The sequence below is a fragment of the Ranitomeya variabilis genome, chromosome 1 (assembly GCF_051348905.1).
Source record: "Ranitomeya variabilis isolate aRanVar5 chromosome 1, aRanVar5.hap1, whole genome shotgun sequence".
In the NCBI taxonomy this organism is placed as follows: Eukaryota; Metazoa; Chordata; class Amphibia; order Anura; family Dendrobatidae; genus Ranitomeya; species Ranitomeya variabilis.
Window position 1 is genome coordinate 620995550 of NC_135232.1, and position 144179 is coordinate 621139728.

At 45.0% G+C, this 144179-nt stretch overlaps 1 long non-coding RNA gene across 1 annotated transcript; it reads left to right on the plus strand.

Annotated features, from left to right (window-relative positions):
• Positions 1-8796: 8796 nt before the first annotated feature.
• Positions 8797-73298, plus strand: LOC143811627 (uncharacterized). Its single transcript, XR_013223591.1, has 3 exons — positions 8797-8876; positions 33646-33676; positions 73254-73298. It is a non-coding gene; the product is annotated as an uncharacterized LOC143811627 (long non-coding RNA).
• Positions 73299-144179: the final 70881 nt, after the last annotated feature.

Sequence of the window (144179 nt, forward strand, 5' to 3'; positions counted from 1 at the left end):
TTGCTGTCCGGAAGTGCTGGCTGCACAGAGCCAAACACCTCGCCAATGTGTCAGTGGGGTCCAGCACCGCCAGCTGTTCCCCTGCTGTGCAGCCGGCAACGTGTCCTGCAAAAGCCACGCAGACACTTGCTCTTGTACCTTCTGCTCCCCATCCTGGTTCCAGTACCGTCAGCTGGTTCCGGGCAGAGCCTTTGGCTTAGGTGCCTCCCTCTGGGTATCCGAGTTCCACCAACGTCAGGTGGTCCTTGGTAGTGCTTTCAGGCACGGGTACCTCCTGCTTAGTAACCGGGTTCCAGTAACGTCAGCTGGTCCTCGGTAGTTCCATTGGCTCTTGGACCTTCGGCTACCCATCCGGGTTCCAGCACCGTCAGCTGGTTCTCGGCAGTGTCTTTTGCTCTTGTACCTTCTGCTCCCCATCCTGGTTCCAGTACCGTCAGCTGGTTCCGGGCAGAGCCTTTGGCTTAGGTGCCTCCCTCTGGGTATCCGAGTTCCACCAACGTCAGGTGGTCCTTGGTAGTGCTTTCAGGCACGGGTACCTCCTGCTTAGTAACCGGGTTCCAGTAACGTCAGCTGGTCCTCGGTAGTTCCATTGGCTCTTGGACCTTCGGGTAGCCATCCGAGTTCCAGTTCCATCAGCTGGTTCTCGGCATTTTCTCAGCCTTCTTGTACCTTCTGCTACATTTCCAAGTTCAAGAGACTAAACACGATGACCCGGAAGAACACCCCTAAGATGACGACGACACCAGAGACGACAACCACCGTGATGACGACGACCCTGGAGACGATGACCCTGAAGACCACCCCGATGACGACGACCCCGGAGACCACCCCGATGACGACGACCCCGGAGACGACGACCCTGGAGACGACGACGACCTGGAAGACCGAGAAGCAGAAGAACAAGAGGCTGCAGAACAAAGAGCAGAAGGACATTAAGCATAACACAAAATATCAGAGCAAAAAAATATTATGTAAATTATAAGCAGAAGAAGACTAAGCAGTGTATGGGGGTGAGTCCGTTCCTCCTCGTGGTGCCCCTGGATAAAGCCTGATGCTGCAGGCCAAACTGAACGCGGACAAATGTAACTGGTTTGTGACAGGCAGAACGGAAGGTGTAATCTTCAAACTTTTATAGATAACAACTACGGGAATGCCTGTCACAAATAAGAATATGATGAAGAAGTTGAATATGATGAAGATAATAGTAAAATAAAAAGAATATGAACAATGTAACCCAAAAAATAATAGGTAGAAGATGAAGAAGAAGATGAATAAGGTGAAGAAGTTGATGTCAAAGAAGCTGATGATGAGGATAATTAAGAAGAAAGCGTGGGAGAAGTAAAAAAGAAGGTGAAGGGCGTGGAAGTAGTGAAACATCAATATCTGACATAAAAAAAAAAAAAATAACATAGTCAAATTCTTTCTAACGCCGAACTTCATAAAAAAAAATTAAAAATCCTGCTATTCTATTACATTGGGCTAAACCTCTGTCCCTTTAATATCTCCGCCACGTCCCCCAATACATCCTACATTATTCTTAGTTGTTTTCCTTCATGTAGAATGAACCTACAAGTTTATAAAGGGTTTATTTTAATTCCGATATTTTCGTCCCATTGACTTGCATTGGGATCGGGTATCGGTATCGGATTGGATCCGATATTTTGACGGTATCGGCCGATACTTTCCGATACCGATACTTTCCGATATCGGAAAGTATCGCTCAACACTATTCCTGACGGAGGGAAAATTATAATTTTTCAATTGCAAAAAGTTAGACATATCACTCTTTATCATTTTGTTGGACTGAAATTAAGCTGTCTGCAAATCTCACGTACATAACCAAAAAATGTTTTTATGGTGCTAAACGTCATAAAGTAGGGAACCTGACTTTAAGATAGTTTGCAGCATCTAGTGTGTTATAGGGGCCTGATCCAGAGGCCACCAAAAAATTCTTGTGTTCCTAACGTAATACAGTAGGGGACATCTGACTTTCAAATTGTTTGTAACATATCTTCTTTGTCATCCAGGTCTCATCCACAATCAAACAATTCTTTTTTCTGTGACTAACGAGATACAGCATGACATATTTCACCTTGGAATTTACTGCCGCTGAAATTCAGCTGTTTGCAGAGATGGTGCAGAGTTTAAAATCTCATTTTTTGTTGCTCATTTTGTGCTTCTACCACACTATCTGAGCAACATGCCTAGGAAAAAGCGAGGCCGTGGTGGAAGGGAAGAAAGTTGGTGTTTAAGGTGTATGTGGGCTAGGTGATAAGGTTAGTGAAAGCACTAGTGAACCATCACCTTCACGTCCTATGCAAAGATGTCTGACAACTTCTGTTACTGGACGGGCTACTCCACTACTTTTCTTTGGCAGACACACAACGGTGCACCTTGTTGGTGAGGCCCATAAAGACCATGTGCTCAAGTGGATGGCAAGCGCAGCTTTAAGTGGCTTTTCCTCATCTTTCTCCACCTCAATATCACACCCAGTACAGTTCACAGAGGTGGCACCCATATTACTCTTGCATTCCCCGAGTCCCAACTCTCCAACCATACAACTGACTGTACGAAACCACAGATGGGTGAGTATGAAGAGCTGCTCACACATTCTTTGCCATAGTCATCAGAAGTGTACTCAAAAGCTTCACATAGTCAAGAGGATGAAATGTGCAACGATGCCCAAGATTTTTTAGCTTGGATCTGGGGCAGGACGAAGTAGGGTCCAAACAGTATCCTGACCCTCATTATCAGATGTTAACCCTGGACTCAGAGTATAGATGAGATGTCATAAAATCCCCTCCACTACACTGGTGCTATAACACATTGGCCTAGTGGTTAATAAACACAAGGGAACATTTATCATTGAGTTTGAACCACAATGTGGGCGCCAACCCCTGCTATATCATTAAGACGTGTAATACCTTATGTTATGCCCTTATATTAGTTTGTTATATCACACAATTGGTGGTCTTGTATTTATTTCTATGTAGCTACATAGTGGGCCCAAGGAATGATTTTATCTCGTGGGCTCAAGGTGCTCCAGTCCGACGCTGCTCCTCGCTCTAACACTGACTGGCACAGGAGACACGGAGAGGTCTTAATCAGTGGTGTACCAGAGCTGCAGCAATGTGAGCAGTCAGCGACGCAGCGTGGCTGGATGACATCATTCAGCACCGTGGGAGAGGAAGCTGCCAGCTGCTGCAAGGGAGCAAGGTGTGCGGTGAGAGGTGTGTGTGTGTAGGGGAGTGTGTGTGTGTAGGTGTATGTGCAGCGCCCCAGAGTCCTGGTCGTTGCAGTGATGTAATTCTTCCACCAGGGGGAGTGATATCACGTCTGATGGCAATAAAGGAGATCTTCCTACTAGGTATCACAAACCATACACCACACTTCACACTCCAGTCCACCAGGGGGAGCCTTTGTCCTATCTACTAGGGCACTCCTCACAATAGGGTAAAACTGGTGGGCTGGATAGAAAGTTAGTGAGAAGCTGACTGGGCTTTGCCCAGGCAACACCTGTCAGGCAGACAGGGGGAAAGGAGGAACATTGGAACTGCAGACAGAGGGCCCTCGAAAGGGGTGGGATCCTGTCGGAGGTCTAGTGGGACAGAAAGACACGGAGCTGCACCTGCCCCACGTGCAGCAGCATCCTAAGAAAGGACATGAAGAGAATTGTATTGTAGAGGGTGAGAAACGAAGTCATAGCACAAGGAGATAACACCAGAAGGAGTTCTGCCCTGAAATAGGCTGCCTCCTTCTGAGGCGCGTAGCCGGTGGCCGGAACACCGAGGGAGCAACCATCTCCAAGCCTTGCTCCAGAGACCGGCAGGACAGTCAATTCCAAGTTGGCTGCCCGACCTTAATACCTAGAAGACATGGTGATAACTTGTGGGGGCCGGGGCGTCTCTAGGGTCCCTGTAAAAAGCCTCAGGCCATCAGTCATACAGGTTTGTCCTATCCATACCACCTGGGGGACAGAGAGGAAGACATAACATCTAGAACATCTACAACAGTTGTGAGGACCTTACCGAGAAGCTCAGCAGGGAGGTACTACAACACACGGGCGCTAGAGGAAGGCTACTGATTTCCACCTGGATAAGGGGACTCTGGATTTGCATTCAGACCAGCTGGACTCTGCCTACCCTGTGGTCTGTACCCTGGACTGTGGATGCTGAAGTCTTCAGTAAAAGGTAAAGAGACTGCAACCTTGTGTCCTCGTTATTCCTTGCGCTTTACAACATCCACCATCACCATCTACACCTCTGGGAAGCCCTGGGGACACACTTCACCTGTGGGAAGGTATACCATCTTGCTGCCATAACATCACCCCAGCGGACCCCTAAGCAGCATCGTTCACCCTGACCGAATACCACAGGTGGCGTCACGAACATTATACAAACTTTCCCTTTTATTGGACATCCCTCAAAGGGCCATGGACTGTGTTGGGCAACCGTGACGTCCCCCGAACCAAAGGACCTGGTACCGAGTTCCCCATTGCCCTTACGTGAGGGTGATCCATCTGTGTAGGTGTGTGTGTGTAGGTGTCTCTGTTTGCAGGTGTGTGTGTGTGTGGTGATGGAGAAGGCAATGATGGGGGTGGGGGAGGAGGCAATGATGGGGGTGGACTAACTATGTGTGGCCATTATACTGTATGCAGCATCATTTGGGGCCATTATACTGTACGCAGCATCATGTGGGGCCATTATACTGTACGCAGCATCATGTAGGGCCATTATACTGTACACAGCATCACGTGGGGCCATTATACTGTATCCAGCATCATGTGGGGCCATTATACTGTACGCAGCATCATATGGGGCCATTATACTATACGCAGCATCATGTGGGGCCATTATACTGTACACAGCATCATGTAGGGCCATTATACTGTACGCAGCATCATGTGGGGCCATTATACTGTATGCAGCATCATATTGGGCCATTGTACTGTATGCAGCATCATGTGGGGCCATTATACTGTACACAGCATCATGTAGGGCCATTATACTGTACGCAGCATCATGTGGGGCCATTATACTGTACACAGCATCATGCAGGGCCATTATACTGTACGCAGCATCATGTGGGGCATTATACAGTACGCAGCATCATATGTGGCCATTATACTGTATGCATCATCATGTAGGGCCATCATGTAGGGCCATTATACATTATGGAGCACTGTGTGACAATTATACAGTATTGAGCAACAAGTGTGGCCAGTATACAGTATGGAGCTTTATCTGGCCATTATACAGGATGGAACCTGCTGCTGAGTAATGACGAACTATATGGTGGTATAATGTGGATACCTCACAAAGAGCGCAAGCAAAGAGTCACAGAACTCTGTCCCATGACTCAAGGAAAGAGTTCCTCTAGACCTCTTGCACTCGAAACTGATACTGGCGTGTCAGAGATTAATAGAACTAATAATTTACTGCACAAGAGTGCGTGCAGTGCCGCTCTGGCAGATGCCACGAACCACCCAGACTTGGGCCAGGAAAGCGCTCTATTAGCACACAGCGCCGCACTGGCGGTCACTGCTATCAGACGTTGTATTGTGTGCTAGATGTGCAGAATAGCACTGTCAGGCACTAAGTAGCTTCCACCATTCGCGAATGATTCGGAGCTTTCATCCATCGACAGGCATACATCCGCACACAGGTGCATAAGTGCCTAGACAACCCCCCAAGTAGGCCAATAATATCAGGGATAGGGGGACTTTTTGAAAGACCATGCACTTATCTTGATTTTTTTCTACAACCACTTGTTTATTCTTTAGGTTCCTACATTAGGGATTCTATGCATCTTATTGAACAAATCAGCAACTTTGAGATTCCAGTGGATACCTACATTGTAACGTTGGACGTCAAATCCCTTTATACCAGCATTGAGCATTCCTTGGGCATTGGAGCAGTAACTTTTTTTCGTGATCGCAAATCCAGTAGAGATAGGGACTATGACTCCTTTCTCCTTGACCTTTTGACATTTGTATTAGAGAAAACTTACTTTGTCTTTGACCATACCTATTATAGGCAAGCAGCAGGGACCGCAATGGGCGCGAAATGTGCGCCCGCATATGCAAACCTGTTTATAAGGTGGTGGGAGGAGGAGCATGTCTACAAACTTCGGGCTTTTCAGGAATCAGTACCTAAGTGGTACAGATTCATAGACAATGTCCTGTTTTTTTGGACCGGGACTCTGGATGATTGTAATCTTTTCATTGAACAACTAAATGACAACTCGTGGGGGATCAGATTCACTTCCAACATCTCCACTACTTTGGTTGATTTCTTGGATCTGAAGATCTCTATTAAGGGGAATGGCTTGGTGATGAGTCTGCACCGCAAGGAAACGGCCACAAACAGCCTACTTCATTACACGAGCGCCCACCCGGCCCATTTGCAGAACAGTATACCTAGTGGTCAATTCCTTAGAGTTCGGAGAAATTGCACCACTTTGGCGGACTTTCAGGAAGAATCACAGAAATTGACAGAAAGGTTCTTGGCTAGGGGATACCCTCGGAAGGTGATAGCTCAAGCGTACCAACATTCCCAGCAGGTCATACGAGAAGAAACACTTTGGCCCAAAAATAGGATCCCGGTTCGGACTATTAATCTTGTCACTACTTACCACAACCAGTGGAATGATGCCTATGCTATCTTGAAAAAGAATTGGGACATTTTATTGACAAAGACAAAATTTTCATCCTGGCTCGCTGGTACTCCCCGGATGCTAGCTAGGAGGTCACGGAATTTGAGGGATGAACTTGTGTCAAGCCACTTCAGATGAGCAATTACAAGAACGGGAACAGGTGGCACCATCCATGGATCCTATCCTTGTGGTAGGTGTAATGTCTGCAGCTACATCATAGCTGATAGTGAGACATGTCCCCCACATAGACCGGTTACAATCCGGGTACCTGGGTACTTTAGTTGTCGCACGAGTAATCTTGTTTATGTTTTGATCTGTAGTTGCCCAAAGCTCTATGTTGGCTACACCACGCAGGAACTCAGACGTCGTACGCAACAGCACTTATCTAGCATCAACACGGCCCAAAGAGATTGTGCTAAAGGTAAGAAGCTTTCCTCAGTGGCCGTGCACTTCCTACACCACCATGGGGGGTCATTAAGGGGTCTTAAGGTTATGGGCCTGGAAGGCGTGAAAACGGATATTAGGGGTGGAAATACAGTGCCCGAACTCCTAAGGAAAGAATCCAAATGGATCTATGGATGTGTTCATCTCTTTGACCCCCCTCTAGGCACCATATGGAAGCACAACAAGGATCTCTGGGTTTCCTGACTGTTTTGGCTACCACTGTTTCTTGGCCTTGCTAGTGAACGGATTGGAGCACTATGGTCCAACAAGATTCTGTGGATCTTTGCATCTCCTATGCTCCTCACCTACACAGGACATAGCAACGCAATACGGACTTCTGGGATCCTGGGTTTTTTTTGGGCCCTTACCACTTCTTGATTTCGTCAGCGCTCTTATTGTAGTATTATGGCCTAACAGGGCTCGGACAAGGATACTATGGGAATGTATGCATTATTCCATTCTCTTTATAGCAGAATGGTGGGTTCCAGGACGAACTTCTAGGACTGTCGCCGCACCTAAGTTCAAATTATTATCAATATTTGTTCCATAGCGCTTAGCCAATTTGCATCTGCTACCAAATATACTGTTTATATAAATGAAATTACCATTCCATAGGTCCATCCATTATTAGACTTTTTCTTTTGTAAACTACCACAAGTATTCATTGGCCTTCAGAGAGAAAAAAAGAGTAAATATGTAAGGTTTATATCTACAGCATATTCAGCTGTTATGGTTCTTTGTCTCTCAGGACATAGGTCCTATTGGTTAATGGACTGTACCCTTGTGGGACATTGGTGGATGCAAACCAGTATGGCTCTCCTCTTTGGTTAATATGTGCGTATAAAACATCAGACGACTTTTTCATCTATGTGTGCTCCCCCCTGTATAGGTGTTGGCACTTTGTACCGTGCGACATGGGTTACCAGACTTGAGTTGCCAACCGTGCAACTGTATTGGGGCCACTAAAATGATCGTACGCCCAACAGGCTTTGGGTACTTTGGGTTGCCCTCAAACATGTATGATAATCACATGTATCTAGCCTTTTGTTGAAATTGGCAGGATATGTGGGGGTAAATCATCATCTCCTCCGGCTGGAAGGAGCCTTTGTGTTTCCATACTTATGTAACATAATCGTCCATCAATCCGGCTTTGCTGCAAATGTGGTAAGCTTTATGGACTTAGCTCTCTAACTAAATAAAGCATGAATTATCAAGCTCCTTGAGTTCTATGAACCCTCCTTACTTTATCTGCACAAGCGTAATGTTCTGGGCGTACTTGTATTCACGGCGCAGGCGCAAAATACTTAGTTCTTTACAACTTTACCTTCACAGATGTATTCGTTCATTAATTCGGCGCCGTTGTAATTAGGGCAATCCTCATGGATATGCGTGAATCATTAAGCTTTTTTTTCCTTAGTGCTTTCTTCAACTTATCTATGCAGACAAAACCTCCTTAGTGTATCTGTAATCACGGCACAAACTAACTAGTTCTTTACCAGTTTGGCGTCCATGTGACTATGGCAACCGCTGAGATTATATTCAGTGTTATGCAGTCAGACTAGCTTTGTTTTGACTGCGCAGCTGCAAGGGGTACGATCGCTTTACCAGTTCAGCGTCCATGTGACTATGGTAACCGCTGAGACTGCATTCATTGTTATGCAGCTAGACCAGCCTTGCTCTGACTGCGCAGATGCAAGGGGTATGACTGCTAAACCGGAAGTGGACTCCGACTTATGCACCCTATGAAGGAACCACACGCCGGCGTGTTCTCACAAATGGTAACTATTACCTCTGATTATTTGACTATAAAAGAGCAGGGTTGGACTTTCTATCCCATATTTCCCCTGATGAAGACGCTTGTGTAGCGTCAATAATCAATACGCGTGGGGCTTCTTCTCCCCCCAGCACAAGCACCTTATCTTCTACTGCTGCATTTATGCTTGATCCTTCCCTGATCTTGGGACTTTGGACTGCGGTACTTGCTAAGTTCCCTGGTCTTTGACGATACGATTCACCATCTTGCAACCTCCATCCCTGTATGGTAATGCCTGGCAGACATGCCAGGGGTGAGGGTCTTATATTTGATCTCTGCTATTTGATATAATTTGCACGATACTTGTGGAAATATTGCCGATGGTGAATGGGCATTTATTGCTACGTATGTTGTCGAAGGTACACCTTTCCTCCTATTGATATACAGTACTTGGTATTAAGGGGTGCTTAACAGGTGTTGAAACCGTTATCCTTTGGGGTTATTGGTGTCTCTACACCCATACAGTATAATTGGTAGCAGATATATGTGTATTATTCTGTGCATATACACTCACCGGCCACTTTATTAGGTACACCTGTCCAACTTCTTGTTAACACTTAATTTCTAATCAGCCAATCACATGGCGGCAACTCAGTGCATTTTGGCATGTAGACATGGTCAAGACAATCTCCTGCAGTTCAAACCGAGCATCAGTATGGGGAAGAAAGGTGATTTGAGTGCCTTTGAACGTGGCATGGTTGTTGGTGCCAGAAGGGCTGGTCTGAGTATTTCAGAAACTGCTGATCTACTAGGATTTTCACGCACAACCATCTCTAGGGTTTACAGAGAATGGTCCGAAAAAGAATAAAAATCCAGTGAGCGGCAGTTCTGTGGGCGGAAATGCCTTGTTGATGCCAGAGGTCAGAGGAGAATGGGCAGACTGGTTCGAGCTGATAGAAAGGCAACAGTGACTCAAATCGCCACCCGTTACAACCAAGGTAGGCCTAAGAGCATCTCTGAACGCACAGTGCGTCGAACTTTGAGGCAGATGGGCTACAGCAGCAGAAGACCACACCGGGTACCACTCCTTTCAGCTAAGAACAGGAAACTGAGGCTACAATTTGTACAAGCTCATCGAAATTGGACAGTTGAAGATTGGAAAAACGTTGCTTGGTCTGATGAGTCTCGATTTCTGCTGCGACATTCGGATGGTAGGGTCAGAATTTGGCGTAAACAACATGAAAGCATGGATCCATCCTGCCTTGTATGGAGCATCTTTGGGATGTGCAGCCGACAAATCTGCGGCAACTGTGTGATGCCATCATGTCAATATGGACCAAAATCTCTGAGGAATGCTTCCAGCACCTTGTTGAATCTATGCCACGAAGAATTGAGGCAGTTCTGAAGGCAAAAGGGGGTCCAACCCGTTACTAGCATGGTGTACCTAATAAAGTGGCCGGTGAGTGTATGTATTTTTGTACTTTTTCTATGGTCAACATACTTTATATACAGGTCCTTCTCAAAAAATTAGCATATAGTGTTAAATTTCATTATTTACCATAATGTAATGATTACAATTAAACTTTCCTATATTATAGATTCATTATCCACCAACTGAAATTTGTCAGGTCTTTTATTGTTTTAATACTGATGATTTTGGCATACAACTCCTGATAACCCAAAAAACCTGTCTCAATAAATTAGCATATCAAGAAAAGGTTCTCTAAATGACCTATTACCCTAATCTTCTGAATCAACTAATTAACTCTAAACACATGCAAAAGATACCTGAGGCTTTTAAAAACTCCCTGCCTGGTTCATTACTCAAAACCCCCATCATGGGTAAGACTAGCGACCTGACAGATGTCAAGAAGGCCATCATTGACACCCTCAAGCAAGAGGGTAAGACCCAGAAAGAAATTTCTCAACAAATAGGCTGTTCCCAGAGTGCTGTATCAAGGCACCTCAATGGTAAGTCTGTTGGAAGGAAACAATGTGGCAGAAAACGCTGTACAACGAGAAGAGGTGACCGGACCCTGAGGAAGATTGTGGAGAAGGACCGATTCCAGACCTTGGGGAACCTGAGGAAGCAGTGGACTGAGTCTGGTGTGGAAACATCCAGAGCCACCGTGCACAGGCGTGTGCAGGAAATGGGCTACAGGTGCCGCATTCCCCAGGTAAAGCCACTTTTGAACCATAAACAGCGGCAGAAGCGCCTGACCTGGGCTACAGAGAAGCAGCACTGGACTGTTGCTAAGTGGTCCCAAGTACTTTTTTCTGATGAAAGCAAATTTTGCATGTCATTCGGAAATCAAGGTGCCAGAGTCTGGAGGAAGACTGGGGAGAAGGAAATGCCAAAATGCCTAAAGTCCAGCTGCTGGTGTTGGTCCACTGTGTTTCATCAAGGGCAGGGTCAATGCAGCTAGCTATCAGGAGATTTTGGAGCACTTCATGCTTCCATCGGCTGAAATGCTTTATGGAGATGAAGATTTCATTTTTCAGCACGACCTGGCACCTGCTCACAGTGCCAAAACCACTGGTAAATGGTTTACTGACCATGGTATTACTGTGCTCAATTGGCCTGCCAACTCTCCTGACCTGAACCCCATAGAGAATCTGTGGGATATTGTGAAGAGAAAGTTAAGAGACGCAAGACCCAACACTCTGGATGAGCTTAAGGCCGCTATTGAAGCATCCTGGGCCTCCATAACATCTCAGTAGTGTCACAGGCTGATTGCCTCCATGCCACGCCGCATTGAAGCAGTCATTTCTGCCAAAGGATTCCCGACCAAGTATTGAGTGCATAACTGAACATTATTATTTGATGGTTTTTTTGTTTGTTATTAAAAAACACTTTTATTTGATTGGACGGGTGAAATATGCTAATTTATTGAGACAGGTTTGTAAGATGCGCCAATTCCAGCACTTAGCCCCTCTCTTCCCACTCCCGTGTAGCAGTAGGATATGGAGTAATAAGGGGTTAATGTCACCTTGCTATTGTAAGGTGACATTAAGCCGGGTTAATAATGGAGAGGCGTCAATAAGACGCCTATCCACTATTAATCCAATACTAGTAAATGGTTAATAAAACATACACACATTAGGAAAAAAGTATTTTAATATTCTTCTTTTAACCATACTTACCATACTTCAGCGCCTGCAAAAAACATAAATAATAAATCGTATACTACCTGTCCACGGTAGTCCAATTAATAACGAGTGTCCCACGACGATCTCCCCTATAGAACAGTGACATCGGGTGATGTCGCTGCTCTATAGGACCTTCAGTGACACACTGACAGGAGACAATGGCTCCTGCAGTGCATCACTGAGAGGTTACTATAGTTCAGAGTCTCACTTTATGGCAATTACTGCATGGGAAATTTCTCACACAGCATTGCCAAATGTGAGACTAGGGACTATTTTTTTACAGCGGCGAGGAATACAGTGTGGAAGGATACCTTCCTCCCGTCATTGTATTCCTGGAGCCCCTAGAGAGCAGTCGCATCAGCTGATGCTGCTGTTCTCCATGGGAGATCGTCGTGGGACACTCGTGGATTTCTGCGGATCAGGGAGTATATTGTTTGTTTGTTATTTTAATCTTTTTTACAGATGACACTGGCTTTGGGGAACAAAGTGACAAGTGATGGTGAGTATGTACTCTATGTTATATGTACTGTATGTCTATATGTATGTATTGTATGTAATGTATGAATGTATTGTATGTAGTATGTATGTAGTATGTATGTAGTATGTTGTATGTATGTTGTATGTATGTAGTATGTATGTTGTATGTATGTAGCATGTATGTTGTATGTATGTTGTATGTATGTAGTATGTATATGTATGTAGTATGTATGTTGTATGTATGTACAGTTATATGAAAAAGTTTGGGCACCCCTATTAATCTTAAGCTTAATGTTTTATAAAAATTGTTTTTTTTGCAACAGCTATTTCAGTTTCATATATCTAATAATTGTTGTACACAGTAAGGTTTCTGCCTTGAAATGAGGTTTATTGTACTAACAGAAAATGTGCAATCTGCATTCAAACAAAATTTGACAGGTGCATATGGATCGCCCCCAGGCACAGGGCAGTGGGGTACTCGGTACCGGGTCCCTCTGTCTCGGTTCCGGGGATGTCACGGTGGCCCGACCTGGTCCGTGGCCCTGCTAAGGAGCGCCCAATAAAAGGTGATAGTTTGTCAATAATAATAATAATAATAATAATAATAATAATCTTTATTTATATAGCGCCAACATATTCCACAGCGCTTTACAGTTTAACAGTTTCAAACACAACAGTCATAGGTAACAATGTTAACAATACAGTAATAAAGCAAAATAAGACAAAATAAGATGACCCTGCTCGTGAGAGCTTACAATCTACAATGAGGTGGGGAGATACAAAGTACAGGTGTGTATTTACAATGATGTATTTACAATGATGGTCCAGCCATCTTCAGGGGGTGGAGGGGGGTAGATGGAGATAGTGAATGGGCTACACACACACACAAACATAAAATGACTGATTAGGGAACGTGATAGTCCGCTCTGAACAAATGAGTTTTGAGCGAGCGCCTAAAACTATGCAAGTTGTGGATGGTCCTGATATCTTGGGGTAGAGCATTCCAGAGGATTGGCACAGCACGGGAGAAGTCTTAGAGTCGGGAGTGGGAAGTCTGGATTAGTGCAGAGGTTAGTCGAAAGTCGTTTGCAGAACGCAGCGGTCGGCTAGGCCGATAGACAGAAATGAGGGAGGAGATGTAAGGGGGTGCCGCACTGTGGAGAGCTTTGTGGGTGAGAACAAGTACTTTGAATTGTATCCTGTAATGAATGGGCAGCCAGTGCAACGACTGGCGAAGAGCGGACATGTCCGAGTAACGATTAGCCAGATGGACGACCCTAGCTGCTGCATTAAGGATAGACTGGAGAGGGGAAAGACGCGTGAGGGGGAGGCCAATTAATAGAGAGTTGCAGTAGTCCAGACAGGAGTGGATTAGGGCGACAGTGAGGGTTTTTGTTGTTTCCATGGTGAGAAAAGGGCGGATTCTAGACATGTTCTTTAGGTGTAAGAGGCACGAGCGGGCAAGAGATTGTATGTGGGAGGTGAAGGAGAGATCGGAGTCAAACATAACACCCAGACAGTGTGCCTGCTGCCTAGGTGTTATTATGGTGCCACCAACAGAGAGGGAAATGTCAGATTTAGGGAGGCTAGTAGAAGTCGGGAGCAGAAGAAGTTCAGTTTTGGAGAGGTTGAGTTTCAGATAGAGAGCGGACATGATGTTAGAGACTGCAGACAGACAGTCAGTGGCGTTCTGTAGTACAGCGGGGGTAAGGTCAGGGGCTGACGTGTATAGTTGTGTGTCATCAGCATAAAGATGGTACTGAAAGCCAAATCTGCTGATGGTCTGTCCAATTGGGGCCGTGTAGAGGGAAAAGAGAAGGGGGCCAAGGACTGAGCCCTGAGGTACCCCAACAGTGAGAGGAAGAGGAGATGAAGTGGAGCCGGAGAACAGAACACTGAAGGAGCGTTCAGAAAGATAGGAAGAGAACCAGGAGAGAGCAGTGTCCTTAATGCCTAGTGACTGGAGCCTAGAGAGTAGGAGAGGGTGGTCAAAAGTGTGGAAAGCTGCAGAAAGATCGAGGAGAATGAGCAGAGAGTGGTCACCGTTACATTTTGCTGTCAGAAGGTCATTGGTCACCTTGATGAGTGCAGTTTCTGTTGAATGTAGGGGGCGGAACCCAGACTGTGAAGGGTCTAGGAGGGAATGAGTGGAGAGGTAACGGGTAAGGCGGGAGTAGACTAGGCGCTCCAGGAGTTTTGAGATGAAGGGGAGATTGGAGACCGGTCTGTAGTTGTCTGCACATGATGGGTCAAGGGTGGGTTTTTTTTAGTAATGCAGTAATGATAAAGTGTTTGAAGGAGGAGGGGAAAATGCCAGAGGAGAGGGAGAGATTAAAAATTGTAGTTAGGTGAGTTGTGATGACTGGAGAGAGAGACTGGAGGAGGTGTGAGGGAATGGGGTCGGTGGTGCATGTAGTTGGACGAGAAGAGGAGAGGAGCTTGGAGACTTAATCTTCTGTGATGGGATCGAATGTGGAGAGTGAGCCAGGGGAGATGCAGGGAGAAATGGGAGTCATTTCACTTGGTGGCTGGGAGCGGATTTCCTGACGGATATTGTCTATTTTCTCTATAAAGTGGGAGGCCAGGTCATCAGCACAAGTGTCTGTGATAGGGTCTTGTGCTTTTGGTATGAGGAGGGAGTGAAAGGTGTCAAAAAGTTTCTTGGGGTTGTTGGATAGTGATGAGATCAGAGTGGTGAAGTAGGTCTGTTTGGCAAGGTGAAGGGCAGCGTTATAGGTCCTTAACACAAATTTGAAGTGTATGAAGTCTTCTGGGGTGCGAGTTTTCCTCCATAAGCGTTCAGCACACCTGGAGCATCGCTGGAGAAATCTGGTTTGCGATGTGAGCCAGGGCTGTTTCACTCTGTGTTTGGAGGTTCTGAGGGTGAGGGGAGCTACTTGGTCTAGGGTGCTTCTAAGAGTGTCATTGTAGTGATGTACAGCCAGATCAGGACAGGAAAAAGAGGAGATTGGGGACTGTGATGAGTGTAAGGAGTCTGAAAGTGTATGAGGGTTAATGGCATGTAGATTTCTGAATATGTGGTAGGTAGGAGGGTGCTGGGGTGGGCGAGGAATTGTGAGTGTGAAGGAGAGAATGTTGTGGTCAGAGAGGGGAAGCGGTGAATTATCTAGGTAGGAGATTGAACAGAGCCGGACAAAGACCAGGTCCAGGGTGTTACCGTCTTTGTGTGTTTCAGAGGTTGAGAGCTGTGAGAGGCCTAGGGAAGTGGTTAGTGATAGAAGCTGGGATGCAGTTGTGGAAGTGGGGCTGTTAATGGGAATGTTGAAGTCTCCCAGGATAAGGGTTGATAGTTCTGAGGACATGAAGTGCGGCAGCCAGGCTGAGAAGTGGTCCAGGAAGTGGGTGGGTGAGCCTGGGGGCCGGTATATGACCGCTACTCTGAGGGAGAGGGGACGGAAGAGCCTGATGGTGTGGACCTCAAAAGAAGGGAATGAGAGTGATGGAACTGGGGGTATAACCTGGAACGTGCATTGGGGGGACAAGAGTATGCCGACTCCACCACCAGGTCTGTTAGTGGGTCTTGGGGAATGGGAGAATTGTAAGCCACCATGGGAAATGGCAGCAGGGGAGACAGTGTCAGAGTCTTGGATCCAGGTTTCAGTGAGGGCCAACAGATTCAGAGAGTTGTTCAGAAAGTAGTTGTGCAGGAAAGGGAGCTTGTTACATACAGACCGTGGATTCCAAAGGGCACAAATGAAAGAGAGAGATAAGGGAGTGCAAGTAATATTAATAAGGTTAGTATGGTTTTGATATGAGGTAGGGTAGCGGTTGAGGTTGGGGGACCGGGGTTGGGGGATATGTCCCCCGAAATCAGTAGGAGTAACAAGATAAAAAGCAAGTAGTTTTTTGAAATGTTTGTCAAGTGTTCGTGACGCCACCTGTGGTGTTCAGTCAGGATGACCAATGCTGCTTAGGGGTCCACTGGGGTTATGGAATGGCAGCTAGATGGTATACCTTCCCACAGGTGAAGTATGTCCCCAGGGCTTCCCAGATATGTAGGTAGTGATGGTGGACGCGCGATGATTAACGAGGACACAAAGGTTCTTTGCAGTCTCTTTACCTTTTACTGAAGATTTCAACGTCCACAGTCCAGATCACTATTCACAGGGCTGGCTGAATCCGGCCGGTCCAAAGGCACATCCAGAGTTCCCTTTTCAGGTGGAAATCAGTAGCCTTCCTACTAGCGCCTGTGTGTTGAAGTACCTCCCTTCTGAGCACCACAGGATAGTCCTCTCAACTGTCGTGTATGTTTCTATTTCTCTCTCTCCGTCCCCCAGATGGTATGGATAGGACGACCCGTATGACGGGGTAGGCCTGGAGCTATTTTATAGGGACCCTAGAGACGTCCCTCTCCCACAATTTGCCTCCGTTGTCTTCATTAGGTTAAAGGTTGGGCAGCCAACTTGGAATTAACTGTCCTGCCGTTGTTTGAAGTAATGCGTAGAGCCTATTACTCCCTCAGTGTTCCGGCCACTGGCTACGCGCCTTAGAAGGATGTTGCCGATCTTAAGGCAGGACTCCTCCTGGTGTTATCTCCTTGTGCTTTGATCTCGTTTCTCCACAATATACTTCGCTTCTTGTCCTTTCTTAGGATGCTGTAGCAATGAGGTGCAGGCGCAGCTCCGTAACGTTCTATCTCTTGCTATGTCTCTGTCAGGATCCAACCCCTGACAGGGACCTCTGTCTGCAGCTCAGATGTTCCTCCTTCTCCCCCTGTCTGCCTGACAGGTCTTCTCTGGGTCGAACCCAGGTAGCTTTCTGACTAACTTCTTATCCAACCACCAGTTTTACCCAAATGTGAGGAGTGGCCTAATAGATAGAACCTTTTGCTCCCCCTGGTGGCAGGAGTGTGAAGTGTAGTGTGTGACTGTGATACCTGGTCAGGTGAACTCCTTTAGTACCATCAGACGTACCATCACTCCCCCTTGTGGGAGAGCGACAATACTGCAATGACCAGGACTCTGGGGCGCTGCACTTAAGTATGGGCACCCCACCAGAAAAGTGACATTAATATTTAGTAGATCCTCCTTTTGCAAAAATAACAGCCTCTAGTCGCTTCCTGTAGCTTTTAATGAGTTCCTGGATCCTGGATGAAGGTATTTTTGACCATTCCTCTTTACAAAACAATTCCAGTTCAGTTAAGTTTGATGGTCGCTGAGCATGGACAGCCCCCTTCAAATGATCCCACAGATGTTCAATGATATTCAGGTCTGGGGACTGGGATGGCCTTTCCAGAACAGTGTAATTGTTCCTCTGCATGAATGCCTGAGTAGATTTGGAGCGGTGTTTTGGACCATTGTCTTGCTGAAAGATCCATCCCCTGTGTAACTTCAACTTTGTTACTGATTCATGAACATTATTGTCAAGAATCTGCTGATACTGAGAGGAATCCATGAGTCCCTCAACTTTAACAAGATTCCCGGTGCCGGCATTGGCCAAACAGCCCCAAAGAATGATGGAACCTCCAAAAAATTTTACTGTGGGTGGCAAGTGTTTTTCTTGGAATGCTGTGTTTTTTGGCTGCCATGCATAATGCCTTTTTGTATGACTAAACAACTCAATCTTGGTTTCATCAGTCCACAGGACCTTCTTGCTTTTGCATACCTCAGCCAACGCTGTTTGTGGCGTGCTTGCAGAAATGGCTTCTTTCGCATCACTCTCCCATACAGCTTCTCCTTGTGCAAAGTGCGTTGTATAGTTGACCGATGCACAGTGACACCATCTGCAGCAAGTTGATGCTGCAGCTCTCTGGAGGTGGTCTGAGGATTATCCTTGACTGATCTCACCATTCTTCTTCTCTGCCTTTCTGTTGTTTTTCTTGGCCTGCCACTTCTGGCCTTAACAAGAACTGTACCTGTGTTCTTCCATTTCCTTACTATGTTTCTCACAGTGGAAATTGACCGGTTAAATCTCTGAGACAGCTTTTTGTATCCTTCCCCTGCACAACTATGTTGAATAATCTTTGTTTTCAGATCATTAGACAGTTGTTTTGAGGAGCCCATGATGCCACTCTTCAGAGGAGATTCAAACAGGAGAACAACTTGCAAGTGGCCACTTTAAGTAGCTTTTCTCATGATTGCATACACCTGGCTATGAAGTTCAAAGCTCAATGGGGTTAGAAAACCAAAAAACGTGCTTTAGTAAGTCAGTAAAAAGTAAAAAGTAGGTAGGAGTATTTAAAACAAGAAAATGATAAGGGTGCCCATACTTATGCACCTGTCATATTTTGTTTGAATGCAGATTGCACATTTTCTGTTAGTACAATAAACCTCATTTCAAGGCAGAAACATTACTGTGTCCAACAGTTATTAGATATATGAAACTGAAATAGCTGTTGCCAAAAAAACAATTTTTATAAAACATTAAGATTAAGATTAATAGGGGTACCCAAACTTTTTCATATAACTGTATGTATGTAGTATGTATGTAGTATGTATGTTGTATGTATGTAGTATGCATGTATGTATGTTATATGTATGCATGTAGTATGTATCCAGTATGTAGTATGTATGTAGTATGTATGTATGTAGTATGCATGTAGTATGTTGTATGTATGTTGTATGTAGGTAGTATGTATGTAATATGTATATAGTATGTTGTATGTATGTATTTTGTATGTAGTATGTACTGTATGTATGTGTGTAGTATGTATGTATGTATGTAGTATGCATGTAGTATGTATGTAGTAAGTATGTTGTATGTATGTTGCATGTATGTAGTATGTAGTGTATTGTATGTATGTATGTAGTATGTATGTAGTATGTATGTAGTATGTATGTTTGTGCTGTTTTTTACATCCAAAACATTAGCTGGATGATGGGACTACTACTGTCCCATCATTGGCTAATGTGTCAATCACTGTCATTGTAGCAGGCATAGCCCGATGGGACTTGTAGTCCCATCGAACGATGCCTGCACAACCCCCGGCAGGCCCGTACAGACCCTCGGCAGCCCTTATAGACCCCCGGCAGGCCCGCACAGACCCTTGGCAGCCCGTACAGACCCCAGCAGGCCCGCACAGACCCTTGACAGCCCGCAGAGACTCCCGGCGAGCCAGTACAGATCCCCGGCAGGCCCATACAGACCCCCGGCAGGCCCGCACAGACCCCCGGCAGCCCGCACAGACCCCCGGCAGGCCCGCCCAGACCCCCGTCAGGCCCGCCCAGACCCCCGTCAGGCCCGCCCAGACCCCCGGCAGGCCACACAGACCCCCGGCAGGCCCGCACAGACCCCCCACGGTCACGCACAGACCCCGCCCGCACACACAGACATGCAGTCTCCGCCTACGTACCGCCCACACTCCATTATACTTATAATCCCATCGGATGATGCCTGCACACACACACACACAACCCCCGGCAGGCCCGTACAGACCTCCAGCAGCCTGTACTGACCCCCGGCAGGCCCGCACAGACCCCTGGCAGCCCGCACAGACCCCTGGCAGCCCGTACAGACTTCGGCAGGCCCGTACAGACCCCCAGTAGCCCGCACAGATCCCTGGCAGGCCCATACAAACCCCCAGCAGGCCCGTACAGACCCCCGGCAGGCCCGTACAGACCCCCGGGAGGCCTGCACAGACCCCTGGCAGGCCCACACAGACCCCCGACAGGCCCGTACAGATCCCCGGCAGGCCACACAGACCCCCAGCAGGCCTGCACAGACCCCCGGCAGGCCACACAGACCCCCGGCAGGCCCACACAGACCCCCCACAGTCACGCACAGACCCCGCTTGCACACACAGACATGCAGTCTCCGCCCACGCACCGCCCACACTCCATTATAGTGCATCATTGCACTATAGGAACTTCCGATTCCGGTTTTCTATATCTTAAAAGTATCGGAACTCAGTATCGGAAATCCGATACAGCGAATATCGACCGATACCCGATATTTGCAGTATCGGAATGCTAAACACTACTGTTCATATTATCACAAATTTGTGTTAACATCAGCAGCAGCAGCCACAGCAGGCACATAAGCCACACTAAATATATTACAGAGTGCAGTTACATGACATCAATGCAGCACACTAAAAAATGCAATATCACCTAGTTTGTACAGTCTGCGATAGGGGTGCAAAAGTCCTTAGAGATCTATGACTTGTTTATGTTGATGAAAGTTATGTGGTCTACACATTCAGGAGACAGCCGGCTGTGCTTATCCATCAGAATACCACCAGCAGTGCTGAAGACACGTTCATGAGTGAACTTTGGCTGCCAAGTATGATAAAACCTCCAAGGCGTGTGAGGAGAGCTCCGGCCACTCATCCATTTTGAAAGCGCAATGTGTGAAAGGGTCCAAATCCTTCTGGATGGTATTGATATTCAGTTCTAGATACTCCTGCACCATCCTCTCCACTCATTCAGCACATGTAAGACTTCAACTCTGCTGTGCTGGTGCATTATCTGATCTAAAAAATAGTGTCAAAGGACTTACAGAAATTGCTTCTGTCACACTACTTCTGCTGCTTTGACGAATTGACGTGTTGGAGATTGGAAGTCTAGAGCTGCTTTGCAAACTGTGTGCTTCACTGCTGTCTTGGGGAAAAGCATGTTTCGATACTCCAACATTTGCGGGTCCCTTTCAAGGATGGGAAGCTTCTTGCAAAATTTGGTTTTATAATGTAGATCGAACAGAGTGGCAATCCAGTTGTCAGCACTATTCCTAATCATAACTATACGGGGATCATGTTGAAGCTAGTGCAACAAGAAGGCACTCGTATGTCATGCTCTACCATGAGGTCCAAGCGCATGCTGTGTTGATGGCTGGGTAACAATGATGCTTGTTTCCTCAGTCCCATCCTGGCAACCACAAACAGAGAGAGGAGGATTATCCTCTTCATCTGACAGTTGATCACTTATCACCTCTTCCTCCTCTATTTGTTCCTGGATCTTGCACCTTTGATAATAGTTTGTCTGTTATCACCAGCCCCCATTGATCACAGTAATCCACCCACCCTTGGCATCCGCCTGTGTAAAGACAGTCTAGAACTTAGGGTACCATCTCACAGTGGCACTTTTGTTGCTACGACAGCACGATCCGTGACGTTCCAGCGATATCCATACGATATCGCTGTGTCTGACACGCAGCAGCGATCAGGGACCCTGCTGAGAATCGTACGTCGTAGCAGATCGTTTGGAACTTTATTTCGTCGCTGGATCTCCCGCTGTCATCGCTGGATCGGTGTGTGTGACACCGATCCAGCGATGCGTTCGCTTGTAACCAGGGTAAACATCGGGTTACTAAGCGCAGGGCCGCGCTTAGTAACCCGATGTTTACCCTGGTTACCATCGTAAATGTAAAAAAAAAAAAACGTACATACTCACATTCCGGTGTCCGTTAGGTCCCTATCCGTCTGCATCCTGTACTGACTGACTGCCGGCCGGAAAGTAAAAGCAGAGCACAGCGGTGTACGTTTTTTTTTTTTTACATTTACGATGGTAAACAGGGTAAACATCGGGTTACTAAGCGCGGCCCTGCACTTAGTAACCCAATGTTTACCCTGGTTACCCGGGGACTTCGGCATCGTTGGTCGCTGGAGAGCTGTCTGTCTGTGTGACAGCTCCCCAGTGACCACACAACGACTTACCAACGATCACGGCCAGGTCGTATCGCTGGTCGTGATCGTTGGTAAATCGTTTTGTGTAACGGTACCCTTAGAGACAATGTTATCCCTTCCACATACTCCTCTGCTTCCTCATCTTCTTCTGAGACCACAACCTCCTCCCGCAGGCTATTCAAAGTGTGCTCCAGCATATAGATGACCGGAATAGTGATGCTGATGATGGCGTCATCAATGCTAACCATCTTGGTAGCACTTTTGAAATTGTGCAGAAAGGTGCAGAGGTCCTTAATCTGTGCCCACTCCATAAACGTGATATGCACCACTTCCGTACTGCGTTGGCCCAGGCTATACAACTAGTGTTGAGCATTCCGATACCGCAAGTATCGGGTATCGGTCGATACTTGCGGGTATCGGAATTCCGATACCGAGATCCGATACTTTTGTGGTATCGGGTATCGGTATCGAAACAACATTAATGTGTAAAATAAAGAATTAAAATAAAAAATATTGCTATACTCACCTCTCCGACGCAGCCTGGACCTCACCGAGGGAACCGGCAGCGTTCTTTGCTTAAAATGCGCGCGTTTACTTCCTTCCGTGATGTCACGGCTTGTGATTGGTCGCGTGCCGCCCATGTGGCCGCGACGCGACCAATCACAGCAAGCCGTGACGTAATTTTCAGGTCCTCAATGCCTAATACTAGGCATTCAGGATTTTAAAATTACGTTCCGGCTTGTGATTGGTCGCGTCGCGGTCACATGGGCGACGTGACCAATCACAAGCCGTGATGTCACGGGAGGCAGGAAACGCGCGCATTTTAAAATTACGTCACGGCTTGTGATTGGTTGCGTGCCGCCCATGTGACCGTGACGCGACCAATCACAGCAAGCCGTGACTTAATTTCAGGTCCTGAATGCCTAATTCTGCATTCAGGACCTGAAAATTACGTCACGGCTTGCTGTGATTGGTCGCGTCGCGGTCACATGGGCGGCACGCAACCAATCACAAGCCGTGACGTAATTTTAAAATGCGCGCGTTTCCTGCCTCCCGTGACGTCACGGCTTGTGATTGGTCGCGTCGCCCATGTGACCACGACGCGACCAATCACAAGCCGGAACGTAATTTTAAAATCCTGAATGCCTAGAATTAGGCATTGAGGACCTGAAAATTACGTCACGGCTTGCTGTGATTGGTCGCGTCGCGGCCACATGGGCGGCATGCGACCAATCACAAGCCGTGACGTCACGGAAGGAAGTAAACGCGCGCATTTTAAGCAAAGAACGCTGCCGGTTCCCTCGGTGAGGTCCAGGCTGCGTCGGAGAGGTGAGTATAGCAATATTTTTTATTTTAATTCTTTATTTTACACATTAATATGGATCCCAGGGCCTGAAGGAGAGTTTCCTCTCCTTCAGACCCTGGGAACCATAAGGGATACCGTCCGATACTTGAGTCCCATTGACTTGTATTGGTATCGGGTATCGGTATCGGATTAGATCCGATACTTTGCCGGTATCGGCCGATACTTTCCGATACCGATACTTTCAAGTATCGGACGGTATCGCTCAACACTATTTACAACATGACACACTGCATCAGGGATTATTGCTGCTGCCACAGTCATTGCAACATAAGCAGAGTGGACTACCACCATGCCGGCACATCGCATATCAACCTGTTAACTTGCATGGACAAAGACCTCTGTATCGATGCAAGGTGATGACCTGAGGGGTGTGAACACACAGCTTACGTGCTTTCTGGAGCAGTTTACCAGGATAGTGGCAGAGAAATTGCTGTACCACCAGGATGAGGATGTGAGCTATGTAAGGCAGATGTGCGATGTTTCCTCTGCATGGACCAGGTTTGCACCGTAATCACACACAGCCTTTCCTGGCTCCAGGTTCAGTGGAGAAAGCCACTGATCAAACTCTTCAGCTGTGTGACTGCAATCTCCAAGTCATATTAATTTTAACACTGCCTGATTGTGTTGAGCCATCGATGCAGAATATGGAGGTGGGAGGGTGTCAGAACTTGAACCCAGCGGCTCTTGTGCACCAGGCGTCAGCTCTTCCCTATGAGCTATTCAGCTTGCTGGACATTTCCTTCCTAAACCATATACAAGTACCTGTGTTGTTTCTGATTGTTTCCATTCTGAGTTTCTGAATGGCTCCTCCCCTTTTTAACACCCTACTTAAACTTGGCATTGCACTTCCTTCATTGCAAGATTATTGAGTTACCAGACTTTAGTCAAGCTTCCTTTCACCTGTTGATCCTGTAAACTACATTACTGCTCCTGTGTACTGACCTCTGGCTATTCCTGACTATGCTCCTTGCCCCTGTGCAGCACACACTCATGCTCAGTAGCTCCCGACTCCTGCTGTGATACAGCTGAAGTTCCCTCCTCCATTAGTAGGCCTTGTCTCCCCTTCTTCACTATTTAGTCTCCTCCTCTTCCGCAGGCCCAGTCTTTCCCTGCCATGTTAGTTTCTCCAGGTCCCAGCCTACTGATCTGGCCAATTCACAATATGATCGTGTGGTTGAGGACTTGGCTAGATCCCCAGTGGCTGTAGCTGTGATTGGTGTTGTGAATTTGCTTTTTGCTCCCTCTAGTGGTTACTAGTTTTTTGACTCTGGTTTTTCTGTCATTCCTTTTATCCGCACCTGGGTCGTTAGTTAGGGGTGTTGCTATATAAGCTCCCTGGACCTTCAGTTCAATGCCTGGCAACGTAGTTATCAGAGCTAGTCTGCTGTGCTCTTGTCTACTGATCCTGGTTCCAGTTATATCAGCTAAGTCTGCCTTTTGCTTTTAGCTATTTGTTTTGGTTTTGTATTTTTGTCCAGCTTGTTCCAAATCTATATCCTGACCTTTGCTGGAAGCTCTAGGGGGGCTGGTGTTCTCCCCCCGGACCGTTAGACGGTTCGGGGGTTCTTGAATTTCCAGTGTGGATTTTGATAGGGTTTTTGTTGACCATATAAGTTACCTTTCTTTATTCTGCTATCAGTAAGCGGGCCTCTATTTGCTAAACCTGGTTCATTTCTGTGTTTGTCATTTCCTCTTACCTCACCGTCATTATTTGTGGGGGGCTTCTATCCAGCTTTGGGGTCCCCTTCTCTGGAGGCAAGAAAGGTCTTTGTTTTCCTCTACTAGGGGTAGCTAGATTCTCCGGCTGGCGCGTGTCATCTAGAATCAACGTAGGAATGATCCCCGGCTACTTCTAGTGTTGGCGTTAGGAGTAGATATATGGTCAACCCAGTTACCACTGCCCTATGAGCTGGATTTTTGTATTCTGCAGACTTCCACGTTCCTCTGAGACCCTCGCCATTGGGGTCATAACAGTTTGCCAGGACAGTATTAAATGTTTAATGCATTGCAGAAGAGGGATTATAAGAAAGAAGATTCTGAGTTTTTTTTTTTCCCTTTTTCCCCTTTACCTCAGAGTGGCTATGCTTGCTGCAGACATGAATGTCCAGACCTTGATTACAAGTGTGGACCAGCTGGCTACTCGTGTGCAGGGCATACAAGACTATGTTATCAGAAATCCTAGGTCAGAACCTAAAATACCGATTCCTGAACTGTTTTCCGGAGACAGGTTTAAGTTTAGGAATTTCGTGAATAATTGTAAATTGTTTTTGTCCCTGAGACCCTGTTCATCTGGAGATTCTGCTCAGCAAGTAAAAATTGTTATTTCGTTCTTACGGGGCGACCCTCAGGATTGGGCTTTTTCGTTGGCGCCAGGAGATCCGGCATTGGCTGATCTTGATACGTTTTTTCTGGCGCTCGGTTTACTTTATGAGGAACCCAATCTTGAGATTCAGGCAGAAAAGGCCTTGCTGGCTATGTCTCAGGGGCAGGACGAGGCTGAAGTGTATTGCCAAAAATTTCGGAAATGGTCCATGCTGACACATTGGAACGAGTGTGCACTGGCCGCTAATTTTAGAAATGGCCTTTCTGAAGCCATTAAGAATGTTATGGTGGGTTTTCCCATTCCCACAGGTCTGAATGATACTATGGCACTGGCTATTCAAATTGACCGGCGGTTGCGGGAGCGCAAAACCGCAAATTCCCTCATGGTGTTGTCTGAACAGACACCTAATTCGGTGCAATGTGATAGAAAAACCGCAAATTCCCTCATGGTGTTGTCTGAACAGACACCTGATTTAATGCAATGTGATAGAATCCTGACTAGAAATGAGCGGAAAATTCATAGACGCCGGAATGGCTTGTGCTACTACTGTGGTGATTCTACACATGTTATCTCAGCATGCTCTAAACGTATAGCTAAGGTTGTTAGTCCTGTCACCGTTGGTAATTTGCAACCTAAATTTATTCTGTCTGTAACTTTGATTTGCTCACTGTCATCTTATCCTGTCATGGCGTTTGTAGATTCAGGTGCTGCCCTGAGTCTCATGGATCTCTCATTTGCTAAGCGCTGTGGTTTTACTCTTGAACCATTAGAAAATCCTATTCCTCTTAGGGGTATTGATGCTACACCATTGGCAGCAAATAAACCGCAGTATTGGACACAGGTTACCATATGCATGAATCCTGAACACCGCGAGGTGATACGTTTCCTGGTTTTACATAAAATGCATGATTTGGTTGTTTTAGGGCTGCCATGGTTACAGACCCATAATCCAGTCCTGGACTGGAAGGCTATGTCAGTCTCAAGTTGGGGCTGTCGTGGTATTCATGGGGATTCCCTGCCTGTGTCTATTGCTTCTTCTACGCCTTCGGAAGTTCCGGAGTATTTGTCTGATTATCAGGATGTCTTCAGTGAGTCTGAGTCCAGTGCACTGCCTCCTCATAGGGACTGTGACTGTGCTATAGATTTGATCCCAGGCAGTAAATTTCCTAAGGGAAGACTGTTTAATCTGTCGGTACCTGAACATACCGCTATGCGTTCATATATCAAGGAGTCTCTGGAGAAAGGACATATTCGTCCGTCTTCTTCCCCTCTTGGTGCGGGATTCTTTTTTGTGGCAAAAAAGGACGGATCTTTGAGACCTTGTATTGATTATCGGCTTTTAAATAAGATCACTGTCAAATTTCAGTATCCTTTACCGCTGTTGTCTGACTTGTTTGCCCGGATTAAGGGTGCCAAGTGGTTCACCAAGATAGACCTTCGTGGTGCGTACAACCTTGTGCGCATTAAGCAAGGTGATGAATGGAAAACCGCATTCAATACGCCCGAAGGTCATTTTGAGTACTTGGTGATGCCTTTTGGGCTCTCCAATGCGCCTTCAGTTTTTCAGTCCTTTATGCATGACATTTTCCGGAAGTATCTGGATAAATTTTTGATTGTTTATCTGGATGATATTTTGGTTTTTTCTGATAATTGGGATTCGCATGTGGAGCAGGTCAGGTTGGTCTTTAAAATTTTGCGTGAAAATTCTTTGTTTGTCAAGGGCTCAAAGTGTCTCTTTGGTGTACAGAAGGTTCCCTTTTTGGGGTTCATTTTTTCCCCTTCTGCTGTGGAGATGGACCCAGTCAAGGTCCGAGCTATTCTTGATTGGACTCAGCCCTCGTCAGTTAAGAGTCTTCAGAAGTTCTTGGGCTTCGCTAACTTCTACCGTCGTTTTATCGCTAATTTTTCTAGCATTGTGAAACCTTTGACGGATATGACCAAGAAGGGCTCCGATGTAGCTAACTGGGCTCCTGCTGCCGTGGAGGCTTTCCAGGAGTTGAAACGCCGGTTTACTTCGGCGCCTGTTTTGTGCCAGCCTGACGTCTCACTTCCCTTTCAGGTTGAGGTGGATGCTTCGGAGATTGGGGCAGGGGCCGTTTTGTCGCAGAGAGGCCCTGGTTGCTCTGTTATGAAACCTTGTGCCTTTTTCTCTAGGAAGTTTTCGCCTGCCGAGCGAAATTATGATGTGGGCAATCGGGAGTTGTTGGCCATGAAATGGGCATTTGAGGAGTGGCGTCATTGGCTCGAGGGTGCTAAGCATCGTGTGGTGGTCTTGACTGATCACAAAAATCTGATGTATCTCGAGTCTGCTAAACGCCTTAATCCGAGACAGGCCCGCTGGTCATTGTTTTTCTCCCGCTTTGATTTTGTTGTCTCGTATTTACCAGGTTCAAAGAATGTGAAGGCCGATGCTCTTTCTAGGAGCTTTGTGCCTGATGCTCCTGGAGTCACGGATCCTGTTGGTATTCTTAAAGATGGAGTTATCTTGTCAGCTATTTCTCCGGATCTGCGACGTGTGTTGCAGAGATTTCAGGCTGATAGGCCTGAGTCTTGTCCACCTGACAGACTGTTTGTCCCGGATAAGTGGACCAGCAGAGTCATTTCCGAGGTTCATTCCTCGGTGTTGGCAGGTCACCCGGGAATTTTTGGCACCAGAGATCTGGTGGCCAGGTCCTTTTGGTGGCCTTCCTTGTCAAGGGATGTGCGGTCATTTGTGCAGTCCTGTGGGACTTGTGCTCGAGCTAAGCCTTGCTGTTCTCGTGCCAGCGGTTTGCTCTTGCCCTTGCCTGTCCCGAAGAGACCTTGGACACATATCTCCATGGATTTCATTTCTGATCTTCCGCTATCTCAGGGCATGTCTGTTATCTGGGTGATATGTGATCGCTTCTCCAAGATGGTCCATTTGGTTCCTTTGCCTAAGCTGCCTTCCTCTTCCGATCTGGTTCCTGTGTTTTTCCAGAACGTGGTTCGTTTGCACGGCATCCCTGAGAATATTGTGTCAGACAGAGGATCCCAGTTCGTTTCCAGGTTCTGGCGATCCTTTTGTAGTAGGATGGGCATTGATTTGTCGTTTTCGTCTGCTTTCCATCCTCAGACTAATGGACAGACGGAGCGAACCAATCAGACTTTGGAGGCTTATTTGAGGTGTTTTGTCTCTGCTGATCAGGACGATTGGGTGACATTCTTGCCGTTGGCTGAGTTTGCCCTTAATAATCGGGCTAGTTCCGCCACCTTGGTTTCGCCTTTTTTCTGCAACTCTGGTTTCCATCCTCGCTTTTCTTCGGGTCATGTGGAGCCTTCTGACTGTCCTGGGGTGGATTCTTTGGTGGATAGGTTGCAGCAGATCTGGAATCATGTGGTGGACAACTTGAAGTTGTCACAGGAGAAGGCTCAGCGCTTTGCCAACCGCCGCCGCGGTGTGGGTCCCCGACTACGCGTTGGGGATTTGGTATGGCTTTCTTCCCGCTTTGTTCCTATGAAGGTCTCCTCTCCCAAATTTAAACCTCGTTTTATTGGGCCTTACAAGATATTGGAAATCCTTAATCCTGTATCTTTTCGTCTGGATCTTCCTGTGTCGTTTGCTATTCACAATGTATTTCATAGGTCCTTGTTGCGGCAGTACATTGTGCCTGTAGTTCCTTCTGCTGAGCCTCCTGCTCCGGTGTTGGTTGAGGGCGAGTTGGAGTACGTGGTGGAGAAGATCTTGGATTCTCGCCTCTCCAGGCGGAGGCTTCAGTACCTGGTCAAGTGGAAGGGCTATGGTCAGGAGGATAATTCCTGGGTGGTCGCCTCTGATGTTCATGCGGCCGATTTAGTTCGTGCCTTTCATGCCGCTCATCCTGATCGCCCTGGTGGTCGTGGTGAGGGTTCGGTGACCCCTCACTAAGGGGGGGGTACTGTTGTGAATTTGCTTTTTGCTCCCTCTAGTGGTTACTAGTTTTTTGACTCTGGTTTTTCTGTCATTCCTTTTATCCGCACCTGGGTCGTTAGTTAGGGGTGTTGCTATATAAGCTCCCTGGACCTTCAGTTCAATGCCTGGCAACGTAGTTATCAGAGCTAGTCTGCTGTGCTCTTGTCTACTGATCCTGGTTCCAGTTATATCAGCTAAGTCTGCCTTTTGCTTTTAGCTATTTGTTTTGGTTTTGTATTTTTGTCCAGCTTGTTCCAAATCTATATCCTGACCTTTGCTGGAAGCTCTAGGGGGGCTGGTGTTCTCCCCCCGGACCGTTAGACGGTTCGGGGGTTCTTGAATTTCCAGTGTGGATTTTGATAGGGTTTTTGTTGACCATATAAGTTACCTTTCTTTATTCTGCTATCAGTAAGCGGGCCTCTCTGTGCTAAACCTGGTTCATTTCTGTGTTTGTCATTTCCTCTTACCTCACCGTCATTATTTGTGGGGGGCTTCTATCCAGCTTTGGGGTCCCCTTCTCTGGAGGCAAGAAAGGTCTTTGTTTTCCTCTACTAGGGGTAGCTAGATTCTCCGGCTGGCGCGTGTCATCTAGAATCAACGTAGGAATGATCCCCGGCTACTTCTAGTGTTGGCGTTAGGAGTAGATATATGGTCAACCCAGTTACCACTGCCCTATGAGCTGGATTTTTGTATTCTGCAGACTTCCACGTTCCTCTGAGACCCTCGCCATTGGGGTCATAACAGATTGGACTACACATGTGTTTTGAGTGCAGCATCTACATTAAGTGGAGTCGTGCATTAGCACTACCAGATACCATTTACTTTCCAGTCATGGGAGACATGAAGACTCTAGACTTTGACAATCTTCTGTATTTTGGTATCCTTGATGCTTCAAGTTTGGATGCCAAGGAAGCTATCCAAACAACACATGATGAATAAGAAAACCATCTGAAACCATCAGGAATGTGTTTGGATGAGAATCTGTCTTTGGTCCAGTCTGTGTCTATCCCTGATGTTCCAGCAGTTACCGTTATTGTGAAAAACACCAGTTGACAGGATTCATTTGAGGCATTTGAAATGCACAAAAATCTCAATGGTCCAACTGTACTGCTGAATTGTTTTTGTGGCCCTGAAGTGGGCCTTGATCCCCATGCTATTGGACCAGGCTATGGAAAATTTGAACCAGGATTCATCAATAGAGACAACTCACGGAGCTACACAGAAAAAATAGAATCGCACAATGCAGAACTTTTGCCAACTTTTACCCAGTTTATTCCTATTTATAGCCCAGAGCCAGATGATTGAAAAGATATTGTTCTTAACAAGCAGAAGGTAGCAGAGTTTCCGTACTTTCCACAGCCTTTCATGTGCGATCCTGAAGAAGAATGCATGGTCAAGACCTTTTCATCAGAGACATCCAGAGAAGGAAGTGCATGAGAAGTCCAAAGGCCATCCTGGAAGGAGGGGAGTACTGTTAGGATTCAAAACCAGTGGCTCTTGTGCTTCCCTCTGAGCTATTCAACTCGCTAGACATTTCCTTCCTAAGGCCGGTGTCACACTTGCGTGCGCAACTCGTGTGAGTCTCTCACAATAATTCCTGGCACTGCCACTGGCAGTTCGGATCAGAGCGTTCAGCTACATAGAAATACATGCGGCTGCACACTCCGGTCCTGAGTGCCGGCGGTAGTGCCAGGAATTGATGTGAGTTTCTCGCATTGCACATGCATGTGTGACACCGGCCTAACACAGATACAAATACCTGTGTTTCCGATTGTCTCCACCCTGAAATCCTCATTGACTCCACCCTGATTGAACACACTACTTAAACCAGGCATTGTATTTCCTTCCTTGTGAGATTATTGAACTTCCAGCCTTTAGTCAAGCTTTCTTTCACCTGTTGATCTTGTAAACTACATTGTTGCTCCTTTGTACTGTCCCCTGGCTATTCCTGACTACACTACCTGCTAGTGCTACCCCTAGTTGTTGCAATACCACTACTCCAACCCAGGTCAGTCCATAGTGGAGGAATTCTATCTGCGCTGTTGGAACGCATGTCTGATTAAGGGAGATGATGAGGGCACATGTGGAGGCCCTAGAGGAGGTGGAGGAACTGATAGATATAGAGTTTGTCACACAAACCTTGGGAACTCAAAGACTTGTGGAACAACCCGTTGACCGCCTGCCCACATAGCCACCAGAGTCACCCACTGCTCAGTCAGCGAGCTGTAACGCCCTTTGCCATGCTTACTTGTCCAAGTGTCTGTGATGAAATGCACCCTTTCAGACATACATTTAGTCAAGGAACTGGTGATGTTGTCTGCGACATGCTGGTGTAGCGCAGGGACAGCTTTCTTAGAAAAGTAATGGCGGCTGGGCAATTGGTACTAGGGATTTTGACGGCCATCATGTTTCGGAAACTGTCTGTATCTACCAGAAGGAAAGGCAATTGCCAATTGGAAATGGTGGAGTTCAACCTCTTAGCTTTGTCATGTATAGGGAGAAACCATCTTTTACATGACCACAACTGTGGTACCATGGACTGGCTGCAGTGCTGAGAGAGGGTGGCATATGGTGAACCGGACAAACTGCTGTACTGTGAGAGAGGTGCAGGCAGAGATGTTACGGTGGATTGAGAAATTTATGGTGTGCTCATTCTCTGAGATCAGTCAAAAAGAGCAGGCATGTCCGCTTCCCTTACATCTGACTGAGGATCTGCGGTCGAAGACCTGCATCTCAATAGTTGGCACTATAACAGAGGAGGAGGAAGTAACAGCAGATGCGATTGATGGGGCAGCTGATGGCTGTTGAAGTTCGCATTTTTACACAGTGAGATTCCTACAATAACGCATGTTGATTGAGCATGTGAAGGTTCATACATGTAGTAGTAAAATTATTGCACTTTTCACCTCAACTCAGTTTTATTTTGCAGATGCCAGATTACTTGAGTTGGCTCATCCTTTGCAGGGTCAAAAAAGACCCAGGCTAGGCAACACTTGCCACCCCTGCGAGCTGCAGACCCATGGATGCTGCTGGTCACAGCCACAGTTGTGGCTGAGGATGCCTTGCTCGTCATGGCTGCATCACTATGTGCAGTCCGTATGAGCCTCAGATATCTGAGTCTCTGGAAAATTACCCTCAATTGCAATAGTTAAAATATTAAAATGCTGTTATCATAGTAATTGGAAGATCATCTTTATGTTTCAATTTTTCCTCTATCTACCGCTCCAATTTTGCTTTTAATAATTTTCCTACCATTTAAAATGTGTTGCCAAAGTACTGAAAAATGACAATGTATTCAGAAACAAATTTAGCTGGTCTGATATGACAATATCCAAAGAAAATTATAGGAAACATTATTAGAGCTGATTTATTATTTTTAGCCAAAAAATATTGTAGAAACATGCTAAAATCCATTTATTTTTACCTCCCACCTCACTTTAAAGATTATTTAAAATTGGAAAAAAAATGAAATTGTCTACTTTCAATCTCCTATTAAACTGGGAAAAGTTGACTGCTGCACAAAAGACAACAAATAAAAAGTAATAAAATCTATGGATAAGAACAGCCATTATTTGACGACCTTTATTTTATGGTGCATTTGTTTTTTCCTCCCCTTGGTCAAAGAACCATAACTATATTTGTTTTTCTGTCAATATTGTTGTGACACCATTTGTCTTTCTGCATGAAATGGTAAAAGAAAACCACAATTCTTCTGCTATGATTTAGGGCTTGTTTACAAGGTGTTTAATGTGCAGTATAAAACGATATGGCAATAGGATTTTTCAGCTCAGTAACATTACGATGATACCAGACTTACATTTTTTTAGATAAATTTTAGCGCTTAAAAAAATTCTAAATCTTGTAAAAAAATATATATATATTTTTTCTGTCCGTAGAGCTTGTTTATTTTGTGTGCAGTCATATTCTTTACTTATGCAATTTTGGGGTACATATGATATTTTAATCACTTTTATATTGTATTTTTTAGGGAAATGCAGTGACCAAAAACAACAATTCTGGTGTGTAGATTTTTTTATTTAAGCATTTAAAACCTACCTTAAATTATGTTTTATATTGACAGATTGGCCTTTTTTATTCCCAGCAATTCAAGATATGTTTTATTTTTTAATTTTCTTATGTTTGAATAGAAAATGGGGGATAATTAAACATGTTATATCTTTTTCTATGTTTATTTAATTTTTACTTTAGTTTTAGTCACTTTTGGGGATGTTAACCTGCTTAACTAATCTTGCTGAAATCTCGTCATGAAGTACTGATGTGAGCCGATGTGCCAGCTCATCGGCAATCATCCCATTTTATTGCCATTGTCAGTGATCTCTAACAGCCAATGTTGTTAAAGGCTAATGTTGGTTATGTAACTGTCACGGGTGTGTCAGATGCTGCAGACAGTCGCTCTGCATCTGGCTGCAGAAGGTCTCTGCATTTGGCATTACAGATGCATCCTTAATCCTTCTGACTCTTGGACACAGCGACAACCTCCCTCCGGCTCCAGTTGACACACCTGGACCTGGGTGTTTATAAATCCCCAGTCTGCTGTAGATAGTTGCCAGTGATATTCATATTTCTCCTTTGTGAAGGCTTGGAGCTATAGCAGTCGGTTTTACCTCTCTGAGTCTGCTCAAGATAAGTGTTCCCCTTGTTCATCTACCCTCTCTGTCTTTAGTTGTAGTGGGGATTGACTAGTGCTAACCTTGTCCTCTCCCTAACCAGGCCCTATCGATTAGGTTTCTGCTCAGCAATAGGTGCAGAACCTTTACAGGGACATTTAGGGCACACAGGGTGATATTAGAACTGCCTAGGGGTCTCCACTCGACACTACCCTAATGTTTGTGCTCCCCCATCTTCCGCTCATGTTACACTTAGTCTTCCCACACTGTCCATAACAGTAACACAGCTTTATTTGCTGCCAATGAAGATGCTCAGCCTTTAAATCCACTGCACAATTCAAACAGTGACCTGTGATCAAAAACGTCTATGACAGGTAATTAAGGGGTTAATACGAATAAAGCAATAAGGTTTTTAAAATAATTAAATGTTTACATGACACAATTGAATAGACCATCATACATACATGTATTATAACCATGTTCACTTCATTCCAATTTTACAAAGGATTGATGTTTATGGTAGATTACATGATGGACATACACAAAAATTATTCAACAAAAAAGTCCAATAAAATCAAAATTGGTATATGTAAACGCCCATTTTGATCTGATTGAAATCTTTTTCATTTCCCTCAAAATTGATCTGATATGCTTAAAATCCTTTCTAACAAACACAATGATTGTAGCAAGAGAAACTTGAATTTGCAAATGTTGTTGAATTTTGTAATAAAAATTAGATTGGAGTCTCAGTACTGCAAAGTGTCTAAATGCCTAGAATAGACATGTATAACAGAGGTTTTCTAGGACTATACTGAATCACAATTGAGCTCTTTAATGCAAAAGGACTGTTAAAAATGTCCAAGTAACATCAAGCTGTCTGGCTAGGGGGGAAAGGATGACAATCGGTGGTAACCAGGAGCTTATTTAACACCTTTCCAACATCGGGCATAATAATACGCCGATGTTGGACTCCCTTCCTTTGATGTGCGCTCCGGCGATTAGTCCACATCTTTCCTGGCACATATCAACTGTTTTGAACAGCTGACATGTGCCCAAAATATCCGCGGGTGGAATCGAGATCTACCCGCGGCTACTAACCCCTTAAATGCTGCTGTCAAACGCTGACAGCGTCATTTAAACCGCGCTTCCAGCAATCGTGCTGGTAATACGCACACCGGTGATCCCAGTCACGTGATCGCGGGTCACCGCTGTGTTGGCATGGCAACCTCTTTAATCTTTATCTGGCCTTGCTAACTATGTTACTATGTTAGGTACCTACTGAGCAACATGTGATTTAGCCCTCTTGCTGATGCTTCAGCGGTGTATGAAATGGTATCGTGTATTTTTTGAGGAATCCTCATGAATCATATCGCAGAGTTCTCAAATTTGCAGAGACCTTCATATTTTAGGAAATTCTACTCAAAGTTGATTACCATGTATCAATCTTCTCATCTCTAGTAGCTGTTTTGATGTAATGGCTTCTCAACTAGGAGTAAAAAAATGAATCCTTTTTTTTGTGATCTGCAACAGGTTTACAAATCTCAAAATGTTTACAAAGGCTTACAAAGGGAAACCATTCTCTCATTAAGACTGTGTGAGGCCCTTTGAGTTTGGAAAAATATGTCTCATTCTTTGCAACGCCTCCTCCAATTAAGCTTCTAATAGTCTTTATGAAGGTGAAATATCCCGAGGCAACGTTGCTTTAAAGTTCCATTTTTAATCATAAACATTGTTATTCATTTATCATCTGAAGCCATAAATAAAACACTTTATGAGAGAAGGACGTCAGGGAATAATTAAAGCTTTTAAAAGCTACAGAATAAATTATGCAACATCTGATCGGAGAATCATTTCTATACTATCCCACCGAGCACAGAGACTTTCAGAACAATTAACGGCAAGTACCGGTATGGGGAAAAGATTATGAAGACTTGAAACTATTTGTATAACCTGGAGGTATTCAAAGCCCTAGTGCAGGAAACCTTAGGGCTATAAACATTGTATTTTATTTCAAAACATTAAATTAACATTTTAAATTATTCGTGCGAGAATCTTGCTTAGACTATTATCATTTCTTAAAGGGGTTTTCTACTTTAAGTAATGTAGACACTTAAAGTAGTCATAGTACATAATAAAACAAACAGTGCATTTACTCATCCTCCCCGGGTTCACCTCTTGCTCTCTGTCAATGTTTTGGGCTCAGTGGTTTGATTATAGTGGTAATATCATATTGAAAGTGCAAATCACTGCTGCAGCTAATCACCAAGCTTGGCACTAGCCTTGAGATGGTAAGTATCTGATCTATTTGTTATGTTGCATATCTACTATATAATTGTCTAAGGGTCACTTCCGTATTTCTGTCTGTCCTTCTGTCTGTCTGTAACGGAAATCCCAAGTCGCCCAGTCGGCGCGACCAATCAACGACATTGGCGTGGGATCTAATGTTAAAAATAATAGTAAAGAAAAAAAATCATTATATACTCACCTTCCGGATCCAGCCCAGACCTTTCCTGCTCCTCGCGATGCTCCGGGGACCGGTCCATGCATTGCGGTCTCGCGAGATGATGACGTAGCGGTCTCACGAGACCGCTACGTCATCATCTCGTGAGACCGCAATGCAATCTTGGGAACAGAGCGTCGCGAGGAGCATTGTTAAACGTCTCGCCTGGATCCGGGGGCTGAAGGAAAGTGAGTATATAACTATTTTTTATTTTAATTCTGTTTTTTAACACAGATATGGTGCCCACATTGCTATATACTACGTGGGCTGTGTTACATACTACGTGGGCTTTGCTAGATACTGCGTGGGCTGTGTTAGATACTACCTATCTGTGCTATATACTACGTGGCTGAGCAATATACTACGTGGCTGGGCAATATACTACGTGGCTGGGCAATATACTACATCGCTGGGCAATATACTATGTCACTGGGCAATATACTACGTGAATGGGCAATATACTATGTGACTGGGCAATATACTATGTGGCTTGGCAATATACTACATTGCTGGGCAATATACTACGTCGCTGGGCAATATGCTATGCTGCTGAGCAATATACTACGTCGCTGGGCAATATACTATGTGGTTGGGCAATATACTACGTGGCTGGGCAATATACTATGTGGCTGGGCAATATACTACGTCGCTGGGCAATATACTACGTCGCTGGGCAATATATTACGTGGCTGGGAAATATACTACGTGGCTGGGCAATATACTACGTGTCTGTGCTATTTACTACGTGGCCTGTGCTATATACTATGCGGCTGTGCTATATACTGCGTGGCTGTGCTATATACTACGTGGCTGTGCTATATACTACGTGGGCTGTGCTATTTACTATGTGGGCTGTGCTATATATTATGTGGCTGGGCAATATACTACGTGGCTGTGTTATATACTACGTGGGCTGTGTTATACACTATGTGGCTTTGTTGTTTATACTATGTGGGCTGTGTTATATGCTATGTGGGCTGTGTTACATACTACGTGGCTGTGCTATATGCTACGTGGGCTGTGCTATATGCTACGTGGGCTGTGTTATACACTACGTGGGCTGTGTTATATGCTACTTGGCTGTGCTATATTTCTCTGCTGTATCTGTGCATCATGAATCGTGGTATGTGTTAAAGAGGGGGGTCCACTGAGACTCTTTTTCCCGGGGCCCTCAAAAACCTGGAGCCGGCGCTGGCTTCACTGATTGGTCACGCCCGGCTGCGAACAATCAGCGACCGTAACAGTCCGCCCGTGAATTGGCACGGAATTTGAACCATGCTTCGCTAATTGGTCGCGCCCGGCCGGCTGAATACTGTGTTTAAATTACATTATTCTGAAAACTTAATAAATAAACTACATATAGATTCTAGAATTCCCGATGGGTTAGAATTGGGCCACCATCTAGTGATAAATAAAAGCGATCGGGGTCAACTTTTCTTAAAGTGAAAACCCCCCCTTTTTTTTTTTTTAGAAAAAAAAGAAACAGTTGTTTAGACTTTTTCACTTTTTCAAAAAGTGAATACATACACCTAAACATATATCCCAAAAAGGAGAAATTCATAAAGCATAGCAATATAATAGCAAAATAATTTTTATTTAACATTCAATTGTGCAACAGCAGAAAAAAATTAAGTATTATAAGTCTGCAGGCGTGCTGAGTAGTGATGAACTACCATACTCGGTAATGCTCGTTACTCCACCGAGCATCGCTGTGCTCGCGGTACTCGGAGAGCGCCGAGCATTTCCGGGTTTGCTTGGCGGGAACTCAGGTCTCCGCCCTGCATTATTGGTGCTCTTTACAGAGCCAATCGACATGCAGGGATTGTCAGCCATGCACTTTAATGCCCCAGCCATCTTTGTTGTGGTATTACAGTGATTGGCTGGCTGCACAGCATCATCAGGTCTATAAGAGACCTGGCGCCACCCTGCCAGTGCATTCTGCTCCAGATTCAGACATTGTAGGGAGAGCTGCTGCTGAGATAGGGTCGGATTTGGGGATTTATTAGTTAGTGTGGGTCTACCATCATAGAATCCACAAATCCAGCTAATCCAACAGTTCTTCTAAGGACTAATTACGGAGTATATAGATTGCAGTTCTAGGTAGGCAGGGAGTGTATGTGGCTCTATACATATCAGTGTAAGGCATGCAGGCACTGTATGTGGGTATATAGATATCATTGCATATATCAAGAGGGTCCATTTCATTACTGTCTGCTGCTGCTGCCTATTACATATATACCTAGCCCCAGGTATCAGTGACAAGGAAGAATTTTTTTGGCATCTTAATCCAGATTATTTTATGACAAAGCAATCGAGAGTCCCCTTTTTTTTTGCTTGTTCACATATTGAACAGTGTGGTACCTCTCTCAGATGCCTGATCTATCTGTGGGCTACAAATTTGGGCATTTCAGGCCTCTATTCCTCTGTATTTGCAGGCTGTCATTCTCATGGCCTCATTCTATTCAGTATATCGGGGTAAAAAATACAAAAATACAGGCCACATATTGAGCATTGTGGTACCTCTGTCAGACGCTTGATCTATCTGTGGGCTACAAATTTGGCATTTCTGGCCTCCATTCCACTATATTTGATGTCTGTAACCCTCATTCTATTCAGTATTTTTGGGTAAAAAATACAGGCCACATATTGAACAATGTGGTACCTCTGTCAGACACCTGATCTATCTGTGGGCTACAAATTTTGACATTTCAGGCCTCCATTCCACTGTATTAGCTGTCTGTAACCCTCGTTCTATTTAGTATTTTTGGGTAAAAAATACAGGCCACATATTGAACAGTATGGTACCTCTGTCAGACCCCTGATCTATCTGTGGGTTACAAATTTGGGCATTTCAGGCCTCTATTCCACTGCATTGCTGTCTGTTACCCTCATTCTATACAGTATTTTGGGTTAAAAAAAAATACAGGCAACATATTTGACATTGTGGTTTCTCTGTCAGACACCTGATCTATCTGTGGGCTACAAATTTGGGCATTTCAAGCCTCCATTCCACTGCATTTGCTGTCTGTTACCCTCATTCTATACACTGCACTGTTTCAGCCATGTGGCAACAGGCTGTGCTGAAGGTAATCTGCTTAGGTGACAAATCACACAATGCTGAAGAGTTGTGGACAGCTCTAAAAAAAATAAAAACAGGCCACATATTGGACATTGTGGTTTCTCTGTCAGATGCCTGATCTATCTGTGGGCTATATATTTGGGCATTTCAGGCTTCCATTTAACTATATTGGCTTTCTGTAACCTTCATTCTATTCAGTCTTTTTGGGTAAAAAATACAGGCCACATATTGAACAGTGTGGTACCTCTGTCAGACCCCTGATCTATCTGTGGGCTATAAATTTGGGCATTTCAGGCCTCTATTTCACTGTAGTTGCTGTCTGTTACCCTCATTCTATACAGTATTTTTTTTTCTTTTAAACAAATCAGGCCACATATTGAGCATTGTGGTATCTCTGTCAGACGCCTGGTCTATCTGTGTGCTACAAATTTGGGCGAAATGCCTACATTCACTTTTTTGTGGTGTGTTACCCTAGTTCTATACAGTATTTTTCTGTTTAAATTAAAAATATACAAGCCACATATTGGACAGTGTGGTATCTCTGTCAAATGCCTCCTCTATTTGTGGGATAAAAATAGTTGAATTTGACGGCTCCTTTGAACTGGTTTTGCTGTGTCTTATCCTAGTTATTAACAACATTTAAAAACTTTTTTTACCTATAGTCCAGATAATTTAATCTGTGTTTTTTACGCACACTGATCAGGTATAAGTTTGCTTCAAATTCAGCCATTTGTAATGAACGTGAAAAATATTGTAGTAGTCCATTTAAAATGGGCAAGGCACGTGGCAAGGGACAGTGAAGTGGACGTGATGCTGATGGTGCATGCAGAGGCTGAGGCCATGGGCAAGCTGAAATTGGGCCACAACAAACACCCACATCTTCTCGGTCGACCTTCCTGTCCCAATTACTAGGGGACCACAGCACACCACTATTCAACCCAGAACAGTGTCAAAAGGTTGTTGGTTGGATAGCGGATAATGCTTCCAGTCACTTTGCCACCACCATGTCTTCCACACAGTCAAGTTTGAGTAGACGTGAGTCTGGACCGCATATTACTCACCCTGATCCTCCTTCCTCCCACCATACCGAGTGCTTGAATTGGGGCAAGATGAGATCGCATGTGGCGATGCCCAAATATTTGAGCAGCCAAGGTCACATGAAGGTGATGGTGGAAAAGTGTTGCAAGAGGTAGACGATGATGAGACACAATTGTCAGAAAGTCAGGAGGAGGACCAGGGTGCGGAAGTGGAAGAAGAGGTGGTGGATGATATAGTAACTGACCCAAACTGGCAGGAGGACATGCAGAGCGATGACTGCAGCTCACATGGGGAAGGAGGCATAGCATCTCAACAGGCAGGAAGAAGCATGTGATGGCTGCTGACAGAAGGCGTGCATCCTTTCCCCATAACACCAACAAGATGGAAGTTGACAGTCCAACTGTTAGGTCTTCCCAAGTCTAGTTGTTTTTTAAACACTCTGCCGATAACCCCAAACAGGTCATTAGCACCACCTGCCATGTCCGCATCAGCAGGGGTAGCAAAACTACCAGCCTGACCACCACCAGCATGATCAGGAACTCGGCAGCAAAGCACCTGACTTTGTGGGACAAACCCCAGGCTCCAGGAACAGTGTCTGCGGGTGACACTACTGCTTCTTCCACTGTTGTGCATGTAGGCCAATCCAATGTCCACGGTGCACGCAAAGATGCCTCGTTCCCTGCACCTGTCATTGCCCACAGTCAACTAACACCATCATCAAGAACATCCACGTCCATGTCCCAGCACAGCCTTCAGTTGTCCATACCCCAGTCATTGGAAAACAAGCTGAAATATGCAGCCAATGCCCCACAGTACTAAATTCAAACATTTCTCATCTGCTTGCGCTCAAAATGTTGCCTTTTAGTCTTGTGGAGACAGAAGCTTTCTGCAACCTCATGGCAGTGGCAGTCCCAAGGTACTCGGTCACCAGCTGCCACTATTTCTCCCGATGTGCCATCCCGGCAAGCACATGTCCCACAATATTACCCGTGCCCTCAACAATGCTGTTACTGGAGAAATTCCACCTAACCACGGGCACGTGGACAGGGACGGTACATCTCACTGACTGCACATTGGGTTAACATAGTGGAATTCAGGACCTACTCAGACCTTGGGATGGAACACGTCCTTCTGAAGCCGAGTATTGCGGGCCATACGTCAATCGGGGTTGTCCCCACAGTCTACAGCTCCTGCACCTCCTGCTCATCCTTCTTCTCTTTAGCCTCCATCTCTGAAATTAGTACATCAGTCTCAAGCTGGAAGCACTGCAGCACTGCTTCAGCCAAAATACAAACTCAAAAGGCAGAAATATCCAAACTCAGCCAGAGGCATACGCATTATTGCCTCTCCATCAAATTTTACCCAATCAATGTAGACTGGTGGACAATATATACAATTCTAGCAAAATGAGTAACTAGTACCCATAGACCACCATATCACAAATCCCATAAAATCAGTAAAGTTTATTGAGAACAATTTAAAAACATTAATACAAAATGTAAATAGTTTCCAAAGAGGATCAATCCATGTCCCAGGTACAGTGGAAGTTTAGTGCTCAACCATGTTAGTATATTTGTAAGAAAACATAAATCAACTAATACATAATTCTACAAAAACATCCTTTAAGGTAGTAACATATCCAGATCCCGGATGATGAGAATTCTATGTAAAGATAGTAAAAATACATCAGTGCTTACCCATGGTTTGTGTGCCACTGCCTGGGAACGCCCCGACGCGCGTTTCGCCCACGTGCTTTCTCAAGGGGAGTGTGCTCTTTCCCCCCACCTTACCTCTTTATATACCCCATAAAAAATCCAGGCAGCCAGTAAGAAATGTTCGCATGCACAAGCGTTATCGCCAAATTCCTATCTGCAGCAGGTCCGGTACTCATATCCGGCGCGCGCTAGAGGAAATCCCTCTTAGACGTCATATTGCGCGAACCGGAAGTAAACTGAGACCTTTGGTGATGCAGAAGAATAAAGCGGACGAGAGCGCATGCGCATACCAGCGCCATCTTTAAGAAGTCCCAGAGAGGGATCTCATCCAATATTAACCTCTACCGCTATAAAGTTATCATTACAAGGGCGCGTGCGCAAACCGGCGCCGTCTTAAAGATGTCCAAAAGAGGATTATCTCACCATATTCCCCTTTATTGTGGTGAGACTGCGGTTGTATGTATCAAAACATTTCCCCACTATATAAAAGAGGGGGATTTTATGCGCATAATAACGCCCTATCTGCTGTTTACTATACCACTACAATAAAAGGGGAAACACGGGTGCCCAAATATTCTCATCATCCGTATGATAAGGACATAAGAAAGAAAAGGATTACCAATTAGGTGTAATAAAAAATATATATATATATAATATACATAGAATAATAATAATATAATGTGTAGCAATATAAACAGGAAATTTTCCGAAATAAACGACACACCTGTACCATGGGTGTCGTCTCGGAAAATACCTATGTGCGAGTGTTACAAAAATGAAACATAAATAAATAGTTAAATAATTATATAAAAACAGCATATTATAATTAAATAAGTGCATACAATATTAAAGTGAGAACTTTTCAGTCCGTGTGTGCTTGTTCTTCTATATAATCCCTTCTTCCATGATCACTTGATTAGGCGCAAGTAGATCCACATCTACAAGAAGTCCATAGTGGAGAAACATCAAATCCTTGCTTGTTTCCGTTTCGGATGGATTCCATCAGACAACATAATACAGGAAAGAAAGGAACATGGGGAAAAAAAAAAAAAAAGAGAGAAAAGGGGGAGAGGAAACGAGGGGAGGAGATGTAATGATTCTTCTTGGGATAAAAAGTGGACCATCAGACCTTCCACATAAGAGTGAGAGATAGTCCTACTAAAATGAAAAATACAAATACAGAGAATCAAAATTAAAAACACACTAAAAAACAGGGATCATAGAAAGGGTACAAAACTAACATTTTCGTTCAATCCCTCAGGGGACAGGGTGCCAAGTTCAATAATCCATTTCGACTCTGTTTGGGCCAGGATCTGTTTCATATTTCCTCCCCTAATACCACACTGAATTTTGTCGATTCCCTTGACTTTAAAGCCCCTGGGATTTGAATTGTGATATTTTTTGAAATGTTTTGGTATTGTTGTCAGCAGTGAAGGATCATCCACCTCTCCTGCCGCAATGATGTCTCGCACGTGCTCCCTCGTCCTAATGCGCAATTCCCTTGATGTCAATCCGACATATGTTTTATTGCAAGGACAGACTGCTAGATATATAACATAAGATGTACTACAGGATATGTAGCTGGTGACCACGAAGGAACGAGTCCCATCTACTGATGAAAAAATATTACCTCTCACTATATTACCTCTCTTACATGCTAGGCAGTCCCCGCATGGAAAGCAGCCAACTCTCTGTCTACCAGCACCAAAGGGATTCCTAGTTTTAGATGTATAATGGCTCCTGACCAAGTAATCTTTCAGATTCCTACTACGTCTTGCAGTCATTAATGGAGCAGGGGAGATCTCTTTTTGTAGAACAGGATCAGTCATTAGTACTGGCCAGTGTTTGGTGAGAATCTGTCGAATGGAATGCCAACGACAGTTGTAAGTTGAAATAAATCTGGTCTTCAAATTAGCCTCTTTCTCTTTCCTATTGGTAACCAAGAGTCTCTCTCTAGGGGTGCTTCTTGCTCTGCGGTAGCCATGTCCAATCATTCTCTTACTATAGCCCCTTTCCAGGAACCTTTCCCTCAGATCCTGGGCCTGTGATTCAAACCTGTCTATAGTAGAGCAAGTGCGTTTTATCCTTAAATATTGACCAATGGGAATAGCTTTCTTAGTTGCGTGTGTGTGTGATGAAGCCGCGTGCAATACAGAGTTTACTGATGTTTCTTTCCGGAAAATGTCAGTTTGGATTGTTCCATCAGGATCTACTAAGATTGAGATGTCCAAAAAATCAATTGCTCTTTTTTCAATTTTGTAAGTAAGTCTGATGTTATATGAATTCTGATTGAGTTCACCAATGAATTTTTCAAGATCAATCTTGGATCCTTTCCAAAAGATCAATAGATCGTCTATATACCGGAGCCAGCACTGCACATGGTCAGCGGCACATGCACCGTCACAATGCACAACCTCCCTCTCCCAAAGTCCGAGAAAGAGGTTGGCATACGACGGCGCACATGCCGCACCCATGGCAGTGCCGCGCTCCTGCAGATAGAATCGATCTTTAAAAGTAAAAAAATTGTGTCTTAGTACAAAGTCCAACAATTCCAAAATCAATTCAATCAGAAAATGATCCAAATTGCTCATCTCTAGAAAAAAGCGCACAGCTCTTATTCCATCATCATGGCCAATGGAAGTGTAGAGGGACTCGACGTCCGCGGTCACCAGCCACACATCTGATTCTAAGGTAATACCATCAATCCTCACCAGGACATCCGAAGAGTCCCTAACATAGGAGGGCAAGGTCTCTACAAGAGGTTTCAAATAAAAGTCAATGAATCTACAGACCGGATCACATAGCCCTCCCATGCCAGAGACTATCGGACGCCCTGGTGGATCCACTGGGTCCTTATGGATCTTAGGTAATAAGTATAATGTTGGAATTTTTGGAAATTTTACAATTAATCCATCCAGAACTTTTTTAGGGATAATACCCAAATCAAAAGCTTGTGATAAAATATCACTTAATTCATCAGAAAATTTCTGTAATGGACTATTGGGGAGCCTAGAGTAATTGTCCTTGTTTCTCAGTTGTCTATATACTTCACGTTCATATAAATCCACCGGCCAGATCACCACATTACCTCCCTTGTCGGCCGCCTTAATGACAACATCATCTAATGACTTAAGTTCTTTCAAAGCCTGTCTTTGTATTGAATTTAAGTTGTCATACTTAATATGTCGTGGTATCTCCTTAAAATCCTTCATAACAAGTTTACAAAAGATTTCCACTTGTGGACAGACCGACAAGGGAGGGAAGGTTAGTGATCTAGGCAAGATGGAGGTAGGAAATTTACCTACCGTAATTGGACCCTGCTCCTCTAATAGTTCCTCCAAAACATTGAGAGTCTCTTGCTCCAGGATATCAGCAGTCTGTTCATGTCGGTAATGTAGTTTTTTTAGGACTAATTTGCGACAGAAGAGGTGGAGGTCCTTCACGGCTGAAAAGTAATTGAAACCATTAGTAGGAGAAAAATTAAGGCCAAACTTTAGAACCTCCACCTGTGCATCTGTAAGTCTATGGGTGGATAAATTTATTACCTCTAAGTTACCGTTTCTGGTTTTCCTATTCGATTGTCGTTGCGGTGAAGCCATCCTTTTTTTGTTGTTATAAGGTCTGCCCCTATTCCTTTTAGCATCCTTAGGGAATCCTGAGTTCCCTGCTTCTTCTGGTCTTGGTTCAGAGGTGCTAGGTCTAGACTCATCAACTGACGTATAAGAAGATACAGATGTGGATCGTGACCTACTCATTTGTCTTTTTCTGCCAATTTTATTCCTCCATCTATACATGGTTGAATTCTGTAAGTCCAAGGAGTCTCTCTGAAACTTTCTAGATTTGACATTGCAAATGTCGGTCTCCCATTTCTGGAAACCCTGTTCTAATTCTTTATTTACCTCCTCCAATTTTTTGTCGGATAGTTCTTTTTTGAGATCACCTTGGATTCCCTCAATGTCTTTTTCAATCTCTTTAAGTTTATTGTCATCTAGTTGAACCAAAAGCTCCATGAACCCTTTAGAGCATTCTCCAGCAATTTTTTCCCATTTAGTTTTTATAGTCTCATCCTCAACTAAAAAAGCCGGAAAAATCTGGACACGAAGTCCCCGTGGGATTAAACCCTTTAATAAATATTTTTGCAAAAAGGCCCTATTCCACCAGACCCTCGTACGTCTGTGAAGGAGATCCTTTAATCTGTTAATTTGCTCTCTAGTATCCCTGTTATCTAAAAACAGACCCGAATCCTCTTTGAAAACCTCATTCAATTTTAGAAGCCACGCCTGATCACGTGCTCTGAAGTCCATCTGCTTTGAATCATAAGCTGTGAAAGACACAGTAATAAGTACATCAAAATACAAACTCAAAAGGCAGAAATATCCAAACTCAGCCAGAGGCATACGCATTATTGCCTCTCCATCAAATTTTACCCAATCAATGTAGACTGGTGGACAATATATACAATTCTAGCAAAATGAGTAACTAGTACCCATAGACCACCATATCACAAATCCCATAAAATCAGTAAAGTTTATTGAGAACAATTTAAAAACATTAATACAAAATGTAAATAGTTTCCAAAGAGGATCAATCCATGTCCCAGGTACAGTGGAAGTTTAGTGCTCAACCATGTTAGTATATTTGTAAGAAAACATAAATCAACTTTTTGATTTGAAACCTCTTGTAGAGACCTTGCCCTCCTATGTTAGGGACTCTTCGGATGTCCTGGTGAGGATTGATGGTATTACCTTAGAATCAGATGTGTGGCTGGTGACCGCGGACGTCGAGTCCCTCTACACTTCCATTGGCCATGATGATGGAATAAGAGCTGTGCGCTTTTTTCTAGAGATGAGCAATTTGGATCATTTTCTGATTGAATTGATTTTGGAATTGTTGGACTTTGTACTAAGACACAATTTTTTTACTTTTAAAGATCGATTCTATCTGCAGGAGCGCGGCACTGCCATGGGTGCGGCATGTGCGCCGTCGTATGCCAACCTCTTTCTCGGACTTTGGGAGAGGGAGGTTGTGCATTGTGACGGTGCATGTGCCGCTGACCATGTGCAGTGCTGGCTCCGGTATATAGACGATCTATTGATCTTTTGGAAAGGATCCAAGATTGATCTTGAAAAATTCATTGGTGAACTCAATCAGAATTCATATAACATCAGACTTACTTACAAAATTGAAAAAAGAGCAATTGATTTTTTGGACATCTCAATCTTAGTAGATCCTGATGGAACAATCCAAACTGACATTTTCCGGAAAGAAACATCAGTAAACTCTGTATTGCACGCGGCTTCATCACACACACACGCAACTAAGAAAGCTATTCCCATTGGTCAATATTTAAGGATAAAACGCACTTGCTCTACTATAGACAGGTTTGAATCACAGGCCCAGGATCTGAGGGAAAGGTTCCTGGAAAGGGGCTATAGTAAGAGAATGATTGGACATGGCTACCGCAGAGCAAGAAGCACCCCTAGAGAGAGACTCTTGGTTACCAATAGGAAAGAGAAAGAGGCTAATTTGAAGACCAGATTTATTTCAACTTACAACTGTCGTTGGCATTCCATTCGACAGATTCTCACCAAACACTGGCCAGTACTAATGACTGATCCTGTTCTACAAAAAGAGATCTCCCCTGCTCCATTAATGACTGCAAGACGTAGTAGGAATCTGAAAGATTACTTGGTCAGGAGCCATTATACATCTAAAACTAGGAATCCCTTTGGTGCTGGTAGACAGAGAGTTGGCTGCTTTCCATGCGGGGACTGCCTAGCATGTAAGAGAGGTAATATAGTGAGAGGTAATATTTTTTCATCAGTAGATGGGACTCGTTCCTTCGTGGTCACCAGCTACATATCCTGTAGTACATCTTATGTTATATATCTAGCAGTCTGTCCTTGCAATAAAACATATGTCGGATTGACATCAAGGGAATTGCGCATTAGGACGAGGGAGCACGTGCGAGACATCATTGCGGCAGGAGAGGTGGATGATCCTTCACTGCTGACAACAATACCAAAACATTTCAAAAAATATCACAATTCAAATCCCAGGGGCTTTAAAGTCAAGGGAATCGACAAAATTCAGTGTGGTATTAGGGGAGGAAATATGAAACAGATCCTGGCCCAAACAGAGTCGAAATGGATTATTGAACTTGGCACCCTGTCCCCTGAGGGATTGAACGAAAATGTTAGTTTTGTACCCTTTCTATGATCCCTGTTTTTTAGTGTGTTTTTAATTTTGATTCTCTGTATTTGTATTTTTCATTTTAGTAGGACTATCTCTCACTCTTATGTGGAAGGTCTGATGGTCCACTTTTTATCCCAAGAAGAATCATTACATCTCCTCCCCTCGTTTCCTCTCCCCCTTTTCTCTCTTTTTTTTTTTTTTCCCCATGTTCCTTTCTTTCCTGTATTATGTTGTCTGATGGAATCCATCCGAAACGGAAACAAGCAAGGATTTGATGTTTCTCCACTATGGACTTCTTGTAGATGTGGATCTACTTGCGCCTAATCAAGTGATCATGGAAGAAGGGATTATATAGAAGAACAAGCACACACGGACTGAAAAGTTCTCACTTTAATATTGTATGCACTTATTTAATTATAATATGCTGTTTTTATATAATTATTTAACTATTTATTTATGTTTCATTTTTGTAACACTCGCACATAGGTATTTTCCGAGACGACACCCATGGTACAGGTGTGTCGTTTATTTCGGAAAATTTCCTGTTTATATTGCTACACATTATATTATTATTATTCTATGTATATTATATATATATATATTTTTTATTACACCTAATTGGTAATCCTTTTCTTTCTTATGTCCTTATCATACGGATGATGAGAATATTTGGGCACCCGTGTTTCCCCTTTTATTGTAGTGGTATAGTAAACAGCAGATAGGGCGTTATTATGCGCATAAAATCCCCCTCTTTTATATAGTGGGGAAATGTTTTGATACATACAACCGCAGTCTCACCACAATAAAGGGGAATATGGTGAGATAATCCTCTTTTGGACATCTTTAAGACGGCGCCGGTTTGCGCACGCGCCCTTGTAATGATAACTTTATAGCGGTAGAGGTTAATATTGGATGAGATCCCTCTCTGGGACTTCTTAAAGATGGCACTGGTATGCGCATGCGCTCTCGTCCGCTTTATTCTTCTGCATCACCAAAGGTCTCAGTTTACTTCCGGTTCGCGCAATATGACGTCTAAGAGGGATTTCCTCTAGCGCGCGCCGGATATGAGTACCGGACCTGCTGCAGATAGGAATTTGGCGATAACGCTTGTGCATGCGAACATTTCTTACTGGCTGCCTGGATTTTTTATGGGGTATATAAAGAGGTAAGGTGGGGGGAAAGAGCACACTCCCCTTGAGAAAGCACGTGGGCGAAACGCGCGTCGGGGCGTTCCCAGGCAGTGGCACACAAACCATGGGTAAGCACTGATGTATTTTTACTATCTTTACATAGAATTCTCATCATCCGGGATCTGGATATGTTACTACCTTAAAGGATGTTTTTGTAGAATTATGTATTAGTTGATTTATGTTTTCTTACAAATATACTAACATGGTTGAGCACTAAACTTCCACTGTACCTGGGACATGGATTGATCCTCTTTGGAAACTATTTACATTTTGTATTAATGTTTTTAAATTGTTCTCAATAAACTTTACTGATTTTATGGGATTTGTGATATGGTGGTCTATGGGTACTAGTTACTCATTTTGCTAGAACTGCTTCAGCCAAGTGGCAACAGGCTGTGCTGAAGGTAATCTGCTTAGGTGACAAATCACACAATGCTAAAGAGTTGTGGACAGCTCTGAAAGAGCAGTCAGATTTGTGGCTGACACCGCTAAACCTACAGCTGGGCATGATCGTGTGTGACAATGGCCAGAACCTGGTGGTGGCTCTGATGCGAGGTGAGCTCATACATGTACTATGCCTGGCCCATGTGCTTAACCTCATCGTTCAATGGTTTCTAAAAACTACCCAGAGCTGTTGGATCTGCTAGTGAAAGTATGCCGCCTCTGTGCCCATTTTAGAAAGTCAGCTACAGCTTCAGCCGCCCTTTCCGTGCTTCAGCAGCATTTGCAGCTTCCAGCTCACCGTGTGTGTGTGTGATGTCCCCATGTGTTGGAACTGCACACTGCATACAGTATGTTGGAAAGGATTTGTGAGCAGAGGGCAGTTGTTAAATACCAGTATCAACAAGGCCGTCGTTATTCAGTTCAGACTCTACACATAAGATCTCAGGAGTGGACATGGATGTCAGACATATGTACAACAAAACTTTGAGGACTGCACCAAGATGGTGAGCGGCGATGATGCTGTAATAAGCGTCACCATCCTGCTTCTGAAAAGCTCTCTGCTCACAATGAAAGAGGATGCATTGCAGGCGGAGCACGAGGACATGAAGCAAGGAACCATACAGGGTGACTACACAGCCCAGCCTCATGTCGTCCCAATGTGGATTGGGAGACAATGAGGAAGAATAGGAGGAAGAACAGGAGCTACTTTCATGCTGTACAGGTGCTAAAGATGGTACTACATGCACAACATGATCAGTGATAACAAATATTCTCCTCTAAATGTCACCTGCTTAACCTAGCAGGAAGTACAGCGGCGTCTAAAAATTACTAAAGTTGACAAATCCCCGCATGGGATACACCCTTGATCAAGTACTACAGGAATTAAGTACAGTCATTGAGAGACCATTATTTTTAATCTTTAAAGACTCCATAATAACAGGGTCTGTACCACAGGACTGATGTACAGTATAGCAAATGTGGTGCCAATTTTAAAAAGGGGACAAAAACTGAACTAGGAAATTATAGGCCATTAAGCTTAACCTCTACTGTGGGTAAAATCCTGGAGGGTATTCTAAGAGATTCTATGCTGGAGTATCTGAAGAGGAATAACCTCATGACCCAATAGCAATATGGGTTTACTAGGGACCGTTCCTCTCAGACTAATCTGATAAACTTCTATGAAGAGGTAAGTTCCGGACTGGACCAAGAACACGCAGTAGACGTGGTTTATATGGACTTTTCAAAAGCTTTTGATACGGTGCCACACAAAAGGTTGATGCATAAAATGAGAATAATGGCGATGGAGAAAATATGTATAAGTAGGTTAAGAACTGGCTCAGGGATAGAAAACAAAGGGTAGTTATCAATGGAGCACACTCGGACTGGGTCGCGGTTAGCAGTGGGGTACCACAGGGGTCAGTATTAGGCCCGCTTCTTTTTAACATATTTATTAATGACCTTGTAGGGGGCATACAGAGCAGAAATTCAATATTTGCAGATGACACTAAACTCTGCAGGGTAATCAATACAGAGGAGGACAATTTTATATTACAGGAGGATTTACGTAAACTAGAATCTTGGGCTGATAAATGGCAATTGAGCTTTAATGGGGATAAATGTAAAGTCAAGCACTTGGGCAGAAGAAATAAGCTGTATAATTATGTGCTTCATTGTAAACACTGGGCAAAACTGTCACTGAAAAAGAGCTGGGGGTATGGGTAAATGACAAACTCACATTTAGTGGCCAGTGTCAGGCAGCTGCTGCAAAGGCAAATAAAGTAATGGGATGCATTAAAAGAGGCATAGATGCTCATGAGGAGAACATAATTTTACCTTTATACAAATCAATTGTGCGACCACACTACTGTGCACAGTTCTGGTCTCTGGTGTATAAGAAAGACATAGAAAAAGACTGAACTAGAGCAGGTGCAGAGAAGAGCGACCAAGGTTATTAGAGTACTGGGGGGGGTCTGCAATACCAAGATAGGTTATTTCACGTGGGGTTATTCAGTTTGGAAAAACGAAGGCTAAGGGGCGATCTTACTACAATGTATAAATACATGAGGGGACAGTACAAAGACCTTTCTAATGATCTTTTTACTCTCATACCTGAGATGGGGACAAGGGGCATTCTCTACATCTGGAGGAAAGAAGGTTTAATTAATCATAATAACAGATGCGGATTCTTTACTATAAGAGCAGTGAGACTATGGAACTCTCTGCCATATGATGTTGTAATGAGTGATTCATTACTAAAATTTAAGAAGGGACTGGATGCCTTTCTTGAAAAGTATAATGTTACAGGTTATTTACACTAGATTCTTTGATAGGGCGTTGATCCAGGGAACTAGTCTGATTGCCGTATGTAAAGTTGGGAAGGAATTTTTAACCCCAATGTGAAGCTTACTGTTTGCCACATGGGTTTTTTTGCCTTCCTCTGGATCAACATGTTAGGGTATGTTCGGTTAGGATATGGGTTTAACTATATGGACTTGAAGTCTTCCTTCAACCTTAAAAACTGTTACTATGTTACTAACTGTCATACCATCTGTTCAACGTGGATGGCCTGAGGACAGCAAGGAGGAGGACAGCATAGCCAGTCATCCTGTTGGTGAGGACTAGTGTTGAGCATTCCGATACCGCAAGTATCGGGTATCGGCCGATACTTGCGGGTATCGGAATTCCGATACCGAGATCCGATACTTTTGTGGTATCGGGTATCGGTATCGAAACAACATTAATGTGTAAAATTAAGAATTAAAATAAAAATATTGCTATACTCACCTCTCTGACGCAGCCTGGACCTCACCGAGGGAACCGGCAGCGTTCTTTGCTTAAAATGCGCGCTTTTACTTCCTTCCGTGACGTCACGGCTTGTGATTGGTCGCGTGCCGCCCATGTGGCCGCGACGCGACCAATCACAGCAAGCCGTGACGTAATTTTCAGGTCCTCAATGCCTAATTCTAGGCATTCAGGAATTTAAAATTACGTTCCGGCTTGTGATTGGTCGCGTCGCGGTCACATGGGCGACGCGACCAATCACAAGCCGTGACGTCACGGGAGGCAGGAGACGCGCACATTTTTAAAATTACGTCACGGCTTGTGATTGGTTGCGTGCCGCCCATGTGACCGCGACGCGACCAATCACAGCAAGCCGTGACGTAATTTCAGGTCCTCAATGCAGAAATAGGCATCAGGACCTGAAATTACGTCACGGCTTGCTGTGATTGGTCGCGTCGCGGTCACATGGGCGGCACGCAACCAATCACAAGCCGTGACGTAATTTTAAAAATGCGCGCATCTCCTGCCTCCCGTGACGTCACGGCTTGTGATTGGTCGCGTCGCCCATGTGACCGCGACGCGACCAATCACAAGCCGGAACGTAATTTTAAATTCCTGAATACCTAGAATTAGGCATCGAGGACCTGAAAATTACGTCACGGCTTGCAGTGATTGGTCGCGCCGCGGCCACATGGGCGGCACGCGACCAATCACAAGCCGTCACGGAAGGAAGTAAAAGCGCGCATTTTAAGCAAAGAATGCTGCCGGTTCCCTCGGTGAGGTCCACGCTGCGTCAGAGAGGTGAGTATAGCAATATTTTTTATTTTAATTCTTTATTTTACACATTAATATGGATCCCAGGGCCTGAAGGAGAGTTTCCTCTCCTTCAGACCCTGGGAACCATCAGGAATACCGTCCGATACTTGAGTCCCATTGACTTGTATTGGTATCGGGTATCGGTATCGGATTAGATCCAATACTTTGCCGGTATCGGCCGATACTTTCCGATACCGATACTTTCAAGTATCGGACGGTATCGCTCAACACTAGTGAGGACACATTCACGTGACCCTCACATTATGAGCATTTTCAGTGACACTCAATACTGGATGGTGACACTTCTAGACCCGCGCTACAAGGAGAACTTTCAATCTCTTCTTCCAGAGGCAGACAGGTGTACTAAAATGGTGCAGTACCAGAGGGCCTTGTTGCGGAATTACTAAAAAAAATTGTAAATAAGCTCCTGTACTTTGTATCTCCACCACCCCATTGTAAATTGTAAGCTCTCATGAGCAGGGTCGTCTTATTTTGCTTTAATTATTGTATTGTTAATGTTGTTACTTATGACTTGCGCTTGAAACTGTTAAACTGTAAAGTGCTGCGGAATATGTTGTCACTATATAAATAAAGATTATTATTATTATTATTAAAAAAATTTCCATCTGAGAACGCTGGCGGCAGACTTCATAGTTCGTTGGACAATCAAGGAGTACAGGCGAGAGTGACAACTCCAATCCAGCAGAGGCAGGGGAACACTGGCAAAGTTCTGGGAGAGTTTTCTCAGACCCTCCCATCACCCTGGCCCAGACGGAGCGGAGTACTGTCACAAGTAGTGCAATGTTTGGGAAGATGCTGAGGGAGTATCTTGCAGATCGTACCAATGTCCTCCGTGATTCCTCTGTGCCTTTTAATTATTGGGTATCCAAGCTGGACACGTGGCATGAACTGGCTCTCTATGCCTTGGAGATCCTGGCCTGCCCTGCCTCTAGCGTTTTTTAAGAGGGTATTTTTAGTGCCGCTGGTGAAACTATAAGTGATACGTGCACCCGCCTGTCAACTGAAAATGCTGACAGGATAACTCTTATAAAAATGAACAAGGGCTGGATTCGGCCAGACTTCTGTACACAACTGAATGTTAACAGCGAAACATAACCTTCAATGCGGTGTCTTTTTTTTGGGAGGTATATTCCCATGCACCTCTTCAAACCCACACATGGGTATACGCTTCCTGATTTTGGCTATTTGGTGTTATCCTCCTCCTTCTCCTCATCCTCATCATCCACCCCACTAGATACCAGGGTAAACGTATTCCGTGATGCAACAGCCACTCTATTTTGTGGCACGGGTGTTCATGATGCCCGTTAGAAAAAAATTGAAAAAAAAATGTGTACACCACAGGGGAAAATGATGGTCAGCCCATACACTTAGTGTATGGGCATTACAAGTATAGAAGACATGATCCTTTATAATAGGCCCTCCTCCATATCTCTTTCAAGGGGCATTGGAGTTCCTCCTAATTTTTTGCAGGCCTTGCATTCACTGCATAGGCAAATACTATGGGAGACCCACTTCCTAATAATGGGAACATTGTTTTCATTGTTTTCTACATATCTTCCAAGGCTCAGGCTATGTGCACACGTTCCGGATTTCTTGCACAAATTTCCTGAGCATTTTTTGCGTGTTTTTTTGCGGATTTTTCGCATTTTTTTCCAGAGATTTCCCAATGCAATGATATAGTGGGAAATCCGCAAAAAATCTGCAAAATTAATGAACATGCTGCGTTTTTTACCGCAAAGTGTTTTTTTCGAGGAAAAAAACACATCATGTGCACAAAAATTGCGGAATGCATTCTAAATGATGGGATGCATAATGTATGCGTTTTTTAATGCGTTTTTATAGCAAAAAAATGCAACGTGTGCACACAGCCTTATTATGGTGTATGTGAATTTGGTGCAAGGCAGGCCTTGCATTCAATGCATAGGCAAACAGTATGGTAGTAGCAAATGAATAATGTGAACTTGGTTTTCCTGTGGCCATCCAGTACGTGGGCTCAAAGGCTTATTGGGGTTCGTGTAACTTTGGGGCAGGGCAGGTCTTACATTCAATGCATAGGCAAACAGTATGGCAGTACCAAATGAATAATGTGAACTTGGTTTTCCTGTTGCCATCCAGTATGTGGGCTCAAAGGCTTATTGGGGTGCATGTAACTTTGGGGCAGGGCAGGTCTTACATTCAATGCATAGGCAAACAGTATGGCAGTTCCAAATGAATAATGTGAACTTGATTTTCCTGTGGCCATCTAGTCCGTGAGTTCAAAGGCTTATTGGGGTGCCTGTAACTTTTGGGAAGGGCAGGCCTTGCATTCAATGCATAGGCAAATACTGTGGGAGACCCACTTTCTTATAATGGGAACATTTTTTCAGTAGGCCCTCCTGTATGTCTCGTGAAAGGGGTATAGTGGTGCATCCTAATTATTGGCAGCTCAGCCACTCACTGCATAGGCAACAGTATAGGAGACCCACTGTATAATAATGGCCCTTTAAGAATATTAGTGCCTCCTGATGACCCTATAAAAATAGGCTCTGTGACTTTAAGAGTCCCTCCTTCATAACTGAAACAAGATGTGTCTGATGATGTGTCACACACCACATGGCCAGCTAAGGTTGTTAAATGTTACAATGACATTTCTCAGTGAATGCATTTGCATTGGTTGAAAGCAATGCTAAAGTTGAAAACCGCATCAAAAACGGTACGTGTGAACATAGCCCAAGTGGTGGAGGTACATGTTTTGGGGGGGACTTTATTTTGCCTTATATACAAATTATTACCCTGGAAAGGATGTTCCTTAACATATTTCTCAGGAAAATCCATTTTGGTTTTGTTTTTGTATGTTTTAGTGAGAGTCTGTAAAAGTGGCGTCACACTCTGACAACATTGGTCACAGCTGTGACCTAGAAGTTAGAAATGCTTCCAGGGGTCTTTTGCATGATGTTTCCGTGTCATTTGAGCACTGTTCCCATCGATTTCAGATGTTTTTAGACCGTAAAAGGACCCCAGGGGGAATCACGGCAATAGTGCTCGGGTTTCCCATAGACTTACATTGGGCTCGTTGCTCGGGTCAAGTACCCGAGTATTCCAGTTTGCTCAACCGAGCAACGAGCACCCGAGCATTTTAATGCTCGTCCATCACTAGTGCTGAGAACTTAAATATGCAAGTGAATAAGAACATTCATGTATTTCAAATAAAGTGTAGGTAGTTCAATTGTACAGTAGCAAAATAAAAAAAAAGATCAAGTACTATAAGTACTATATCAAAAATATGTATATATGGTCACATTAAAATTTACCAGCTGTGTGTCCCATTATGTAATGTGATAGGGACCAAAGTGTTTATAATGAGAATGTTAGATACAGATTGGGATAATTGTGGTAAATTTTCACACTACTGAATCTCTAGAATTCCAGAATTATTAGTATATGTGGCTTTATTATTCTATGCATTTTAGAGTTCAAGACAAGTTTCCTTCATCAGGAAATAGCACAGGAACAATTCAACTTGATCCTGTGGTGTTTCCTGATGAAGGAGTCTTGAACTCTGAAACACGTAGAATAATAAAGCCACATGTACTAATAATTCTGGAATTCTAGTGATTCAGCAGCGCAGAAATTTACCACAATTATCCCAATCTGTATCTAACGGCTGGTCCTTCCTGGACTCATGGATCTGCTGCAGCGAATCCTTTCAATGCTTCAACTCAGCTACATCTGGTGAGTGCAATCCTATGGATTAACCCTTTAACCTTTTCAGATAAGACAGTATTTGAGCTCTTTCCTTTAACAGTTTTCATATGAGAATGTATCATCTGTATTTATAACCAACAATAAATATATGCATAGTGCAAAGTACGACAGCCTCAAAATCTTAATGATTTAGAGTTGATCTGTGAAGAGGAGTTGACCAAAATTCCTCCTGATATGTGCGCAAACCTCATCATCATCTACAAAAAAGTCTGACTTCTGTGCTTGCCAACAAGGGTTTTGCCACCAAGTATTAAGTCTTGTTTGCCATAGGGATAAAATACTTACTGTATTTCTCACTGCAAAATGCAAATAAATTTATATAATTTATACAATGTGATTTTCTGGATTTTATTTTTGATATTCTATCTCTCAATGTTAAAATTAACCTACCCTTAAAATTATAGACTGTTCTTGTCTTTGTCAGTGAGCAAGCTCAGAATCAAAATCAAAATCAGCAAGGGATATTATCGCCTGCCCGACAGACTGTAGAAGAGTGTTATACAGTCATGGCCTAAAGTGTTTAGCATCCTTAAAATTGTCCCAGAAAAATTAGTATTTCCCCCATAAAATTATTGCTATTACACATGCTTTGTTATACACATGTTTATTTCTTTTGTATGCATTGGGACAACAAAAAAAGAAATAAAAAAGGCAAATTGGACATACTAGATAAACAATTTTGTTTCAAGCATGGGATGCTCATTTAAACTCACCTGTGCCAAGTTAGGCTACTTTCACACTAGCGTCGTACGACGCACGTCGCAATGCGTCATTTTGGAGAAAAAACGCATCCTGCAAAATTGCTTGCAGGATGCGTTTTTTTCTCCATAGACTTGCATTAGCGACGCATTGCGACGGATTGCCACACGTTGCATCTGTCGGGCGATGGATGCTTTGTGTTGCGTGGGACCGTTGGCACAAAAAAAGTTACATGTAACGTTTTTGGTGCGTTGTGTCTGCCTTTTCCGACCGCACATGCACAGCCGGAACTCCGCCTCCGCCTCCCTAGACATCACAATGGGGCAGCGGATGCATTGTAAAACTACTTCCGCTGCCCTGTTGTGTTTTTCTTGCACAGTATGCGTCGGTACGTCGGCACGTCGCATTGCGACGTGCGTCGTACGACGCTACTGTGAAAGTAGCCTTACAGGTGTGGGCAATTTGAAAATCACTCCTGAAGCCAGATAGAAAGGGGAAAAGTTGACTTAATCTTTTCATTGTTTCAGTGTGTGTCTGTATATGCCACACTAAGTGAACAGACAGAGGACACGAGAACTGTTTGTTTACTTGAAAACCAATATTGTTAAAAAATATCAACAATCTCAAGGTTAAAAACCCATCTCCAGAGACCTTGACATTCCATTGTCAACAGTGTGCAACATAATTAAGAAGTTTACAACCCATGGCACTGTAGATAAACTCCATGGATGTGGACGGCAGAGAAAAATTGGTGAAAAGTTGCAATGCAAGCTAGTCCGGATGGTGGATAAAAAGCCACAATCAAGTTACAAAGAAATTCAAGTTGTTCTGCAAGCTCAGAGAGTATCAGTATCAGTGCAAAGTATCCATTGACATTTGAACGAAATGAAAAGCTATGGCAGGAGACACAGGGAGACCCTACTGCTGACACAGTGACATAAAAAAGCTAAACTTTAGCTTGCCAAAATGTATTTGAGTAATCCAAACTCCTTTTGGGAAAGCATCTTGTGGGCAGATGAGATGAAGATATAGTTTTTTGGTAAAGCACATCATTCTGTTCACCGAAAACGTAAATGAGGCCTACAAAAAAAGAACACAGTACCTACAGTCAAATATTGTGAAGGTTGAGAGCTGTTTTGGGGGTTGCTTTGCTCCCTTTGGTACTTGGTGCATTGACTTTGTGCAAAGAATCATGAAATCTGAAGATTACCAAAGGATTTTGGATCACAATGTAGTGCTTAGAGTCAGAAAGCTGGGTTATGCGTCTTAGGTCATGGGTCTTTAACCCCTTCATGACCCCAGCTTTTTTCCATTTTTGTTTTTCACTCCCCTCCTTCCCAGATCCATAATTTTTATATTTTTCTGTCAATATGGCCATATGAGGGATTATTTTTGTGGGAAAAGTGTGTACTTTTGAACAACATCATTGGTTTTAGCATGTCATGTACTAGAAAACGGGAAAAAAACTTCCAAGTGCAGTGAAATTGCAAAAAAGTGCAGTCCCACACTTGTTTTTTTTGTTTGGCTTTTTTGCTAGGTTGACTAAATGCTAAAACTGACCTGCCATTTTGATTCTCCAGGTCATGAGTTCATAGACACCAAACATGTGTAGGTTATTTTTAATCTAAGTGTTAAAAAATTCAAAATTTTGCTAAAAAAAAAAATTGGGCAATATTACGATACCTGCTATTCCATTTTTCGTGATCTGGGGTTGGGTGAAGGCTTATTTTTTGCGTGCCGAGATGATGTTTTTAATGATACCATTTTGGTGCAGATATGTTCTTTTGACCGCCCGTTATTGCATTTTAATGCAATTTCGTGACGACCAACATAATTCTGGTTTTCCAAATTTTTTTCTCGCTATGCCATTTAGCGATTAGGTTAATCCTTTTTTTTATTGATAGATCGGGTGATTCTGAATGCGGCGATACCAAATATGTTTAGGTTTGATTATTTTATTTTTTTATTTTGAATGGGGCGAAAGGGCGGTGATTTAAACTTTTATATTTTTTTATTTTTTTCTTATTTTTTTAAAACATTTTTTGTTTTACTTTTGCTATGCTTCAATAACCTCCATAGGAAGCTAGAAGCTGGCACAGCCTGATCGGCTCTGCTACATAGGAGCAATGCTCAGATCGCTCCTATGTAGTAGATTTACTGCATTGCTATGAGCGCAGACCACAGGGTGGCGCTCACAGCAATCCGGCATCAACAACCATAGAGGTCTTCAATAGACCTCTGGTTGTCATGCCGATGCATCGCTGACCCCTGATCACGTGATGGCGTCAGCGATGCGTGCACCTCGGCCCGATGGCCGGAAGCGTTAGTTAAATGCCGCTGTTAGCACAGCAGCATTTAACTAGTTAATAGTGGCGGGTAGATCGCGATTCCACCCACCGCTATTGCGGGCACATGTCAGCTGTACAAAACAGCTAACATGTCCCGGCTTTGATGCGGGCTCACCACTGGAGCCCGCATCAAAGCGGGGGTTCTGACCTCGGACATACTATCCCGTCCGAGGTCAGAAAGGGGTTAAGCAGAACAATGACCCCAAACATAGTACAACAAGCACCCAGAAATGAATGGAAAAAAAGCGCTGAAGAGTTCTGAAGTGGCCAGAATTGGGACTGGATTTAAATCCCATTGAACATCTATGGAGAGATCTTAAAATTGCTGTTGAGAGAAGGAGCGTTCAAATATAAGAGAGCAGTTTGCAAAAGAAGAGTTGTTCAAAATTCCAGTTAAGAGGTGTAAGAAGCTTGTTGATGATTATAGGAAGCGATTGATTGCAGCTATTTATTCAAAAAGGTGTGTAACTAAATATTAAGTTGCGGGTGTCCACAATTTTGTCTGCCACATTTTGGGGGTTTTGTGTGAAGTTATGTCCAATTTGCCTTTTTTCCACAGTTGTTGTGTGTTGCTTGCAAAGACAAAAATAAAATAAACCTGTGTATAACAAAACATGTGTAAGTGCAATCATTTTCTGGGAGAAATACTTCCTGTTCTGTAACAATTTCAAGGGTGCCAACACTTTTAGCTATGAGTGTTTGTTAATGAGTCTTGCTGCTCCTCTTTTCAAAAAAACCCGTTAGAATGTTGGGGTGGCCTGAATCATCTCAAGACAAAAGGTCATTCAAAATAAGACACAGGGATACCGAGGGATCGTTTTGTCTTATGAAATAATTATGATCAATATTTAGGAAATAATAATAATTAAACATATTGAAAACTTCAGATTAGTCCTAGAGACATGCAAAAACATTGAGCACCAGATGTCAGCCGCTTCTATATTTTTCTGCTAAGAGCTATAATTAGCATAATATATTTAGCAATTACCTACAAGTAAAATATTGAGGAGGAATCTGATTTTCCTTTTCACTGCACTGTGTTTATTATAAAGACAGAACACTGATTAACCCCTTTGCGACATGCGCCGTACTAGCACTGCGCTGCCGGCACTGCATTTGTGCCAGCAGCAGTACTAGTACGGCGCACCGATCACCGCGGTCTCACGCTGAGCGCCGCGGTGATCGGGTGCAGGTGTCAGCTGTGTATGGCAGCTGACACCCCGCAGCAATGCCCACGATCGGCGCTAGCGCCCATCGCGGGCATTTAACCCCTCTGATGCCGCTGTCAGTAGTGACAGCGGCATAGAGGGGGATCGCGCAGGGACGGGGGCTCCCTGCACTCTCCCACCGGATCAACGCGATGAGATTGCGTTGCTCCGGTGATCTGGAAGGAGTCCCCGGATCCAAGATGGCCGCGTGACTCCTTCCGGGTCATGAAATGACCTGGCTAGCCGGCGCCTGCTGAAAGCTGCTGAGAGCAGGCGCCGGAAAGCCTCCTAAACTTGAGTTATGCACACTGTCAGATCAACGATCTGATCTAATACAGTGATGTCCCACCCTGGGACAATAGTAGACAGTAAAAAAAAAATAATGGAATGTATAAAAAAAAATAAAATCCCCAAATAAAGGAAAAAAAAAACATTTCCCAGTAAATCCATTTATTTATGTAAATTAAAAAAACAATAAAAGTACACATATTTGGTATCGCCACGTCCGTAACGACCTGCTCTATAAAACTATCCCACTAGTTAACCCCTTCAGTGAATACCGCAAAAAAAAAAAAAGGCAAAAAACAACGTTTTATTATCATACAGGCGAACAAAAAGTGGAATAACACGCGATAAAAAAGACGGATATAAATAACCATGGTACTGCTGACAACGTCATCTTGTCCCGCAAAAAAATAGCCGCCACACAGCATCATCAGCAGAAAAATAAAAAAGTTATAGCTCTCAGAATAAAGCGATGCAAAAACAATTATTTTTTTATATAAAATAGTTTTTACTGTGTAAAAGCGCCAACACATAAAAAAATTATATAAATGAGGTATCGCTGTAATCGTACTGACCTGAAGAATAAAGCTGCTTTATCAATTTTACCACACGTGGAATGCTATAAACAACCCCCCTAAAAGAATTTCAGGAATTGCTGGTTTTTGTTCATTCTGCCTCCCAAAAATCGGAATAAAAAGCGATCAAAAAATGTCTTGTGCCTGAAAATGAAACCAATAAAAAGGTCAACTCATCCCGCAAAAAACAAGATCTCACATGACTCTGTGGGCAAAAATATGGATAAATTATAGCTCTCAAAATGTGGTGATGCAAAAACTATTTTTTCCAATAAAAAGCATCTTTTAGTGTGTGACGGCTGCCAATCATAAAAATCCGCCCAAAAAAATGCTATAAAAGTAAATCAAACCCACCTTCATCACCCCCTTAGTTAGGGAAAAATAATAAAATTTTAAAAAATGTATTTATTTCCATTTTCCCATTAGGGTTAGGGTTATAGGGTTAGGGCTAGGGTTAGGGCTAGGGTTAGGGTTGGGGTTAGGGTTTCAGTTAGAATTGGGGAGTTTCCACTGTTTAGGCACATCAGGGGCTCTCCAAACGCGACATGGCGTCCGATCTCAATTCCAGCCAATTCTGCTTTGAACAAGTAAAACAGTGCTTTTTCCCTTCTGAGCTCTGCCGTGTGCCCAAACAGTGGTTCCCCCCCATATACAGGGTATCAGCGTACTCAGCACAAATTGGACAACAACTTTTGTGGTCCAATTTCTCCTGTTACCCTTGGGAAAATAAAAATGTGGGGGCTAAAATATCATTTTCGTGGAAAAAAAATATTTTTTATTTTCACGGCTCTGCGTTATAAACTGTAGTGAAACACTTGTTGGTTCAAAGTTCTCACAACACATCTAGATAAGTTCCTTGGGGGGTCTAGTTTCCAATATGGGGTCACTTGTGGGGGGTTTCTACTGTTTAGGTACATCAGGGACTCTGCAAATGCAACATGACGCCTGCAGACCAATCCATCTAAGTCTGCATTTCAAATGGCGCTCCTTCCCTTCTGAGCTCTGCCGTGCGCCCAAACAGTGGTTTCCCCCCCATGTATGGAGTATCAGCGTACTCAGGACAAATTGGACAATAACTTTTGTGGTCCAATTTCTCCTGTTACCCTTGGGAAAAAAAATTGCGGGCTAAAACATCATTTTGTGGAAAGAAAAAATGATTTTTTAATTTTCACGGCGCTACATTCTAAACTTTAGGGAAACAATTGGGGGTTAAAAGTGCTCTCCACATATCTAGATAAGTTTCTTATGGGGTCTTCTTTCCAAAATGGGGTCACTTGTGGGGGGTTTCAATGTTTAGGCACGTCAGGGTCTCTCCAAACGCGACATGGGTTCCGATCTCAATTCCAGCCAATTTTGCATTGAAAAGTCAAACGGCGCTCCTTCCCTTCTGAGCTCTGCCATGCGCTCAAACAGTGGTTTATCCCCATATATGAAGTATCAGCGTACTCAGGACAAATTGCACAACAACATCCTGTTACCCTTGGGAAAATAAAAAATTTGGGGCGAAAAGATCATTTTTTGTGAAAATTAATATGAATTTTTTTTTACGGCTCTATATTATAAACTTCTATGAAGCACTTGGAGGTTCAAAGTGCTCACCACACATCTAGATAAGTTCCTTAGGGGGTCTACTTTCCAAAATGGTATCACTTGTGGGGGTTTCCACTGTTTAGGCACGTCAGGGGCTCTCCAATCGCGACATGGGTTCCGATCTCAATTCCAGCAAATCTTGCATTGAAAAGTCAAATGGCGCTCCTTCCCTTCCGAGCTCTGCCATGTGCCCAAACATTGGTTTACCCCAACATGTGGGGTATCGGCGTACTCAGGATAAATTGTACAACGACTTTTGTGGTCCAATTTCTCCTGTTACTCTTGGTAAGATAAAACAAATTGGATTTGAAGTAAACATTTTGTGAAAAAAAGTTAAATGTTCAATGTTTTTTAAACATTCCAAAAATTCCTGCGAAGCACCTGAAGGGTTAATAAAAATTTTTAATGTGGTTTTGAATACCTTGAGGGGTGCAGTTTTTAGAATGGTGTCACTTTTGGGTATTTTCTGTCATATAGACCCCTCAAAGTCACTTCAAGTGTGAGGTGGTCCGTAAAAAAAATGGTTTTGCAAATTTAGTTGCAAAAATGAGAAATCCCTGGTCAAATTTTAACCCTTATAACTCTTTAACAAAAAAAAAATTATGTTTCCAAAATTGTGCTGATGTAAAGCAGATATGTGGGAGATGTTGCTTATTAACTATATTATGTGATATAACTCTCTAATTTAAGGGCATAAAAACGAAAAATTTAAAAATTGCTAAATTTTCATAATTTTCGACAAATTTCAGTTTTTTTTCACAAATAAATGCAAGTCATATCAAAGAAGTTTTACCACTATCATAAAGTACAATATGTCACGAGAAAACAGTGTCAGAATCACCAGGATTCGTTGATGCGTTTCAGAGTTATGACCTCATAAAGTGACAGTGGTCAGAATTGTAAAAATTGGCCCTGTCACTTAGGTGAAAACAGGCTTCGGGGTGAAGGGGTTAAGCAAATCATTTCCTGCCTTGTTGGTATTATTGGCGAGTCAGGGTTAAAGAGCAGCGGACCAATCCACTATAGATCGACTTTGAGTCAAATTTCCTGAAATTCTCCGATCCCAACAAATTTGAGCAATTTTTTATTAACGCCATGTCACACACTGCAGCCAGAGAGCAGGCTAATGACATCAAGTTCAACCCAATGGTCTTCCATATAATGCCTTGCCTCTATCATAGGCCATGGTTTAGCTCAGTAAATTAGGGGCCAACTATCAAAATGACTGTAAAAGATACAAAGCAGCACCATTTTAGGATTTTACAGGCTAGATAAATTAGGTTAGAAATCAAAGCACATTAAACACAGTGATAGTAAAAAGACTAAAGTCTGATGGAAGTGCAGTCTCAGTCTGTAAATAATAACCAAAGATTCAAGTGACAGGGAGGTACTGTACCTGCATAGTCAGTGTACTTGTGAATTGATTGACCTGTGATACAGCACCTGAATACCAGAATTTTTCATTGCTCACACACAGAAAACGAGGGCAATTATCCCCTTTGTCCCTATTTTGCCAGTTAATTAAAATTCTTAAAAATACAGGAAGTGTGGTTCTTGGCTTGAAGGATGTGCAGGCCATAATTTGTTTTTTACTTACTCCACGATACAGAAATGTAAACCCAACTGTCTAACACACAAGTGTGTGTTGTATATTTTAAGTGGGGCTCAAACAGATGTGTGCTGAATCCCTACTGTGTCTCTGCATTTCTGTTGCGATAAATTGAAAATTTGTATAAATTAAAAGTAAATTACTAAATGTTTCATTTTAAAATGACTAGTATTTTGATGACATCTCTTGATAATCTTCCGATCTCATTAGTAACTTTACAGATTTTTCTGAGTTTTATTTTATTTTCAACTAGCTGTACTACCCGGCTTCGCCCGGGTTAATGACTGCTGTTAGCAAAATAGAATGTGTTAACAAAAATTTATTCTGCACACAAAAACCACAAAACAAATAGATAGAAATGTAATTATTAAAAGGCAAAAACTAAGCAAATAGAAGCATTTCACAACATATATTAGCTTTGTTATACTGAGAATGTCTTTGTTGCCTATATTAACCAATCAGAGCTCAGGTTAATTAACTGTAGCAAAATAGAAGCTGAGCTGTGATTGGTTGCTATTGGCAGCCTGATAAATCCCCAGCCAACAGGAAGCCCTCCCCCCTGGCAGTATATATTAGCTCACACATATACATAATAGACTGGTCATGTGACTGACAGCTGCCGTATTTCCTATATGGTACATTTGTTGCTCTTGTAGTTTGCTTATTAATCAGATTTTTATTTTTGAAGGACAATACCAGACTTGTGTGTGTTTTAGGGCGAGTTTTATGTGTCAAGTTGTGTGTGTTGAGTTGCGTGTGGCGACATGCATGTAGCGACTTTTGTGAGATGAGTTTTGTGTGGCGACATGCGTGTAGCAACATTTTGTGTGTTGAGTTGCATGTGACAGGTTAGTGTAGCAAGTTGTGTGCAGCAAGATTTGTGCATGGCGAGTTTTGCGCGTGGCGAGTTTTATGTGTGGTGCATTTTGAGTATGTGCAAGTTTTGTGTGAGGCAACTTTTGCATGTGGTGCAACTTTTGTACATGTGGCAATTTTTCTGTGTGTGCAAGTTTTGCATGAGGTGAGTTTTCCATGAGGTGAGTTTTGCACGTGTGGCGAGTTTTGCGTGAGCCTAGTTTTGCATATGGCGAGTTTTGCATGTAGCGAGTTTTGAGTGGTGACTTTTGTGTTTCGACTTTTATGTGGCGAGGTTGGTGTGTGTGTGTGGTGAAATGTGTGCTGAGGGTGGTATATGTGTTCAAGCACGTGGTAGTGTGTGGCGCATTTTGTGTTTGTGTTCATATCCCCGTGTGTGGTGAGTATCCCATGTCGGGGCCCCACCTTAGCAACTGTACGGTATATACTCTTTGTCGCCATCGCTCTCATTCTTTAAGTCCTCATTGTTCACATCTGGCAGCTGTCAATTTTCCTCCAACACTTTTCCCTTCACTTTTTCCCCATTATGTAGATAGGAGCAAAATTGTTTGGTGAATTGGAACGCGCGGGGTTAAAATTTCACCTCACAACATAGCCTATGACGCTCTCGGGGTCCAGACGTGTGACTGTGCAAAATTTTGTGGCTGTAGCTGCGACGGTACAGATGCCAATCCCGGACATACACACATACATACATACACACATTCAGCTTTATATATTAGATATACCTGTATGTAATCTCCTGTATATAGTATATACCTGTGTGTCATCTCACCTATATATAGTATATATCTGTGTGTCATCTCCTGTATATAGTATATACCTGTATGTCATCTCCTCCTATACATAGCATATACCTGTGTCATCTCCTCCTGTATATACTATATACCTGTAGGTAATCTGCTCCTGTATATAGTATATACCTGTGTGTCATCTCCTCCTGTATATAGTATATACCTGTATGTCATCTCCTCCTGTATGTAGTATGTACCTGTATGTCATCTCCTCCTCTATATAGTATATACCTGTGTGTCATCTCTCCTGTATATAGTATATATCTGTGTGTCATCTCCTCCTGTATATAGTATATACCTGTGTGTCATCTCCCCTGTAAATAGTATATACCTGTGTGTCATCTCCTGTATATAGTATATAGCTGTATGCCATCTCCTCCTGTATTAGCCCTCGTTCACACGTTATTTGGTCAGTATTTTTACCTCAGTATTTGTAAGCTAAAATGGCAGCCTGATAAATCCCCAGCCAACAGTAAGCCCACCCCCTGGCAGTATATATTAGCTCACACATACACATAATAGACTGGTCATGTGACTGACAGCTGCCGGATTCCTATATGGTACATTTGTTGCTCTTGTAGTTTGTCTGCTTATTAATCAGATTTTTATTTTTGAAGGATACCAGACTTGTGTGTGTTTTAGGGCGAGTTTCGTGTGTCAAGTTGTGTGTGTTGAGTTGCGTGTGGCGACATGCATGTAGGGACTTTTGTGAGATGAGTTTTGTGTGGCGACATGCGTGTAGCAACTTTTTGTGTGTCGAGTTGCATGTGACAGGTTAGTGTAGCAAGTTGTGTGCAGCAAGTTTTGCGCATGGCGAGTTTTGCGCGTGGCGAGTTTTATGTGTGGTGCCTTTTGAGTATGTGCAAGTTTTGTGTGAGGCAACTTTTGCATGTGTTGCAACTTTTGTGCATGTGGCAATTTTTCTGCGTGTGGCAATTTTTCTGCGTGTGCAAGTTTTGCGTGTGGCGAGTTTTGCACGTGTGGCGAGTTTTGCATGTGGAGAGTTTTGCGCGTGGCGAGTTTTGAGCGGCGACTTTTGTGTTTCTACTTTTATGTGGCGAGGTTGGTGTATGTGTGGTGAAATGTGCACTGAGGGTGGTATATGTGTTCGAGCACGTGGTAGTGTGTGGCGCATTTTGTGTGTGTGTTCATATCCCCGTGGTGGTGTGATTATCCCATGTTGGGGCCCCACCTTAGCAACTGTACAGTATATACTCTTTGGTGCCATCGCTGTCATTCTTTAAGTCCCCCTTGTTCACATCTGGCAGCTGTTAATTTGCCTCCAACACTTTTCCTTTCATTTTTTCCCCATTATGTAGATAGGGGCAAAATTGTTTGGTGACTTGGAAAGCGCGGGGTTAAAATTTCACCTCACAATATAGCTTTGACGCTCTCAGGGTCCAGACGTGTGACTGTGCAAAATTTTGTGCCTGTAGCTGCGACGCCTCCAACACTTTTCCTTTCACTTTTTCCCCATTATGTAGATAGGGGCAAAATTGTTTGGTGAATTGGAAAGCGCGGGGTTAAAATTTCACCTCACAACATAGCCTATGACGCTCTCGGGGTCCAGACGTGTGACTGTGCAAAATTTTGTGGCTGTAGCTGCTACGGTTCAGATGCCAATCCCGGACATACATACATACATACATACATACACACACACACACATTCAGCTTTATATATTAGATTACACGATATATATATATATATATATATATATATATATATATATGTATATATACACATATATATATATATATATATATATATATATATATATATATAGTACAGACCAAAAGTTTGGACACACCTTCTCATTTAAAGATTTTTCTGTATTTTCATGACTATGAAAGTTGTACATTCACACTGAAGGCATCAGAGCTGTGAATTAACACATGTGGAATTATATACTTAACAAAAAAGTGTGAAACAACTGAAATTATGCTATATTCTAGGTTCTTCAAAGTAGCCACCTTTTGCTCTGATGACTACTTTGCACACTCTTGGCATTCTCTTGATGAGCTTCAAGAGGTAGTCACCGGGAATGGTTTTCAATTCACAGGTGTGCCCTGTCAGGTTTAATAAGTGGGATTACTTGCCTTATAAATGGTGTTGGGACCATTAGTTGTGTTGTGCAGAAGTCTGGTGGTTACACAGCTGATAGTCCTACTGAATAGACTGTTAGAATTTGTATTATGGCAAGAAAAAAGCAGCTAAGTAAATAAAAACGAGTGGCCATCATTACTTTAAGAAATGAAGGTCAGTCAGTCCGAAAAAGTGGGAAAACTTTGAAAGTGTCCCCAAGTGCTGTGGCAAAAACCATCAAGCGCTACAAAGAAACTGGCTCATATGAGGACCGCCCCAGGAAAGGAAGACCAAGAGTCACCTCTGCTTCTGAGGATAAGTTTATCTGAGTCACCAGCCTCAGAAATCGCAGATTAACAGCAGCTCAGATTAGAGACCAGGTCAATGCCACACAGAATTCTAGCAGCAGACACATCTCTACAACAACTGTTAAGAGGAGAATGTGTGCAGCAGGTCTTCATGGTAAAATAGCTGCTTGGAAACCACTGCTAAGGACAGGCAACAAGCAGAAGAGACTTGTTTGGACTAAAGAACACAAGGAATGAACATTAGACCAGTGGAAATCGGTTGGTCAGATGAGTCCAAATTTGAGATCTTTGGTTCCAACCACCATGTCTTTGTGCAATGCAGAAAATGTGAACGGATGGACTCTACATACCTGGTTCCCACCATGAAGCATGGAGGAGGTGTGATGGTGTGGGGGTGCTTTGCTGGTGACACTGTTGGGGATATATTCAAAATTGAAGGCATACTGAACCAGCATGGCTACCACAACATCTTGCAGCAGCATGCTATTCCATCCAGTTTGCGTTTAGTTGGACCATCATTTATTTTTCAACAGGACAATGACCCCAAAGACACCTCCAGGCTGTGTAAGGGCTATTTGACCAAGAAGGAGAGTGATGGGGTGCTACGCCAGATGACCTAGCCTCACAGTCACCAGACCTGAACCCAATCAAGATGATTTGGGGTGAGCTGGACCGCAGAGTGAAGGCAAAAGGGCCTACAAGTGCTAAGCATCTCTGGTAACTGCGTCAAGATTGTTGGAAGACCATTCCCGGTGATTACCTCTTGAAGCTCATCAAGTGAATGCCAAGAGTGTGCAAAGTAGTCATCAGAGCAAAAGGTGGCTACTTTGAAGAACCTAGAATATAAGACATAATTTCAGTTGTTTCACACTTTTTTGTTAAGTATATAATTCCACGTGTTAATTCATAGTTTTGATGCCTTCAGTGTGAATGTACAATTTTCATAGTCATGAAAATACAGAAAAATCTTTAAATGAGAAGGTGTGTCCAAACTTTTGGTCTGTACTGTATATATATATATATATATATATATATATACATATATATATACTTTTTAAGTGCACACAATGTGTAAAACAGCAGATGTCAGGACTCTGAAAATTTTTTACCTTTTGTGTATTACTGCCCTTTTCCAATAGGTCGTCTTTGGTCTCATGTGCACTGTGTCTTCCTGCTATAAAACTCCACCCCAGCCTTCAGTCTGTGCTAGAGTATTCTGCCTTGCATCCAGCTCCTGACCTCTGATTACTCACTGGCTATATACCTGCTCCTGTGAACCTGTGTGGTGATCCTGCTACTCTGCTCAGAGTTCCTGCTGCATACACCAGTTTCCAGTAATCCTCTTTCATCTGCTGCTCGTGTTTACTTCCATCTGCATTTGTTGGACATGTAAGCTGTTTCTGCTCTGCAAAAACCTGAGACTATTAACCAGGCCTCCCTGGTTGAGCTAAGATATGATTTGAACTGCCTTATAAGCTTATCTATCTATGTTTGGACTAAGACAAGGATTTATTCGTGTCAAGTATCCTCAAGAATAACTGTGCTTCATAGACTTTCTGCGTGTTTGCATTTTCCTCCGAAGTTCCTTATAGACTGCTAAGCTGCGTTTTATATTTACACCAAATGTTGTGGACTTGAGTTTCTCTCCGCACCTGTTTGAATCACCGTGTGATAATATAGACTTTACCACTTATAAAACTGTGTCCTGTAGATGTCTCGTTCCACGCAAAGAGTCTCCTGAGTTATCTCCTATAATTATTACAGTAGAGAGTATTGTTGAGCAATACCGTCCGATACTTGAAAGTATCGGTATCGGATAGTATCGGCCAATACCCAAAAAGTATCGGATATCGCCGATACCGATACCCGATACCAATACAAGTCAATGGGACACCAAGTATCGGAAGGTATCCTGATGGTTCCCAGGGTCTGAAGGAGAGGAAACTCCCCGTCAGGCCCTGGGATCCATATTAATGTGTAAAATAAAGAATAAAAATAAAAAATATTGATATACTCACCCTCTGACTCGCGCTGGTTGTAACCGCCAGCCTCCGTTCATAAGAATGAGCGCTTGAAAGTCCTTAAATGACGTCGTGGCCTGTGATTGGTTGCGGAGCTGTCACGTGACCACTCCGCGACCAATCACAGGCCGCGACGTCATCTAAGGACTTTCAAGCGCTCATTCTTATGAACGGAGGCTGGCGGTTACATCGGTAAGGGCCAGGCTGCGTCGGAGAGGTGAGTATATCAATATTTTTTATTTTTATTCTTTATTTTACACATTAATATCGATCCCGATACCGATTCCCAATATCACAAAAGTATCAGATCTCGGTATCGGAATTCCGATACAGCAAATATCGGCCGATACCCGATACTTGCGGTATCGGAATGCTCAACACTAGTAGAGAGTAGCGAATACATTTGAGTAGAATTGAATTCCGAGCAAATTTGAATTTGCCACAATGCATATTTTTTGTAACTTGCTTCTGTGCACACTCAGCAAAATGGTGTCATTAATGTGAACTCTAATGTGTTATCAAACAAAAAAAAAAAAATTACAAATCCACTCTCTGCCACCTGTCTAGTTCTCTCCATATCTTCTGATCCCCCACTGCGGGTTGTTTTAAAATGTTTGGTCTTCTCATGCTTCGTCAGACTTTGAACTCATGAGGGTTCTGTGCAGGTATGCAGGAAGTCAACGATGTAAGGTGTGTAATCATGATGCCTTTGACCTACTACGTGCCTTCACAGAACTTTCCCAGGTGCCATGATGTAGCAAGGACCAAACAGATGGTGGTTAGTAGCAGAAAGGCTGGAAAGTTGAAGGCTGAGAATGAATATTCTTTTTATTTTTTCACGTTACGATTAATATGCTATGGGGTTCTGAGAGACCTCAAAGCATAATAAGGGAAATTAAAATCACGGAGAATAACTTCTCCACTAAGCACGTTTTTTTCTGTGAAATTTGATAACAGTTGAATTTGAATCTTGCCTAATTCACTCATCTTAAGTTTTATTAAATACATTGTCTCATTAGTTCTGCATTGTTTTCTTTCTCAAAGCAGAAGCTGCTCAGAAGATACAGCAGAAAAGTATGCTATCATTGTGACTGTGAAAAATGGTAATTTCTTGGAAAAGTAAAACTTTTATTTTCTGATAAAAAGCCAAAAACTGATTCAAAAGTATTTGATTATTTTCTTGCAACTGACTTGAAGTATCTACTTGACAAATGCATTTGCTAATTATAAATTGTAATTTGATTTACAAAGAGTTGTTTCATTTAACAAAAATCAAGATTACATTCATGGGAGTTCATTTACATGTGTGCCCGAAGGGAAAACTTCTGAGAGTGACAATACTGTAATTCCGAATCAAGTGAAGCATGATAACACTACATAAAATACACGTGATTGCTTCACAGCATCACGACTGTCACTCTGTGCAGCTCTGTAGATTCTCACGGTTCCAAAGGCACAATTAATATCACATTGGTTACATTTAGAAAGGTGATAAAAGATCATTGGTCCAATAGGCTTTGGAAATAAGGATAATTGTTTTGGTTTATCATGTACAACTTTTTATTTAAAGAATAATGAAACACAAAAGAAAAAAAAATCTTCCTCTAATTTCTCCATTCGTTTAATGCTATTTTGCCTCATATTAAAATTAAAATTAAAATATCACTTACCATATTTTTCGGACTATAAGATGCAGTTTTTCCGCAAATTTTTTTGGGGAAAATGGGGGTGCATCGGAATATACTTACAAGTAGTGTGGCGGCAGCAGGAGTCGTGAGATTATACGGTGTTCCCGGTCCGATGCTACAGGGCAAAGATCACAGTCCCTTCCCTGGCAGGTGCGGCAGGTTTGGTGGTGCTCTGTAGTGCAGGGGGCTCCTTGGACATTTTGTCAAATCCCGGAGGACCCCCGCGTATCCTTTGCTGCTATGCGGTGGCATCGAGGAAAATGGCTGCCGTGGTGGTGCATGCTCAGACTGAGATCTTGGCTGATATGCTGAATGGCTCTGCAAGTGCTGACCGTCATGCAGATATACAGATAGCCACGGCAAATGCACTCACAAGTGTGGCCCCGACCTTAGGGTATGGCTAGGATTAGGGTTGAGGCTAGGGTTAGAGCTAGGGTTAGGGTTGGGCTAGGGTTGAGGCTAGGGTTAGGGTTGGGGCTAGGGTTGGGGTTATAGTTGTGGTGTTGGCGTTAGGGTGGTGTTGGTGTTAGGTTTGTGGTTAGGGTTAGGGTTAGGGTTGGGATTAGGATTAGGGGTGTGTTGAGGTTAGGTTGAGGTTAGGGCTGTGTTAGAGTTGGATTTAGAATCGGGTGTTAAATGCTGCATTTCTTTCCATTATTTTGTTTGTGCAGTAAATCTGTTCAAGTAAAGTGGATGAGATTTCATACAATTTCTTCTCCGTTGCATATTTAACCTCTTCACCTATGGGCCATTTTCAGTTGTTTTTTTGGCTAGTTTATTCCTTCCCCTCTTCCAAGAGCCCAAACTTTTTGTATTTTTCCATCTACATAGCCGTATGATGTCTTGTTTTTTGCCGAACGAGTTCTACTTTTTAATAACTCCATTTATTTTGCTACATAGTGTACTCAAATTCAAATTGCAAAAAAAAATATTAATTTAACAATTGTTTTTTAGGGTTTTTATTTACCATGCTCAATATATGGTAAAACTGATCTCGCAATATGATTCTCTAGGTGAGTACAAGTACAGAGATGCCAAACCTATATAGGGTTTTTTTATATAAGTGTTAAAAAAAATTGTAATTTTGTATTTTTTTTTGTGCTTTTGTTGACGTTTTCTGACACCAGAATTGTTTTAATTTTTCAGAATCTGTGGCTTTGTGAGGGCTTAATTTTTGCTTGCAGAACTGACATTTTTACTGATACTATTTTGGGGTATATCGATACAATGTTTTTATCTTCTTGTTTTTTTTTTGTTCATGTTTTTCTTATCTTTTTATTGCAACACTGTGGTGGTCAAAAAAACATCATTCTGGCGTTTTGATGTTTTTTTTCATTACGTCATTTACTGATTGGATTCATTTATTTTATATCTTGATAGATCGGACTTATATGAATGATGCGATACCAAATACAGCTCTGGCAAAAATTAAGACCATTTGCAAAATGTTCAGTTTACAAACACAAAATCCAGTTGCATTTTATATGCATGAGGGGGATAACACTCAGTGGTGGTCCACCCTCAACAATACTAACCCCAACTTCAAACGCAAGAACAGTAGATAGGAGGACATGGAGTACATAGGTGCATGAAGATTCATAAATTTATTTATCCAAATTAAGCAATATAAACACTTACAGTATAGAAGACATATTCAGGAATACACAGAGGTTTTGAGGTCACTGTCTTTATAATATTACACGTATCGCACAGTACCAAAATCAAGTGGGTTTAATAATGTTGTGACAATGCACAACTATACTGTAGGTCAGGAGCCACTTATATCATAGAATCACAAATATACACCATATATACTCGAGTATAAGCCGAGATTTTCAGCCCATTTTTGGGGGCTGAAAGTCCCCCTCTCGGCTTATATTCGAGTCATACCCAGGGGTTGGCAGGGGAGGGGGAGCGGGGGTTGTCTAATTATACTCACCTGCTCCTGGCGCGGTCCCTGCACGTCCCTGGGTTCCCGGCAATCCCAGCCTCTTCCTGTACTGAGCGGTAACATGGTACCGCTCATTAAAGTAATGAATATGCTGCTCCACCTCCAATAGGGGTGGAGCCGCATATTCATTACTGTAATGAGCAGTAACGGTGACCGCTTAATACAGGAAGAAGCTGCAGCACCGGGGAAGCAGGGACTGCACTGCGCCAGGAGCAGGTGAGTATAGCGGTGAGGAGAGCGCTGCGCGATATTCACCTGTTCCTCGTTCCGGGTGCCGCGCCATCTTCGGCGTCTTCTGCAGTGACGCTCAGGTCAGAGGGCGCGATGATGTGGTTAGTGCGTGCCCTCTGCCTGAACGTCAGTGCAGAAGACGCTGATGATGAAGCGGCGCCGGAACGAAGTCAGGTGAATATTGAAAGTGCCGGGGGCCTGAGCAACGAAGAGGTGAGCATGTGATTTTTTTTTTATCGCAGCAACAGAAAATGGGGCTAGTGTCTGTATAGAGCATCTTATGGAGCTATAACATTTGTGCAGCACTATAATGAGGCAAGTGTCTGTATCGAGCATCTTATGGGGCCATAATCAAGGTTTGTGCAGCACTATATGGGGCAAATATCTTTATGGAGCATCTTATGGGGCCATAATCAACATTTGTGCAGCATTATATTGGGCAAATGTGTCTATGGAGCATCTTATGGGGCCATTATTAACCTTTATGCAGGATTATATGGGGCATATTTTAATATGGAGCATCTTATGGGGCCCATCATAAACTTTATGGAGCATTATATACACTTAACCTACTGATATCTCAATTAATTTAACTTTTATTGGTATCTATTTTGACTTTTGACATTTACCGGTAGCTGATGCATTTCCCACCCTAGGCTTATACTCGAGTCGTTAAGTTTTCCCAGTTTTTTGTGGCAAATTAGAGGGGTCGGCTTATTCTCGGGTCGGCTTATACTCGAGTATATACAGTACTTGTCGCTAGGGTTGAGCGGCTTTCATTTTTTTAAGGTCGAGTCGGGTTTTGTGAAACCCGACTTTGTCCAGAGTCGAGTCGAATGCAGTCGGCCGATTATCGCTAAAAGTCGGGGATCGACCGAAACACGAAACCCAATGCAAGTCAATGGGGAAGCATAGTCGGCAGTGAGTGGAGGCCAGGAAAACACCTACAGTGCCCATTTTAATGCCAAAAACATCCACTCTTGTTTCTGAAGCTTGTCAATCTTAATTAACTTTATAATAATAGTTGGGCATTGGAACTTGGGGGTCATTTTGCAAAAAATGTGGAGGGTAGGGCTGGTTCAAGCTTTTAGTGGGCCCAGGAAACGTGGACTACGTCACAGCGGTGGAGCAGTGAGAGGTAAGTATGTCAAGTTTGCAAGTGCTGTGATCCTAAGCAAGCAGGGAGGCCCCCTCGTTGGCATTGGCACTGGCACAGGGCCCCTCAAAGTACAGCGGTGTGTTTGCACGGCGGGGGCGCCTCCCACCAGCAGCGACACTTTTGCGTACTCTGAGGGGCCCTGTGCCAGTGACGTCGCCAACGAGTATGCCCCCCCACCTGATGAAGGAACCTGCACTTTCATCTGCACCTTCCTCTTTGTCCCTGTGTAAGGTGGTATAACATGCGGGAAGGGGAACCTTACTTTCAGCAGGGTCAGATTCTGGCTGTGTAGAGTGCAAGGGGAATGTAGTGGTCTAGGTCAATGTACCAGCAGACTCATCTAGCAGTGGCTGGGGAATGGGCAGGATGAGGAGGAAACAGATATAGGGCCAAAGAATAAAGTAGGCTAAATGCAGTTCAAAATTGGTAACAGGACTAAACAGGCGGCATTGCTTTGTTAAGTGGAGTAGCAAACCCAGGAGCAGCAGACACTGTTTTAAGGGCCCAAACACACTAATAGGCCAAATGCAGTTTAATATTTGCTACTGTAGGCCAAAAGCCAGAAGGTAGAAGCTCAGCTTTATTCAGTTGAGGACAACACCAGGCAGGGGCAGACACCGTTAGTAGGCCGGAACCACCAATCTTTTAAAAAACAGCACTTAATGAGAGCCAGAAAGTAGAAGCTCAGCTTTATTCAGTTGAGGACAAACACCAGGGAGCAGCAAACAGAGGTATTAGGCCCCATCCAGCAATTAAAAAAAAAAAAAAAATTAATCGGAGCCAGAAGGTAGAAGCTCAGCTTTATTCAGTTGAGGACAACACCAGGCAGGGGCAGACACCGTTAGTAGGCCCATAACCACCTATTTTTAAAAACACAGCACTTAAAGAGAGCCAGAAGGTGGAAGATCAGCTTTGTTCAGTTGAGGACAACACCAGGGAGGGGCAGACACCGTTAGTAGGCCGGAACCACCAATTTTTTAAAAAACAGCACTTAATGAGAGCCAGAAGGTAGAAGCTCAGCTTTATTCAGTTGAGGACAACACCAGGCAGGGGCAGACACCGTTAGTAGGCCGGAACCAACAATCTTTTAAAAAACAGCACTTAATGAGAGCCAGAAGGTGGAAGCTCAGATTTATTCATTTGAGGACAACTTGAATTAGGGACTGCAGACAGACTTACCAGGCTGTCCCCTGTGTGGACCATGCATCCAATACATTAACCCATTGCGCCACAAAGGACACGTAACCTTCCGTGGCCATGCCTACCGCTCCATGTGTCTGTTGTCAGATGTACCTTTGGACTCACAGATTGACAGAATGAAAGGACAATGTGGTCTTTAACATGCTGGTGGAGGGGTGGGATGGCTTTTCTCGCAAAAGAATTGTCAACTGGGTAGCTCATAGCATGGTACAGCGTAGTCCATCATGGCTTTATTAATATTAAATAAAATAAAAAAATAGGCTCTATGCACTGTAAAATAGGTTCCAGGGGTACACGGGCAGCAGTGGTCAGGTCAGTGGAGGCCTAGTGGAAGGAGGGACCGCAGACAGGCTTCCAAGGCCTAACATAATAAAATGGGCTGGCTGTAGGCACTTTATAATTGGTTCCAGGGGGACACGGGCAGCAGTGGTCTGGTCATTGGATGCCTAGTGGAAGGAGGGACCGCAGACAGGCTTCGAAGGCCTAGCATAATAAAATGGGCTGGCTGTAGGCACTTTATAATTGGTTCCAGGGGGACACGGGCAGCAGTGGTCAGGTCAGTGGAGGCCTAGTGGAAGGAGGGACCGCAGACAGGCTTCCAAGGCCTAACATAATAAAATGGGCTGGCTGTAGGCACTTTATAATTGGTTCCAGGGGGACACGGGCAGCAGTGGTCTGGTCATTGGAGGCCTAGTGGAAGGAGGGACCGCAGACAGGCTTCGAAGGCCGAACATAATAAAATGGGCTGGCTGTAGGCACTTTATAATTGGTTCCAGGGGGACACGGGCAGCAGTGGTCTGGTCATTGGAGGCCTAGTGGAAGGAGGGACCGCAGACAGGCTTCCAAGGCCTAACATAATAAAATGGGCTGGCTGTAGGCACTTTATAATTGGGTCCAGGGGTACACGGGCAGCAGTGGTCTGGTCATTGGAGGCCTAGTGGAAGGAGGGACCGCAGACAGGCTTTGAAGGCATAACATAATAAAATGGGCTGGCTGTAGGCACTTTATAATTGGTTCCAGGGGGACACGGGCAGCAGTGGTCTGGTCATTGGAGGCCTAGTGGAAGGAAAGACCGCAGACAGGCTTCGAAGGCCTAACATAATAAAATGGGCTGGCTGTAGGCACTTTATAATTGGTTCCAGGGGTACACGGGCAGCAGTGGTCTGGTCATTGGAGGCCTAGTGGAAGGAGGGACCGCAGACAGGCGTCCAAGGCCTAACATAATAAAATGGGCTGGCTGTAGGCACTTTATAATTGGTTCCAGGGGTACACGGGCAGCAGTGGTCTGGTCATTGGAGGCCTAGTGGAAGGAGGGACCGCAGACAGGCTTCGAAGGCCTAACATAATAAAATGGGCTGGCTGTAGGCACTTTATAATTGGTTCCAGGGGGACACGGGCAGCAGTGGTCTGGTCATTGGAGGCCTAGAGGAAGGAGGGACCACAGACAGGCTTTGAAGGCCTAACATAATAAAATGGGCTGGCTGTAGGCACTTTATAATTGGTTCCAGGGGTACACGGGCAGCAGTGGTCTGGTCATTGGAGGCCTAGTGGAAGGAGGGACCGCAGACAGGCTTCGAAGGCCTAACATAATAAAATGGGCTGGCTGTAGGCACTTTATAATTGGTTCCAGGGGTACACGGGCAGCAGTGGTCTGGTCATTGGAGGCCTAGTGGAAGGAGGGACCGCAGACAGGCTTCAAAGGCCTAACATAATAAAATGGGCTGGCTGTAGGCACTTTATAATTGGTTCCAGGGGTACACGGGCAGCAGTGGTCTGGTCATTGGAGGCCTAGTGGAAGGAGGGACCGCAGACAGGCTTCGAAGGCCTAACATAATAAAATGGGCTGGCTGTAGGCACTTTATAATTGGTTCCAGGGGGACACGGGCAGCAGTGGTCTGGTCATTGGAGGCCTTGTGGAAGGAGGGACCGCAGACAGGCTTTGAAGGCCTAACATAATAAAATGGGCTGGCTGTAGGCACTTTATAATTGGTTCCAGGGGGACACGGGCTGCAGTGGTCTGGTCATTGGAGGCCTAGTGGAAGGAGGGACCGCAGACAGGCTTCGAAGGCCTAACATAATAAAATGGGCTGGCTGTAGGCACTTTATAATTGGTTCCAGGGGGACACGGGCAGCAGTGGTCTGGTCAACGGAGGCCGATTGTAATGAGTGTCTGCCAGTTAGTAGTCCAAAACAACAAATAAATGTGAATGTCTCGCATTAAAACAAAATAAAAACACTAAAGGGTGCAATCATTAGGTTCAGGGGTGGGATCCTCTGCGTTGTTTCAGACCCACTAATTTAGCGCAAAGTATTTACTGTGGTAAATAGAGGACACTGCCCCTGACTATGTTAAGTACCATCATACATGTCAACACAATGGTATTGTCAGTGGCAGGTATGGAAGGATGTCAGCGCATAGACTAAACATTGGTGGAAGTGTGAGAGATAACTGTGGAAGTGGTAGAGCAATGTTTGACCTGGGGGTGGGTGAACTCTCTTGTGGCCGGCGGTACAGGCCCAGGGCCCCTCATGTTACAACAGTGTGTCTGACGTTGGGTGCGCACCACCACCGCCAGAGACACTTTATTGTACTATGAGGGACCCGGTAGCAATGCCGTCGACCAAAAGCGAGCACACCCACCTCTTCAGACAAACAGCTTTCTCACGGCTGCTTGCGCCAAGTCGCGATACCACGGCCCCGTGTGGGAGTTTGGCCATTTAGGGAGGTGTAAACATGTCGTATGCTGGACAATCAGCTGTAGCAAATTAGACATTAGAAAAGTAATTCACAGTAGTCCACAGGCAAGAGCTTTTCATAGGAAAGCTAGGTGTCGGCCAGGCAAGGTGGGGCAAAAGATTTCGAAATCCAGTTGTGGTTCATTTTAATGAATGTTAGATCATCAACATTTTGGGTAGCCAGACGAGTCCTTTTTTCGGTTAATATTGAACCTGCAGCACTGAATACTCTTTCTGATAGGACACTAGCTGCCGGGCAAGCAAGCTCCTGCAATGCATATTCTGCCAATTCTGGCCAGGTGTCTAATTTTGATGCCCAGTAATCAAATGGGAATGAAGGTTGAGGGAGAACATCGATAAGGGATGAAAAATAGTAACCATACTGGACAAATGTTGTCTCCTGTCACTTTCAATTGATGCAGCAGTACCTGTCCTGTCTGCGGTCATAGCAAAATCAGTCCACAACCTGGTCAGAAAACCCCTCTGTCCAACGCCACTTCTGATGTGTGCACCCCTAACACTCCTAGTCTGCTGGCCCTTGGAGCTCGTGTGAGAACGATCACGTGCGCTGTGTGCTGGGAATGCCTGAAGCAAATGGTCAACAAGAGTTGATTGTTTGGTTGCTAATATTAGTTCCAAGTTCTCATGTGGCATAATATTTTGCAATTTGCCATTATAGCGTGGATCAAGGAGGCAGGCCAACCAGTAATCGTCGTCGTTCATCATTTTCGTAATGCGTGTGTCCCTTTTTAGGATACGTAAGGCATAATCCGCCATGTGGGCCAAAGTTCCAGTTGTCAAATCTCCGGTTGTGATTGGTTGAGGGGCAGTTTCAGGCAAATCTACGTCCCTTGTGTCCCTCAAAAAACCAGAACCAGGCCTTGCCACGCAACCAATTTCCAGTGCCCCCGGGAAAGCTTCCTCATTAAAAATAAACTCATCCCCATCATCCTCCTCGTCCTCCACCTCCTCTTCGCCCGCTACCTCTTCCTGTACACTGCCTTGACCAGACAATGGCTGACTGTCATCAAGGCTTTCCTCTTCCTCTGGTGCAGGCGCCTGATCCTTTATGTGCGTCAAACTTTGCATCAGCAGACACATTAGGGGGATGCTCATGCTTATTATGGCATTGTCTGCACTAACCAGCCGTGTGCATTCCTCAAAACACTGAAGGACTTGACACATGTCTTGTATCTTCGACCACTGCACACCAGACAACTCCATGTCTGCCATCCTACTGCCTGCCCGTGTATGTGTATCCTCCCACAAAAACATAACAGCCCACCTCTGTTGGCACAGTCTCTGAAGCATGTGCAGTGTTGAGTTCCACCTTGTTGCAACGTCTATGATTAGGCGATGCTGGGGAAGGTTCAAAGACCGCTGATAGGTCTGCATACGGCTGGAGTGTACAGGCGAACGTCGGATATGTGAGCAAAGTCCACGCACTTTGAGGAGCAGGTTGGAGAACCCAGGATAAGTTTTCAATAAGCACTGCACCACCAGGTTTAAGGTGTGAGCCAGGCAAGGAATGTGTTTCAGTTGGGAAAGGGAGATGGCAGCCATGAAATTCCTTCCATTATCACTCACTACCTTGCCTGCCTCAAGATCTACTGTGCCCAGCCACGACTGCGTTTCTTGTTGCAAGAACTTGGACAGAACTTCCGCGGTGTGTCTGTTGTCGCCCAAACACTTCATAGCCAATACAGCCTGCTGACGCTTGCCAGTAGCTGGCCCATAATGGGACAACTGGTGTGCAACAGTGTCATCTGCCGATGGAGTGGTTGGCCGACTGCGGTCTGTGGAAGAGCTGTCGCTTCTGCAGGAGGTCGAGGAGGAGGAGGAGGGGGTGCGAACGCCTACAGCCAACTGTTTCCTAGACCGTGGGCTAGGCACAACTGTCCCGAAATTGATGTCCCCTGTGGACCCTGCATCCACCACATTCACCCAGTGTGCCGTGATGGACACATAACGTCCCTGGCCATGCCTACTGGTCCATGCATCTGTAGTCAGGTGCACCTTTGTACTCACAGATTGCCTGAGTGCATGGACGATGCGCTGTTTAACATGCTGGTGCAGGGCTGGGATGGCTTTTCTGGAAAAAAAGTGTCGACTGGGTAGCTCGTATCGTGGTTCAGCGTACTCCATCAGGGCTTTGAAAGCTTCGCTTTCAACTAAACGGTAGGGCATCATCTCTAACGAGATTAGTCTAGCTATGTGGGCGTTAAAACCCTGTGTACGCGGATGCGAGGATAAGTACTTCCTTTTTCTAACCAGAGTCTCATGTAGGGTGAGCTGGACTGGAGAGCTGGAGATCGTGGAACTTTCGGGTGTGCCGGTGGACATGGCAGACTGAGAGACGGTTGGAGACGGTATTGTTTCCGCCGGTGCCCTAGATGCAATATTTCCTCCTACAAAACTGGTGATTCCCTGACCCTGACTGCTTTTGGCTGGCAAAGAAACCTGCACAGATACTGCCGGTGGTGCGGAAAATGGTGGCCTTACAATGACGGAAGGGATGTTGCGTTGACTGACTAGCTTAATTGTTCGAGGGTGCTACAACCTTAAGGGACGTTTGGTAGTTAGTCCAGGCTTGAAAATGCATGGTGGTTAAGTGTCTATGCATGCAACTAGTATTGAGACTTTTCAGATTCTGACCTCTGCTTAAGCTAGTTGAACATTTTTGACAGATGACTTTGCGCTGATCAATTGGATGTTGTTTAAAAAAATGCCAGACTGCACTCTTCCTAGCATCGGATCCCTTTTCAGGGATTGCAGACTGAGCTTTATCCGGATGGCCACACTGTCCTCCAACAGGTTTTGGCTTTGACACGCGTTTTGGCCCAGATACGGGACCGGCAGATGGAACCTGTTGCGATGTTGATGCCTGCTGCGGCCCCTCCTCCACCTCCGCTTCTGAACTACTGCCGCCTGCACCCTGTTCCCCCAATGGCTGCCAATCGGGATCAACAACTGGGTCATCTATTACCTCCTCTTTGAGCTCGTGTGCAACTTCGTCTGTGTCACCGTGTCGGTCGGTGGTATAGCGTTCGTGGCGGGGCAACATAGTCTCATCAGGGTCTGATTGTGGATCAGTACCCTGAGAGAGCAATGTTGTGGTCTGAGTCAAAGGAGCAGCATAGTACTCTGGCTGTGGCTGTGCATCAGTGCACTCCATGTCAGAATCTACTTGTAATGGGCATGGCCTGTTAAGTGTTTCACTTTCTAAGCCAGGGACGGTATGTGTAAAGAGCTCCATGGAGTAACCCGTTGTGTCGCCTGCTGCATCCTTCTCTCTTGTTGTTGTTTTTGCTGAAGAGGACAAGGAAGCGACTTGTCCCTGACCGTGAACATCCACAAGCGACGCGCTGTTTTTACATTTACCAGTTTCAGAAGAGGAGGCAAAAGAGCTAGAGGCTGAGTCTGCAAGGTAAGCCAAAACTTGCTGTTGCTGCTCCGGCTTTAAAAGCGGTTTTCCTACTCCCAGAAAAGAGAGCGTTCGAGGCCTTGTGTAGCCAGACAACGAACCTGGCTCCACAGCTCCAGACTTAGGTGGAATATTTTTATCCCCACGACCACCTGATGCTCCACTACCACTACCATCATTACCAGCTGACAATGAACGCCCACGGCCACGACCTCTTGCACAAGACTTCCTCATTGTTTTAAAAACTTAACCAAAGTAACTTTATTTGTTGCTGTCAAACAACTTACACGGTGAGCTATAACTTCAGTATGATTTCAATATCCCTTTACAGGTTGGTGAGACCACAAGGAAAATCAGGCCCAATGTTACACACTCTGTTTTCTGTGGCACCAAATCACAGAGATGCCACACACGCAGGACTGTCACTCAAGCACAAATGTCAATATTAATCTCCCACCTATTTTATTTTTTTTTTTTTTCAGGGAGACTTTAGAAACCAAATAAGATAAAATGATTTTTTCAGGGACAATTTAGAAACCAAATAATAAAAAAAAGGCTTTCTATGGCCCACTGAGTGAGAGATGGCACACACAGGAGTCAGGAGTGGCACACAAGACCTGAGGCCAATATTTTTCTCCCACTGATTGATGTAGTGATTTTTTTCAGGTAGATTTTAGAACCCAAATCAAGCAAAAAAATTAATAGGCTTTCTATGGCCCACAATTTGAGAGAGAGAGATGGCACACCCAGGAGTCAAGACTGGCACACAAGCAGAAAAGGCAATATTAATCTCCCACTGTTTTAATTTTTTATTTTTTTCAGGGAGACTTTAGAAACCAAATAAGATAAAATGATTTTTTCAGGGACAATTTAGAAACCAAATAATAATAAAAAAAAGGCTTTCTATGGCCCACTGAGTGAGAGATGGCACACACAGGAGTCAGGAGTGGCACACAAGCCCTGAGGCCAATATTTTTCTCCCACTGATTGATGTAGTGATTTTTTTTCAGGTAGATTTTAGAACCCAAATCAAGCAAAAAAATTAATAGGCTTTCTATGGCCCACTGAGTGAGAGATGGCACACACAGGAGTCAGGAGTGGCACACAAGCCCTGAGGCCAATATTTTTCTCCCACTGATTGATGTAGTGATTTTTTTTCAGGTACATTTTAGAACCCAAATCAAGCAAAAAAATTAATAGGCTTTCTATGGCCCACTGAGTGAGAGATGGCACACACAGGGATGGCACTCTAGCAGAAATGCCAATCTTAATCTCCCACAAAAAAAAAAAAAAAAACAGGGACTGTCCTACAATTACTATCTCCCTGCAGTAATCTCAGCCAGGTATGGCAGGCAGCAATAAGGAGTGGACTGATGCACAAATTAAATAAAAAGTGTGGACAAACAAAAAAGATAGCTGTGCAGAAAGGAAGGAACAAGAGGATTTGTGCTTTGAAAAAAGCAGTTGGTTTGCACAGTGGCGTACACACAGCAATGCAGCTATCAGGGAGCCTTCTAGGGCAGCCCAATGAGCTACAGCGCTGAGGAAAAAAAAAAAATGTAGCTTCCACTGTCCCTGCACACCGAAGGTGGTGTTGGACAGTGGAAATCGCTACAGCACAAGCGGTTTGGTGGTTAATGGACCCTGCCTAACGCTATCCCTGCTTCTGACGAAGCGGCAGCAACCTCTCCCTAAGCTCAGATCAGCAGCAGTGAGATGGCGGTCGGCGGGAACGCCCCTTTATAGCCCCTGTGACGCCGCAGACAGCAAGCCAATCACTGCAATGCCCTTCTCTAAGATGGTGGGGACCAGGACCTATGTCATCACGCTGCCCACACTCTGCGTTCACCTTCATTGGCTGAGAAATGGCGCTTTTCGCGTCATTGAAACGCGACTTTGGCGCGAAAGTCGCGTACCGCATGGCCGACCTCGCACAGGGGTCGGATCGGGTTTCATGAAACCCGACTTTGCCAAAAGTCGGCGACTTTTGAAAATGAACGACCCCTTTCGCTCAACCCTACTTGTCGCACAAAGTGCGCGTTATTTTGAAACAAAGTGTGACTCATACCAGATAGAATTTAACCCACAAGAGGCATGAAAGCACTGAAGTCAGTGCATATAGTAAAATTGCACATGCCCCACATAGTCCCAAAAGGAAAAAACAAAAAGTGCTATAGTGCAGTTATATCAGGGAGGGACATTGTTTCCACAGAACCCACATTATTGTATCTAGGCAAATAAATGTCAAGCCTATTTCTAGCAGGTCCTTACCAAGATGTAAAGCAATAACGCAGTCAATATCCCATAAATATATAGCTTTATTAGATTCAATTAAAATCACTATATACAACTAAACAGATGCAACGGCAAACAGTGGGGAGAGTGGAGCACTATATGGCAGTACAAATAAGACAAGGCTCCGGGTAACCCATACTACCTAAACATACCAGGGGACAATAACAGTAATTAGATGGCCATAAATATAGTAGGATAAATATCCACACTCTGAGTATGCAAATAATATATATAAATATTCATTCAGGTTCCCCAATACTGCACATACCAGGTACTGTCTAGGCATTCAATTTCTATGGCGTGATAATGAATATTTATATGTGAAGAGCACAGGGTGCAGTTGCGAATTTGCCAATCCTGGTGTTCTGTGGCAAATGCCAAGCATCCTTCACGGTGTTGGGCTGTGAGCACAACCCCCATCTGTGGACATCAGCCACTCAGACCATCCTCATGGAGTCGGTTTCTAACCGTTTGTGCAGACACATGCACGTTTGTGGCCTGCTGGAGGTAATTTTTCAGGGCTCTGGCAGTGCTCCTCCTGTTTCTCCTTGCACAAACGCTGAGGTAGCGGTCCTGCTGCTGGGCTGCCCTCCTACGGCCCCCTCCATGTCTCTTGGTGTACTGGCCTGTCTCCTGATAGTTCCTCCAGCCTCTGGACACTACGCTGACAGACACAGCAAACCTTCTAACCACAGCTCTCAATGATGTGTCATCCTGGATGAACTGCACTACCTGAGCCACTTGTGTGGGTTGTAGAGTCCATCTCATGCTACGACGAGTGTGAAAGCACAACCAACATTCAAAAGTGACCAAAACATCAGCCAGAAAGCATTGGTACTGAGATGTGGTCTGTGGTTCCTACCTGCAGAACCACTCCTTTATTGAGTGTGCCTTGATAATTGACAATAATTTAAATCTGTTTTCTATTCCATTTGCACAACAGCATGTGAAATTGATTGTTAAACAGTGTTGCTTCCTAAGTGGACAGTTTGATTTCACAGAAGTTTGATTTACTTGGAGTTATATTCTGTTGTTTAAGTGCTCCCTTTATTTTTTGAGCAGTGTGTGTGTGTGTGTATATATATATATATATATATATATTTAAAGAAAATTTGGCAGCACTACCAAATACAAAAAAGTTATTTTCTGTTGTATAAGTATTCCCTTTATATTTTTAAGTAGTATATAAATATCTGCTTTATTGAGGTAATAAAATATTACAGGGCAACGAGTTTCGACTCCTACACCCTGGAGACTTCTTCAAGTCATTAAAAAATTAATAATAACTATTATAAATTTTTTAATGACCTCAAGAAGACTCCAGGGTGTAGGAGTCGAAACGCGTTGTCCTGTAATTTTTTAGTAAATCAATAAAGCAGATATTCATATATAACATCTATGAGAATCTCCATATGGGAGCGCTGGCTACATAATGGGATTTTCCTTGCTATCTATTGAGTTAAAACAATAGTATTGTTGTTTCTAAATGATTATGAACTTATTTTCTTTTGCATTATTTGAGGTCTGCAAGCACTGCATTTTTTTGTTATTTTGACCATTTCTCATTTTCAGAAATTAAATACAAAATGTATTGCTTGGAACTTCAGAGACATGTTGTCAGTAGTTTATAGAATAAAAGAACAATTTTCATTTTACTCAAAAAATATACCTATAAAGACTCGAGACATACTGAAAATTTTGCAGTGGTCTCTTATTTTTTGCTAGAGCTGTATGTGTTTTTTTAAAATTTTTGTTCTATTGTTAATGGGACAAAAGAAGGGGTTGATTTAAACTCTGCCGTTTTTTATTTTTTCATATTTTTAAAAACTTTTTACAGTTTTTAATAGTCCCCTCAGGGGAATTAAAGGTGCAATCCTTGATTGCTTCAGCACTGCAATCTATAGCGTAAATAATGATCTCTTATGAATGTTGGCCAAAAGCTGGATTTTACAAGTGGATAGTAATGACAGGCACACAGGTCTTCAGCAGACCCCCAGGTGTCATGAAAACCTATTGGCGCCCCTGTACCGTGATCGCAGTATGAATGACGCACGCCTCTGTAGGCGCTTGATAAATCCACAGCATTTAACAGGCTAATAGCTGCAGTTAGAGCTTCTGGCCAACCGCGGCTGTTGGAGGCACATGATGGTTGATTGAATTAGCAGTCATGTGCAGGGAAAGATGCAGGCTCAGCTTGGAAGCGCACTTCAAAGACAGGGACATATGATATGAAGGGTCTAAAGATACTGTCAGCGCATTTTCAGCCTGAAAGCAGGCCTGAAAGCCTGAAAAAACAACACATGTAAAAAAATGCAGATAATTTAAGTGAAGAACCCAAGTTAGTATTCCTGCAATAAAAAAAGATTAAAAATTTCTGCTTCAAATGTGCACTACACAAGCATAAAAAAGAAGTAAAAAATGCATAAAAATATAGGAAAAACCTAATAATTAGAATAAATTGCTTTGGCTTATTTTGGTGTTGATGCCTGCAAAGGTGCAGTAAGATTTTTTTCACTTCAGATAATAGCCTGAATAAGAAATCAGCTGCTTTATTTCTTTGAAAGATAAACTCTATAAATTTAGTAGAACCAAAATTTGGTATGACTTGGTTGGTAACGATTGGTAAAGCCAAAGTTTGCTAGGTATTACAGCGCTATGCAAGTAAATGGTGTCACATTGTGAGACTGAGGTTATTGTAACCGTGACAAACAAATTGCAAAAAAATAAACTACGCTGAACATTTTTGCAACTTGCTTGTCACTCGGGATCACTTTTTTTGTATTGCAATGGAGCAGCGACAATTAGAGAACTGTGGCCGTGTGACTGGTGTTGTGGCCAAAGTCTTCTTGTTGCCCCGGCCTAATGCGGACATGTACATGACAATTTTTTCAGTACTTATCTGGTTGGCTTGATATGTAATGTCTAGTGTTGAGCATTCCGATACCGCAAGTATCGGGTATCGGCCGATATTTGCTGTATCGGAATTCCGATACCGAGATCCGATATTTTTGTGGTATCGGGTATCGGTATCGAAACAACATTAATGTGTAAAAGAAAGAATTAAAATAAAAAATATTGCTATACTCACCTCTCCGACGCAGCCTGGACCTCACCGAGGGAACCGGCAGCGTTGTTTGCTAAAAATTCGCGCGTTTCCTTCCTTACGTGAAGTCCCGGCTTGTTATTGGTCGCGTGCCGCCCATGTGGCCGCGACGCGACCAATCACAGCAAGCCGTGACCTAATTTTAGGTCCTTCAGGATTTTAAAATTACGTTCCGGCTTTGTGATTGGTCGCGTCGCGGTCACATGGGCGACGCGACCAATCACAAGCCGTGACGTCACGGGAGGCAGGACAAGCGCGCATTTTAAGCAAACAACGCTGCCGGTTCCCTCGGTGAGGTCCAGGCTGCGTCGGACAGGTGAGTATAGCAATATTTTTTATTTTAATTCTTTCTTTTACACATTAATATGGATCCCAGGGCCTGAAGGAGAGTTTCCTCTCCTTCAGACCCTGGGAACCATCAGGAATACCGTCCGATACTTGAGTCCCATTGACTTGTATTGGTATCGGGTATCGGTATCGGATTGGATCCGATACTTTGCCGGTATCAGCCGATACTTTCCGATACCGATACTTTCAAGTATCGGACGGTATCGCTCAACACTAGTAATGTCACGTGAATGTGCAGAAATCTCCTTAAAATGAATAAAAATGACCCATAGTTGAAATCAGGTTTTTTCCAATGCTTCTTTTTTTTAATATTGCAGATCCACTATTCACAGTAAGCGATGTCTCAGCTGATATACCTACTGTATATAGAAAAGAAATACCAACAATATATGAATATAACCAACTATGAATACCAAATATAATCTATTGCCCAAAAATAAGTATTCAAAAAACAAAATAAATATTAAATTCACTTGTATTAATACTTATAAAATCATGATTACACAGATGATAAAAAATATTATGTTATGTTAAATTATTCTACATATGCCAGAGACAATTGATACAAAAAGAATTTATAAAAATTAATAAAAACAACAAATAAAACTCAACATTGAGCAAGGGATAAGGAACACCAGACTGTATGGCAAAAAATAAAAATGTATATATTTATATACAACCAGCAACTGATATATAACTATGTCTTGTAGGACATCACCACGTGTAATCAATGACCAAGTGAAACCAAATAATGACTGAGTATAAATGGTGAAGTATAACCCAACCAAATAATTCATCAATCCAAAATTAAATAATAATATATTTAATTTAATAGTGCAATGAATAAATGTAAGCAAAAAAATATATAATAAATACCAATGTGAATAAAAATGTGCACCAAAATCAATAAACATGAATTAAAAAAACTAATGTCCACACAATATCAGGTAATGTAAAATCCAATGATCAAGTGATGAAAGGACCTAAGAGTTGGCTGTGCAAATGAGACAATATCAATTCATAATACCAACCAGTCTGAAGCTCCACCGTCTCCTGCACATACCACTCCAACGCACGTTTCGCTACCGCTCCGTCAGGGCATCAGGGAGTGCTTGATAAAGATCTTTGGGATCGAAACGTCACCACAGAAGGCAGAATAGAGCGTGATTTATTTCACCAATGTGTGAGGCGCTGTCTTTTTCATTTTTGGATATTGAACTTTATGCTAAGAAGGACTCCTTTGCTGAGACGTGCACATCATGTATGGGTAATATTGACCCTGTTCTCCCCAAAAGGTGCTGTGTTCTAATTTCTAAGTAACGTATCCCATGGACATTTTATCTACTCATTCCTAGATTTCCAGAAAGAATATAAAGTCTAGAATAGTCATAGTGGTCAGTGTACAAATGATAAGATTTCATATGTTTTATTTTTTTATCATAAATCGTAAAATGACAAATATACATAAAAAGCCCATTGTTATTTTTTTTTTTAAATACAGTTAAGATAAAAAGCTTACCGTATTTAAACAGTCATTTTCTGGTGACATTTCTTTTAAGAAAGAGACCTTTCATCATGGCTGTATTGGGATTTTCTGAAAAATGGAAAACAAAAAAGTACATTGGTGGACAACACCTAACAGAAACATGAATGTAACACAGAAATGGGAGGAAAGATACCGAGATAGGAATCAATAAGAGAATAACACATTTAGAGGAAAGGTCATAGATTGAGGTATAGAAGTGGAAGATTGGAAGTGATAAATGGAAACATCAAAGAAGAAGTCGACGAGGAGAAAGGAGAAAAAGATTTAATCCTCCTTCTGATGAGAATTCATTGAAGGGAGGAAATATTCCTGTTCATAACAGTATTCAGCCCGACTTTATCACCTTCCCTCCAGACCTGGCAGCTTAACTTGTTTGATTTTTCCATTCATTATTGGAATTGTCTGAGTTCGAGATAGAAAATCTCTTATTACACTCTAAATTGCCCTCTGACATAAGTTGGTGGTTTTTGCGGTTTCGAGAATTTTTTTTATGTTGCACATATTGTCACTTGTTGTTATTACTGTAAATAATAAAAATGATGTGCCTCACTTACAATAAAATAAAATAAATTATAAATAAAGTAAAATAATTTCCTTAATAGTAAAATATATATTCTTTATTTAAACTATTAAAAGCCATATTATATCACATTCAAATGTATACAAGAAGATGAACCTGACCTGGGGTACCTCTCTTGCACCAGTTCCAGAACTGTTGGGACTGTCACCATTGTTGCACGGGGGAGAGCTTTTTGGCCCAGACCGACCTTTACACTTGTCAGCAGGGGGCGGGTCAAAGATAAAAAGGGCTGCACATGGGAGAAAGGCAGGAGTTCTGTCAGGAAGATGGAGCGCGCAGCAGGGTGAGGTGCAAGCCTGTATATCGGACATCTTGTAACCTTAGGCCCATCTAACGTAACCCCTGTAATTGTGTCCACTTCTTGCGGACATCAGACAGCAGCTATCCCGACGTCCCCCATGCCAGGACGTTACTCACACGTGAGACCAGTGACTGCTGCGTGCATTCGGCCTAGCCTTGTACCTGTCACTGAGTCAGGATGTAGCAACTCCTTTCCCACCTGCACTGTGGAGCAGAGACACGCTCAGGTGATACCGTATAAGGAACTGAGACCAGTACGAGGAAACCGCAGGTACCGTAACCCACCTAGTGTAGCAAAGACTCTCTATCTGCATCAAGAAACCGGACCTCTGTCTATCCAGGATGACGCCGAGACATCACGTGCCGCTGTTGTGGGTGCCATCGTTAGAAACCGAGACACTGCAATCAAGAAGCCGACAGACTGATAAGTCGTATACTTCTTTCCCCTTTATGAACATTCACCTAACACCTGTTTTACCCCGTTTTCCCCTTCAGTTCTCATATCGTTATATCCATTGCCTCGCATACCCATTTTCTCACTGCGTGGAGTTCTCATCTGTTAATAAATTTGTTAACTCTTGATATGCCTCCTGTCCATGACAACATCTCGATCTCTGCAAGTCTACATATATACCAGGAAAATCTAAAATGTATAGTGGGACATATAAGGGTAAGGGTATCGTAGAATATCACATCAGGCAAACAGTGATAAATAAACCATTCTGAGTTGTACAGGAAAATAATCTTGTATGCTCAAGAGGGTAAATCCATCTATATACAATGTAGGTGCAGGTATTCACATCTATATATGATAATAAATCAAACAAAGCATGAACATTAGAAGGATTAATAGTTAAACCAAAAAACTGACAAAAGACCTAAAACGTATAAGTTTTAATATAGTAATTAAAATCAACTAGTAATAGTATCATATAGACCAACAGTAGAGAGCCTGCAGGAAAAAAGGGTCTCTGGTATATCAAAAAAATGCCAGAAGAAAAACAATATTTCTTAAAAAATGTACAGGAAAGGGTGTATATATCAAATGCACTTATCTCAAAGAGACAGAAGTCTCATCCCAACGCGTTTCGCCCCATAAGGCAATCCAGAGGGGCTCATCAGGGGAATGCCGGTCATCGGCAAAAAGCAGCGGGCGATGTAAGCGCTGCAGACATCTGTCTCTTTGAGATAAGTGCATTTGATATATACACCTGTGCTGCTGGGCTGGCGCCTATTTTTTGTGCCATGAAAATATGGGATTGGCTATTATGCATTCTGTGAGTAAATATACATTACTGTGCAGGGCCTATATTAGCCCTTTGTGAGAGTCTATGCACCCTGATTTGACATCTGGTACGGAGGGTGCCTCTATATGTAAGAAATATTGATTTTCTGGCAAGATGCCATTGGGCTTTTGATTGGGGCCAATATTGGAATATCTATTTATTTATTCTTTTTCTGGCGTGCATGTCACCTTACCTGAATTCATCTACTCATGTCTGTATTCATTCCAAGTATATGGCAGACCTGGGGTATATAGAGATATTGTACTATGAGGTGTACTTTTATGGACACAATAATAACAAAAAATAATATACCCTTTTCTTTGGGTGGTGTCCTTGGACACCCCTGGTAAACAATACCTATATCTTGTCTCAAATCTTAGTGGTACAAGCTATTTTTCTCTTGGGGAATACCTCATAGAAGAGACAGAGACAAACCCTTTTTTTTTTTTTTTTTCTCAGAGTTAATATACTCTGTATATATTGGGTATTTTTACTACCAACAATAAAACATCTCGCTGTGCTAAAATACCCTAAAGAATATCATTTCTACTTTTCATCTTTGCTTGTCTCTATCTCACGTTACACGCCAGTATATACTATATTAGCCCAAATTGTGCTATTTGTGTACCAACTGCCAGTATTCAGCAGCACTGGCACTGTATAGACTACACTGCTTTTTCTTTTTGTGTGGTGTTATTGCTTTATGTTGGTGGTGGCTTTTTTTGTAGGGACCCCTGCTAGGGACTTTAGGGTCAATCAGGGCATCTCAATCAGGTTCAATATAACTAATAATTTTGTGTTTGAAGACACATCTGCACACCCTAAGTGCACACTGTGCACAACCATGAGCAGGAACAGTCATATTGTGAGGCGCACATGTGATGGTGCACATAATGCAGAGATCATGTTATTGCATCTTTTACCTGAGCTTAACTATTAGGCTGGGGTAACACTTGCGTGTGCAATGCGAGAAACTCACACGAGTCTCTCGCATCAATACCCGGCACTGCCGCCAGCACTCGGGACCGGAGCATTCAGCTGCATGTATTCCTATGCAGCCGCACGCTCCAGTCCCAAGTGCTGGCAGCATTGCTGCCCGGTATTGATGCGAGAGACTCGCGTGAGTTTCTCACATTGCACACGTAAGTGTAACCCCAGCCTTAATATTCCAGTATCGGTTTGTAGTTTATTAAAAGAGTGTAATTAAGGTGCTGCAGTGCAAACAAGGTATGGAAAAACACCATAGAAAAGAGTGAATAAAGTGCTACAGTGCAAAGAGAGCTATTGAAACGCTAGGTGTGTAACAGAAGCTTCTTATTATTATGAGCATACATAAGCAGCATGTACATATGTAAGAAAATCCATACATGTAGCACATATATACCCATACATATATGTCAACATAGATACAGTACAAACTACATCCAAATACATAGTGACATACATATAGAAAAGATTTTTTGTATATGCGAAATGAGAGGTGGAAAGGAGGAGAATTGTTATGATCCTTAGTGGCTGAGGATCACGAATAGACCAGCAAGTGAATAAACTAAGGACAAGCTCTAGGGAGATGGTAACTGGATTGATCGCAAATCTGAATCTATCCAACACAACTAGAGGTAGCCGGTGAACGTGTCTAAAAAACTCCTAGACGTCTCGATCCAGCCTGAGGAACTAGCTACCCCTAACGAGAAAGAAAGACCTCGCTTGCCTCCAGAGAAATAATCCCAAAAGATTTAGAAGCCCCCAACAAATATTAACGGTGAAGTAAGAAGAAGGCACATACGTAGGGATGAAATCAGATTCAGCAAAAGAGGCCCACTAGTACTAGAAAGCAGAAAATAGAGCAGGGGTCTATGCGATCAATAAAAAACCCTTACAAAATATCCATCCTGAGATTTCAAGAACCCACGCACCAACTAATGGTGTGTGGGGAGAAACTCAGTCCACTAGAGCATCCAGCAAGCGAGGGAATCACATTTTAGCAAGCTGGACAAGAAAACATGATAAACACTGCTGATCAAAAAATGAGAAAACAAAACTTAGCTTATCCTGGATGGACTGGGAGCAAGGTAGTCAGAAGGAATCTGAGTAGCACTGATTACATCGACAGCCGGCAACAAGTTGAAGTAAAACAGAGCTATATAGGAACCTCCGAGAGGAAAACGAACCAGCTGATAACCAGAGACCAGCAGGATAACAAACAAAGCCACCAGGGGGAGCACAAAGCAAAAGTCACACCATGCCACCAGTGACCACAAGAGGGAGCCTGAAAACAGAGTTCACAACAGTACCCCCTGTTGTGGATTCTGTTTGTGGGCTCCCTCTGGTGGTTACTGCTGGTACTGGGTGACTTTGGTGGGTTGCGGCCTTTGGTTTCCACCTGTCCATCAGAGGCTGGGTGGTTCCTATTTTACCTGGCCTTTCTGTCATTCCCTTGCCGGCTATCAATGTATTCAGATGTGCTCTGTTTGGTTCCTGCCTACCTGCTCCCAGATCTTTCAGGATAAGCTAAGTGCTGATTTTCAGTTGTTGGTTTTTTTGTCCAGCTTGCTTATTATGTCTCTATGCTAGCTGGTAGCTCTAGTGGACTGAGGTTCTCCCCATGTGCCATGAGTTGGCACATGGGTTCTTGTAATCTCAGGATGGTTTTTTTGATTAGGGTTTTTTGCTGACCGCTCAGACCCCTTTTGTATCGTTCTGCTTTCTAGTTTACAGCGGGCCTCAATTTGCTGAACCTATATATATCATCTCTATGTGTGTGCCTTCCTCTCATTTCACCGTCAATACATGTGGGGGGCAACTATACCTTTTGGGGTTCATTCCTCTGGAGGCAAGTGAGGTCTTTATTTTCTCTGCAGTACTAGTTAGCTCTTAGGCTGGTGCGTGGCGTCTAGAACCAACGTAGGCACGCTCCCTGGCTATCTCTAGTTGCGTTTGTCAGGCGTAGGGCAGCGGTCAGCCCAGGTTCCATTACCCTAGAGCTCGTCCGATATTTTGTATTACTTTGCTTGTCCCTTGCTATCCCTAGCCATTGGGATTCATGACAGTATAGCCGGCCCACAAAGTGTTAATTGTTTGGGCTGAAGCAGGAGAAAAAGAAGTGTTTAAGGGAAATTTTATTATTTTTTTTTCCTTCAGAGTTTTGCTGCCTAGCCCTTAATTGCTGTCTAGCTGCTTCTTACCTCCTCTTAACCCTTGAATGGCTCTGATATTAGCTGTTTAACATGGATGTCCAGAGTTTGGCTTCCAGCCTGAATAATCTCGCGGCAAAAGTTCAAAACATACAGGATTTTGTTGTTCACACTTCCATGTCTGAACCTAGAATTCCTATTCCAGAGTTCTTTTCTGGAGATAGATCTACCTGAATTTCAGGAACAATTGTAAATTGTTTCTTTCTTTAAAATCTCGCTCCTCTGGAGACCCTGCTCAACAGGTTAAGATTGTAATATCTTTCCTGCGGGGCGACCCTCAGAATTGGGCATTTGCATTGGCACCAGGGGATCCTGCATTGCTCAATGTGGATGCGTTTTTTCTGGCATTGGGATTGATCTATGAGGAACCCAACCTGGAGATTCAGGCTGAAAAGGCTTTATTAGCCCTCTCTCAGGGGCATGATGAAGCGGAAATATATTGTCAAAAATTTCGGAAATGGTCGGTGCTTACTCAGTGGAATGAGAGCGCCCTGGCTGCAAACTTCAGAAATGGTCTTTCCGAGGCCATTAAGGATATTATGGTGGGGTTCCCTACGCCTACAGGTCTGAATGAGTCGATGGCTATGGCCATTCAGATTGATCGGCGTTTACGGGAAGCGCAAACCCGTGCACCACTTGGCGGTGTCTTCTGAACAGGCACCTGACACTATGCAATGTGATAGAATTCAGTCCAGAAGTGAACGGCAAAATTATAGGCGGAAAAATGGATTGTGTTTTTATTGTGGTGATTCAGCTCATGTTATATCAGCATGCTCTAAACGCACAAAAAGGGTTGATAAATCTTTTGCCATTGGTACTCTGCAGCCTAAGTTCATTTTGTCTGTGACTCTGATTTTTTCACTGTCTTCCATTTCCGTCGATGCCTATGTGGATTCAGGCGCTGCCCTGAGTCTTATGGATTGGTCATTTGCTAAACACTGCGGTTTTAGTCTGGAGCCTCTGCAAGTTCCTATCCCTCTGAAGGGAATTGACTCTACACCATTGGCTATGAATAAGCCGCAGTATTGGACACAAGTGACCATGCGCATGACTCCCGTTCATCAGGAAGTGATTCGCTTCCTTGTACTGTATAATTTACATGATGTACTAGTGCTTGGTCTGCCATGGTTACAAACTCATAATCCTGTCCTGGACTGGAAAACAATGTCTGTGTTAAGCTGGGGATGTCAGGGGGTTCATGATGATGCACCTCCGATTTCAATCGCTTCATCTACTCCTTCTGAGATCCCTGCGTTTTTGTCTGACTATAGGGATGTTTTTGAGGAGCCTAAGCTCAATTCGCTCCCTCCTCATAGAGAGTGTGACTGTGCTATAGAATTGATTCCTGGCAGTAAGTTCCCTAAGGGTCGTTTATTTAATCTGTCACTGCCAGAGCATACTGCTATGCGGAATTATATTAAGGAGTCCTTGGAAAAGGGACATATTCGTCCATCTTCGTCCCCTCTGGGAGCAGGTTTTTTTTTCGTGGCCAAAAAAGATGGTTCCCTGAGGCCTTGTATAGATTATCGCCTTCTGAATAAGATTACAGTCAAATATCAGTATCCACTGCCATTATTGACTGATTTGTTTGCTCGCATTAAGGGGGCTAGGTGGTTCACTAAGATAGATCTTCGCGGTGCGTATAATCTGGTGCGGATAAAACAGGGTGACAAGTGGAAAACCGCATTTAATACGCCTGAGGGCCATTTTGAGTATTTGGTAATGCCTTTTGGACTCTCCAATGCTCCGTCAGTCTTTCAGTCCTTTATGCACAATATTTTCCGTGAATATCTGGATAAGTTTATGATTGTGTATTTGGATGATATTTTGGTGTTTTCTGATGACTGGGAGTCTCATGTTTTACAGGTCAGGAAGGTGTTTCAGGTTCTGCGGGCCAATTCTCTGTTTGTGAAGGGCTCAAAGTGTCTCTTCGGAGTCCAGAAGATTTCTTTTTTGGGGTACATTTTTTCTCCTTCTACTATTGAGATGGATCCCGTCAAGGTTCAGGCGATTTGTGACTGGACACAACCTACACCTGTTAAGAGCCTTCAGAAGTTCTTGGGGTTTGCTAATTTTTATCGTCGGTTCATTGCTAATTTTTCCAGTATTGTTAAACCTTTGACTGATTTGACTAAAAAGGGTGCTGATGTTGCTGATTGGTCTCCTGCGGCCGTGGAGGCCTTTCGGGAACTTAAGCGCCGGTTTTCTTCTGCTCCTGTGTTGTGTCAACCAGATGTTTCACTTCCTTTTCAGGTTGAGGTTGATGCTTCCGAGATTGGAGCGGGGGCGGTTTTGTCACAGAGAAGTTCTAATGGCTCGGTGATGAAGCCATGTGCATTCTTCTCTAGAAAATTCTCGCCCGCCGAGCGCAATTATGATGTGGGTAATCGGGAGCTTTTGGCCATGAAGTGGGCATTTGAGGAGTGGCGTCATTGGCTTGAGGGTGCTAAACATCGTGTGGTGGTCTTGACTGATCACAAGAATCTCATTTACCTTGAGTCTGCCAGGCGTTTGAATCCTAGACAGGCTCGTTGGTCGTTGTTTTTTTCTCGTTTCAATTTCGTGGTTTCATACCTGCCAGGTTCTAAGAATGTGAAGGCAGATGCTCTTTCCAGGAGTTTTGTGCCTGACTCTCCTGGAGACTCTGGGCCTACTGGTATCCTTAGGGATGGGGTAATATTGTCCGCCGTATCCCCAGACTTGCGACGTGCATTGCAGGAGTTTCAGGTGGATAAACCGGATCGTTGTCCGCCAGAAAGACTGTTTGTTCCGGATGATTGGACCAGTAGAGTCATCTCCGAGGTCCATTCTTCTGTGTTGGCTGGTCATCCTGGAATATTTGGTACTAGAGACTTGGTGGCCAGGTCTTTTTGGTGGCCTTCCTTGTCTAGGGATGTGCGTACCTTTGTGCAGTCTTGTGAAGTGTGTGCTCGAGCTAAGCCTTGCTGTTCTCGGGCCAGTGGGTTGTTGTTATCCTTGCCCATCCCAAAGAGGCCTTGGACGCACATTTCCATGGATTTTATTTCTGATCTCCCGGTTTCACAGAAAATGTCCGTTATCTGGGTTGTGTGTGACCGCTTTTCTAAGATGGTTCATTTGGTGCCCTTGCCTAAGTTGCCTTCCTCCTCTGAGTTGGTCCCTTTATTTTTTCAGAACGTGGTTCGTTTGCATGGGATTCCGGAGAATATCGTTTCTGACAGGGGATCCCAGTTTGTGTCTAGATTTTGGCGGACGTTTTGTGCCAAGATGGGCATTGATTTGTCTTTCTCGTCTGCATTCCATCCTCAGACGAATGGCCAGACGGAGCGAACTAATCAGACCTTGGAAACTTATTTGAGGTGTTTTGTTTCTGCTGATCAAGATGACTGGGTTGCTTTTTTGCCACTGGCCGAATTTGCTCTTAATAATCGGGCTAGTTCTGCCACGTTGGTCTCTCCTTTTTTTTGTAATTCGGGGTTTCATCCTCGTTTTTCCTCTGGTCAGGTGGAGTCTTCGGATTGTCCTGGAGTGGACGTGGTGGTGGACAGGCTACATCAGATTTGGAATCAGGTGGTGGACAATTTGAAGTTATCTCAGGAGAAGACTCAGCAGTTTGCTAATCGCCGTCGCCGCGTGGGTCCCCGACTTCTTGTTGGGGATTTGGTGTGGTTGTCTTCTCGTTTTGTCCCTATGAAGGTCTCTTTTCCTAAGTTCAAGCCTCGGTTCATCGGTCCTTATAGGATCTCGGAGATTCTTAACCCTGTATCTTTTCGCTTGGATCTCCCAGCATCGTTTGCTATTCATAATGTGTTCCATCGGTCGTTGTTGCGGAGGTATGAGGTGCCCGTTGTTCCTTCGGTTGAGCCTCCTGCTCCGGTGCTGGTGGAGGGAGAATTGGAGTATGTTGTTGAGAAGATCTTGAATTCTCGTGTTTCCAGACGCAAACTCCAGTATTTGGTTAAGTGGAAGGGTTATGGTCAGGAGGATAATTCCTGGGTGGTCGCCTCCGATGTTCATGCGACTGATTTGGTCCGCGCCTTCCATAGAGCTCACCCTGATCGCCCTGGGGGTTCTCGTGAGGGTTCGGTGACCCCTCCTCAAGGGGGGGGTACTGTTGTGGATTCTGTTTGTGGGCTCCCTCTGGTGGTTACTGCTGGTACTGGGTGACTTTGGTGGGTTGCGGCCTTTGGTTTCCACCTGTCCATCAGAGGCTGGGTGGTTCCTATTTTACCTGGCCTTTCTGTCATTCCCTTGCCGGCTATCAATGTATTCAGATGTGCTCTGTTTGGTTCCTGCCTACCTGCTCCCAGATCTTTCAGGATAAGCTAAGTGCTGATTTTCAGTTGTTGGTTTTTTTGTCCAGCTTGCTTATTATGTCTCTATGCTAGCTGGTAGCTCTAGTGGACTGAGGTTCTCCCCATGTGCCATGAGTTGGCACATGGGTTCTTGTAATCTCAGGATGGTTTTTTTGATTAGGGTTTTTTGCTGACCGCTCAGACCCCTTTTGTATCGTTCTGCTTTCTAGTTTACAGCGGGCCTCAATTTGCTGAACCTATATATATCATCTCTATGTGTGTGCCTTCCTCTCATTTCACCGTCAATACATGTGGGGGGCAACTATACCTTTTGGGGTTCATTCCTCTGGAGGCAAGTGAGGTCTTTATTTTCTCTGCAGTACTAGTTAGCTCTTAGGCTGGTGCGTGGCGTCTAGAACCAACGTAGGCACGCTCCCTGGCTATCTCTAGTTGCGTTTGTCAGGCGTAGGGCAGCGGTCAGCCCAGGTTCCATTACCCTAGAGCTCGTCCGATATTTTGTATTACTTTGCTTGTCCCTTGCTATCCCTAGCCATTGGGATTCATGACAACCCCCCCCCCTTAAGGAGGGGTCACCGAACCCTCATGAAAACCCCCAGGGCGACCAGGATGAGCCACATGGAAGGCACGAACCAAATCGGCCGCATGAACATCAGAGGCGACAACCCAAGAATTATCCTCCTGACCATAGCCCTTCCACTTGACCAAATACTGGAGCCTCCGTCTAGAAACACGAGAATCCAAGATCTTCTCCACCACGTATTCCAATTCTCCCTCAACCAGCACCGGGCAGGAGGCTCAACCGGAGGAACCACAGGTACCACATACCTCCGCAACAACGAGCGATGGAACACATTATGAATAGCAAATGATGCCGGGAGGTCCAGACGGAATGACACAGGGCCAAGGACTTCCAGAATCTTATAAGGACCGATAAACCGAGGCTTGAACTTAGGAGAGGAGACCTTCATAGGAACGAAGCGAGAAGACAACCACACCAAGTCCCCAACGCGAAGTCGGGGACCCACACAGCGACAGCGGTTGGCAAAGAGCTGAGCCTTCTCTTGTGACAACTTCAAATTGTCCACCACATGATTCCAAATCTGATGCAACCTATCCACCACCACATCCACTCCAGGACAGTCAGAAGGCTCCACCTGACCCGAGGAAAAATGAGGATGAAACCCCGAATTACAAAAAAAAGGAGAAACCAAAGTAGCAGAACTAGCCCGATTATTAAGGGCAAACTCGGCCAACGGCAAAAAAGTAACCCAGTCGTCCTGGTCAGCAGAAACAAAACATCTTAAATAAGTCTCCAAGGTCTGATTAGTTCGCTCGGTTTGGCCATTCGTCTGAGGATGGAAGGCTGACGAAAAAGACAATTCAATGCCCAACTTAGCACAAAAGGTCCGCCAAAATCTAGACACAAACTGGGATCCTCTGTCAGAAACAATGTTCTCAGGAATCCCATGCAAACGAACCACATTTTGAAAAAACAGTGGAACCAACTCGGAGGAGGAAGGCAACTTAGGCAAGGGCACCAAATGGACCATCTTAGAAAAACGATCACACACCACCCAGATGACAGACATTCTCTGAGAGACAGGGAGATCCAAAACAAAATCCATGGAAATGTGCGTCCAAGGCCTCTTCGGGACAGGCAAAGGTAACAGCAAACCACTGGCACGAGAACAGCAAGGCTTCGCCCGAGCACAAATTCCACAAGACTGCACAAAGGAACGCACATCCCGCGACAAGGAAGGCCACCAAAAAGACCTGGCCACCAAGTCTCTGGTACCAAATATTCCAGGATGGCCCGCCAACACCGAAGAATGAACCTCGGAGATGACTCTGTAGGTCCATCTATCCGGGACAAACAGTCTCTCCGGTGGACAGCGGTCAGGTCTATCCGCCTGAAACTCTTGCAGCACACGTCGCAAATCTGGGGAGATGGCAGACAAAATCACCCCTTCTCTAAGGATACCAGCCGGCTCTGAATCTCCAGGAGAGTCAGGCACAAAACTCCTAGAAAGAGCATCAGCCTTCACATTCTTCGAACCTGGCAGGTACGAGACCATGAAATCAAAACGAGAGAAAAACAACGACCAACGAGCCTGTCTGGGATTCAGCCGCTTGGCCGACTCGAGATAAATCAAATTCTTGTGATCAGTCAAGACCACCACACGATGTTTAGCTCCCTCGAGCCAATGTCGCCACTCCTCAAATGCCCACTTCATAGCCAACAGCTCCCGATTACCAACATCATAATTCCGCTCGGCAGGCGAAAACTTTCTTGAAAAGAAAGCACATGGCTTCATCACAGAGCCATCAGGGCTTCTCTGCGACAAAACAGCCCCCGCTCCAATCTCGGAAGCATCAACCTCCACCTGGAAGGGAAGTGAGACATCTGGCTGACATAAGACCGGAGCCGAAGAAAACCGACGCTTCAGCTCCCGAAAGGCCTCCGCAGCCGCAGAAGACCAATTAGTCACATCAGAACCCTTCTTGGTCAAATCCGTCAAAGGCTTAACAATGCCAGAAAAATTAGCTATGAAGCGACGGTAAAAATTAGCAAAACCCAAGAACTTCTGAAGACTCTTAACAGATGTAGGCTGCGTCCAGTCATGAATAGCCTGAACCTTGACTGGGTCCATCTCAATAGTAGAAGGAGAAAAAATGAAACCCAAAAAAGAAATCTTCTGGACTCCAAAAAGACATTTTGAGCCCTTCACAAATAAAGCATTGTCACGCAGGACCTGAAAGACCATCCTGACCTGCTTAACATGAGACTCCCAATCATCCGAAAAAAACAGAATATCATCCAGATACACAATCATAAACTTATCCAGATATTCACGGAAGATGTCATGCATAAAGGACTGAAAGACTGAAGGTGCAATAGAAAGTCCAAAAGGCATCACCAAGTACTCAAAATGGCCTTCAGGCGTATTAAATGCAGTTTTCCATTCATCACCCTGTTTTATACGCACAAGGTTATACGCACCACAAAGATCTATCTTGGTGAACCAACTAGACCCCCTAATGCGAGCAAACAAATCAGTTAACAATGGCAAAGGATACTGAAATTTGACCGTGATTTTATTCAAAAGGCGATAATCAATACAGGGTCTCAGGGAACCATCCTTTTTAGCCACAAAAAAGAATCCTGCACCAAGAGGGGATGAGGACGGGCAAATATGTCCCTTCTCTAAAGACTCCTTTATATAACTCCGCATGGCAGCATGCTCCGGCACAGATAAATTGAAAAGTCGTCCCTTAGGAAACTTACTACCAGGAATCAAATTTATAGCACAATCACAGTCCCTATGAGGAGGTAGAGAATTGAGTTTGGGCTCCTCAAATACATCCTGGTAGTCTGACAAAAACGTAGGGACTTCAGAAGGAGTGGACGAAGCAATTGACACCACAGGAGCGTCACCATGAATTCCCTGACAACCCCAACTTGACACCGACATAGCTTTCCAATCCAGGACTGGATTATGAGTCTGCAACCATGGTAGACCCAACACGACGACATCATGCAAATTATGCAGTACAAGAAAGCGAATCACCTCCTGATGAACAGGAGTCATGCACATGGTCACTTGTGTCCAGTACTGAGGTCTATTCGTAGCCAATGGTGTAGAATCAATTCCCCTTAGTGGAATAGGGAATTTTAAAGGCTCCAAATCAAAACCACAGCGCCTGGCAAATGACCAGTCCATCAGACTCAGGGCGGCACCTGAATCTAAAAAAGCATTAACCGGGTTCGATGACAGGGAACAAATCAGGGTAACAGACAAAATGAACTTATGCTGTAAAGTACCAATGGTGACAGATTTATCAACCTTTTTTTGCGCTTAGAGCATGCTGAGATAACATGAGCTGAGTCACCACAGTGAAAGCACAACCCATTTTGCCGTCTATAATTTTGACGTTCACTTCTGGTCAGAATCCTGTCACATTGCATAGATTCAGGTGTCTGTTCAGAAGACACCGCCAAATGGTGCACAGGTTTGCGCTCCCGCAAACGCCGATCAATCTGAATGGCCAGAGTCATTGACTCATTCAGACCTGCAGGCGTAGGGAACCCCACCATGACATTCTTAATGGCTTCAGAAAGACCTTCTCTGAAATTTGCAGCCAGGGCACACTCATTCCACTGAGTAAGCACCGACCATTTCCGAAATTTCTGGCAGTACACCTCTGCTTCATCTTGCCCCTGCGAGAGGGCCAATAACGTTTTTTCAGCCTGGTTCTCAAGATTAGGTTCCTCATAGAGCAATCCAAGGGCTAGAAAAAACAAATCTACACTAAGCAATGCAGGATCCCCTGGCGCCAATGCGAAGGCCCAATCTTGAGGGTCACCACGCAAAAAGGAAATGATAATCTTAACTTGCTGAACAGCATCACCAGAGGAACGAGGTTTCAAAGAAAGAAACAACTTACAATTGTTCCTAAAATTCAGGAACCTAGATCTATCTCCAGAAAACAACTCCGGAATAGGTATTCTAGGCTCTGACATAGGACTGTGAACAACAAAATCCTGAATACTTTGAACCCTAGCAGCAAGATGATCCAGACTGGAAGCCAAGCTCTGGACATCCATGTCAGCAGCTGAACTCAGAGCCACACCAAGATTAAGAGGAGGAGAGAAGCTAGCCACAGCAGCTAGACACACGGCAACAAAAAAAAAAAAAAATTCTCAAGGCTTCCTTTCTCCTGCTTCTGCCATGCAATTAACACTTAATGGCCGGCTGTACTGTTATGATCCTTAGTGGCTGAGGATCACGAATAGACCAGCAAGTAAATAAACTAAGGACAAGCTCTAGGGAGATGGTAACTGGACTGATCGCAAATCTGAACCTATCCAACACAACTAGAGGTAGCCGGTGAACGTGCCTAAAAAATTCCTAGACGTCTCGAGCCTGCCTGAGGAACTAGCTACCCCTAAAGAGAAAGAAAGACCTCGCTTGCCTCCAGAGAAATAATCCCCAAAGATATAGAAGCCCCCAACAAATATTAACGGTGAAGTAAGAAGAAGGCACATACGTAGGGATGAAATCAGATTCAGCAAAAGAGGCCCACTAGTACTAGAAAGCAGAAAATAGAGCAGGGGTCTATGCGATCAATAAAAAACCCTTACAAAATATCCATCCTGAGATTTCAAGAACCCACGCACCAACTAATGGAGTGTGGGTAGAAACTCAGTCCACTAGAGCATCCAGCAAGCGAGGGAATCACATTTTAGCAAGCTGGACAAGAAAACATGATAAACACTGCTGATCAAAAAATGAGCAAACAAAACTTAGCTTGTCCTGGACTGGGAGCGAGGTAGTCAGAAGGAATCTGAGTAGCACTGATTACATCGACAGCCGGCAACAAGTGGAAGTAAAACAGAGCTATATAGGAACCTCCCAGAGGATAACGAACCAGCTGATAGCCAGAGACCAGCAGGATAACAAACAACACCACCAGGGGGAGCCCAAAGCAAAAGTCACACCATACCACCAGTGACCACAAGAGGGAGCCTGAAAACAGAGTTCACAACAGTAAAGCCCTTTAAGGTTCCTGAAGGTGTGAAAATGACCTCTGCAAAGTATATAGAGTTTCTGACTGACAACTTTCTTCTATGGTCTAAAAAGCAGAAACGTGCCTTCAGGAGCAAAATCATCTTCATGCTGACAATGCCCCATCTCATGCTGCAAAGAATACCTCTGAGTCATTGGCTGCTATGGGCATAAAAGGAGATACTCTCATGGTGTGGCCACCATCTTCCCCTGACCTCAACCCTATAGAGAACCTTTAGAGGATCATCAAGCAAAAGATCTATGAGGGTGGGAGGCAGTTCACATCCAAACAGCAGCTCTGGGAGGCTATTCCAACTTCATGCAAAGAAATACAATCAGAAACTCTCCAAAAACTCACAAGTTCAATGGATGCAAGAATTGTGAAGGTGATATCAAAGAAGGGTCCTATGTTAACATGTAACTTGGCCTGTTGGGATGTTTTGGCGTTAAATAGCTTTTTTGTTCAGTGAATGTGACCTCCTAATGCTGTAAATTCTACAAATGAGCATTTTCCGTTCTTTAAAACATATCAAATGTTTAGAAATTCTACTGTGCAGAATAATTTGGAACAGTGCATTTTGAGTTTTTATTCATTTTGGAGATTATACTGTTATCATTGGGAGGTTTCTTCAATAAAATTCGATGTATAATCTAACGGGTGATGACTTTTACTAGACTGACTGTCATTTGCACCGACCATTTAGGAAAATCTGATAAAAATGTAATTTGCATAATAATTTGGAACATAGTGTAGACACATGGACACGGATAGCTCCGGGACCATTTGTTCCAGTACCAGAAATATATGAACGTGTGAGACTGTCCTTTGGCCCACATACTCAACTTGGTAGTTCAGTGGTTTCTCAAAATCTACCCATATTTTCCAGAGTTTCTGGTCAAGGTATACCACGTCAGCGCACATTTCCACATGTCAGCTACAACTGCTGCCGCTCTGCAGGTAGTTCAGCAGCGCCTTCAAGTGTCAGCTGACTGACTGGTGTGCAGGGCCAGACTGGCTGTCGGGCAGTTCTGGCAAATGCCAGAAGGGCGGTGCCAGTCGTGGACCGCTGCATGCCGACTCACCCTTTTCTCCCCAGCGCCGCCGCTGCCGCATTCAACTATACCGGCGTCATAGACGCCGGTACAGTTGAATGCAATGATGGAGGAGAGAGCATCACCTGAAGCTCCCTCTCCCATCATTCCCCGCTCTGCCTCTGACACTGCGGGTGTGCGCGCACTCACTGTGTGCCAGGCAGTGCAGCGGCAGCCGCTGAGACAGAAGCAGGAATCACCACAGGCACGAGGGGAGGCGAGGAGTGTTTTTTTTTTAACTGGACTGTGGGGCCATTCTAGGGGGGGAGGAGAGATGTGGGCTCTGCTGTATACTACTATGTGGGCAGTTATTGTGAACTCTGTTTTTGGGCTCCCTCTTGTGGTCACAACTGGTACTGTGTGAGTGCTGTCTTTTGGCTCCCTATGGTGGTTCTTTGTGTCATTCTGCAGGTCTGAGGCTGATCAGCTGTCTCGTTATCTGTTAGCTGGTTTCCTATTTAGTTCACCTGGACTCTCAGTTGTTGCCTGCTGTCAATGTCTTCAGTGCTATTTTGGAGCTCTCCTGCAGTCCTTCGTTATCAGTCTCTTCAAGAAAAGCTAAGTTTTGCTTTGTTCATTTTTTGACCATCAGTGGTCATATGTTTCTTGTTTATTTATATTTCTTGTCCAGCTTGCTAATATGTGATTTCCTTGCTTGCTGGTAGCTCTAGGGGGCTGAGTTTCTCCCCTCACACCGTTAGTTGGTGTGAGGGTTCTTGTATTCTCAGCGTGGATATTTTGCATAGGGTTTTTTACTGACCGCACAGTTCCCTATCTGTCTTCTGCTATCTAGTATTAGCGGGCCTCATTTGCTGAATCTGTTTTCATTTCTACGTTTGTGTTTTCCCCTTACCTCACCATTATTATTTGTTGGGGGCTTCCTATATCTTTGGGGTGATTTCTCTTGAGGCAAGTGAGGTCTTACTTTCCCTCCAGGAGTAGATAGTTTCTCAGGCTGCGTCGAGACGTCCAGGATTTTAGTCACGTTCACCGGCTACCTTTAGTGTGTTGGTTAGGATCAGGTTTGCGGTCAGTCCAGTTACCACCTCCCTAAAGCTCGTGTCTATGTTCATAAACTTAGCTAGTCCATTTTGTGATCCTCAGCCACTAGGATCATAACAGTACAGCAGGCCATAAAGTGTTTAATGCATCGCAGAAGTGGGATAAGAGAAGCCCTGGGTACAATTTTTTTTTTCCTCTCTATATTTGCTGCAGTCTGTCCAGCTTCTCTCATCCCCTTAATCTCTGGGTGGTTTTGTGTTCAGCTGCAGACATGGATATTCAGAGTCTGACTTCTAGTGTGGATCATCTTGCTGCAAGGGTGCAAAGCATTCAGGATTTTGTTGTTCATAGCCCTATGTCAGAGCCAAAAATACCTATTCCTGAGTTGTTTTCTGGAGATAGATCTAGGTTTCTGAATTTTAAGAATAATTGTAAATTATTTCTATCTTTGAGACCTCGTTCCTTTGGTGATTCCGCTCAGCAAGTTAAAATTGTTATCTCCTTGTTACGTGGCGACCCTCAAGATTGGGCTTTCTGTCTGGTGCCAGGAGATCCTGCATTGCTGAATGTGGATGCATTTTTTCTGGTGCTTGGACTGCTTTATGAGGAACCTAATCTTGAGAACCAGGCAGAAAAGGCCTTGCTGGCTCTTTCTCAGGGCCAGGATGAAGCTGAGGTGTATTGTCAAAAATTTCGGAAATGGTCGGTGCTTACTCAATGGAATGAGTGTGCTCTGGCTGCAAATTTCAGAGAAGGTCTTTCTGAAGCCATTAAGAATGTTATGGTGGGGTTCCCCACGCCTGCAAGTCTGAATGACTCAATGGCTTTGGCCATTCAGATTGATCGGCGTTTGCAGGAGCGCAAATCTGCGCACCATCTGGCGGTGTTTTCTGAACAGAGACCTGAGTCTATGCAATGTGACCGAGTTCTGACCAGAATTGAGCGGCAAAATCATAGACGTCAAAATGGGTTGTGCTTTTACTGTGGTGATTCAACTCATGTTATCTCAGCATGCTCTAAGCGCGTTAAAAAAATCGCTAAACCTGTCACCATTGGTACTATACAGCCTAAATTCATTTTGTCTGTTACTTTAATTTGTTCTTTGTCGTCCTACTCGGTTATGGCTTTTGTGGATTCAGGTGCTGCCCTGAATCTGATGGATTTGTCGTTTGCCAGGCGCTGTGGTTTTATCCTGGAGCCTTTGGAATTCCCTATTCCACTGAGGGGAATTGATGCTACACCATTGGCTGAGAATAAGCCTCAATATTGGACTCAAGTGACCATGTGCATGACTCTTGTGCATCAGGAGGTGATTCGCTTTCTTGTGCCGCATAATTTGCATGATGTTGTCGTGTTGGGTCTGCCATGGCTGCAGGCCCATAATCCAGTTCTGGATTGGAAAGCTATGTCTGTGTCAAGTTGGGGTTGCCAGGGTATTCATGGCGATGCTCCTTTGGTATCAATTGCTTCTTCCACTCCTTCTGAGGTCCCTGAGTTTTTGTCGGACTACCAGGATGTATTTGATGAGCCCAGATCCGGTGCCCTGCCTCCTCACAGGGATTGTGATTGTGCTATAAATTTGATTCCTGGTAGTAAGTTCCCTAAGGGACGACTTTTTAATTTGTATGTACCAGAACATGCCGCAATGCGGAGCTATATAATGGAGTCTTAAGAGAAGGGATATATTCGCCTGTCCTCCTCCCCTCTTGGTGCAGGATTCTTTTTTGTGGCCAAAAAGGATGGTTCTCTGAGACCTTGTATAGATTATCGTCTTCTAAATAAAATCACGGTCAAATTTCAGTATCCTTTGCCATTGTTGTCTGATCTGTTTGCTCGGATTAAGGGGTCCAGTTGGTTCACCAAGATAGATCTTCGTGGTGCGTATAACCTTGTGCGCATTAAGCAGGGGGATGAATGGAAAACAGCATTTAATACTCCCGAAGGCCATTTTGAGTACTTGATGATGCCTTTTGGACTCTCTAATGCTCCTTCTGTGTTCCAGTCCTTCATGCATGACATCTTCCGAGAATATCTGGATAAATTTATGATTGTGTATCTGGATGACATTTTGGTCTTTTCTGAGGACTGGGAGTCCCTTGTGAAGCAGGTCAGGATGGTATTTCAGGTCCTGCGTGCTAATGCCTTATTTGTGAAGGGCTCAAAATGTCTCTTCGGAGTACAAAAGGTTTCCTTTTTGGGTTTTATTTTTTCTCCTTCTACTGTTGAGATGGACCCAGTCAAGGTCCAGGCTATTCATGACTGGACTCAGCCTACATCTGTTAAGAGTCTTCAGAAGTTCTTGGGTTTTGCTAATTTTTACCGTCGCTTCATTGCTAATTTTTCTGGCGTGGTTAAACCCATGACGGATTTGACCAAGAAGGGTTCTGATGTGACTAATTGGTCTCCTGCGGCCATGGAAGCCTTTCGGGAGCTGAAGCGCCGGTTTTCTTCGGCTCCAGTTTTGTGTCAGCCTGATGTCTCTCTTCCTTTTCAGGTCGAGGTTGATGCTTCTGAGATTGGAGCAGGGGCTGTTTTGTCGCAGAGAAGCTCTGATTGCTCTGTGATGAAGCCTTGTGCTTTCTTTTCAAGAAAGTTTTCGCCTGCCGAGCGGAATTATGATGTTGGTAATCGGGAGTTGTTGGCTATGAAGTGGGCATTTGAGGAGTGGCGACATTGGCTCGAGGGAGGTAAGCATCGTGTAGTGGTCTTAACTGATCACAAAAATCTGATTTATCTCGAGTCTGCCAAGCGGTTGAATCCTAGACAGGCTCGTTGGTCGTTGTTTTTCTCCCGTTTCGATTTCGTGGTCTCGTACCTGCCTGGTTCAAAGAACGTGAAGGCTGATGCTCTTTCTAGGAGTTTTGTGCCTGACTCTCCGGGAGTTTCAGAGCCGGCTGGTATCCTCAGAGAGGGAGAGATTTTGTCTGCCATTTCCCCAGATTTGCGACGAGTGCTGCAGAAATTTCAGGCGGATAGACCTGACCGTTGCCCACCAGAGAGACTGTTTGTCCCAGATAGATGGACCAGCAGAGTTATTTCCGAGGTTCATTCTTCGGTGTTGGCAGGCCATCCTGGGATTTTTGGTACCAGAGATTTGGTGGCTAGGTCCTTCTGGTGGCCTTCCTTGTCACGGGATGTGCGTTCCTTTGTGCAGTCCTGTGGGATTTGTGCTCGGGCTAAGCCTTGCTGTTATCGTGCCAGCGGTTTGCTTTTGCCTTTGCCTGTCCTGAAGAGGCCTTGGACGCACATTTCCATGGATTTTATTTCGGATCTTCCAGTCTCTCAGAGAATGTCTGTCATCTGGGTGGTGTGTGATCGTTTTTCCAAAATTGTCCATTTGGTGCCCTTGCCTAAGTTGCCTTCCTCCTCCGATTTGGTTCCTCTATTTTTTCAGAATGTGGTTCGCTTGCACGGCATCCCTGAAAATATTGTATCTGACAGAGGATCCCAGTTTGTGTCCAGATTTTGGCGGATCTTTTGTGCTAAGATGGGCATTGATTTGTCTTTTTCGTCGGCCTTCCATCCTCAGACGAATGGCCAAACCGAGCTAACTAATCAGACTTTGGAAACTTATTTAAGATATTTTTGTTTCTGCTGATCAGGATGATTGGGTGACTTTTTTGCCATTGGCCGAGTTTGCCCTTAATAATCGGGCTAGTTCTGCTACTTTGGTTTCACCTTTTTTCTGCAATACTGGTTTTCATCCTCGTTTTTCCTCGGGTCAGGTTGAGCCTTCTGACTGTCCTGGGGTGGATTCTGTGGTGGATAGGTTGCAACAGATTTGGAACCATGTGGTGGACAATTTGATGTTGTCACAGGAGAAGGCTCAGCGCTTTGCCAACCGCCGTCGCGGTGTGGGTCCCCGACTTCTTGTTGGGGATTTGGTATGGCTGTCTTCTCGGTATGTTCCTATGAAGGTTTCCTCTCCTAAATTCAAGCCTCGCTTCATCGGTCCTTATAAGATTTTGGAAATCCTTAACCCGGTGTCATTTCGTTTGGACTTCCCAGCGTCGTTTGCCATTCATAACGTGTTCCATAGGTCTTTGTTGCGGAGGTATGTGGTGCCTGTGGTTCCTTCTGTTGAACCCCCTGCTCCAGTGCTGGTTGAGGGCGAATTGGAGTACGTGGTGGAGAAGATCTTGGATTCTCGTATTTCTAGACGGAGGCTTCAGTATTTGGTTAAGTGGAAGGGCTATGGTCAGGAGGATAATTCCTGGGTTGTCGCCTCTGATGTTCATGCGGCCGATTTGGTTCATGCCTTCCATGTGGCTCATCCTGATCGCCCTGGGGGTTTTGATGAGGGTTCGGTGACCCCTCCTCAAGGGGGGGGGGTACTATTGTGAACTCTGGTTTTGGGCTCCCTCTTGTGGTCACAACTGGTACTGTTTGAGTGCTGTCTTTTGGCTCCCTCTGGTGGTTCTTTGTGTCATTCTGCAGGTCTGAGGCTGATCAGCTGTCTCGTTATCTGTTAGCTGGTTTCCTATTTAGTTCACCTGGACTCTCAGTTGTTGCCTGCTGTCAATGTCTTTAGCGCTATTTTGGAGCTCTCCTGCAGTCCTTCGTTATCAGTCTCTTCAAGAGAAGCTAAGTTTTGCTTGGTTCATTTTTTGACCATCAGTGGTCATATGTTTCTTGGTTTATTTATGTTTCTTGTCCAGCTTGCTAATATGTGATTTCCTTGCTTGCTGGTAGCTCTAGGGGGCTGAGTTTCTCCCCTCACACCGTTAGTTGGTGTGAGGGTTCTTGTATTCTCAGCGTGGATATTTTGCATAGGGTTTTTTACTGACCGCACAGTTCCCTATCTGTCTTCTGCTATCTAGTATTAGCGGGCCTCATTTGCTGAATCTGTTTTCATTTCTACGTTTGTGTTTTCCCCTTACCTCACCGTTATTATTTGTTGGGGGCTTCCTATATCTTTGGGGTGATTTCTCTTGAGGCAAGTGAGGTCTTACTTTCCCTCCAGGAGTAGATAGTTTCTCAGGCTGCATCGAGACGTCCAGGATTTTAGTCACGTTCACCAGCTACCTTTAGTGTGTTGGTTAGGATCAGGTTTGCGGTCAGTCCAGTTACCACCTCCCTAGAGCTCGTGTCTATGTTCATAAACTTAGCTAGTCCGTTTTGTGATCCCCAGCCACTAGGATCATAACAGGCAGTGCTGTATACTACTATGTGGGCATTGCTGTAAACCACTGTGTGGGCTCTGCTGTATACTAGTGTGTGGGCTGTGCTATACACTACTATGTGGGCTCTGCTGTATACTACTATGTGGGCTGTGCTATATACTACTGTGTGGGCTGTGCTGTATACTACTGTGTGGGCTGTGCTATACACTTCTATGTGGGCTCTGCTGTATACTACTATGTGGGCTGTGCTATACACTACTATGTGGGCTCTGCTGTATACTACTATGTGGGCTGTGTTATATACTACTGTGTGGGCTCTGCTGTATACTACTGTGTGGGCTGTGCTATACACTACTATGTGGGCTCTGCTGTATACTACTATGTGGGCAGTGCTGTATACTACTATGTGGGCAGTGCTGTATACTACTGTGTGGGCTGTGCTGTATACTACTGTGTAGGTTGTGCTTTATACTATGTGGGCAGTAATGTATACTACTATGTGGGCAGTGCTGTATACTACTATGTGGGCAGTGCTGTATAATACTATGTGGGCAGTGCTGTATACTACTACGTGGGCAGAGCTATTCCCTATTATGTGGGCTGTGCTGCATACTACTGTGTGGGCTGTGCTGTATACTACTATGTGGGCTCTGCTGTATACTACTATGTATGGGAGGGGAGACAGGGCACTTGGGGGGTGAATGTGAGACCATGGGGGTATTGTGGGTGAGGTGTGGACAGGGCACTGGGGGTGAATGTGAGACCATGGGGGTGTTGTGGGTGAGGTGTGGACAGGGCACTGAGGGGGTGGATGTGAGATGATGGGGGTATTGTTGGGGCTGAAATGGAGGAGGGGGACAGGGCACTGGGGGCTGAATATTATGTTTTGTTATGTTCTTTTATTATATGTACTCCATCACGTGTAATAGTTGCTGTCTGGGGAGGCTGGAGATGGGGAGGGGGGGAAGGGGGCTTTTGATGCGTTCCACCTGGGTCTTTTATGAGTATTAGTATCAGAGGCCCCCATACAGTAACCAAGAGCTGCATCACATTTACAGCACCACTCCAGTATTTTTTTTTTTATTTCACTGCTGGAGCGGAGCTAAAACTCCAAGTCCCCTGCCCCCTGTCTAATACTCACCTACCGGTGTTTTCATCGGTTTTCACCTTGGCTCCATCTCCTGCAGTTTGTGACCTGTCCGTGGCTCCAGTGTTTAATGGAGCAGTGCAGAGGTCACTAATCATTTAAGTCTATGGGAGCCTCGTTCTGGCCTGTTCCTCGCTCTCATAGTCTTACATTGAATGCTTGTGACATAGCTTCTCACTTCTGGCCAGTCAGAAGCTGCGCTCACAAGTTTGAGCTGCGGCACTGCAGCAGTGCCACAAAATAGTGAATATGCCAGAGGATGAGTAAATGACCGGGGAAGGGGACTTGGAGTAGCACCATTCCAGCAGTAGAAAAAAACCCTGCTAGATAGGTGCTTTAATAATTTAAGCAATTTTTTACTATAAAGTTGATAAAGGCTTGGAATAAATGTCTGCAGTCACTTTATATGACTGCAGACTGCCAAATCATGACAGGGAGCTGCGGGCCCATCATACTGTGTATAAGGGAGCTGTGGGCCCATCATACTGTGTGTAAGGGAGCTGTGGGCCCATCATACTTTGTATAATGGAGCTGCGGGCCAACCATACTGTGTATAAGGAAGCTGCAGGCCAATCATACTGTGTATAAGGAAGCGGAGCTGTGGGCCCATCATACTGTGTATAAGGGAGCTGCGGGCCAATCATACTGTGTATAAGGGAGCGGAGCTGTAGGTCCATCATACTGTGTATGAGGGAGCTGCGGGCTATCATAATGTGTATAAGGGAGCTGTGGGCCCATCATACTGTATATAAGGGAGCTGCGGGCTATCATACTGTGTATAAGAGAGCTGCGGGCTATCACACTGTGTATAAGGGAGCTGCAGGCCAATCATACTGTGTATAAGGGAGTTGCTGGCCAATCATACTGTGTATAAGGGAGATGTGGGCCAATCATACTGTGTATAAGAGAGCTGCAGGCCAATCATACTGTGTATAAGGGTGCTGCGGGCTATCATAATGTGTATAAGAGAGCTGCATGCTATCATACTGTGTATAAGGGAGCTGCAGGCCAATCATACTGTGTATAAGGGAGCTGCGGACCAATCATACTGTGTATAAGGGAGCTGCGGACCAATCATACTGTGTATAAGGGAGCTGTGGGCCCATCATACTGTGTATAAGGGAGCTGTGGGCCCATCATACTGTGTATATGGAAGCGGAGCTGTGGGCCCATCATGCTGTGTATAAGGGAGCTGTGGGCTGTTATGATCCGGTGACCTTGGAGCCGCATGAGAGACTTTCTCAGGAGTAGGTGGTACCTGTACTGACTGCAAACCCTAAACTAACACCGCAACTAGAAGTAGCCGTGGGATGTACCTAACACGTCCTAGACACCTCGACACAGCCGGAGGACTAAATACCCCTATAGATGGAAATGGGAATTCTATCTTGCCTCAGAGCAGAACCCCAAAGGATAGGCAGCCCCCCACAAATATTGACTGTGAGTATAAGAAGAAAAACACACGCAGGCAGAAAAACAGGATTTAGCAAAAGAGGCACTTCTAGCTAAATAGAAAAGGATAGGACAGAATTCTAAGCGGTCAGTATTAAAATCCTAAAAATATCCACAGCAGATAATACAAATATTCTACATCTAACTAAAGACATAGAAAGTATATCTGCATCTCCTGAGAATCCAGCATGACTGAAAAATCCAAACAAAGTCTAAGCTGGACAAAAACACAATGAATTGTACTGAATTGCAAAGCACACTGCATGTGTGCACAGAGACAAAAAAACAGACACTTATCTTAGCTGAATTGGCAGCAGGGCATGAGGAGCCAGAGAGAGATGCAATCCCTCCAAGTACAATGGACAACTGGCATGGACTCATGGATCCTGCACACCTAAATACCTAATAGAGCTGCAATCAGCAGAAACACCTGCCCGGATTACAACCCCAAGACAACTGCACTACCACCAACAACCACAGGAGGGAGCCCAAGAGCAGAATTCACAACAGTGGGCCCATCATACTGTGTATAAGGGAGCTGTGGGCCCATCATACTGTATATAAGGGAGCTGCGCAGTGGCGTAGGAAGGGGGGTGCAGGGGGGGGCGGGCCGCCCCGGGCGGCACAATGCCGGGGGCGGCTCCGACCCAGAGAGGAGGAGGAAGAAAAAAAAAAAAAGAGAGACGCAGGCCCTTTAAATCTTCGGGCGGCGCCGACCGCCGCCACGACCAGGCCCCCCCCCTCCCAGAGCCAGCGCTGGCATTGGGCCCCCCTTTAATACTCACCTCTCCTGGTTCCTGCGGCAGCTGCAGCGTCTTCAGCGCCCTCTGACTCTGCGACGTCTCAGGGCAGAGGGTGCGATGAGATCATCACTGCGCGCTCAGCCTCTCTGTCCTGAGCGTTGCAGAGCCGGAGAGACGCTGAATGCACGGGACCTGCGCTGGGAACGGGAGAGGTGAGGATTTTACTTTTTTTTTTTTTTTTTATGTCTGACTCAGACAGACTGGGGGCAATATGCTGGAGATAGACTGGGGGTAATATGCTGGAGACAGACTGGGGGCAATATGCTGGAGACAGACTGGGGGCAATATGCTGGAGACAGCCTGGGAGTAATATGCTGGAGACAGACTGGGGGCAATATGCTGGAGACACACTGGGGGTAATATGCTGGAGACAGACTGGGGGCAATATGCTGGAGACACACTGGGGGCAATATGCTGGAGACACACTGGGGGCAATATGCTGGAGACAGACTGGGGGTAATATGCTGGAGACAGACTGGGGGCAATATGCTGGAGACAGACTGGGGGCAATATGCTGGAGACAGACTGGGGGCAATATGCTGGAGACACACTGGGGCCAATATGCTGGAGACAGACTGGGGGAAATATGCTGGAGACAGACTGGGGGCAATATGCTGGAGTCACACTGGGGGCAATATGCTGGAGACACAGTGGGGGCAATATGCTGGAGACAGACTGGGGGCAATATGCTGGAGACAGCCTGGGGGTAATATGCTGGAGACAGACTGGGGGCAATATGCTGGAGACACACTGGGGGTAATATGCTGGAGACAGACTAGGGGCAATATGCTGGAGACAGACTGGGGGCAATATGCTGGAGACACACTGGGGGCAATATGCTGGAGACACACTGGGGGCAATATGCTGGAGACAGACTGGGGGTAATATGCTGGAGACAGACTGGGGGCAATATGCTGGAGACACACTGGGGGCAATATGCTGGAGAAACACTGGGGTCAATATTCTGGAGACAGACTGGGGGCAATATGCTGGAGACACACTGGGGGCAATGTGCTGGAGACACACTGGGGGCAATATGCTGGAGACACACTGGGGGCAATATGCTGGAGACAGACTGGGGGTAATATGCTGGAGACAGACTGGGGGCAATATGCTGGAGACACACTGGGGGTAATATGCTGGAGACACACTGGGGGTAATATGCTGGAGACAGACTGGGGGTAATATGCTGGAGACAGACTGGGGGCAATATGCTGGAGACACACTGGGGGCAATATGCTGGAGACAGACTGGGGGTAATATGCTGGAGACAGACTGGGGGCAATATGCTGGAGACAGACTGGGGGCAATATGCTGGAGACAGACTGGGGGCAATATGCTGGAGACAGACTGGGGGCAATATGCTGGAGACAGACTGGGGGCAATATGCTGGAGACACACTGGGGGCAATATGCTGGAGACACACTGGGGGCAATATGCTGGAGACAGACTGGGGGCAATATGCTGGAGACAGACTGGGGGTAATATGCTGGAGACAGACTGGGGGCAATATGCTGGAGACACACTGGGGGTAATATGCTGGAGACAGACTGGGGGTAATATGCTGGAGACAGACTGGGGGTAATATGCTGGAGACAGACTGGGGGCAATATGCTGGAGACAGACTGGGGGCAGATTGCTGGAGACAGACTGGGGGCAGGTTGCTGGAGACAGACTGGGGGTAGATTGCTGGAGACAGACTGGGGGCAGATTGCTGGACGCACTGGGGGCAGATTGCTGGCCACACTGGGGCAATGCTGGACACACTGGGGGCAATGCTGGACACACTGGGGGTAGGGTTGAGTGAAACGGGTCGGCAATTTTCAGAAGTCGCCGACTTTTGCCAAAGTCGGGTTTCATGAAACCCGACCCGACCCCTTTGTGGGGTCGGCCATGAGGTCGGCGATCTTCTGAATCTGGAATCGGAATTCCGATACCGATTCCCGATATGTTTAAGATATCAGGAATTGGTATCGGAATTCAGATTTAAGTGTAAAATAAAGAATTAAAATAAAAAATATCGCCATACTTACCCTCTGACGGGCCCTGGTACTAACCGGGAACCTTCCTTCCTTAGAATCAGCCTTCCAGGACCTTGCGGTGACGTCGCGGTAACGTCGCGGCTTGTGATTGGTCGCGCGGCCCCCATGTGACCGTTCGCGCGACCAATCACAAGCCGCGACGTCACCGTGGCGTCACCGAAGGCCCTGGAAGGGCTGATTCTTAGGAAGGAAGGCTGTCAGAAAGAAGCAGGGCGTGTCCGAGGGTGAGTATATACCTAATAGGAATATACTCACCCTCGGCTTCGTTCCGGTAGCCTTCCTTCCTAAGAATCAGCCCTTCCAGGGCCTTCGGTGACGTCACGGTGACGTCGCGGCTTGTGATTGGTCGCGCGAGCGGTCACATGGGGGCCGCGCGACCAATCACAAGCCGCGACGTCACCGCGACGTCACCGCAAGGTCTTGGAAGGCTGATTCTAATGAAGGAAGGTTCCCGGTTAGGGTTGAGCGACCTTTACTTTTATAGGATCTGGTCGGGTTTCACGAAACCCATCTTTTTCAAAAGTCGGGTCGAGTGAAATCGGCCGATCCTATAAAAAGTCGAGGTCGGGGTCGGCCGAAACTCGAAACCCAATGCAGTGCATTGGGTTTCCAATGGTTCCCAGGGTCTGAAGGAGCGGAAACTCTCCTTCAGGCCCTGGGATCCATATTTAAGTGTAAAATAAAGAATTAAAATAAAAAATATCGCTATACTTACACTCTGACGGGCCCTGGTACTAACCGGGAACCTTCCTTCCTTAGAATCAGCCTTCCAAGACCTTGCGGTGACGTCGCGGTGACGTCGCGGCTTGTGATTGGTCGCGTGGCCCCCATGTGACTGCTCACGCGACCAATCACAAGCCGGGACGTCACCGTGACGTCACCGAAGGCCCTGGAAGGGCTGATTCTTAGGAAGGAAGGCTGCCGGAACGAAGCCGAGGGTGAGTATATTCCTATTAGGTATATACTCACCCTCGGACACGCCCTGCTTCTTTCCGACAGCCTTCCTTCCTAAGAATCAGCCCTTCCAGGGCCTTCGGTGACGTCACGGTGACGTCGCAGCTTGTGATTGGTCGCACGAGCGGTCACATGGGGGCCGCGCGACCAATCACAAGCCGCGACGTTACCGCGACGTCACCGCAAGGTCTTGGAAGGCTGATTCTAAGGAAGGAAGGTTCCTGGTTAGTACCAGGGCCCGTCAGAGGGTAAGTATGGCGATATTTTTTATTTTAATTCTTTATTTTACACTTAAATCTGAATTCCGATACCAATTCCCGATATCTTAAACATATCGGGAATCGGTATCGGAATTCCGATTCCAGATTCAGAAGATCGCCGACCTCATGGTCGACCCCACACAGGGGTCGGGTCGGGTTTCATGAAACCCGACTTTGCCAAAAGTCGGCGACTTCTGAAAATTGCCGACCCGTTTCGCTCAACCCTATTCCCGGTTAGTACCAGGGCCCATCAGAGTGTAAGTATAGCGATATTTTTTATTTTAATTATTTATTTTACACTTAAATATGGATCCCAGGGCCTGAAGGAGAGTTTCCGCTCCTTCAGACCCTGGGAACCATTGGAAACCCAATGCACTGCATTGGGTTTCGAGTTTCGGCCGACCCCGACCCCGACTTTTTTTATAGGATCGGCCGATTTCACTCGACCCGACTTTTGAAAAAGTCGTGTTTCGTGAAACCCGACCCGATCCTATAAAAGTAAAGGTCGCTCAACCCTAACTGGGGGCAATGCTGGACACACTGGGGGCAATGCTGGACAATGGGGCAGATTGCTGGACACACTGGGGGCAATGCTGGACACTGGGACAGATTGCTGGACACACTGGGAGCAATGCTGGACACTGGGGCAGATTGCTGGATACACTGGGGGCAATGCTGGACACTGGGGCAGATTGCTGGACACACTGGGGGCAATGCTGGACACTGGGGGCAATGCTGGACACTGGGGGCAATGCTGGACACTGGGGCAGATTGCTGGACACACTGGGGGCAATGCTGGACACTGGGGCAGATTGCTGGACACACTGGGGGCAATGCTGGACACTGGGGCAGATTGCTGGACACACTGAGGGCAATTCTGGACACACTGGGGCAATGCTGGACACTGGGGCAGATTGCTGGACGCACTGGGGGCAGATTGCTGGACGCACTGGGGGCAGATTGCTGTACGCACTGGGGGCAATGCTGGACACACTGGGGGCAATGCTGGACACTGGGGCAGATTGCTGGACACACTGGGGGCATTGCTGGACACTGGGGCAGATTGCTGGACACACTGGGGGCAATGCTGGACACTGGAGCAGATTGCTGGACACACTGGGGGCAATGCTGGACACTGGGGCAGATTGCTGGACACACTGGGGGCAATTCTGGACACTGGGGCAGATTGCTGGACACACTGGGGGCAATGCTGGACACTGGGAGCAATTCTGGACACTGGGGGCAATGCTGGACACTGGGGCAGATTGCTGGACACACTAAGGCAATGCTGGACACTGGGGCAGATTGCTGGACACTGGGGGCAATGCTGGACACTGGGGCAGATTGCTGGACACACTGGGGGCAATGCTGGACACTGGGGCAGATTGCTGGACACACTGGGGGCAATGCTGGACACTGGGAGCAATTCTGGACACTGGGGGCAATGCTGGACACTGGGGCAGATTGCTGGACACACTAAGGCAATGCTGGACACTGGGGCAGATTGCTGGACACACTGGGGGCAATGCTGGACACTGGGGCAGATTGCTGGACGCACTGGGGGCAATGCTGGACACTGGGGCAGATTGCTGGACACACTGGGGGCAATGCTGGACACTGTGGCAGATTGCTGGACACACTGGGGGCAATGCTGGACATTGGGGGCAATGCTGGACACTGGGAACAGATTGCTGGACGCACTGGGGGCAGATTGCTGGACGCACTGGGGGCAGATTGCTGGATGCACTGGGGGCAGATTGCTGGACGCACTGGGGGCAGATTGCTGGACACACTGGGGGCAATGCTGGATACACTGGGGGCAATGCTGGACACTGGGGCAGATTGCTGGACGCACTGGGGGCAGATTGCTGGACGCACTGGGGGCAGATTGCTGTACGCACTGGGGGCAATGCTGGACACACTGGGGGCAATGCTGGACACTGGGGCAGATTGCTGGACACACTGGGGGCATTGCTGGACACTGGGGCAGATTGCTGGACACACTGGGGGCAATGCTGGACACTGGAGCAGATTGCTGGACACACTGGGGGCAATGCTGGACACTGGGGCAGATTGCTGGACACACTGGGGGCAATTCTGGACACTGGGGCAGATTGCTGGACACACTGGGGGCAATGCTGGACACTGGGAGCAATTCTGGACACTGGGGGCAATGCTGGACACTTGGGCAGATTGCTGGACACACTAAGGCAATGCTGGACACTGGGGCAGATTGCTGGACACTGGGGGCAATGCTGGACACTGGGGCAGATTGCTGGACACACTGGGGGCAATGCTGGACACTGGGGCAGATTGCTGGACACACTGGGGGCAATGCTGGACACTGGGGCAGATTGCTGGACACACTGGGGGCAATGCTGGACATTGGGGGCAATGCTGGACACTGGGGGCAGATTGCTGGACGCACTGGGGGCAGATTGCTGGACGCACTGGGGGCAGATTGCTGGATGCACTGGGGGCAGATTGCTGGACGCACTGGGGGCAGATTGCTGGACACACTGGGGGCAATGCTGGATACACTGGGGGCAATGCTGGACACTGGGGCAGATTGCTGGACGCACTGGGGGCAGATTGCTGGACGCACTGGGGGCAGATTGCTGTACGCACTGGGGGCAATGCTGGACACACTGGGGGCAATGCTGGACACTGGGGCAGATTGCTGGACACACTGGGGGCATTGCTGGACACTGGGGCAGATTGCTGGACACACTGGGGGCAATGCTGGACACTGGAGCAGATTGCTGGACACACTGGGGACAATGCTGGACACTGGGGCAGATTGCTGGACACACTGGGGGCAATTCTGGACACTGGGGCAGATTGCTGGACACACTGGGGGCAATGCTGGACACTGGGAGCAATTCTGGACACTGGGGGCAATGCTGGACACTGGGGCAGATTGCTGGACACACTAGGGCAATGCTGGACACTGGGGCAGATTGCTGGACACTGGGGGCAATGCTGGACACTGGGGCAGATTGCTGGACACACTGGGGGCAATGCTGGACACTGGGGCAGATTGCTGGACACACTGGGGGCAATGCTGGACACTGGGAGCAATTCTGGACACTGGGGGCAATGCTGGACACTGGGGCAGATTGCTGGACACACTAAGGCAATGCTGGACACTGGGGCAGATTGCTGGACACACTGGGGGCAATGCTGGACACTGGGGCAGATTGCTGGACACACTGGGGGCAATGCTGGACACTGGGGCAGATTGCTGGACACACTGGGGGCAATGCTGGACACTGGGGCAGATTGCTGGACACACTGGGGGCAATGCTGGACATTGGGGGCAATGCTGGACACTGGGGGCAGATTGCTGGACGCACTGGGGGCAGATTGCTGGACGCACTGGGGGCAGATTGCTGGATGCACTGGGGGCAGATTGCTGGACGCACTGGGGGCAGATTGCTGGACACACTGGGGGCAATGCTGGATACACTGGGGGCAATGCTGGACACTGGGGCAGATTGCTGGACACACTGGGGGCAATGCTGGACACTGGGGCAGATTGCTGGACACACTGGGGGCAATGCTGGACACTGGGGCAGATTGCTGGACACACTGGGGGCAATGCTGGACACTGGGGCAGATTGCTGGACACACTGGGGGCAATGCTGGACACTGGGGGCAATGCTGGACACTGGGGCAGATTGCTGGACACACTAAGGCAATGCTGGACACACTGGGGCAATGCTGGACACTGCGCCTGTGCGACTGCCCTGCTTGTGAATCCCAGCCCCGCACTCTGCATAATGCATAACACACTGTGGGGCTGGGATTACCAAGGTGGGTGGCCGCACAGGCGCAGTCTGCAAGCCTGGCTGTGACATCAGACGGCCAGAGCTCTCTGCGCCTGCACCAAACAGCGATACACAGCGCAGGCACCGGATTTCATGGGTAAACAGTGCTAAGGGGGCGGTGCCCGGCGTTGAGTGACGGCAATGGGGGGGGGCGCCAAACTCGGAATCAGCCCCGGGCGGCAAAAGCTCTAGCTACGCCAGTGGAGCTGCGGGCTATCATACTGTGTATAAGAGAGCTGCGGGCTATCATACTGTGTATAAGGGAGCTGCAGGCCAATCATACTGTGTATAAGGGAGCTGTGGGCCAATCATACTGTGTATAAGAGAGCTGCGGGCTCATCATACTGTGTATAAGGGAGCTGTGGGCCAAACAAACTGTGTATAAGAGAGCTGCGGGCCAATCATACTGTGTATAAGGGAGCTGCGGGCTAACATACTGTGTAAAAGAGAGCTGCGGGCTATCATACTGTGTATAAGGGAGCTGCAGGCCAATCATACTGTGTATAAGGGAGCTGCGGGCCCATCATACTGTGTATAAGGGAACTGCGGGTCCATCATACTGTGTATAAGGGAGCTGCGGGCCCATCATACTGTGTATAAGGGAGCTGTGGGCCAAACAACTGTGTATAAGAGAGCTGCGGGCCAATCATACTGCGTATAAGGGAGCTGCGGGCTAACATACTGTGTATAAGAGAGCTGCGGGCTATCATACTGTGTATAAGGGAGCTGCGGGCCAATCATACTGTGTATAAGGGAGCTGCGGGCTATCATACTGTGTTTAAGGGAGCTGCAGGCCAATCATACTGTGTATAAGGGAGCTGTGGGGCCATCTTACTGTGTATACGGGAGCTGCAGATCCATCATACTGTGTATAAGGGAGTTGCGGGCCAATCATACTGTGTATAAGGGAACTGCGGGCTATCATACTGTGTATAAGAGAGCTGCGGGCCCATCATACTGTGTATAAGGGAGTTGCGGGCCCATCATACTGTGTATAAAGGAGCTGCAGGCCAATCGTACTGTGTATAAGGGAGCTGCGGGCCAATCATACTGTGTATAAGAGAGCTGCGGGCCAATCATACTGTGTATAAGGGAGCTGCAGGCCAATCATACTGTGTATAAGGGAGCTGTGGACCCACCATACTTTGTATAGGGAACTGTGAAGGCATATTGTGCATATGGGAGCTGTTGGCCCATTACACTGTATATAGGGTGGCTCTGGGGGTCATTATTCTTTCTATAGTGGAGTTCTGTCAGCATTATACTGTGTATAGGGGAGCATTGGGCTCATACTATCTGTAGGGGAGCAGTGGGATCATACTGTGTAGAGGGGAGCAGTAGGAACATCATACTGTGTAAAGGGGAGCAGTGGGAACATCATACGGTGTATAGGAGTGTTGTAGAATCATCATAATGTGCATTGGGGAGCTGTGGGGGCCTTAGACTGTGTATAGGGAAGCTTTAAGCTCACCATACTGTGTATAATGGAGCAGTACATGGGGGAAATTAGGGGACATTATTAAATGTTAAGTGGGCACTTAAGCATTATTGTTAGAGGGGCACTCAAAGTATTGTGACCATCAAAGTTGCATATGGGGTATTATTACTTTCTAGGTCAAAAATGTGGAGGGCACTAGCAAAGGGCATTAATATTTTCTAGGAGGCAATTTTACTCTCTAGAGAGCACAAAGGAGTCATTATTACTATGTAAGGGGCACACAGTGGTGGGATTATTATGTGGGCAGTAAGAGGAGCCGTTATTGTACCACACAGTAGCAGCAGCGGCTCAGTATTGGGATATCAGCAGGATGAGGAGTTTGTGCAGATTGGGGAATGATGGGGACAGTGCAGGAAATGTGAGGAGTCAGATGTGTTGTTGTATCCTCTGCAGACAAGTCCTGGCTGGAGAAGTCATCATGTCAGTGTGGGCCAGATGGAAAAGATGGGAAAGTGAATGACTCCATCAGAGAAAACGTGAGATGTAAGTCACCATCTATGACTGTAGTGTAATCTCTTATATGGTCTGCCGAGCTGGTATCTACCACTATATGGTCACAATATGGCAGTAAAATCAATGTTTGTTTTTTTATATAGATTTATTTTCAATAACAGCGCGGTCATATTCTGAGGTTCCACTATATTGACAATTAGAGTGCGCAACCGTAGTTGTAATCAGGGTAAGCTGGTTAGGGGCCCACTCAGGTGTTTCGCCCCCCCAAGTTGAAACCCTAGCTATGCCTCTGGGTAGGTATATCCTATACAAGAACAATTGTGGCTCACATACAGTCTTTAAATCCAAGGAGATGGCAGAAAGAAGGGAAAAGGGCAAGGGAGGGAGGAGAGTGGAAATTGTTTAGCTGACAAATATTGCCAAATAGTGCTGAATACGCAAGTGCAAGTAAAAGCTGCCTATAAATCCATGGATAGAACAGGAGCCTAAAGAGTTAAAGGCAATGAAATGCTCTCAATTTGGAGCTAATCTGCTATGGGGGCTAGATTGCTAAAGGTCACATACACCATTGAATCACAGTAAATAGGTGTTAGGAGTCGAGTTTCTGCCACTGCACAGGGGGAATCTTGAGCCATGTCTGCTGTGGTCTCCCATTCTACATCAACCGCAGTGGAGCCTGCTCAGCAGAGACGTCGGTCCCAGCATCTCACTCAGTCTGATACTGTGCAAAGGGTTACTGCTACCTTTCCAGGCTCTGCTGTTGTAGCCTGCACTGGTCAGCGGCGAGCAGGCTTTTCTGGGACTAAGTCCTGCCTTGCACACACTGAGCATGCCCAAGGTAAGACCTTTCATTGGAGGTCAGGGGTCACATGCTCAGGTACTGCAGCAGCTATCATTGGTCCTCTAGGAAGGTCCTGAAGTTGCTCAGGTACTGTAGCATCTTCCATTGGTTCCCTAGGAAGGTCCTGAAGCTGCTGCAGCTATAAAAAGTTTGCATGGCCGCACGGCCATGCGCTAGTATCACCTCATGTCATGAGCTTGTTATTTGTGGTCATGCGCCTGTATGTGTGTATTCAGGGACCCGGCTGAAATAAGCCCCTAGAATACCGGCACCTCCAGTGAGGAGTTTGCATGCATGTGTTCAGGGACCCGGCTGAAATAAGCCCCTAGAATACCGGCACCTCTGGTGAGGAGTGTTTGTGGGCTTTTCTGGGTGCGTGACCACTGACTGCCATTAGCTCAGCAGTTAGCTGTGTTCCCTTGTGATGCTAACAGGGCACAGCATCTTATTTCTAGCGACTCTGGGGAGTTAACAGAGTTCGGTTTTACCGCCATATAGCGCCGCCATTTGCCAGCAGCAGGTTCCTCTCCTGCACGGTGGACCCCGGGTTGCGAACGCACCTATTTATACATATATATATATACTCAGTGCGTTCCGCCAACCCTAACAATAGGCAGGTATATTAAATACACAAATTAATAGGGAGTTTCAAAATCTTCAGTACAATACCTGCTGTGAGACTGGTGCTGCGAAAATGTGCCGTGAACAGCAGCTGCTGCTAGGGGTCCCCTCACCCGACGAGCGCCGTTTCTCAAAGGTCGCTTTTTCCAGGGGTGTGACTTCTTATCTATATGACACCTACCATAGTAGATTATGTTGATAATGTATTGTTGAAGTGCTCCTTAACAGACTTCTAACTAGGACTATGGGAATAATAAGCCTTTGTGAGCAGCAGAAGCCAATTGTGGAATACCAGCTCCAACACACCCGTCGGTATTCTCGTCTGCCTCCACACATAACAACTGAAAAGTGGGCATGGATGTCTGACATTAGTGTGGTTCTCCAAGATTTTGAGGATTACACAAAGATAGTGAGCAGCGATAATGTCATCAACAGCACAATAATCCCGCTTCTGTGCCTACTTAATCACTCATTGCTGACAATTAAACATGAAGCTTTGCATGCGGACCAGTTAGACGTGGAGGAATACATGAGAAACTTATATTTTACCCAGCCCAGCTTCATCTCATCTGCTCAGCACCGATTGGGTATCAATGAGAAAGTGGAGCCTGAGGAGGAACAGGAGCTGGCTGATAGAGTATCAGAGTCTAGTACCTGCACAAGCTTCATCCCATACCTCCTACATGGATTGGCTAAGGAGGGGAATAAGGAGGAAGAGATGGAGAAAGAGATGGAAAGTAGTTATTATGGTGGAGCCAGGGAAGTGTTGGCTGTAAGGATCTTAGCAGATATGGCCGACTTCATGTACCTCTGCCTTTCCCGTGACCCTAGTGCTACATTAATCTTGGTAAAAAAAAACCTGGTTGTTCACTCTGCTAGACCCATGCTCCAAGGAGAACCTTGCATCTGTCCTTCCTGAAGTAGAGAGTAGTGAGTATGCACGTTACTTAAGTTTCTCTGAGCATGCTTGGGTGCTCTCCGAGTATTTTGGCGTGTTTGTTAGTCAATCTCCACAAGTATTCAAGCTGTCTAGTAGCCACAAATCATGCAGCTGTGTCAACACTCGAGTAACAAGAATACTCGCTCATCACTAGTGGAGAGTTCTACTAAAATGTTGCTATACCAGAATGCCATTGTGGAAAATATGTTGGAAAAATTTCCATCAGACAACGCTAGCAACAGATGGCAAGCTTCCTTGCCCAACCAAAAAAGAGATGAGAGGGAGACACACACCAGATACAGCAGAGTCAGGGGTACACTGTCAAAGGCCTGAGCCAATTTCATGACACCTTCCCTGCGTCCAGGCCCTGATGATTGGGTCCGGGCCCTGATGGTTGAGTATTTTTGACAAGGGATTCAAAGATTTTAAAGATGATCAAGCAATACCTGGCTGACCAAACCAACGTACTCCCTAATTTCTCTGCAACCTTCAGCTATTGGGTCTGAAAGCAGGACAACTGGCATGAGCTGTACCTCTATGCCTTGGAGGTATTGTGCTGCCCTGTTGCTAGCATCTTGTCGGACAGGTTTATAGTGCAGCCTAAGGGAAGGTTAAAACAAACAGAGAGAATAACTTCACTGCTAGATGCATTTCATAGTTAAACGCATGAGATTTGTCAAATTTAAATTTGGGCAGATCCACCCATATCAAACCACAATACTATAGTATTGCAGTGTATTGTATAAGTGATCAGTGGTCAAAGGCTCGAGGCTAATAAAAAAAAAAATAAAAACTCTAAAAATAGAAAAAAAATTACATTTGTGGTATTGTTGTTTCTTTAATTATTAGAACTAATAAAATCTAAAAAAAAAATAGAAATAGCATATTTGCTATTTTCCACGAAAAAAAAAGAAGTTACTGTATATGGACCCTAAAGTCAAACCAAACTAAAGCTCACCCTGCAAAAAAAGATGTAATAAAAAATTGATATAAAAGTAGCATTACCACAACCATTTAACACAAAGAACAAATATATTTTTTATCCATAAACTGGACATCATAAAACAACCAAAAAAGAAAAAAAAAGAACAAAATTTCTATATATAATTTGGTAAAATGATTGATGTAATGCCAAACTAAATCTGGTCTAGCAAAAGAAAAAGCCTTCGTATAGCTATGATGACCACAAATTAAGAAAGGTGTGTCTCTTACAAGAAGAGGAGGAAAAAATGTCTTAAATAATCATTGTCATAAAACTAAAGTTTAGCGATTAGTCAGCAAAGAGAATGTGAAAGTTAATATCCTAGCACCTTTACTCAGTCTTCAAGTGCTAACTTCCTAATTTCAATGCAGGTTTTGTGACCTACCTAAGGGTACCGTCACACAGTACCATTTTAATCGCTACGACGGCACGATCCGTGATGTCGCAGCGATCGTATGATTATCGCTCCAGCGTCGTAGACTGCGGTCACACGTTGCAATCACGGCGCTGGAGCGATGCCGAAGTCCCCGGTAACCAGGGTAAACATCAGGTAACTAAGCGCAGGGCCGCGTTTAGTAACCCGATGTTTACCCTGGTTACCAGCGTAAACGTAAAAAAAAAAAACAGTACATACTTACATTCCGGTGTCTGTCCCCGGCGTTCTGCTTCTCTCCACTGTGTAAGCGCCATAGCCGGAAAGCACAGCGGTGACGTCAGACGTCACCGCTGTGCTCGCTTTCCGGCCGGCAGGCGCTCACACACTGCAGAGAAGCTGAGACGCCGGAGGACAGACACCGGAATGTGAGTATGTACTGTTTGTTTTTTTTACGTTTACGCTGGTAACCACGGTAAACATCAGGTTACTAAGCGCGGCCCTGCGCTTAGTTACCCGATGTTTACCCTGGTTACAAGCGAACACATCGCTGGATCGCTGTCACACACAACGATCCAGCGATGTCAGCGGGTGATCAAGCGACGAAAGAAAGTTCCATACGATCTGCTACGACGTACGATTCTCAGCAGGATCCCTGATCGCTGCTGCATGTCAGACACTGCGATATCGTAACGATATCGCTAGAACGTCACGAATCGTACCGTCGTAGCGATCAAAATGGTACTGTGTGACGGTACCCTAACTGTGGTGTCTTTAGAAGCAGCTAATTGACATTAATTAGTCTGTTATCTACAAATACACTGCTCCGGTCCCGAGTGTCAGGACTTGATGCGAGAGACTAGTGCGAGTTTCTCATATTGAACTCACAAGTGTGACCCCAGCCTACAAGTGACTCTCCTAGTTGTACTCCCCTTATAATACATGGATGAAGTAGCACAGTTTACAGTCTTCTAAAATACTTTTCCAGTAGGTGTAAATTAGTGGTTATAAAATATGTAGACTATAAAAGATTATCTTATATGTATCATCTCTGAATAGCCTTTATTCTTTTACAAGAGGGCAATGAGGCAGCAGTATGTAAATGGTTTTCTTCACAATCATCATCCTCTATTTGTCAGGTCGCTGGTTCTTTAATTTAATCTCACTGTCTGTTTTTAAGGTTAATCACGGTATTAGGAGAAATTTCAGGACATTTATCTTTCTAAATCAGACAAGATTAAAGTTTTAAAGCAGATAGTAATCCAATTACTGAACGTAGTTGTAGGCAAATAATTTCCAGATTCATTCTCCATGGATTTTATTAAAATGCAGATGACTGTCACAATAATTGTGTATTGTTTTCATGTAAGAATTAAATCCTGACATGTGCACATCAATTATTTCTTCCTGGTTTAAATGTAGATTTGGAATTAACTATAGCAGATCTTCATCTTTTGGAAGTTCAATGTCATTTTTTTGTTGAGTTGGAGCTTCCTCACTTTCTATTAAGAGCTGTACATCGGGGACCTGAAATACTTATTATATGGAGATCTCCCATTTGTGTCTCCTTTCAGCAGATCAGTGGTTTTAGTTTTTTTTTTTTCAAAGGACAATAACTTTAGTACAGTCCTTTGCAATCCCTGCAGTCGTTGATCCTATTAACAGAGTCACAAGTGGGAGAGCTCCATATACCCTAATATTAACCCCTTTACGACATGCACCGTACTAGTACTGCTCTGCGGGAGGTGCATTTGTGCCCAGAGCAGTACGGCGCCGCAATCACTGTGGCCTCACGATGAGCGCCAAGGCGATCACGTGCGGATGTCAGCTGTATGTGACATCTGACACCCTGCAGCAACGCCCACGATCGGTGCTAGTGTGGCGCCCCTGCGGTCCAGCTGCCACAATTGTATTGCCTCCCTAACCAGTCGTGGTATCATGTCTGGAAGTAAATGGAGCTCCCTACTCTAAGTAAACCTCACATCCACACACAAGCCCATCCCTGACCAGAAGGGGGAGCACAAGCCCCTAGTTTGTAGGGTGACTGCCTCTTCTGGCTGGGGGAGAGAAGAAAGAGAGAGAGCAGTGCACTGAGAGGAAGGGAAAAAGAAACACATGGGGTTTTTCCAGGGTTGAAGCTATGGAAGGCTCCCCCTAGGATTGCAATGAGAGCAAGGAACCAGAGCCCTGGGCTACCAGGTATTGCAAATCCTGAAAGCAGAATCTGGAGACCAGGGGACTGCAGGTTCTCTGTCCACCTCTGCAGCACTAAAATCACCACATTAAAGAGGGCTCAGAGCTCGGACTGAGAGGACAGCTTGCAAAGAGCTCGCAATGTATGCTGGCTGGAGCTGCTAAAAAACAGGCAAGCAGGGAGTACAGATCAGCTCATAAGCTGTTGAATCTCCAAACAGACAGGCATAGAAAGGAAGGCTTATTCTACCCACTTAGTGGAGTGGAATCCAGCTGCTTCCAGACCGGCCAGAGCCTGAACCTAGTGACCAGTGCCACTGGATTCAACTTGCCATCCATTATCAGTAAAGGTAAAGACTGAATTCTTTCAACTCCTTGCTTCTTTCTGCTACACTGCTCACTAAAACCCCAATCATCACCCCAGGGGCATGCTCCTGCTGAGGGGAGTGATCCATCTTGCTGCATTACCATCTATCTTGCTGTGCTGGCCATCCCTGGCCAGACACCTCAGTTGGCATCACGTCAAAACCATAGACTATTATCCCCTGTAAATATTCCCCTTTTCACTTGTGCGGTCAGGGCCACGGTGCTGGTCAATCGCCACTGTAACATTCTTGATTGTCTGCCTGCCTGGCTACCGAGTATCCTTGCCCGCATGACCATGACACTAGCACCGATCATAGGCATTTAACCCCTCTGATGCCGCTGTCAGTAGTGACAGCAGCATAGAGAAGACTCGCGCAAGGAGGGAGCTCACTGCACGCTTCCCTCAGAACAACGCAATGGAGACGCCCGCACCAAGGTGGCCGCGGGGTCCTTCCGGGTCCTGAAGGGAAGGTGGCTTGCATGCCTCCTTCCCTGCCTGTCAAATCCTTATCTGACACTGGTGTGCAAAGTGTCAGATCAGTGATCTGACATTATATAGTGATGTCCCATACTGGGACAATGTAGTAAAGTAAAAAAAAACATAATATGTAAAAATATTTTTTTAACCCTTTTCTGCCATCTGACGTACTATCCTATCCATCTGGGCTGGGCCCGTCTGACCATGGACGGGATAGTACATCACAGCTGATCAGCCATGCACATGGGCGGTATGCAGCTGATCGAGGCTGGGTGTCAGCTGACTGTCATGGACCGCTGCCAGCACTTTAACCCCTGGAACACTGTGATCAAAACATGATCGCAGCGTTCTGGTGCCAGCAGAGGCATAGAGAAGCATCGCACAGGGAGGGGGCTCCCTGCATGCTTCCCTCAGAACAGCGCAATGTGATCGTGTTGTCCTGAGGTTCTCCTTTCAGACTCCCGGTTCCAAGATGGCTGCAGGGTCCTTCCGGGTCTTGCAGGGAGGTGGCTTCTCGGTGCCTGCTGATCTGATTCAGTGCAGTGCAAAGTGTCAGATCAGCGATCTGACTTTATATAGGGCATTGGAGCGCTATCAGTATCTTAAATAGTAACAGTATGGTTAATGCATGCAGTCATTTTGCAGAAGGCAGAGATATAGAAAAAGATTACAAAAGACTATTCAGTCAGCGCTTAATTCTTCCTTAAATGTGTCATGGAATACTCATAAATTTACAAATGACCCCACTCTGGAGCTGATTTGCATAAACCTCACCATCATTGATGACGATTTTGCAGGACAATCTTTCAAAAAATGGATTGTCATTGGTATGCTAACATATAGTGACAGGCGAGCACTAAAATGCTCGTTTGCTCATTGCTCGGGTACTCGACCCGAGCAACGAGCCCAATGTAAGTCTATGGGAAACCCGAGCATTTTTACTGCAATCCCCCCGGGGTCCTTTTAAGGTCTAAAAACGTCTGAAAATGATGGAAACACTGCTCAAATGACACGGAAACATCATGGGGATCGCCCCTGGAAGCATTTCTGACTCCTAGGTCACAGCTGTAAGCAATGTTGTCAGACTTTCACAACATTTTTACAGGTGCATCCAAAAACATACACAAACGAAACCAAAATGGATTTTGCTGGGAAATATGTTAAGGTACATGCTTTCCAGGGTAATGACTTGTATATAAGGCAGAATAATTAACCTCAGACCAAATTGTTCCTCCACCATTTGGGCTATGTTCACACGCAGCGTTTTTGATGCGTTTTTCAACTTTACATTGCTTTCAACCAATACAAATGCATTCACTGGGAAATATCATTGTAACATTTAACAACCCTAGCTGGCCATGTGGTGTGTGACACATAAGGAGACACATCTTGTTTCATTTATGAAGGATGGACTCTTAAAGCTACAAAGCCTATTTTTAGAGGGGCATCAGGTGGCATTAATATTCTTAAAGGGAACCTGTCAGCCCCAAAATCGAAGGTGAGCTAAGCCCACCAGCATCAGGGGCCTATCCACAGCATTCTGTAATGCTGTAGATAAGCCCCCGAGGTATCCTGAAAGATGAGAAAAAAGAGGTTAGATTATACACACCTGGGCGGGCGGTCCGATCCGATGGGCATCGCAGTGCTGTCCGGGGTCTCCCATCTTCATAGGATAATGTCCTCTTCTTGTCTTCACGCTGTGGCTCTGGCGCAGGCATACTTTGACTGCCCTGTCAAGGGCAGAGCAAATTACTGCAGTGTGCAGGTGACGGGCCTCTCTGACCTTTCCCGGCGCCTGCGCACTGCAGTACTTTGCTCTGCCCTCAACAGGGCAGACAAAATACGCCTGCGCCGGAGCCGCAGCGTGAAGACAAGAAGAGGACGTCATTGTGAGAAAATGGGAGGCCCCGGACTGCAACGCCCATCGGACCGGACCGCAGTGGGACCGCCCCTGGGTGAGTATAATCTAACCTCTTTTTCTCACCATTCAGGATACATCGGGGGCTTATCGACAGCATTACAGAATGCTGTAGATAAGCCCCTGAAGCCGGTGGGTGACAGGTTCCCTTTAAAGGTCCATTATTAAACCGTGGGTCTCCTATGCTGTTATTACCAATGCAATGTGTGGCTGGCCTGCCAAGAATTACGACGCACTCTAATACACCTTTCACGAGAGGTACAGGAGGTCTTCCTGAAAAAAATGTTGCATTGAATGCAAGACCTGCCCTGCTACCAAGTCATATGCACCCCAATAAGCCTTGTAACACAGGTACTGGATGGCCACAGGATAATCCACTTCACATTATTCAGTTGGTTCTGCCATACTGTTTTCTTATGTATTAACAGCAAGGCCTGCCCTGCTACCAAGTCATATGCACCCCAGTAAGCCTTTGAACCCAGGTACTGGATGGCAACAGGAAAATCCACTTCACATTATTCATTTTGTGATCCCATACTGTTTTCTTATGTATTGACGACACGGCCTGCAGTGCTACCAAGTCATATACATCCCCATAAGCCTTTGAACCCAGGTACTGGATGGCCACAGGAAAACCCACTTCACATTCTTTAGTTGGTCCTGCCATACTGTTTCCTTATGCATTGAATGCAAGGGCCGCCTTGACCCAAATTGGCATGCACCCTAATCCCCCCTTGGAAGAAACACGGAGGAGGGCCTCATAAAAAAAACTGTCCCATTACAAAGGAGCCGGTCTCCTAGACTCGTAATGCCCATACACTAAGTGCACAGGCTGACAAACATTTCCCCATGTGGGGGAACATTTTTAAAAAATATTTTATGGGGATCATAGACACGCTTGCCAAAAAATTGACTGGCTGTAGCAGCACGGAACACATTAACCCTGTTGTTCTAGTGGCAGTAGTGTTGTGAATTCGGTTTGTGGGCTCCCCCGGTGGTCTGTTATGGTAGTGTCTCTTATGTGCCTTCCTCCATCTCTGATTACCTGTCGCCACCCTCTTGGGGAGTTTCCTATTTAAGGCTGCTTGGCTGTTAGTCACATGCCGGCCAACAATGTGCTAGTAGCATTCTGTTGCATTCACCTGCCTCAAGTTCCAGTTCAGCTAAGTTGAATTTTGTTTCTTGTTTTGCTATTTTTGTCCAGCTATCTGCAATGTGACTCTTCAGTGCTGGAAGCTCTTGTGGACAGAAAATTACTACTCCAGTGGCATGAGTTGTCACTGGAGTTTAAAGTATTTTCTGGATGGTGTTTTTGAATAGTGATTTTTAGGTCGACCGTGAAGTAACACTTTCCTGTCCTTCTGCTATCTAGTAAGCGGACCTCACTGTGCTAAATCTGCTGTTCATCCTACGTATGTCATTTCCTCTGAACTCACCGTCAATATCTGTGGGGGTCTACTATCATCTTTTGGGGTTCCTCACTGGAGGTAAGGCAGGCCTGTATATTCCTCTTATAGGGGTAGTTAGATCTCCGGCTGGCGCGTGGTGTCTAGGGCATCGTAGGTACATCCCCCGGCTACTGTAAGTGTTGGGTCAGGTTCAGGTCACGGTCGACCTTAGTTTCCATCACCCGAGAGCTAGTCCGTTTTGTATTCTTTTTCCCATGGTCATTGGGGTAACCATAACAGTTTGGCCGGCCTATAAAAAATCTATGTGTTAAAATATGCACTAAAGTAGGAAGGAGAAGAAAAGGTTTTTTTTTTTCTGTGTTTGAAAGTGCACCTTAGTTTGATCATTTGTATTCCTTGCTTAAACTGCAGTCTTCAGACTTTTTTTTCTCTCCTCTCCTCTTAACCTCTGAATGCTTGGGTTACACCCATTTGAAACATGGATCCACAGAGTTTAGTTGCAGGTTTGAATAACCTTGCGACAAAAGTACAGAACCTACAAGAGTTTGTTATACGTGCTCCAATGTCTGAACCTAAGATTCCTCTGCCTGAATACTTTACCGGAGACAGATCCCGGTTTTTGAGTTTCAGAGAAAATTGCAAATTGTTTTTGTCTCTGAGATCTCACTCTGCTGGTGATCAGACTCAACAAGTTAAAATTGTTATCTCTCTACTGCGCGGCGACCCACAAAGTTGGGCATTTGCATTATCGCCAGGGGATCCTGCGTTGTTAAATGTAGATGCGTTTTTTCAGGCTTTGGGGTTGCTTTATGAAGAACCTAATTTGGAGATTTTGGCTGAGAAAGCCTTGATAGCTCTTTCCCAAGGGCAAGATGAAGCTGAGATATACTGCCAGAAATTCCGTAAATGGTCGGTGCTTACTAGATGGAATGAGTGCGCTTTAGCAGCTAATTTCAGAGAAGGTCTCTCTGATGCCGTGAAGGATGTCATGGTGGGGTTCCCTGTGCCTACAGGTCTGAATGATGCCATGAAATTGGCTATCCAGATTGATCGGCGTTTGCGGGAGCGCAAATCTGTGCACCATATGGCGGGGTCTTCTGAGGAAGAATCTGTGCACCATATGGCGGTATCTTCTGAGCAAAAACCTGTGCACCATATGGCGGTGTCTTCTGAGCAAAGACCTGTGCACCATTTGGCGGTGACCTCTGAAAAGGCATTAGAGCATATGCAATGCGATCGTGTTTTGTCTAGAGGCGAACGTCAAAATTACAGGCGCAAAAATGGATTGTGCTTCTACTGTGGAGATCCAGCTCATGTTATATCAGCATGCTCTAAACGTATAAATAAGGTTGATAAAAAGGTTGATAAATCTTTTTCTACAGGTACCTTGCAGTCAAAATTTCTTTTGTCCGTGACATTGATTTGTACCTTATCATCTGTGACTGTGAATGCTTATGTGGATTCTGGCGCCGCTCTGAGTCTCATGGATTGGTCCTTTGCCAAGCGTTGTGGGTTTGATTTGGAGCCGTTGGAAGTTTCTATTCCCCTGAAGGGTATTGATTCTACACCTTTGGCTAGCAATAAACCACAATATTGGACACAAGTGACTATGCGTCTTACCCCAGACCATCAGGAGATTATTCGTTTCCTTGTATTATATAACCTACATGATGTCTTAGTGCTTGGATTACCATGGTTACAGATTCATAATCCCGTCTTGGACTGGAAATCTATGTCTGTGTTGAGCTGGGGATGTCGGGGTATTCATGGGGATGCACCTTTGGTTCCTATTTCTTCATCTACTCCCTCTGAGATCCCAGCATTTCTGTCAGATTTTTATGATGTCTTTCAAGAGCCTAAAGTTGATTCTCTCCCTCCCCACAGAGAGTGTGACTGCGCTATTGAATTGATCCCCGGTAGTAAGTTTCCTAAGGGTCGCTTGTTTAATTTGTCTGTACCTGAACATACTGCTATGCGGGAGTATATCAGAGAATCCTTGGAAAAGGGTCATATTCGCCCCTCGTTGTCTCCACTAGGGGCAGGATTTTTCTTTGTAGGTAAAAAGGATGGTTCATTGAGACCTTGTATCGACTATCGACTTTTGAATAAGATTACAGTTAAATACCAGTACCCGTTACCTTTACTTACTGATCTGTTTGCTCGTATAAAGGGGGCTAAGTGGTTCACTAAGATCGATCTACGTGGTGCGTATAATTTGGTGCGGATTAAGCAGGGGGATGAGTGGAAGACCGCATTTAATACGCCTGAAGGCCATTTTGAGTATTTGGTAATGCCTTTCGGTCTCGCAAATGCCCCTTCCGTTTTTCAGTCCTTTATGCACGATATTTTCCGTGAATATCTGGATAAGTTTATGATTGTGTATTTGGATGATATTCTTGTTTTTTCGGAGGACTGGGAATCTCACGTTCAACAGGTCAGGAGAGTTTTTCAGGTTTTGCGAGCTAATTCTCTTTTTGTAAAGGGCTCAAAGTGTAGTTTTGGAGTTCAGAGAATTTCCTTTTTGGGATATATTTTTTCCCCTTCATCTATGGAGATGGACCCTGTCAAGGTTCAGGCTATTTGTGATTGGATGCAACCTACTTCTTTGAAGAGTCTGCAGAAGTTCTTGGGTTTTGCTAATTTCTATCGCCGATTTATAGCGGGTTTTTCTGCCATTGCTAAACCTTTGACTGATTTGACCAAAAAGGGTGCTGATGTTGCTAATTGGTCCTCTGCGGCTGTGGAGGCCTTTCAAGAGCTTAAGCGCCGCTTTTCTTCCGCTCCTGTGTTGCGCCAACCTGATGTGTTACTTCCGTTCCAGGTTGAGGTGGATGCTTCGGAGATCGGAGCAGGTGCAGTTTTGTCGCAGAAAGATCCTGACTGCTCAGTAATGAGACCATGTGCGTTTTTCTCCCGAAAGTTTTCGCCCGCTGAGCGAAATTATGATGTGGGAAATCGGGAACTTCTGGCCATGAAGTGGGCGTTTGAGGAGTGGCGTCATTGGCTTGAGGGTGCTAGACACCAGGTGGTGGTCCTCACTGACCACAAGAATCTAATTTATCTTGAGTCGGCCAGGCGTCTGAATCCTAGACAGGCGCGCTGGTCGTTGTTTTTCTCCCGATTTAACTTTGTGGTGTCATATCTGCCTGGGTCCAAGAATGTGAAGGCGGATGCCCTCTCTAGGAGTTTTGAGCCTGACTCGCCTGGTGATTCCGAACCTACCGGCATCCTGAAGGATGGGGTGATATTGTCAGCTGTCTCCCCAGACCTGCGGCGTTCTTTGCAGGAGTTTCAGGTGGATAGGCCTGATCGCTGTCCGCCTGGTAGACTGTTTGTCCCTGATGATTGGACCAGTAGAGTTATCTCGGAGGTTCATTCTTCCGCGTTGACAGGTCATCCTGGAATTTTTGGCACCAGGGATTTGGTGTCTAGGTCCTTCTGGTGGCCTTCTTTGTCTCGAGATGTGCGCATGTTTGTGCAGTCTTGTGATGTTTGTGCTCGGGCCAAGCCCTGCTGTTCTAGGGCCAGTGGGTTGTTGTTGCCCTTGCCTATTCCTAAGAGGCCTTGGACGCACATTTCTATGGACTTTATTTCTGACCTTCCGGTTTCTCGTAGGATGTCTGTCATCTGGGTGATTTGTGACCGTTTTTCCAAGATGGTTCATTTGGTACCTTTGCCCAAATTGCCCTCCTCCTCTGAGTTGGTTCCTCTATTTTTTCAGAATGTGGTGCGTTTGCATGGTATTCCTGAGAATATAGTGTCTGACAGGGGTACTCAGTTTGTGTCTAGATTTTGGCGGACGTTCTGTGCCAGGATGGGTATCGATTTGTCTTTTTCGTCTGCATTCCATCCTCAGACTAATGGCCAGACTGAGCGTACTAATCAGACCTTGGAGACTTACTTGAGGTGTTTTGTGTCCGCTGATCAGGATGATTGGCTTGACTTTTTGCCATTGGCAGAGTTTGCCCTTAACAATCGGGCTAGTTCTGCCACTTTGGTTTCTCCATTTTTTTGTAATTCAGGGTTTCACCCTCGGTTTTCGTCCGGTCAATTGGAGTCTTCGGATTGTCCTGGAGTGGATGCTGTGGTTGATAGGATGCATCAGATTTGGGGACAGGTTGTGGACAATCTGAAGTTGTCCCAGGAGAAGACTCAACAGTTCACTAATCGTCATCGGCGTATTGGTCCTCGTCTTGGTGTTGGGGACCTGGTGTGGCTGTCTTCTCGATTTGTTCCTATGAAGGTCTCGTCTCCTAAGTTTAAGCCTCGGTTTATCGGCCCTTATAGGATTCTGGAGGTTCTTAATCCTGTGTCCTTTCTTTTGGACCTCCCAGCATCTTTTAATATCCATAATGTTTTCCATCGGTCATTATTGCGGAGGTATGAAGTACCGGTTGTTCCTTCTGCTGATCCACCTGCTCCTGTGTTGGTTGAGGGTGAATTGGAGTATGTGGTGGAAAAGATCTTGGACTCCCGTGTTTCCAGACGGAGACTTCAGTATCTGGTTAAGTGGAAAGGTTATGGCCAGGAGGATAATTCTTGGGTGACAGCATCCGATGTTCATGCTCCCGATTTGGTTCGTGCATTTCATAGTGCTCATCCAGGTCGCCCTGGTGGTTCTGGTGAGGGTTCGGTGCCCCCTCCTTAAGGGGGGGGTACTGTTGTGAATTCGGTTTGTGGGCTCCCCCGGTGGTCTGTTATGGTAGTGTCTCTTATGTGCCTTCCTCCATCTCTGATTACCTGTCGCCACCCTCTTGGGGAGTTTCCTATTTAAGGCTGCTTGGCTGTTAGTCACATGCCGGCCAACAATGTGCTAGTAGCATTCTGTTGCATTCACCTGCCTCAAGTTCCAGTTCAGCTAAGTTGAATTTTGTTTCTTGTTTTGCTATTTTTGTCCAGCTATCTGCAATGTGACTCTTCAGTGCTGGAAGCTCTTGTGGACAGAAAATTACTACTCCAGTGGCATGAGTTGTCACTGGAGTTTAAAGTATTTTCTGGATGGTGTTTTTGAATAGTGATTTTTAGGTCGACCGTGAAGTAACACTTTCCTGTCCTTCTGCTATCTAGTAAGCGGACCTCACTGTGCTAAATCTGCTGTTCATCCTACGTATGTCATTTCCTCTGAACTCACCGTCAATATCTGTGGGGGTCTACTATCATCTTTTGGGGTTCCTCACTGGAGGTAAGGCAGGCCTGTATATTCCTCTTATAGGGGTAGTTAGATCTCCGGCTGGCGCGTGGTGTCTAGGGCATCGTAGGTACATCCCCCGGCTACTGTAAGTGTTGGGTCAGGTTCAGGTCACGGTCGACCTTAGTTTCCATCACCCGAGAGCTAGTCCGTTTTGTATTCTTTTTCCCATGGTCATTGGGGTAACCATAACACAGTAGATGATGAGACGTTGAGGAAGGCCTCATTAAAAACTAGGCCCAATTTAAAGGAGCGGGTCTCCTAGACTTGCAATGCTCATACACTAAGTGCATGGGCTGACAAACATTTCCCCATGGGGGGTACATTTAAAAAAAAAACTTTATGGCGATCATAGACACCCTTGCCAAAAAATTGACTGGCTGTAGATGCACGGAACACATTAACCCTGTTGATCTAGTGGCGGTGGATGATGAGACGTTGAGGAAACTAGGCCCAATTTAAAGGAGCGAGTCTCCTAGACTTCAATTCCCCGTACACTAAGTGCATGGGCTGACAAACATTTCCTCGTGGGGTGTACATTTTTAAAAAATATTTTTTGGGCATCATAGACACCCTTGCCAAAAAATTGACCGGCTATAGCAGAGTGGAACACGTTAACACTGGTGATCTAGCAGTGGAGAATGATGAGACATGGAGGAAGGCCTCATTAAAAACTAGCCCCAATATAAAGGAGTGGGTCTCCTAGACTTCAAATGCCCATACACTAAGTGCTTGGGCTGACAAACATTTCCTCGTGGGGGGTACATTTTAAAAAAATATTTTATGGGCATCATAGACTCCCTTGCCAAAAAATTGACTGGCTGTAGCAGCACGGAACACGTAAACCCTGGCGATCTAGTTGCGGAGAATGATGAGATGTTCATGAAGGCCTCATTAAAAACTAGACCCAATTTAAAGGAGCGGGTCTCCTAGACTTGTAATGCCTATACCCTAAGTGCATGGGCTGACAAACATTTGCTTATGTGGTACATTTTTAAAAAATATTTTATGGTAATCATCGACACCCTTGCCAAAAAATTGACTGGCTGTAGCAGAACATAACATGTTAACCCTGGTGATCCAGTGACGGAGAATGATGAGTCGTTGATGAAGGCCTCATTAAAAACTAGGCCCAATTTAAAGGAGCGGGTTTCCTAGACTTGTAATGCCCATACTCTAAGTGCATGGGTTGACAAACATTTCCCCAGTAATGGTACATTTAAAAAAAAAGTTATATGGGCATCATAGACTCCCTTGCCAAAAAATTGACTGACTATAGCAGCACGAAGCACGTTAACCCTGGTGATCTAATGGTGGAGAGTGATGAGACGTTGATGAAGGTCTCATTAAAAACTAGGCACAATTTAAAAGAGCGGGTCTTCTAGACTTCTAATGCCCAAACACTAATTGCATGGGCTGACAAACATTTCCCCATGAGGGGTACCTTTTTGAAAAATATTTCATGGGCATCATAGACACTAGTGATGAGCGAGCACTAAAATGCCCAGGTGCTCGTTGCTCGAGTCGAGCAAATTGGAATACTCGGGTACTCGACCCGAGCAACGAACCCAATGTAAGTCTATGGGAAACCCGAGTATTTTACCACAATCCCCTTGGGCGTCCGTTTAAGGTCTAAAAACGTCTGAAAATTCTGAAAACACTGTTCAAATGACACAGGAACATCATGGGGATCGCCCCTGGAAGCACTTCTGACTCCTAGGTCACAGCTGTAAGCAATTTTGTCAGAGTTTCACAACATTTTTACAGGTGCACCAAAAAACATACAAACCAAAAAAGTGGATTTTGATGGGAAATATGTTAAGGTACATCCTTTCCAGGGTAATGACTTGTATATAAGGCAAAATAATTAACCCCAGACCAAACTGTTCCTCCACCACTTTGGCTATATTCACACACATCGTTTTTCATGCGTTTTTCAACTTTAACATTGCTTTCAACCAATACAAATGCATTCACTGGGAAATGTTATTGTAACATTTAACAACCCTAGCGGCCATGTGGTGTATGATAAGGAGACATCTTTTTTCATATATGTAGGAGGGACTCTTAAAGTCACAAACCCTATTTTTAGAGGGGCATCAGGC